Source organism: Rhyacophila brunnea, unplaced genomic scaffold (genome assembly GCF_057557595.1).
Source record: "Rhyacophila brunnea isolate RB1 unplaced genomic scaffold, BYU_Rbru_1.0 scaffold_23, whole genome shotgun sequence".
Lineage (NCBI taxonomy): Eukaryota > Metazoa > Arthropoda > Insecta > Trichoptera > Rhyacophilidae > Rhyacophila > Rhyacophila brunnea.
The window spans coordinates 19,018,629-19,162,807 of record NW_028232893.1 but is presented as its reverse complement, the minus strand read 5'-3'; the positions used below and the strand labels follow the sequence as shown (position 1 = coordinate 19,162,807).

Genomic DNA, 144,179 nt, shown 5'->3' with positions numbered 1-144,179 from the left:
GGCGAATACACAATTTTTTTTATCTTGGTTGAATACAGTTACATTAGCCGTGGTTTTCAAGGTTTATGTTGGAAATATCTACACCAGGGGTGGGCAAACTGCGGCCCGCCGGGTATTTTTTTGCGGCCCGCCATCATTTATTGTACTTCTGATTACAAATAACTTTTTTATATTTTTTTAAAAGATATTAAAAATAGATTACAATTTGAAGAATTTGTTGTTTCGTTAATGTATTATCTTAGTACGTCTTCCTTGCGTCTCGTCTCACACTATGTAACCACTAATTTCTACGTTGAACATCGCGACACATTTGAATACTTGTAACTCCGCGTTGCAAGGAAAATAAATATATGCCCATGATATGGTAAAAAGTTTGAATGGATTTCAATTAAAACTCAAGTTATTCCTTCAACAAATATCGAATAATAACGTGGACCACTTTCCAACTTTGAAGTTGCTGAATATACCAGAATATAAATTTGAAGAATATGGTAAAATTATTAAAGCTCTGAATGACGATTTTTCACAAAGATTTGGTGACTTCCGAAAAATTGAGACAAGTTTAGCAATAGTACGCGATCCATTTTCAATAGATATTGATAGTGTACCGACAGAGCTACAACTTGAGATTACTGATTTGCAGTGTGACACTGATTTAAGAGAATTGCATCATCGTGAAGAAATCTCCAAATTTTACATGCCCTTAATTCAGACAAATTCGACCAACTTAAAGATTATGCAAGAAAAATGTTCGTTATTTTTAGATCAGCCCATATATGCGAACAAACATTTTCGATCATGAACCTCAATAAAAATTCTTTACGATAAAATATCTCCGATGCCCATTTACAAGCAGTTTTGAGAATATCAACTACAAAATTAACACCTGAATTTAAAAAAATGTTAAGAAATGTACAACAGTTTCATTCTTCTCATTAATTTTTTTGTAATGTTTATTTTTTGTGATAATAGTGTATATCTAAAAATGGTATTTTACTTGCGGCCCGCCGCTCATTTAGAATTCTTGAATTTGGCCCTCCATTCAAAAAGTTTGCCCTCCCCTGATCTACACATTTAATAATCTATGGAACAGTCTGATTAGGTGAATCTAAAATTTTGTTAAAATGCTTGCAATTTTGACCATTTTTTTTTACACTACATGAGACCCAATGTAATAGTGTAATAATATTAGTGAAACAATCATAGAAACACTCAGACTACATGAATGTATTGTGAACTCACCGGGAAATGAACACATAGCCCTTAAATGGGGAGTCCGTGCCTTACTCATTGGACTACAATAATTGCTGGTGCGATACAAAATAACTTTGATGTTGGATGCAGACGACACGGCTGCCGTGTCCCCGTTAAATGGCCATTACATGCAATTAGCATGTTATTTAAACGTGGTAATTAAAAATTAATTAAAAGGTACGCAGTGATTGTATTAATCATTAATTATATTACGACGGTATAAAAACCCATTTTTGTGCACCACAATATGGTGGATGAGAGAAAAATAAGAAATAATATTTTCATTAACCTCTCCGGCATATCGACTCCTGACACTGAGAACGCTGACGAAACGCGAGCTGTCACTTTTAACACAGCGCGGCCTCTTCTCCAGCGCCGTGTTGGACAGGGGAGCGCTTATCTGGTTCAGCCCGTCTGCTTGCAGTAGGGAATCCGTGGCCAGGGCCAGGCCCGAGTGATGCCACAGCGTTGAGTTGGGGACCTACAATTGAATATTTGAAAACAAATTTCAACCAATCGTACGGCATACTGGGACCTTAGCATTTGAGCACAGCACATAAAAATGACAATCTAGTTACCGGTTGCGAAAGTCTATGGTCAGATTTATCAAAAGTAAAATCCACAGTGTTGAAAAGGGGTCTTAATTTGCTCCACAGCAGAGATCCAAAATTGTAAGCTACTAGACATTTCCAAGTTTTCTTAATTAATATTGTTAAAATCTCGACAAGACAATGCAATTTTGGAGAACCACAAAATACTAATCTTGTTAAATGTTATCCATTTCCAGAGAATATGCCAATTGAAAGCATTTAAGCAAGCAAGTCTAAATAGATGTCTTATTAGGTACATAATCAACAAATTGGTGAATTTGAAATTGTAGTGGAATGTCATAGTAGAAGTGTGAAGTAGTCTTTTCAAATCGCGAAGTCACTTGTAGCAAACTTAATTAGTAAACCAAAGGTTTTGATTCAATTTCATACATTTAGGCTGTTTATAAAAGGATTTTTTTCATCATCTTCATGCCAACCACTCGTGCCGCAATTCCAACATCCTACCGAAGACTAGATCTCATGTTGACATCAGACCTCTGAATGCAAAAGCAGGCCAGATTGGCGATTATTACCGATGTCTTCACATATAATTTTATATTATCATGACTGCAATGATCACTTTAAAAATTAAATTAATAATCTGGTCTGCTTCGTCTGCCACACTTTCAAGTATCATTAAATATTTTTGGTTGTTTTATTCAATGCCTTCGTAAATTGGGAAAATGTTGAACTAAAGGCACCACGAAACGAAAAAGTTTGACAATCACAAGTTTATGTACCTGATTTAAATATTCCTGAAGATGTGACCTGGTGGACTGCGGGGCCCACTTCATGGCCTCTTGCACGATTCCTTGGCAGCGGTCTGCAAAATCTTTCACGATGCTCTGAAACAATACAATAAAATTGCTTAAACAATTTTTTTCATACATAGAATAAATTACCGAGATCTCAAGATGACTTAGAAAACTTACCTCTCTGGCTTCCAATGTGTCCTGCAATTGCAGTGTGAGATCGGTGGATGGAACTCGAAGTACGGGAGTCTCCTGATTGGCATCCAGCTGCAGGCTGAATGACAGGACTTGTAAGATGTCCAGCATCGCCCACAGGACCTACAAGAGAATGTACATTATACATATGTAATTAGAATAAGTGGCTCAATTTACCGAGAGTACACCGCAGAGAAACGTCAGATTTTTTTAGTCAATACTTGAAAGCATCTAAGCGACACTTTTTGAGCATAGACAATCATGGAAAAATTGCTATTATATGGCTAAATCGCTATTATAAGCGTAGACAATAAGTACAAATATAAAAATCTTTTACAATGAATAAAATTCAAACATTTTCAATTACCTAATAAAATTCGCCGTTTTCAAAAATCAGTATAGCATATTAGAGTTCGCCAATGCATTTCATAAAATTTAAATAATTATAAAGTAACCTTTGACACAAAGACACCCGTGCTTAAACCTTCGTATAAAAACGCTCTAAATAGGTAGGTAGGTATGCGAAAATAAGGAACATGTTTCAAAATAACGTTATGGATAACAATATTTTTTATATAAAATTTAGCCGTGTTAACTAAACAATATTGTTATTATTTCAGATAATTCCGACTCAAATTTAATCAATAAAATAAGAAATACGAGTGAAAATGGCTTGAATGGCTTTTATTTACTCTTTGATTAGTGATTGTTTTTATAAGATAATAATATTGATCCATAGTCAGTATTCCGTATTTGTATTCATTTAATTAAATGTATAATAAATAAAACAGGCTCCAGTTGATGAGCCCCACCTGACTTTAGCTTTTGGGGATGCTTTTGATTATTTACTCAGTACCTACTTACTATTTACTTCTCGCAGGTGATGGATGAAAATAATATCGTGTGTGTGTGTGTTATTTTAAAAATATAGAATCTTTAAAAAAAGTACAGTTGTGTAAAATTTTCCATATAATTGCACACTACATACAAGGTAATTGATCGATTACATCTAGGAACGCTCAACATATACAGAATCTATGGACTAAGTGAACTGGAACAGAATGGAAGTGGAGAAGATCGGACAGGAGCCAAGCCAGTAGAGGAGGCCAAATCCCACCCGGGGTATAGGTACAATGCCAAAAATAAGATTATTGTTTTTAAATAAATTCTACTCACCCTACAGTTCCAGAGCAAATGCGGGAATCTGTCAACAAGTCCGGCAAGATATTTATCGGCCACCCTCCTGATCTGCTTGTGGATGTGATTGAAGTTGACCAGAAGCAACTGCGCGTGGCTCTCCAGTTCACGTTCCCTCGCCTCGTCACGCGCCTTGTTCGACATGCACTCCAAGAACATGTGGAACACGCGATCGCCTACCCTGGAAATTTTACCAACCAAGACTTCAAATTAAAAATATTATCACACAGCATCTCCAAGAATCTCTGTTCTTCACAGTATTCTTGCATCTTGTCAGGTCATGCCATCGTCTCATAGCTCTGCCATATACACCATGTGGATGATATTTAGCAGTCTACCAGGATGCTGGAATTTGGTAGGCTTGAAAAAAGACAAACTAGGTTGAGACTTTCTAGAGACATCTGTAGCACGTAGCTGAGCCATGTCCAATGTCAGAACTTCGCTTTGAAGTGACAAGATGCTACATAGTTCCTCACAGCTAAAAATTATACCAACGCACACTAACCTACTAACCAACACTATCTGCAATCTGTATTCTTAGTTCAATGAAAACAAATACGTATGACTGACAAATTAGTATACACCATTTATGTCGGATCTTAACCCTTTCGCTGCGAGCCATTTTCGCGGGAATTTATTTTCAGTCAACTGATCTGTTAAAACGGTCACTACAGCTAAAACAGATCGATTCCAAAATTAAAAAATAGATTACTAGATGAACTATATATCAGTTATTCCAAATGCACCAAGAAATAAACTATATTCGTTACATTCTCACTAAAATAAATCGAAGAAAGTGAAGACGCTAAAAATTATCCAAGCTTTGACCGCGCGTTCAAAATGGCGGCCGTCCAGTCTTCACATACATGGTTTCTACACATACTACCGAGCAATTCGACGCGTTTGTATTTGTTATACACAGGGCTGTGTTGAATACATGCTGCCGTGTAGTTGGTTACGGTCTATGACAGATATATTACTAAATCACAATCAGTGGGTTATCGCTTATCGCATTTAGTAAGTCGTAAACTCAAATTTTATTACCGTTTCAAATTCTGAACCTATATTTATTTTCGTCACCATAAAATAATGTTGTCATCCACTTATTCATTAGGATGTTTTGGAGAATAAAACACTAAAAATAATTACCGCACTGCTAAAATACTATTATAATATAATTTATGAGGCGCCATCGGCTTTTTAATTGTACAAAGGGCCTGTCGAATAATCGCCAGGCATTTGAACAGAGCTAACACAGTTTCGTGGCACATAAAAAATATAAATTATTACCCATTATAATAATGTAAATATCAAACATGGAACAATGAACAAAGCCAAACAACTGGAGAGCTGTGCATCGATAAAATATTTTCCAGCATTTTTTCTTTGATAATATTATGTGGTAGTGACATTTTGGCGGGTGAAATAATTATTTCACATATATTTATAATGACAAAAAATACTAAAAACAAATCTTCAATATGTTTCTTTCGAGATCACAAATCACTAAGAAAAAATACATAACACTAACGTAATCATAATAATTAATTAAAAGGTAAATAAAAATATTATCGATGCACACTTTTCGATGCATGACCAATGTTTTGTTTTGATAACCCTGGTGACGCATCTAGTACACCCGTCTTCGCAATGGCGCGCGATTCAAACAACTGAATAACGAGTGTTCTTTTCAAAAATATATTTCCTTGTGTTTTACTTGACATTTTTATGATATGTTGCCTGATATGTCTACCTAAAGGTTTGAACTAATTTTTAAAGCATATTATCCACAAGTGTCTCTTCTAGTTTGGTCAAAAATACGAGATAAAGTCCATGGCATGTTTACATGCCATACGCAGTCTAAGGGTTAACAGCCTACCACCTCCACTCTTCACCACTACAGTCAACACACATTTTCTAGTAAATAAAAATATAGTTATCATTCAATTCTTATAAAAATCATTCTCTTTATCGACCAAACGCTACAAACAGAAACGTTTATTTGTTTATAATATCTACATATGTTTGTCCAGACGAGGCTTTAGTTTGACATCTTTCTGACATATTGGTTCCTTTATAGGTTAGTGTTTTGAAAACTTATTTTGTTTAAATTTTTCTCAATTAAAAGTAAAGCAAAAAACAATTATTGTATCCAATTAAATAAAGCACCTACCTGGCAACACACTGCCACATTCCCAATTTATCCTTCTGCAGAGCGGAATCACTCAGGTATTCCAAGATCGGCTGAAGACTCGGCTCGGGGGAATTGGATACTCTGAAAAACCCAAAGATGTTAAAGATCACACTTAGAGTCAATTCATACCTCAATTTGTAGCGATTTTGCGTTACGTATGGTACTGGATATAAAATAACATATTATGTTAAGTGACAGAGAGATCAAAAAATTCATCACATAAAAGATAGTTCAATGCGTATCTTTTGAAAACACTTTCTTGTTTATGTCAGTGGAATGGAAATTTACTTATGTTTGGCATCTCCTGTAAAGTAGAGAAATATAAAATACATTTCTTTAATCCCACTTTTATGCTTTTATATATGGAAGATGCAGATTCGATGTAGCCTACTTCAAAAGTATGCTCTTTAATTGCCAGCAGGACTATTCTTAACGGTTATCACTTTAACACGTTTCTGTTATTTTTAATGGTCCAAATTAACACGGAAGGCATTCCATACACAAGGCGGTTATCGATGGATATCGGCGGATATCTACAATAATTGGTAAATTCATAATACGTCAAAAATTTAGGTAGGTAGACATGTCGGTAAAATTCGAGTACGTTCAAGAATTTTGTGTTGAAACGTCAAACATATCAACATAATCTATAATTTTATTAGTCATGTCATTGCGATTGCAGCACGAATATAAATTGCAAAAAAACAAATATTATGTTACTACTAGCTGCTACTAACCACTCGATATTTAACAGCTGGCGGGGAACTATAAATTAAGATGGCGGACGTGACATAATCATATTTGAAAACAGTCAGATCTTGCATCTCAATTCTCAATATGTAAAATTGACATACTCTGTCTCATTCTCAAAATTAACATGGCCAAGAGAGAGGCTGTTGAAAGATACCACTTTTTGACAGTTAACGGTTAACTCATTTACATAATTGACCGCCAGAATACGTAAAGTGATAAATGTGATATATTTATCCCAATTAGCTCTTTTTGGATGTTAAGTAATATGTTAGAATAAGCCTGCTGAGCCATAAGATAAATGAGACATAAACACATTCGCTCTCCAATGTGCAAATTAGTAAAATTCTATCAAGCTGGATCTAGTTATAGTCAAACTCTTTGGTTAGGATGCCAAAAAAAAAGACACCAAAGATGCCAGGAAGTTTGAAAGCTCACCTCAAAGTCTCCAGCCAATAAACGCTGAGCAGATAAGTACACTGTGCGAAGCTGAGTTTGTTAACGTAGGCGGTCACGTCAGGCGGGTGCTCCAGCAAGTTGAGAATCTGTGTTTTGAGTTCCTGGAGCTCATTCTGCGACACCGAGTCGTTTCGCACAGCTGATGTAAATTCCAAACCGCGCAGCTCCGAACGGGATTGCGTCTGCGACACCAGATTCGGAGATTTCACTGCTATCTCTTTGACGCCGGCGTACCATTCTGCAGGCCAGAGCCCTGTCGAATTTATTGATAATAATAAGCATAATTGAATGGGAAATCGTCAAGAAACATCAGATATATCATCAAAAATTCCATTTTGAATAGTATAGTGAAGTCCTAATAACCAATCCTGTATTATTAGGTGAACACTACGAACATAATATATCGTACAAGGGTGTTAATTGGTTAAGTTTTATATTCTAAAACCAAAATTAATTCAACGGTGACAACTCTATATTACTGTAGTTGATGCCAAACATTTCGGATTAATTAAAAATATATTTTATATGAGGAATTGACAGTGCCATTTACCGGGAAGCTAAAGAAGCAGTAACCATTTCCAAAGAAAAAAATCTTTTCGCCACTCGTCAAAGAAATTAAATAGTTAATATAGGTTGACCAAATATTTTCTGAAATACATGAAGACAGTGATATTTATAAAAAATAAGTCGGTGCTGTGATTGCAACTGCTGTTTACACACTTTTACAGAAGAGCAAAAACAAAGTTTTGAAATCAGTCTAGACAAGCATTAGTTTATAAGATATTTTGAATTAATTTATATCAAAATAAGGGGAATTAGCATCCCAACACAAACCTCAAATAAATTCTTTTAAGATCGAATTTTTATTTCTCTTGCATTTTAAGCAGAAATATCTACCTTTTTTTCACATTTGGTCAGATGCAAATATATTTTAACGTTACTTTGTGACCAATAAAGTTGCAGCTCTAATATTTTGCCACATCAAAGAATGCACAATATGGAACATATTATGGAAGAAAACTTAAAATGTGAAAAAAACAGCAGTTGTAACCGTCTGCCATCACAGTAGGTACCGAAGTGCACTATATCTAATAATAAAAAAAATGTGGGACAAAGTTTGACTGACGGGTCAAAGTTACCCAAAGTGATTAAAATAATATTCAAATTCATTAGTCTTGGCTAGAGATTGCAAAGGTTTTGTAACTCAATATCAAGATCGCCAAGACAAAAGGGCATAAGAGACATTTTGACAAAAATATATTTTGAAAACTAATGCTGGACTTCAGAATCAGTGTAGTTTAAGTTCAATTTTGCCATAAATGAGTCATTCAAGCAGATTTCATAATAAATTCAGATATTTTTCAGAGTCAATTGAATTTTAACAAATAAGTATGACTGACAAAGTTTAATGTGCACTATTTATGTTGGATCTCCGTAGCCTACTTCCACTCTTCACCACTGTCAAACATACATAAATGTAAATTGATATAAAAAAACAACACATGAATCCCCACCCGCATAAAAAAAGATGCATGGATTCAAGCCGATGTCATATTATTGGCTGACTTTTTTACCATTTTTTTGTTTATATTATGGTTGCTGTATTGTTCAGGAATGAATAAAAAAAATTCACATGTGGAACTCATTCAATTGGCAATAAACCCAAAATTCTAAAGGGGATACAATAATCCATGTTAGTAAAACGTTATTTGTGGTGAAACAGATTGGTCAAAAGCAATAAAATTGTTTGCAATGTCATAGTGATTATTAAGTTGTGATTATATTGAGATGCACGTCGCGTACTATTACGTGACGTCACAGTAAGCTGCCGCTACGGGGGAAAAATGCGTAATGTCGTTTTTCTTGATGTTAAAAATGTTATCAGACTGATGCTCCCATCCCGTAGCACATTTTGAACCTTTGAATGAATATTGTCAGTTGGCAAAATCTGCTGAAATCACCAGAAAAACAATGAGGTCACCTCTTGTTGTACTGCACTGCATTGCATTGACACCTGCATGACTCAATGAACGTTTTTTTATCATTTTCTACATGCCTACACATTTTCGACTCATGTCAAAATTGCGTATTTTTTGTTTTTAGTGGTTGGCACTATGTATTTTCTACAACAATGTTGTCTACTATCTATGGTCTGCAGGTTGGGTTCTGTTCAAAATATTATCTACGGATATAATATCGCAAGCAACTTTAATGTAGGCACACGTAGAAACTTAAAATTAATTGAAATTAGCATGAATAATGAATAATAATTCAAAATACTAATACATTAGAGTTGACGCTCTCTATCATTGAATATACAGAGATGGTGATCGTTCAAAATATTCTGCAAATGACGAAACCATAGACTAAAATTGTCGCCGTGATAGCGTGACAGTATGTGACGTGCATCTCAATATAATCACAACTTTAATTACTTCCTTCAATAATACAGTGCGTAAAATTGTCTGCACAGTCGATTAGTTACGCATTTCAAAGATTCAACTCCAACATTTTGTATAAAGGTTGTCTGAATAATATCATTGATTACCATTTAATTTTCTTTGAAACAGTATGTTATTATGTATATTACATAATTATTGTGATTCTAAGAAAGAGTATGATAAATTGGACCGCATCATGCATTCACAAACCAATGGACAAATAAAAAAATAACAATAATGGAGGCGCTAAGAATTGAACGAACATAAGTGCCAAACTGAGTAAACCGACTCAGTTATATATACGATTGTAAATGAGGTTTTTAATATTCTGTAAATGAAGTCATATTCACAAATGATTCCTTATTACTTACTACTCAGTATTTGGAAACAAACGCCTCGTATAGTTCTATCCCTTTGTAATTCATTTCATGATAATGTTACTTGTTCTATAAATGCATAAGACTGTCCAATAAATAAATGACTTATTTAACTATTTTTTTTTATTCAACGAATAATTCACAAGATTTAAGAATGTAACATTGTTTATTGAACATACACAATTTGAATACACCTCAGAGAAATAAATAACCACTAGAAAATATCCTTCTGCAAAAAATACGATGCCCAGTGGGAATAAAACCTATGTCCATAAATAGTATATTAAATTATTAACAAGTGCAAGTACGTTATAACTAAAATTTGGAGAGATCCTGACACCGGATAATAAAATACAAAGCAACATAATATATTTCTCTGAGGTGTTTCTCACATTATGTAAGTGATTATTCATGTGAAATCTAAGGGGAAAAATGTTTACTATTTTCAGACTATCGTGAAAAAAACATTAAAACCAAAAGGATAAAAAAAATCAGCACACGGGGTATTGAAAAACATGATAAGTTAGCGACAATATATTTTTTTATCAATATTTGAAAAACTTCTAAAAAAGAATAGTATTCTACAATGTGGCAACACTTCACAGAATAAAGACAAATACCAGAAAGTACGGGGCGACATTGACTATTAAATACGGGGTGAAAGACAAACAGTATTACGGTGGTTGTGACGCATGTTCGGGGCTACACAACATTGAACTCACGTTTGCGAACGCCTGTGGAAAGTTGTTGAAAACAATTTCAAGGGAGACCATATTCAACATAGAAGAAGAGAATAAGAAAAGGTGAGTGAACATTAAAATGAATGGAAAAAATATAAAATATGTAAAAAAAAGTCCTGTTTACTATTATCATAAGTAATGTATTAAATTATATTTTTATTTGTAAAAAGAATGGTTGAGTTTTGCAAAAAATCTACTTACAAAAGAATCATTAAATAATTACAAGATAAAAAGAACTTTTTATATACGTTTTTAAATTTTCAGTTGAATCATATAAACTTGACTTGACTAGCTTAAACGATCAAAAAAATTTGTACTTGATAGAAATAATACTGAAATGTCATTTTGACATGTCATATTGATTTCCATAGTAAAGCACGTATATATTAATAATTTACTTGCTAGAACCCCAGACCCCCTAGCAACCAATAATGTTGTCGAAATAACTTTTCATAAAAAACAGAATTAACTGAAAATGAATTCAATTCTACTTAAAGATGGCTAAAAGTATTAAAAAAAATGCATTGGCATCGTGTTCTGATAAGCTCTTAAAGTTTCAAATGTCTAGCTGGTCGGGAAGTTAGTTAAAAATCGATTGCAAGATTTGTACCAGACAAAGAACCACCGGACAAATAAGAATTCGAGCTAAGAAAAACGTTGCAAAATACTAACATTTGTAATGATTGACATGATGTGAACAGATTGGGCATTATAATGATATAAGTTCCTTACAAAGTCTACAGATTGTTAAGGGCTATTGTTGAACAAGAACTTTTTGTCCACGTGTTAAAAACTGTGAACTAACAATCCCCTCCAGTGCAGCTAATCGCACTTCCGTTTTCAAATGAGGAACACCCCCAAATTTGCCATTTTGCATAACTCCACTGCGTTGATTACTCAAAAAAATAAAATGATACACATATTATTATTACAAATTAACAATAAATAATTTGCTGTAAGATGGAACAAATAGACATCAAAAAAACTATGTCATCTTTAATACATGTTAATTAGTTTTGTCTCTACTCAATGCATAGCGGAGGGCCATAATATTACCTGCTTCTGGGGCTGTGAATCCCATGACCACGCAATACAGCCAGAAGTCTTTGAAGAGTTTGTGGAGACGGGCTTTCGGGTTTTTGATCGGTGGCAGTCTTCTCACCAGAACCTTCAAACAGAAAACATACGTCATCATCTTGCTCCAATGGCGCACCCAGGGGGGGGGGCAAGGGGCCCTGGCACCCCCCAAACATGAAAATTATCAGAATGATTTTAAACATTGGAATTGAAAGCCATTAAACTATACCTTTGGCCTTAGACAAATAAAAACATGGCAAAAAATTGTTTTGTAATTATTCTCCAGCACCCTTTTAGAAAAATTTCTTAGATTTTAATTTCCAACACAAAAATTTCGAAACACTAATGTCAGGTTTTTTTAGAAACCCAATCTCGAATGGAACTGTCAAAAAATTCTCGGTGTCCACCTGAATTCCGGAGTGGTGTAGGTCATGGCTAGGGAGGGCTGACAGAGCTCTAGCCTGGGGGCCCGGGGTGTGGGGGGCCCGGCGTGTCGGGTTGACCAGATAAGTGAAATAAACACATATCATAAATTAGCTTTAATAGTAAAAAAAAGTCGCCTGTTGCTAGTGCTATTATACTTCATGACCATGAACATTTTTAATTATATAAATGTGCAATATATTTTTTGATTATTATGTGTCGATACTCGACAGCTCCATTATTAAAGTAGATGTATTAAAAATCGCCAATAATTCACTGTATAAGTACCCTTAGTTTGAACTAAAACATAATTTGAAAAATGTTAATGTAGTGTTTCACACTGCCTTTAATATTAACGGTAGGTAGGGGGCCCGCCAAATATCCTAGCCTGAGGGCCCATTTTAGGATGGGATGTAGGCACACCGAGTGCAATAGACAAAAGGGCGATAAACGAGAAATTAGGCTGTGAAGAAAAAAAGAGCCTATGGGACTAATTTACATTCTCCTCCTTGGGCCCCCCCAATATTAAATCCTGGGTGCGCCACTATCTTGCTCAATGACAATAACTGAACAAGAGATTTTATAGGACTTTGCAAGGTGAATTATAGCATTGGATGAGCACGATGCCCAGTCGAAGTGACAAAGATAAAAAATGAAGAATCAGCACATCTATTCCAACATAATAGCGCCTGTACACGTGAATGGAGTTACTTGCACCAATAGTGTACCTATATTTTAAACTATCGCGATAATAACTGTTTACACGTGAAAGTGCTGACTGTCTGTCCAATCTCATTCTTCAAGCGTACGCGAGACGCGATGTGTCATTGTATGGTGCTTTGTGACAGGTTCGTAGATAATCGGTAAATGTCAAAATATTCTGTGCTGTGTAGTTCGCATTTCATCCGGCAGGTTCGCCTCTATCATTCTACTGCTCATGTAAGTACCAATTATTGCATGAAAATTCAGAAGCTTCTGAACTTTTGCGATCCATTCATGCAATATTGCAACTTGCACGTTAATATGTGTACATGTGCATTTTCTTGTTGTGGCCACAATAATACATACTGTCAGCAATAAATCCATGCACGTGTAAACAGGGTATATATAACACATAACTGGCTAGGCCACGAGTCACGCATGAAAAATAAACTGACATTCGGATAGAGGGAGAGTATTGAGTTGGATTTAAAGATCTTGGGCATCGTAAACTGGAGGGAAGCAGATTTAGACAAAACTGGATGGAGGCAGATGCTGGAGGAGGCCAAGACCCGTATACGCACCTAAATTTATCATTTTCAACCTTTATACGGCATTCTCATTGTACATTGAAAAACAACTGCTCTACAATTAATATTCAATGAATTGATGTATGAACTCACAGCAATGACAGGAATCAAGACACCGAGGTTTCCAGCACTACTGGAAGACTTGAGGGCGTTGGGGGCTCTCTCGGAGGCCCGTTTTCCCTCCAGGCCGAGCTGCACAAACAACTCCAGAAGTCGGCTGAGCAGGTCCATCATGCGAGACTCTCCCGATACGTTTGCGGCTATGTTGGCCAGTGCATTGATCACAGCGCCCGATACAAGTCTAGAAACAGAACGATGACAATTATGTGATGATATTATAATACAGGCATGTTAAACTTCAAGTAGGCAGTGATCTACTCACACTCTACCATTGTCTCTTCTTCTTTAACTTGAACAAACATATTATATTTGGTTAAGGGCACTGAGGCGATACAAATTAAACAACAACATTAATAACCTTTCACCATCGCAAAGAACAACTGAATTTCCCATTTGTCATGAAAATTACAATTTTTATTATTCTTTTGAGCACTCATTGTACTCATTGTTAATCTATCCTACTGTGCAAAGAGTGTACTTCACAACTGCAAGAGGAATATATATCTTAGTTCAAAGCACGGAGATTCACAGCTTCACTTTCTCTTACTCCTGCAGTAGACTGTAAGTTATTCAATACGAATAAGTAATATGACGAGGTGACAGGCTTCCTCATGGTTGGTTACTGAGTAATATTATTTTACCCTTTCAAAATCTCAATGAAATCATATTATATTACAACTGATACAACTAATAAACGCTTATAATATTTTCAATCCCTATCGGCCTATACAACCATGTGCATATTCCTGGGATCCTGACAGTAATCAAATCAACAACTTCAAAGTCAGTTCCCCTCATCCTCAATTCATACTAGCCCGCCCTTTCAAATCATTTTTATTTTTCATATTAATATTATTAACTCAGAAAGAAATGGGGTATGTCACCTGTACTGTTTTCTGTCATCAATACCTCCGCTGGTACCGTACGCTGCGCTTCCCGCTTCCACCGTGATGGAGTTGAACCTCTTGAGGATGACGTCACTCATAGGACTGTCGTACTGCGCAATTATTATACAACCGAGCTGATCCACCATCAGGGTGTCCAATGAAGGAAGACGGCTTAACCTGAAAGCATGATTAACAAAGATGTTGAAAAAAATATGTCTACTATGAAGACAGCGCTTTTACTTATATAAGTGAACCTGATAAAAACATTTCAGCGGCTAATGTTTAAAATTAGCTGCACAGCTTTTCACATTGCAGATTCTTTAGTAGTCAGTTCATACGTCTGGCATTGCCGGGTGAACCAAAAGTGTTTGAGAAGAAAATAAGAATCGGAAAATATGTGTATACAGAAGTGTCAATATAAAAACAATAAAAAAACACATGTGTATATAAATATATATTCACCTTTTCAAATATTATTTATCAAAGGGTACGATACTATTCAGCAAGTTGTCCCTGTCACATATAACAATCACTACAATGTAATGAATCTCCTATATATGACAGTGAGTGTTTCTCAATATTTTTACACCTGCGGACCATTCAAAATAGAAGAAACGTTTTGCGGACCGCTAATGCAGAAATAAAATATATTTTCAACTCAGCGGTATGACACGACTATATTGCAAAACAATAAGTGAGTTGCTTAAAAGCAAAAATGCCACTGTCCATAAAAATACGAAGATGACATACATGTACAATGTAATCGTATATTCATGTCTACATGTACAACCCAACAGATTAAATGCAAAATCCCCAGAAAACAGTCAAAAATGAATTTAAAAATTGGGTTTACAAGCAAAGTCACCACTGTCCATAATAATTACGTAATGTCATGCAAATTTGATTTTCCATTAAGGTGACGCATCAGTGAAACGCCAAATAATTTCCAACTGTAGGCGCGACGAAATTTTGGACTCGCTGCCATTCACTGAGACAATCTCGAGCCAGAAGCACGTCACTTTGCTGCGTGATGGCGACGGGTCAATTAATTCTAAAATCGTGTAAAGATGACTAAAAACGTTACCCATTTACTTTAAAAAGAAAACATGTCAATGAATATATTATTATTGTTACTAATAGAACAATAAACAGAACATAAAATGAACGTATGTTGGATTTATATGAAAAATAATATTTCGTTTGACAGGTGTCATTTGCACCCGCGACCCGCAGTCCGCGCATCGCCTAGCAACGATCTTTTTAGACCGTGCCTCAACTAATGCATGGCCTTAAATGACAAGGACAGTGGCATTTTTGCTTTTATACAACTCAAGTGCAAGTGAAATGTCTGATTGCGGTTGGTGTCGTCACGTAAAACCATTAATCTATTTTATGAACAAACACTTGCAGGTGCACGGGTTTTGAAGATTTTATTGGAATTTTTAGCTTAGGTATGTGGATGCCAAAAATTCGTGTGCCACCAGAAAAATTCTGTAGACCACCAGTTGAGAAACACTGGAGTGAATACATAACGCGTTATTCAAATTAATCATAAAATTCATCACCTCCTACAGATTGCCTATGACTTTCTCGGTGTCCAAATAATCATTTTCATACGTATTTGCATGACTACATACTTTTGACCACTCTTCAGCTGTAACCATTGCTGTCCTATGAATATTTTATAGTTTCCGTTACATTTCTTCATTAAATCAAATTATAATTCGGATTTCTGCATATCACTTGTAAATGGAATGTTTTGAGTTTGTAGACAATTGAGCATATCACTTTTACATGATAATGATATGGTAAAAGGATTCAATCCACATTGTGGTGAGAATAGTAAATTTAGAATACGTTTTTCTGTGAGCCACTTTTATAACAATAATTTACAAAGTTCATTGCATGGTGATGATCACTGGTTGTCTGGTTTGATTTTAACACAATAAAATAATCCACAAATCAATAACGTTTTACCAAAACTTTTTCAATAAGATATTTTACAGGCAGTGTGCGTGCACGGGCGGTCGAATTCGTCATTTCCCCGCTCTCCGAGTTAGCCCATATCCAACGTCATGCCCCGAAAGTTTACGAATTCAGCATATCAACGAACATATTATCCGAGTCTAATATAACTAAAAAGTAACTGGTCTATAAACAAATCAATTGATTAGACAACATACTTCTGTTGGAAAAACTGCAATAGAGAATCGGCAGCTGTAGGATTGTCTTTGAGAGCCACAGCCACGTGTCCCAACATTATCACAATGTTCGTGCTGATTATCGTGGATGCACTGAAAAAAAATCGACATAATAAATTTAATAAACCATAATATAGCTTCTTTTTTTTTACATTTATCATGAAATATAAATTGCATTTATGTCACATTGCGTGTTGACTTGTCATAGCAGATACTCTGTCTCAGGCACTGAATGGCGAAGGGTGGACGGTATGCTATATAGATCCAACATAAATAGCGCACACTAAACTTCGTTAGTCATACTAGAAAAGGTTAGAAAACCAATTGCAGATGTTTTTTTAAATCCAATTAAACACTGCCTAAATCAAATCATATTAGTTATTAGATAAAAAAATATTCTTCTATCTATAAAATAACTAAAATCATGCCATTAAATCATACATAACTTTAGATATATTATCGATAGAAGAATATTTCTGATCTAATAACTATTATGGTTTGCTTTAGGCAGGGTTTATTGAATTTTAAAAACAATCTGCAATTTGCATTCTTAGTTCAATGAAAACAAATAAGTGTGACTGACAAAGTGTGGATTATTTATGTTGAATCTGCACAGCCTACCACTACTACTATGGTTTGTTCTAGGCAGGGTTTTTAATTAAATTTTAGAAACTAACCAATTCCATCTGCAATTTGTATTCTTAGTTCAATAAAAACAAATAAATATTACTGACATTTTGTAGTGTGCTCTATTTATGTCGAATCTCCACAACCTACCTCCATCCTTCGCTGCTGCTGGTACTATTGAGTGGAATGAAAACCTTTCTTTTCTGTTTCTCCACCTCATAATACTTCATATTCAAAATAATCATCTGCTTCCACAAAGGTTTCATGTGATATCGAACACACACTGAATTATGGGTGCGAGGAAAGTAAATGCGGGGGGGTGGGTTTTAGTTCAAGAAACAACTATCGTGACGTAGAATACTTGATATAAAAGTCGCACTGTACTTTGCGATATGTTAATTAATTTACCTATCGCTAGTTTCTGCCGTGAACAATCGACTGCTGACAGATGACACTAATTCTTTCACGGACAACGGATCGGTGAATAATACGGCCTCTAGAGCGATGCATAAATTCTCTATGGCAGCGTCGCGGAGTTTTTCAAACGGCGAACAGCGGTTTGACGCGTCATCAAAGTTTAAATTGTCACTGTCTTGCACTGAAACAATCAAAAATAAGTTTATTTTTTCAAAAAGACCAGTCATCATTTTATTATAAACCAGCATTTGAATTAGATGCTTGTGTATAAACAAACATCGCATTTAATTGGGTTTTCATCAGTATGTATCTATCATTTAAGTGATTTCATATACGCTGTACTTATATAAAGAAAGAATTTAATTTTCAGGATCAATTTATCGGAAGGTTTAATTTAGCTAAAAAAGTATAAATTTCTATGAATTTATAATAATACTCGCTACCACGGTGGCCGCGCGGCATAAGCGTTGGACTATAAAGCCGTGGGTCCCAGGTTCGAATCCTGGGTCTGGCAAGTACACATATTGTTTTTCAATTTGTGTGTGTCAGGGTATGGACCTAATAGGTTGAGCAAGTGGCTGACATCCATTTCTCGTAAAAAATAAAATCTGTCAATACAAACCTCCACCCTGTGGAGGCCCATATGATCCTATCAGGATCGGACATGGTCGAAAAAAAAAAAACCGCTAGTCTAGTGGATGTCTTTGGATAAGCTATATATTTGAATTGTTTATTTCCCTTTTTTATTTTGTCGTTAATTGAGTTATTAAAATGGTGAACATGAGTCAAATGTTCCGTTTCACTTCAGATGTCAAAGTAACGTTGTGATCAGTATCCTCGAGACATTTAATAATACTTACACGTGACTTTGAACTTTTCCTTATTCCCTTTCTCCAACGCCTGCTTATGCAATTTCACCAAAATGGGTGACGGTTTCACCAGAAAGTCTCTCAAGCAGTTGATTGATGTGTTTGATATGTTTGGAAACTTTACTGTCAACTTGCCCAGACCCTGAAAACAGAATATACAAGTGAATCGCTTTAATAAGAGTAATAAACACATCACCAGTTCTTCTGTCACCCACTAAGTCGCCGATTCACGGCGGCGTAAGTTAGGCCTTATTTTTAATTTAATTACAAGTTGATTAAACTTACACGCCTATGTATGACTATGCATAACGCTCTAATAAATCAAGTAATAAGGACCATCTGCAACATTAAATTAGAATAATTCAAAAAAAGAATTATATTGATGTCACATATCTTAAAATGACCATGTCCGATCATAATAAGAACATATGGGCTTCCACGAAGTGGAGGTTTGTGTTAACAGATTTGTTTTTACGAGAAATGGATGTTAGCCACTTAGCCACAAAACAATGAGTATTTGCCAGAACCAGGCTTCGAACCTGGGACCCACGACGTTATAGGTCGACGCTTAAGCCGCTCGGCCATCGTGGGTGCCCTTTTTAAAACACCCTGCCAGAAAAATTGTTGTAAATTCGTCATGGAATAACACTGTTATATTCTAAAATCCAAACTCATAAATAGCTCATTTTCACCATAACATCACCCTCAATATGTACAATCCACTAATGTGTACGTACCTCTAAGCAAACCATCAATAATGGCATATGTGCCAAAAGTAATTTGTGATTTAGGGTAGTTGTAATTTTTTCGTTCAAACGTCCGCATAAGGAATCCGCTCCTGTGTGACAAATATAAAATATAAATTAGGTTCGATAACATATTTAAATTGACAATCGCTATTTATTAAAATAGTGCGTGAAAATGTTTGATATTAATTTCTGTCTCACCCACATGTCGAGGGTATACTGACAGAAAGCATTAAGTCATTAAAACAAGTTCTGAGGTAATCGCAAAAAGGACTTTAATTTTTTTTTCAAAGCGTTCTCCCACATAGATTTTTTTATGATTTAAAAACATTTTTTCTACATTATAAAGACTAACCTTTATGGCAAATACAATATACGACATGTTACAAGTCCTGTATTTTGTATACACAGAACGCATTAGGCCAATATCATGCTTTCTATCAGAATAAAAAAATAACAATATGATTTAATAATGTTTCTATTTTCTCACCATTATATCCTATGAGCTTGTGCGTTTTACCAGGACGTAGAACGTAAAATTGTACACATTTTGGCATTTAAAACAGAAAAACAGCAAAAACTGAGTTAATGCGTTCTGTCAGTATACCCTCGAGTGTTAATATTATAAAGAAAAAATAATTGTACCTACATATTATTTATTATAAGCCTGTATTTACAATGATAAATTTTATACTTCAAAACACACACTGAATAATGACAAAAATATTTTGTTTTGGTGTTTTAAAATGATTTTGATTCGGTTGACTTACGCAAAAGGGCCTATCTACAACTTATATTCTATGCATAGTGAAGAATTAAATCATGAGATAAAACACAACTGCATTTTCATTTGATAAGATAATCTGCCTGAATTTATGAAAAATTTAACTGCACTATGCATTTATAGACCTAGCCAATATATGAAACAATGCATTATGAATAATCTACGAGTAAAACGTTAAGCATTATTAATAGAAAGATCTATGTCCTTCCAAATGTTTTGAGCAAAATGCCATTGCACCAATTGCATGATTATTTGGAAAAAAATCAATAATCTTAGTTAAGCGAAATCCACATTTGATCTATAAATGAATAACACAGCCGATTTAAGAGTCGTTTTTAGTAACTATGGATACACTGGTCCAAAGCACACGGAAAAACAGGGTAGAAAAAATAAAATTGCTAGTTGGGTCCTATTTGCATTTGTCCATTAAAATATTAAAAGCCTATACTAAAAGCAGCATCTGTTCAAAAATCTCTCAAACAATTTATAAACCAATTTTGCAGAATACTTGTTCAAGATCCCAAAACAAGCATCAAGTATATTAAACACAGCAAGGCAATAGAAAAGGGGTAAAAATAAGCCAAATCTTCATTATGGTCGAATATTGTTATACAATTTTGTTATATGATAGGACCGAGGAGTGGAATTAGCTATTAGGAGACCTTCATCCAATAGTGGATTGCCCCAGCTGATGATAATAAAAATTCATTCACATGGGACATAAATCCTTTCAAGCACTAGCTTTTTGGTGCATTATAAAAAATGCCACATAGGTATTTTTATTCCGATATTAATTCATTCAACCGGCAAATAGGACCAATTTGCATAAAATTCTATTATCATTGACCAAGCATAGCACATAGGTCCACTACAAAGCAATGTCTTCGTTCAAGCGAATTTTGTATCAAATATTAAAGACGAGGAATTGCATAGCCGTGTTTATCGCATTTCATGATGGGTATAATGAGGGGCGGATGTGGCACACGAAATTTAACATGAAAAGATTTCACCTAAATGTGACATGAGCACTTGAACCAAATCCATGACATCATAATCAACGACCACTGCAAATAAAAAATTAGCCTAAAAATATATATAAATGGTATCCTACTAAAGCATGCATGATTCAACATTAACTGCGGAGGATATAGGACAATACAATATAAAACCATAAATAAACATAATATATATTATAATAATTCTGTGGTTTTCGGTGAAATTCTAAGATTATAATAAGTGCTATGTTGGTTATTTCGGGATAGGTATACAATTTATGTATTTAGGACCTAATGCATTGCAATACTTATAACAATAAAACGTGTGCTAACCGATTTTTGGATAAATAATAAATAATACATAATGACAAATGCTCTCCTGGCAGCAAAATTGAAACATGAGTGATAGCAGCCTAATTATGTATTTAAACATAAATCAATGAAATATAGCAGTTGCAAATTTTACGTATTTTTTAGTATCGATTATCTACCTTTAGCACATATAGCTAAAACCCCGATTTCACGTTTATGAAGTGACTGACGAAACACGTAAATAAAGGGATAACGTACATATATATAATTTATTAAAAAATCATTCAAATTGGTATAGATCGTACTGTGTCACGTGTTCTTTCACCTTTTCTTTTGAACTGATAATGTTTTATTTGCTGACACATTAAAAAAGACAATAAACAAAACAAAAAACAACAGAACCACAAAAAATTTATACAATCTCGTTATGACAAAACATTGTAAGTTCACTCTTGGCTATTGCAGACATGTCTTTAAGGGCGGACGTGCTCAGCGTGGGTCAAATGGAGCTTTTTTTCTGTTCTCAAAGCATGATCCTGGACATACCTTAAACGTTGTAGATAATCTATTTATATAATTTTGAAGCCTTATTATCCGTTATATTTATTTTAAACATTTGATGACTGCATAAAGTATTTTTATTACATAAAACAATAGTTTTTTAAACCTCTCGCTCTAATGTTTTGGAATATAGTCATATTTCAATACATAAATGTGCAGTGGTGTTAAGATTTTTTACATTTATTAATTTTTAAACGCATTCATAAAACCATCAGTACAATTTATATCGACATTATTATAGTGAAATATTTACGATAAAAAATTATATTGATAATCTCTGTGATCCCAAATTTGACAAGAATTGGGAATTTTATGATTCAAAAAATGTGGTAGATTAACACATTTGAAGATAATTCTAAAGATACTAATTATAAGCTATGTCTTTGACCATTCAAGCGTGATAAACATCCTACGAATAATGATAGCTTTATAATAATTATTGACCTAAGAATAAGGTAGTGTTTTTTTGAAATACGCCATTTCTTTTGGCATTCCCCAGTGGTTAAGCTACAACATACGGCCGTAGCCATAAATTGACAAACTATAATTGAAGTAGGGAGTAACTAATTTAACCGTTTAAAAAAAAAAAAAAATTCGGTTAGGTACATGTTCAAACACGCGCGTTAACATCATTTTACTCCCTACTTCAATTATAGTTTGTCAATTTATGGCTATGGCCGTATGTTGTAGCTTAACCACTGGGGAATGCCAAAAGAAATGGCGTATTTCAAAAAAACACTACCTTATTCTTAGGTCAATAATTATTATAAAGCAATTATTATTCGTAGGATGTTTATCACACTTGAATGGTCAAAGACATAGCTTATAATAAGAATCTTTAGAATTATCTTCAAATGTGTTAATCTTGCCCATTTTTTGAATAATAAAATGCCTAATTCTTGTCAAATTTGGGATCACAGAGATTATCAATATAATTTTTTATCATAAATATTTCACTATAATAATGTCGATTAAATTATGTAGACAAACTGCCATTACTGTACCATTGATGCATTAGACTAGTGGTGCACAACTTATTTGACAGATGGGCCAATTTATCCATTTTCTAATTGTTGGCCGCGGTGTGTAAAGGTGTTGAAACATAATGATATATCATATTAGACTAGACATACATCTTATTATTTCAATTTTAATAATTACCATCTGCATTACGTGTAAAAAATAATCTTATTAAATAAAAAAAAAATTCTGTCTGTGACGATTTATATTTCATTCCTTTGCTACTGCATAATTAGTTCACATATCAATCATAGATTTCATTTTATATTCAATGAAACACTTTTGATTAAGTACTTGACATTTAGGACTGCATGCAGCCCATGGGCCGTGGATTCTAAATCACTGTATTAGTCAATCTATACTCAAACAACATCTTCTTGGCTATGTGTTAAAACTGTGAACTAATACGCTCCTCCCATTTTTAACCGCAATTCCATTATAAACTAACAAGCTCCTCCCATTTAGTCGACAACAGCGCCTTCCGGCTTTTGCCTAAATCTTCTTGTTGGAGAGTAGCTGTCCACATATATACATATCGGCTGTAAAAAGGAAAAGGGCGTAACCCTTTTTTTCAAAATAGGTTTTATTGGATAATAACGTTGCACACGACTAAATACACATTGTGTCCAAAGGATGTAAGCTGCAAATGCCGATTTATTATCTAAATTTAGGCAGCAATTTAAAAAAAAAAAAAAAAGAAGGAGGTGACTTGGAAAAAATTACTTAACCATCACGTTTGTTCCAAATTAACTCAATAATTAATATCAGATTAGGTATATAAAAACCAATTATTAATTATCATACACTTCAAGGTTATGTCTATTTTGTATTTTAATTTTGACCGAAAACCATAAGAAAAATGTTTTTATGTCTCCTGTAAAATTTGATTTGTATGGATTACGGCTTAATTTACGGATTAATTTACTTTTCACAGTTGATATGTTTCATATCTATACCTACTTAAAAAGAATCATGTTTATAATTCAAATATATACTCAGGAAGTAACTAATACGATCTCGACATATCTACGACTTCGACAAGTCACCAACATAAAATACTGTTATTATGCTACGTAAAAAAGTATGCAATGCGTTAAACAAACCAGTCTCATCGCCGATGGCCCATACAAGCAGATCGACGCATGCCGCATTCGCCATAACATTAACTTTGAACTTGTTGACGGTGGCAAAGTTGTTCTCCTTGTCTTCCTTTTCCGATGCATCATGGTGGCGACTCTGAAGCTCCGTCTGCCCGCTCAGGAACAGGCATTTTATGAACTCCTAAAAATATAGGCAATGTTATGAAGTTACCGAAAACAATAACTGTGTTCCAAGTCCTGCAAACGCCCTTTCGACTGAGAAGAGTGGAGGGAGCTAGGGAAGACTGTCATCCAGCAGTGGATCGACCCCGGCTGATGATGAAGATGATGTCAATGAACGATATTTCCAGACTTCAAATATGCCAACAATTGTAATTCGTTACTCAGTAATAATATTCTCATGATATTTTAATTTGTTAATTTAGTACATAAACTGTAATTAACTGTTATTCTGTGTCAGATGTGCAGTTGGAAAATTACTGAAATAGAATTGTAGCAGAAAATTTAAATCGATTAGAATTAATTAAGACACCAAGGGGCTCAAGATGACTAAGTAATTCGTACCTGGACGTCTCTGGTGAAAGGAATGGGAAGATCTTTCTGGCTTTGTAGCAGTTCTCGCATCAGCGTCACCATCACCAAGTTTAAAGTCTCAGAGAATGACCTGTACGGGAATATCTGGAATGACAAAAAATTTATTGAAAATCAATCATCGATTTCGCATTTTTAGCTCACAAAAAGATTGTATGTTTTGGTTGATAATCATGACTGCTGCAAGACCGAGGGTTAAGGACCAGAATGATATTTGTGGAGTTGCTGCCAAAAGTTGGAAAGTCTCGAAATCTTGTCAATAATGCTAATTTCTTTATGCTTTATGTGCATGTTCTCAGTAGCACATTTCACAAATTATTACGCTATCAAAGCAGACATTTGAATATAAATTTAACTATAAATACTTGTGGAAAAACACTTCTTTGTCAATTTTATGTGGGCAGCCAAAAGCAATACAATGGCCATTGTTTTAAAATATGAATACTGACATAAAACACTGAGAAATATGTGAGTAGGATACGAAACAAAACAGACTTCAAACCAGAAAAATTTAAAAACAATAGATATGTGTACTTGCCAGACTCAGGATTCGAACCTGGGACCCACGACATTATAGAGGCCGATGCTTAATAAGCCTCACGGCCATCATGGGCGATTCTGTAGTAATTAATTAACAGGGTTAAACAGGGTTTATCTTGGCAATATCTGCAAATTTTAATAATTGATGGAATTAACTGGTTGAGTGAAACTAAAATTGTGTTGAATCGCTTGCCGTAGTTTGCTACAAATAAAATTTGGGGTACTGTTCGGTTATCAGGAATATAGCGGAAAACACATTTTGAAAATACCCGATATACTGGATTATTTGTTAAAGATCTACCATCGTAAGTTGGCAGCCGGTCGAATTTGAAACTAAAATTGTCTATCGAGGATAAATTTGTTACAAATGCCATTTAATTTTATAAACATGTTTCTTGAATTATGGATTGCATAATATTTGTACAGAAATCTACTACCAATAAAAAATTATAAATTACCATTTTTTTGTTAGTTATGGTAATATTCTCAATGTCATACTAGCGCCCTCGCTGAAATGCCAATTTATGATGGTAGATCTATAGTTTGGGTTTGTTTAGGTTAGGTTGGGTTAGGTTAGGTTTGGTTAGGTTAACCTAACAAACAATCCAGTTTATCGGCTATTTTCAAAATGTGTTTTCCGCTGTATTCCTGATAACCGAACAGTACCGATTTAATGTGAAATGTCTTGCAGCTAGTTTCATTACTAATCATATTAAATCTTATTTCAGCTTCACTGTCATATAATTATAATATAAGCTATCTTCTAGCAAACATTTTTTCTTCATTACATTTTGCTGTATAAATTAATCACTAAATTCCAACATTACCTGTATTTGCCCGGACGCGAATATATCCTCGGCTTCTTCATTTAAATAATTGAGCAAATCCTTGACGAGGAGTTTCTTCGCGATGGACAGCACTGTCTGCAGGTGGATGAGGGGAAACTGAAGAACGGCTCTCTTCTCAGGTGATTCCATAGCGAACCTCATATTTGGGAACTGATTAAAACTAGACCCGTACTTCGTAAAGAAATATACTGTCGGATCGTACGGGACAGAGTTATGACTTGGCGCCGCGCCTTTTTTCAAAGAATTAGTGCTGCTAAACCCATCAGTAGTATCACTTGTATTTAACCCGTCAATACCCGTGGGGGTTAGGTTACCTGATAGAGACCGTGGTATAATCGAACGGAAGTGATTAAAACTACGTTTTTTATTAGCGTTAAAGTGACTAGAATTGTTATGATTCCCATTTTCAGCCGATTTGTTTGCAATCAGGGGGTCGGGTTCGGGAAATATGCGAGATAACAATGCAGGACTGTTGGTGCAGAACCGTCCCATAGATCTAGCCAACCCGATAAGCACTGGTATTGTACATTTGCAGAGTTGTAGCTTTGATAGTGCGTTTTCTTTGCTCTCGTGGCATTCCGTAATGTGCGACGCGAGGTTGTTCATGAGGTCGACTTGCGCGGAGATTATTTCTTCGCGGAGGTCTGCATGGCGCGTCGCTATGTCCGACAGCAGCGTGTTGAGGCAGAAGCTGAATTTTTCTGATGCTGGAATGCCTGCGGGAAACAAAGAATTACAGTTTGAGTGAAACTACATAAATTATATAAAAAATACCACTATTTAAACAAAAACAGTTTTTTAATGTTCATGTTATGTCAGGGGTTCTTAAGTTATGGGTCGCGACCCAAAATTGAATAGGTTGCAAAACATTTTCAGCAATAATAATATTTTCACGCTATATTATAAATGTACGAAAAAACATTTTGAGCTAATGTACATCGAAAGTGACAGCTTGTCGGTATTTACAATTAAACGCCTACAATGACCAAGCAGTAACGTGATGGCTTATAATATCATCGGTTCTGGGATTGAATCCACATGCTGTTTTGCAATGTGTGTTTGGACCCAGAGTGGGATTGGATTGGGGATTGGGGATTGGGGATTGGGGATGGGATTCAATCCCATGATGATGTAATGTAATACTTGTTGTTTAATTTAATAAAACGCAATTTTTTTTGTAGTACTTATTCCACTTTTAATCAATAAATTAGGACCGGTTTCATCCGCCTCAGAGGGACATTTTCAATTTCAGTTCTTTTTTTTCAGTTGAAAATGTCCCCCTGAGGCGGACGAAACCGGTCCTAATTTATTAATTAAAAGTGGAATAAGTACTACAAAAAAAAATGCGTTTTATTAAATTAAACAACAATACAATGCAGTTCCACCATGAATTGACAGAATAAAAGAAATGTAATACTTATTATGGGGACTCCCCAAATACTGTATTTATGTATCACTATCTGGCAGCCTGTCGGATAGTGATTCTATCAGGATCTTTGAAATTTCTTTCTGTGAAATTGTCAGCACAACGCACACAGTGTGATTTTTGTTAGTTTCACCAAAGTATACGACTAAGAAGTTTGGAGATTCCTTACAAATTGGTTTCTTTTGTGGTCTTATCAACATGCACATTTACATGCCAGTTTCCAATCAAAATTCAGTGGCGGGTTTAGGGGCTTGGAGGCCCAATGAATGATTTTGGGGCCGTCCTCGATAAAAAAAAATTAAATAAAAAATATAAATTCCAACTATCAACGTAGGTACTTAGTAAAGATATAAATGCATCTCTTTCCTACAATCACATCCTGTAACTAAAAATAGTTATTATTGAAGATGACAATGATGACGCATAATCCTGTTGTGTTCAAGTCCGTATCTGTTTGGGAGGTTATGTTATGGGCCCTTTCGATGTCAGTTGCATGGATTTTATTGTTTTGGGTAATATTGTATGCCTAATTTGTGAGAAATACGTATGTTTTTTTTAAATTTTGGTATAATTTAATAACACTGTGACTGGTTTAAACTGTTTCAAGGCCCCCTTCCAAATCATCTGACGAATCGATTGAGTCATTCACTGTCAATGTGTATTTAGATTAGGTGCATGAGTGTGTATTGCCCCACTTTTCCGGCATCTTGAGCCCAGAGAAACACAAACACGCCCCCCAAACCAAACCCGCACCGTACCACACTCAGTCTTAATCGAGCGTATCACGAGGCACTACGTCTGATGTTAAGCATCTGTACAGTACGCCTGGTAATGGCTCAGAAGCAGATACCCAAGACTGAGGTCGCCATGCTCTCAAGTGAGCTTTGACTGAGACTGATTTTACTCTAATGCAAAGTGCCGGGGAGAGAAAAGGCACAGAGAATCAACAAAAAGAAAATGAATTAAAAATATATATAACAAAAAAACGAAGCTAATCATACGGGCAGCAAAAATTATGTGAAGGGACCTTCACTCCCGCAGTAAGACATCGCAAATTTTCTAAAAGCAAGATAATTGGCCTTTGTGGCGACCAGATCGGATGGCCCGATGGGCCCAACAGCTGGTTGGACCAACTTGAGCATCTCTTCCCTCTCGGGGCACATCCTGTTTTTCTCCGTCGCATGGACATGTCAGTCGGGTACCTTTAAGTCCAAGCTCAAAGAGCTTGGCAGTGAACCCACCATGGCCTGTCAAAAATTGACTGGTATAGTGGTCAGGAGTCAACATGGTTATCTCCAATCAGCATTTTATATCTCGCCCAGAGAAACAGATGACAATCACCTACACGATCATGACACCACATCATGAAGCGGCCCTCAGGCTAGGATCTTTAACGGGCCCCCTACCTATCTCTAAGGTTAAAAGCAGTGTGTGACGCACTACATTAACGTGTTTCAAATTGTGTTTCAGGTCAAATTAAGGGTACCTATTCAGTGTATTATTAGCGATTTTCTATATTTTTAATACATCTACCACTTTAATCATTATTTTGTCGAAGATCGACACAATAATCAAAAATTGCAACGCACAATCATATAATTTAAAATTTCAATGATCATGAAGTATAATAGCGCCTTTTTTGTACTATTAAAGCAAATTCGTGATTATCTCACTTATTTTGTCACTTCCCAAGCCACTCCAGAGTCCTATCAGGCCCTTTCTTCTTCGAATGATCTTTCAATTTCTATTATGAAGTGTTCTTCGATAATTATGTATGTGACCCACTGGCAATTTCAGCTGTTATATGAATACGTGTATTAATTAAGGCTCTAAGTACCAAAAAGTAGTATTGCCTGTAGTTGCAAAATACAGAGTCATTGCAGTAAAATTTCATGAATCAGACCTTTTGAAAAATGTGATTTTACAGTGTGAAGCAATTACGGCAGCTTCTACAATTTTAGGTATTAAGAACTCGCAAGTGTCAACACACCATCGTCAGCCATTTTATATTAAATGCTGTTGACCACTGCAGTGCTACTTACACCATTATAAATAAAACACGCCAACGGACTTACAACGTCGACAGGTTTAAATATTTTGCTGTATTTTTTTGACTTGCTTGAGGCACTCAGACCATAGTTGAAGTTATTGTCAGTTTTTATTTTTTTGGTACTTAGCGCCTTAATTAATACACGTATTCATATTAGTTTTTTGCACTTTTTACACTTAGCAATATCTTTACTTTTATACTGTAAGAGGTAAAACCAAACATAATGTTGCTCACTTTCTTGTTCAACCAAATTATATTTCTCCATTATTGTATATCCTACCACTTTTTAGAAGATAACCATAGAAAAATTAGGCACAGATATCACATGCCACTAAGGCTGAGCTTACTAATGATTATACAAACAAATAGAATTTTACTACGATTTCAGATACCAACGTCTCAAAATACACTTGTCAACTTCTAAAACCAGCGAGCGACTGGCGAAACATTATGATAAATTTAAAGTTAAGGAAGTAACTCACTGCTGTTCACTAAGAGCATCGACGGGAAACGGAAGTAAGCTAGACATCGCGTAAGCCGAAAAAAAATTACTGTCCTATTAATCCTATTATGTAAACAAATACATTTAGTTTCAACTTTCAATACCGAATATATCGGTATTGTCTGATTTTTAATAGCGGTACTTTGGTATTCAAAAACATGGGATACTGGTTTTGAAATCCTGGTATGCATTGCAATCCCTGGATAGTGGATCGTAGAAGCTAGAAGCTACAGATGCAGAGATGTGGAAGGAGTATGCAGACTCTTTCATCGAGCATTTTCTTAGAATGGTCCTATAGGTATATAGATTTATTTTACAAATTCTTAAAATAGGGTCTGCTTAACTCATCCGGTGTACTTCCTTGTACCTATATACTTCATATTTTTTGTATTTACACATTTATATTGTAGAATAACTTAATATTGCATAATTACAGTATTACATAATACTGTTTTAATAATATTTCTTTGTTTCTAAATGTCATGTTGTGAACGTCTTAAACTTATAATTTGTAATGTCCACAATATGTAAAATAAATTAAAATTAAATTGAAAATTAAATAGATATATGATGGGCCGTATAGGCCAAATAATATGCATTCCGCATTTCAAAAGCGAAATCTGATACAATATCGAAGTTCATTACATCCTCGAACCGTCGGTTATTTTCATTTTGATTAACTCCATTGAATCAATGGAAATTTATTGCAAAATAATAAATAGATTTACAACAATTTAAATAGAATTGCATGTGAATCTGTCAATCACAACACCACACCATAGAGATTTACCATTGACATAAATTGTCTATTGAATGCAACTTTAATAATTATAACACATTATTTAGTAATTCGTAATAATTGCTGTTGGATTATTGTCACGGCAAGGTTCCGCTTTGAACGACAATAATGACGTCGGGGGAATGATAAAATCTTAAACAGTCAAGCGGTCATAACAAACGCTTCATAATAATACATAATTATTATTTTCAATGACTATATTAGTTGCGTATATCAAATCCTTGTATGAAAAAAAATGGGAAGACATCAATACAGTTTTAAGGTCAACTATCTCAAAAAGTAGATCAACAACACCAATGTTTTTTTTTATAATAATATCTAAAAATTTTCCATGAGGAAACAATCTATAAGTGAAGATTTCAGATTGATGGAATAATTAACAAAAAAGTTAGTTTATTTTTTAATACCGTTGTATGGAGACCGTCCCAAAATTTTAATATAATGCATTGTCCAATGAACCAAATTTCAAGTCTCTGGTCATATGAAAAGTTGAGCGTAAAAACATGGTAAAAAAAATATTGCTGATATTAGGTATCTTTTTATATTATAGAGTAGATGCAAAACATTCAAATTATGTGTATTTCCGGCTGAGGATTAAACTAGTGTAAGTGATATATAATTATGAAATTAGTTAAAAACAGTTTTCCTAACACCACATGCCTATTTTTACAAGAAAAATGATTCACAAGATGTGAATGCTTTGTATGAAAAGTTATAGATACGCATTTTATCGGTAAAATTAGATTATATCCTATAAACATGATGTATGAAATGTTATTATTTCCATAGCAAGGTATATAATTTGAATATCTCTAGCCTGATACAATCATTAATAAGGACACATGAAAAAATATTAATATTATTTCTTGGAATAGTATAGTATGTTAATAGAGCATTTTGAGAACAATACCTAATTTATAAAATTTTGAAGCTCAAATTTAACTTTGATGTCATTGTGGCTACATACTAGTTTGGATTTCAATTTCAATTTCAATTTCAATTTATTTCAATTTATTTATTTTTACATATTGTGGACATTACAAATTATAAGTTTAAGACGTTCACAACATGACATAAATTTAACTTTGATGTCATTGTGGCTACATACTAGTTTGGATTTAGTAGATGCAACATCACGCTTTAACAACGGAGATTATGGATTATATTTCATGACAAATGGACAGTATTAAAGCCTGTTAATTTTTCATTAAGTTAATATTCATGCTCACAATGCCCGAGCGGGTAACGTATCTGGCAAAAAAATTCACATGTCGTTTTTCAATGTGACCCATACTGCCCTGCTAAGTAAAAGGACAGATATATTTCTATACATTTCTCAGAAAATGTAGTATAAAACTTCATTTTACTAAAACCGAAAACACTGTCTTTTAACTTTGCAGGGCAGCATAGTACAGACCTAATAGGTTGAGCAAGTGGCTAACATTCATAGCTAGTAACACCAAAAATCTATTAATACAACCTCCACCCGATGTAGGCCCATATTAAGATCGTAGGATCGGACATGCTAAAAAAAATATTGAGGTTTCTGAGGCACAGATGAACATGGGCATGAACAAAATCCAGAAATGTCCACAGAAAAACTAAGATCCAGCTCTATAAAACCGTCATACGCACAGTCGTTGCATACGAGTGCGAGTCATGGACGCTAAATATGAAAGCAGCTGAAATGGTGGACTGCTTTGAGAGAAAGATCCTGAGGCGGATATACGGACCCATGAATGATGGTGACGAGTGGAAAATTAGGTACAACACGGAACTACACCGCTTATCAGTGGTGCCATCTTTTTCTATGCTGATTATAGTACAAAAGCATAAAAATTATAGTACGAGGGTGGGTCAATAAGTCCTTAGAAAAGCCGACAGGTGGCGCGACTAGTACTGTAAGCGGTTTGTTTTCATGCAGCGGCACTACCGATTCAGTATGCTGCGAAGTTTCAATCAGATTGGTCGGGTTGTTGTGTGTTTCTCGTACATTTAAAAAAAAAATTTGCTTGTGAAAAATGGAAAAATGGAAAATGGAGAAAATTGAGTTTAGAGCTGTTATTAAACATTTTAATATAAAAGGGTTAACAGCAAAGGAAATAAAAAATTAGTTGGATTTAGTTCACGGCATATCTGCTCCTTCACTTGCAACTATTTATAACTGGTTAAATGAATTTAAACGTGGTCGTACATCAACAAAGGATGAACCACGCTCAGGACGTCCTGTAGAGGTGACTACACCAGAAATGATCAATAAAATCCACGATATGGTGTTAAGTGACCGAAGATTAAAGTTGAGTGAGATAATTGAGGTTACAGGGATCTCAAAAGGTAGCGTCATTTCTATTTTACATGACAAATTGGGCATGAAAAAAATTTCTGCAAGATGGGTGCCGCGTTTGCTCACAGTCGACAATAAACGCAATTGGGTGGTGGCCTCTAAAGCCCTGTTGTCGCTCATGCAACGCAATCTGGATGAATTTTTTCGTCGCTTTGTGATTGTAGATAAAACATGGATACACCACTATACTCCCGAGACGAAAGAACAGTCAAAGCAGTGGATTGCGAAAGGCGAACCATGTCCAAAGAAGGCGAAAACCGTAAAATCAGCTGGTAAGGTTATGGCTACTGTATTTTGGGATGCACGTGGAATTATTTTCGTTGACTATTTGGAAAAAGGAAAAACAATAACAGGGGATTATTATGCATCTTTATTGGACCAGCTAAAAAACAAAATTGAAGAAAAACGGCCTCATTTAAACAGGAAAAAAATCCTCTTTCATCAGGACAATGCCCGTGTTCACACATGTTTACGATCAATGGCTAAAATTGAAGAATTGAAGTTCGAATTGGTCGACCACCCACCGTATTCGCCAGATTTAGCCCCCAGTGACTTTTTCCTTTTCCCAAACTTAAAAAAATGGCTAAGTGGACAACGTTTTTTTTCAAATGAAGAAGTCATCGATCGGACAAATGCTTATTTTGAGGACCTTCCGAAAACTTATTTTTCTGACGGTTTAAAAAAAATTGAGAAACGTCTAACCAAGTGTATTGAGCTCCAAGGAGATTATGTTGAGAAATAAAAAAAAAATACAAAAATAAAAACTGTTTTAATGCTTTTTTCTAAGGAATTATTGACCCACCCTCGTATTTCTGAAAAATATATAGTACAGGAACATTTTTCGTCTTGAATCCTTTAAAATTATAGTATTTTGGTATATTTGGCGTAAAACTATAGTATTTTACATTTTTCGCGGAATTAAAATTATAGTATTGTACTATAATTATAGTACGGTTGGCATCACTGCCGCTTATACCAAGATTCAAAACTCTCCACCTTCATAAAGCTCCAGAGGCTAAACTGGGCAGGCCATGTCCAGCGCATGTCTGAGTCACGGATACCGAAGAAGATCCTCAAAGGAAACCCAGGGGGGAAAAGGCCAGTGGGAAAGCCACGCACACGATGGGATGATAACAATATAAAAGATGCCAACCAGCTGCTAAAAATCAGGAACTGGAAAAGACGTGCGGAGGACCGTTCCGGCTGGAGGACGGCGGTGGAGGAGGCCAGGCCTTGACTTGAGCTGTAGCGCCATCGAAGAAGATGAACATGGGCTTTACGAGGTTTTGCCCGCTACCAATCTTGCTATGGTCACACAAAGTGCAAACACAAAACTGTATAATTAACGTCAATTTGAAACATCAGTCAGCAGTGCTAATTTCTAACATTCCGTACATCCTCAAATCAGATCCTTATATTGTATTAATGTGAAAATAATTCTGTCGACATTTATCATTAATCACTGTAAAAAATTATTATTTACATTCATAAATAATGATTTCATAGTTATGTGATAATATCACATGTTTATGGGTGAGGATTCAAAATAAGTTTGCCCTATATCCATATTTAAAATAACAAAGGTATAGTCCAATGTGTAAAGAAACTGATTCTCGATTTGTAGATTCAATTCCCTAAAAGGTCATAATACTTATATGTGATTAAATAAAGGCTTGGGCGTTTCTGTGATTGTCTAACTATTACTACACTGTTGTCATTTGGTCTCATGGCCTGTTGCAGTAGAAAAAGAAGCAGAAATTAAAAAAAAATAATTAGGAGGATTCATCGGACCACAGCACGGAATTAACCAAAAAAAATATGTTTATTAAACTTGTTATTTTTGCAGCTTGATCTGAATACAATGATGGAATTACTCGATTATAGTGGATATTTCTGAAAATTGAGACAATAAGGTTGTGATTATATTATGCTTCACGTCGCATACTATCATGTGACATCACAGTAAGCTCCCGGTACGGGATAAAAGTGTGTAGTGTCGTTTGTCTTGGTGTTTAAAATGTTATCAGACTGATGCTCGCATCCCGTAGCATATTTTGAACCTTTAACATAGTCAGTTAGAAAAATCTGCCGAAATCACCAGGAAAACAATGAGATCACCTCACGCGTACCGCACTGTATCGACACCTGCATGACTTAATGAACGTTTGTTATCAGTTTCTAAATGCCTACTACTATGTATTTTCTATAAGAATGTTGTCTATTATCTATGGTCTGCAGGTTGGGTTCTGTTCAAAATATAATCTATGGATGTAATATCACAAGTAATTTTAACGTATGCACAGGTAGAAACTGTTAAAATTAATTGAAATTAGGATAAATAATGAATAATAATTCAAAATACTAATACATTAGAGTTGGCACTCTCCATCATAGAATTTACAGATACGGTGATCGTTCAAAATATTCTGCAAAATGACGAAACCATAGACTAAATTTGTCACCGTGACAGCGTGACAATACGCGTCGTGCATCTTAATAAAATCACAACTTAACACACCCATGCATAATATTATGATGAAATGAGATAAAAATCAAATTGATAATTCTTATGACGTCACAGTACAGTATAATAATATATGGACGCAGTTGAGCTAGTGAAGTAGGCTTGTCATGGTCATTATTTACATCAATTTTATTATATGAAGCATACGATATATCTCTTATTATACTATATTAACAATTTATTAAGCGTTCGCATTGGTCAAGCGGTAACATGTTGGTTCGTGGGTCTCAGGTTCAAAACCCGAGTCGTGGAAAATCACATGATGTTTTTAAATTTTATGTTAGACCTCTGATCATGAACCTAACAAGTTGAGCAAGTGGCCAACATCAATTTCTCATAAAAACACAAAAATCTGTTGGATGCCGATTGGTAGTCAATTAAAAAAAATCTTAAGGATAAGTGCAATCGAATACATTCCATTTTTTCTTAGTAAACTGTTTATTTTAATATATTATGTAATACACAAACATGTTAAGTAAAATTATTAATACATTATGTAGGTAGGTACTGTAAAAACAAGACTATCGACGATACAAAAAAATCTTCAGAGAAATATGCTGAGTCGCATGTCAAGTTTGGGAAACGCTTCATTAAATGACGAAATCAAAATAATGAGTTATAAATGCCTGCTAAAAACAGACAAAATTTGTGAGATAACAGACCACTGTGCAGATTGTTTACAATTCAGAGATGGTGGGCAGCCTATTAATTTCTCAACTTAGCCACTTGCGAATGGGAATAGAAATTCGGTACACTATGTATACATTTAAATCTGAACATTTCTATTAAACATGGAAAATTTGGAATACTCAGAGAAACATACCTATTAGAAAGAATATTATTGAAATAATTACAAGATAAAAAGAACTTTTTATATACAACGTTTTTAAATTTTCTGTTGAATCATATAAACTTGACTTGACTAGCTTAAACGATCAAAAAATTTTACACTTGATAGAAATAATACTGAAATGTCATTTTGACATGTCATATTGATTTCCATAGTAACGCACGTATATATTAATAATTTAGTTGCTAGGACCCCAGACCCCTAGCAACCAATAATGGTGTCGAAATAACTTTTCATACAAAACAGAATTAACTGAAAATGAATTCAATTCTACTTAAAGATGGCTAAAAGTATTAAAAAAATGCATTGGCATCGTGTTCTGATATATTCTAAAAGTTTCAAATGTCTAGCTAGTCGGAAAGTTAGTTAAAAATCGATTGCAAGATTTGTACCGGACAAATAAGAATACGAGCTAAGAAAAACGTTGTAAAATAAAAAATATGGGTTCTGGATCGGAACTCAAAACTGCATCCATCGGATTCTGGTCTATATACTTACCAATAATTAAACAATCTGTACCATGCTAATTTACTAACAAATATGCGTCTGAACTCTGAGGTATTACATCATTAGAAAAACGTCAAAAGAAACAATATTTTTTTTATTATTGAAAATGTAAATAGAACAATGTAATACTGTTTTGTAGATAGATCTGAAGCTATTGTTACGGTGATAAATTCACTTTATGTCACCTATATAAACGAAACTTTTACGCCATAAAAAATATTACTAACTAGTTGTTGGCAGCTTTGAATAACTTTATAAGTCCTCCAGCATTAACCGCAAATCATGAACAATACTGTTATTTTCACATTGGTGGTTGTGGCCCTACTTAACTTCGTAAGTAATACTTTATTTTAATTAAGTGCTAGTTATGAATTAAAGTATAATTCGAATTACGTCAAAAATTCTAGTTTGATTGCATACCAGTGACAAAGGGTGAAGGTAAGCTGTTAAGATCCGACATAAATAGTGCATACTAAACTTTGTTAGTCAAACGTATTTGTTTTCATTGAACTAAGACTACAATCTATAGATAGTGTTTGTTAGTTTATAAAATTCAATTAAATCCAGTCTAATCCAAGTCATAGTAGATAATTATTTTATAGGTAGAGAATATTTTTTATCGACTATGGTTTGGTTAGGCAGGATTTAATGAATTTTAAAAATCTAACCAACACCATCTATAGTATTATGTATTCTTAATTCAACGAATACAAAGAAGTATGAGTGAAAAAGTGTGCACTATTTTGTCGTATCGTCCACAGCATAACTAAACTATTATGGTTTGTTTTAGGCAGGGTCATCCATAAATTGTATGCTTAGTTCAATGAAAACAACCAAGTGTCACCGACAAAGTTTAGTGTGCACTATACACCCACGGTGACCGCGCGGCTTAAGCGTTGGACTATAACGCCGTGGGTCCCAGGTTCGAATCCTGGGTCTAGCTAGTACACGTATTGTTTTTCAATTTGTGTGTGAGTCAGGGTATGGACCTAATGGGTTGAACAAGTGGCTGACATCCATTTCTCGTAAAAAACAAAATCTGATAATACAAAACTCTACTCTGTGGAGTCCCATATGATCCTATTAAGATCAGACATGGTCGAAAGAAAAGAAAGAAGAATTCACATTGAATCTTAACAGCCTACCTCCACCCCTTGCCACTGTTACATACATGTTACATTGCATAATAAATTTATATTTTCCAAATTGTGAAGCCTTCAATGCATTCGGATCTGCTGTGCAGTTCCAATTTTAAAAACATTATTTCGAAGTCAATAAACAAAATAAATGAAAATGGCGTTACTGCTATTCGTATTATGCACTGTAATTATTAATAAAATTTCAAATTTAAATACAATACAACTTTAAATGTGAAAATGCTTTTTTAATAAACTGAACAAAATGAGCGTCATACAAAAAATAAATGTAATAAAATAACATTAATTTAGTTCCGCGCTGCACAAAAAATTTACATAGTTTACCCTGCTTACTGGTCGTACATGGGTCATCCCACTCATTATGACGATTCCTGGCACGTGACACATATCAAAGCAAGGGTGCAAAAACATATATATATGTATGGAATATGATGAATTCGCACTTGTCGGGGTTGCGATTAATGAGGGTTACCGTTGTGGTGGTTCCTAAAATAATATTTTGCAAAGCAGGAAAATGATTTATTGGAAGGTTTTAGAATGCATTCTGGCCATTTGAATGGCTATATTACTACCCCAATACTACAACGATCTAAGTTTTCATCCTTGAGAAAACAAACCCAACAATGAAGTAGTATTGTAAGCTGCCTCATTGTAGCTTTTGTTTCGCCAAGAAAAAACACTTAGCACCTTGTAGTTCTCCACTCGCGAAAAGTCTTTTCATTGCGATATCTTTCCAAATAAAAAAATATTATGTACCTATGTAAGATTTTGACTCAGCTGGGAGTAGAACGTAGGATCTTATGATTTAGTGAGTGTTTTTTTCCGAATGTCAATAATAATATTTTCCCAAATTTGTGTCGGCTTTAAACAAAAATAATATTCTGTCCTCATTGTAGCTTTTGTTTCGCCAAGAAAAAACACTTAGCACCTTGTAGTTCTCCACTCGCGAAAAGTCTTTTCATTGCGATATCTTTCCAAATAAAAAAATATTATGTACCTATGTAAGATTTTGACTCAGCTGGGAGTAGAACGCAGGATCTTATGATTTAGTGAGTGTTTTTTTCCGAATGTCAATAATAATATTTTCCCAAATTTGTGTCGGCTTTAAACAAAAATAATATTCTGTCCCCATACATTTAAGTCTCAAATTGTATGTGACTTCATACCTACTATGTTTTATAAATTGTTCTCAGGTATTTTAAACGAACAAATGCAATAAAAATCTTTAATCTATCTACATATTATATATCTGCTGACGTTTAGATTAGGGACAGTTTGTCAGCACTACTGACACCTACTCTTAAAAATTTGAATTACTTCCATTCCTTCCCGTATTTGCTGCCCCAAAGCAGTGTACGATCTATCTACCGCCACAGTATTGTGACTAATGATAATGGTAAATTTAATATGTCTCAAAAGTCGAAATGTAATCGTATCATTTTATTGTGAAAAGACATTGTGTTAATATTAATAGATATTTAACCTGTTCTTGGTAGTCTCGTACAAAAATGAATATTTTCTACGTTGGCATATTTGAATATGTTGGTTATTGTCTATTGCTGTCATCTTTGGCAGCTGTTTTGACGTTTCGATCCATGATAAATGCAATTTTAATGATGGTTCATCTAAATATCCTATATAACGATGATTAGGTATAAGTCGAAGGTCGTATAGAGAAGGAATTGATAGAAAATTCAATAATATTGATAAAGTAATAATTTCTGTCAACATCGCATGTTCATACTAATTAATGACAATCATCTCATGTGAGATTTAAAATAAATGTGTAATTAAAAATGACATGCAACAAGATGGCTCATTCCGATAATATTAAAATCCCATTATTAAAAAATTTAAACAACTTTATTTACAATTTATATAACCTTTGCAATTATTTAATTAAACAATAAATGACAATTTTATAAAAGGATAATTTCCTGATTATTACTACACAATTAAACGACAATGAATAAAAATGCTATTATTATGACTATGATTGAAGATCATTTTGAAAATAGAACATGCTGTCAAATCGTCATGAAAGAAACATAATAATATGTGTTTTTTTTAATATAATATTATGATTATGGTTGTTCCGCAAGTATTTCTATATCACATAAAATTATTTTTTTAACATGTACATGTTTTACCGCTCGCCGTGACATTAAAATAAAATTCTGTGCACCAAATTCAAGTGCAACGCAAAATATTACCGTGATACTCATTTTATTACAATTTTTCACAATATCGCGACGAGCACGCTGGCCGAGCGGTCTACAGTTGCAGTAATTGTATAAAAATTGAATTGAAGTTCTGTTGGCGTGGGTTCGAATCCAACTTCCGAAAAAACATTTTTATATTTGACTTTATTAGGTACCTACTACTTAATTATGTATTTTTTAAATTATTAATTTATATTTTTAACCTTAGTAAGACAAATATACGTTAATAAGTGGATACTAGACTAAAAAACAAATTGATGATAAAAAATATTTTTCTATTTATAAAATATCTAAAATTGTTTTAGATATTTAATAAATAAATGAATAGGTATTTTTTTGACTATTATCTAATATGACATGGATTTAGGGTTTAATCTAATTTTAAAAAGTAACAAACACTATCTACATCAGTGGTTGGTAACCTTTTGAGAGACTGGGTAAAAAAATCAATTTTGAAAAAAATATTTGGTTAGTGGGTAATAATGCTGAATACCTCCACTACATGGAAGTACATTGGAATGTGGATATGTGTCTTCAATCGCTCTCAGACATGTACATATTTTATTGTACTTCCGTGTAGCGGAGGTACTCATCATCAGGCTACTGATGTTTAGTTTAAATATTACTTTGTGTTAGTATTAACAGATGGCAATAAATTTTCAGCATACATGTAGGTACTGCAAACGTCATTTCTGCCTATAAGTATTATACTGTACTAATATAATTTACTAGTGGGGTTCTGCACCTCTTTGGTGGTCCAAACCCTTAAAGTATTTTGTTTCTTTTTTCAGTGTGATGCACAGGGACCGGGTGGCGATGCAGGAGGTCAAGCTGCAGGCCAAGCTGGAGGTAAAATCTCTTTAAATTTAACTATCTATTACTCTTTAAATTACTGTTATTCTTTGACAATACGCCATTATAATAAAATAACAAATGATTTTATGGCGATTCAAAGTTGACAATATGAAATTTTTACTTTTTAAGGATCATCCAGATATTGTACAGGTCTTATAAAATAACTGAAATAAGGTACTGAGGATTAAACAAGTATAAAAATAGATATTTATTTTTTTAAATGATTGAAAATGAATGACATTAAAATCCAATATTAAAGTTTCATTTTCTCGAAAAGTAGATGCACAGCATGAATGTTTTTTTACATTCAAATCTGCCATCTATGAGGAATCTATTAGTGAAGGTTTCAGAATGATAGGATTATTAACAAAAAGAGTTAGTTTTTTTTAAAACAATTGTGATTTAAAAGAATGGAGATTTTTGGAGTAACGGAACGCCCCAAAATTTTAACCCAATGCTTACGGGCCCTTTCAATTAATTTTTTAATTAATTTTTTAATTAACGTGTTAATTTGCATTTGAAAAGCAATTAGCAAAAACACAATTTTGTGCGGCCCGTAAGCATTGGGTTAATAGAATATATTGTCATTGCATTGGTATATGTGTACCAAATTTCATGTCCTGGGTATACGGTAGGTAGGCGAATATTGAGTGTATAAACATTGCAAATTTTAACTTATCTGTCCATATTATGTAAATGCACAATGTCCAAAACATATTGTGAATTAATGGCTTATATTAATTAAAGTATTAAACAAGTGACATATTGCACCGTGAGTGTAAAACCGAGGCATCTGCAAAAGACATATTTTGGATATATTAGGGTTTGAGTGAAAAAAAAAACCATAATATTTGGTTAATATCTACTTTATATTACATTTTCTTTCAGTTATTGCACTTTTACATTATCAATTACTTTTGCAGTTGTTTTGCATTTATTCTCGAAATTGAAAAATTTGCAGATGCCTTGGTTATACACTCACGGTGCGAATTATGATTTAAAAAAATAACTAGGAATAGTTTTCACATCATCAAATAGTACCTCATACCCATTTAAGCATGAAACAGGATTCAAACATTTAATTTCTTTAGATTATATCCCAAGGACAAAAATTTAATGTTGTTATTAATGTCATAGCGATGTATATAATTTGAACGTTTTGATCTGCCTTGTTCTGAACAAATCAAATGTCTTTTTCTCATGGTATATTGATAATAAATCACATTAGAATAAGACCTTATTTACAGAATGTTGAAAAGAATTATGTAGAATTTATAATCGCATATTTAACTTTGAAGTTGATTTATTCAACTCGATCTTTCGTCAGTGCACTTGTATTCATTCAATCCTCACCACGTCAATCACCAATAGTGTTATTCTGTTTCCAGCGGGTCTGAACATGGGAATGCAAGCAGGAGCGGGGGCAGGGGCAGGAGGAGATGCAGCTGGGGGTGGCCGTGGCGCAGCGGAGGGTAACAATCAATCCCCATACTTACCAGTTTCACCCACTTACAAGTAAAACTCACTAACTGCAGTTACATACCAATCAAGCACAATAAATTATACTATTTATACCATAAATAGCAATATTCTACTGACATGCGAAAGAATTACAATTGCGCTAGCGTAACTGTGATGAAAACTTGATCTATTGTCAGCACTTAGAATGTCTTCATACTGACTTCAATCAATGATTTGATGATATTCTTAAAATGGACATAACCAATTTGGTTTATACCAAAAACTTTGCACTATAAATAGAATGAACCTTATATGTTATTTCTGTTATGACGTTTCAAAATATTTAGCAAGCGCGTAAAGTATGGTTATGATGGTAAACACAAATATTAACATTGTTCGGTTGCCATTCCGATTTTCTTATTCATGCAATATATATGGTGGCCATTTTTTATGTTCATTGTGATTACTTACTCGAGTGCAGTTATAAACAGTTTTACGGAGATTGTCATCTAAATAATTGTGACATAGTGTAGTATTAACTGGCCGCTTATCTACTCATTGTGACAGATTGTCTTTCTATACGCCCTGCAAATTGGTAAGTAAATGTCACAGTAGTGGGAAGTTCTCTACAGATGAATCTACAACGCTATGTCACTTGTAGTTAACGTTATCAGTGGACTGGTGGTCTTTTATATATTATTATTAAAATATGTTTATCACTCAGTCGACAGTATTAAATTGTTTTATTTGTACGTTGCTTGAAAATTAGCAAGATTCACATTGTGGTAATTTATAGTGAATTATTATCTAATAATTTTGTTATTGTGAAGGTGCAGGAAATGCTGGCATCGGGTTCGGGATGGGAGTAGGAGGCGCTGCTGGTGGTGGAGCCGGTGGTCGAGGAGGTGCAGGTAAATAAGGTTTTTTTTTCATAATATCACCACTTAGGAAAACGTAAATTAACATTTCTAATGTAAGGCAGGTCGTAATAATTATTGAAGATGAACACGAAGAAAAAGAACCTTCAGATAACAGTTGCATTCATTACAATCAAATAACTATATCCCATTCTGTCGCTGCGTGTAACTATTTAAGAAATCGAGACCATCACTTATTTTTTTCCTCAAATGCGTAGAATTAACCATGTCATTGGTGATATCAATTGGCAGGATAATAACTATGCTTAACCGGATAAGTGCCACCAGCGTCCTAGCACGCTTTTCTATTCCGAGAATAGAGGGCCAGCCATGCAAAATGCGCGTGCAAAGACGCTTCACTTGAAACGCAATATATCGGCCGAGGCAATGTTTTGAATAATTCAATCGCATTGTCCATACAGCGACATCTCTTAGGATCATGGTGTAATACTTACATTTGTAATTTTCTATATTATCATCAACGAAACATCAATTTTAAACAAACGAAACGTTACCGAATTACGATTACCGAAACGCGTCGCTAGTAGGGTTGTGCCACGGATCCGATATTTATCAAATTACTCGCCGGGATTCCCGTTTACTTATAGTAGATGCAATCGAAATTATGGTTCGCTTATGCATACGAGAAACGGGGAATACTGTGATTCCTGAATATACACAACTACACAATAGCAGTGACACATCTTCGAAAATATGCCAGTTGAATATTCAAAGTCGTATTTGACGTACCTAATTCGGTTTCGCGGCTGAAATATTTTCACTTTATAATTCATTTCAGTAATTTACGGGTACGATTTTGTAATTTTTAAACCTTCGTAATCTGTGTTGTGTGTCGTAATTGTATATTTTATAAGATATTAGTGTCGGGACTTATTTTATTCGCATAGTGTTTAACTTATTTGACTTTTTGTGTTATATCTTTTTATAATAAGTCAAGTTTCTGGGATATTTGAACTTTTTTACATATAAACCTTTTGATCTTCTTTCTAATCAAAATGGAAGGAACACAAAGTTCATCAGAAAATGCCGAACAGGTCGAAGATTTGATGTACAGGGTTGGCATAACTGTTGAATCGGATGATAGTGATTTTGATGTCGATTTGGATGAAGAGGAACAAGATCCCAGTGCATATGAAGCTGCACAAATTGATGAATCTGTACCGGCTGACGAATCTGTTCCAGTTTTCGAATGGGAAACCGATGATTTTGTCCCCAAAATAAATTCATTTGATAGCTCGAGGTCAGGAGCGGACATAGAAAATGTTGATAGCAGAGAATCGGAGTTTTTCAAGCTGTTCATAACCAGCACGCTTATGAATTTCGTTGCCATGGAAACCAATAAACAATACCAATACGTCAAAAATCACTGCAATGAGTTGAGTTGGAGATTGAAACAATGGGTAGACGTAACAGTAGGAGAATTGTACCTCTTTTTGGCAATATGTCTTTTGATGGCCTGTAATTCGAGAAATAAAATACAAGATCACTGGTCTACAGATATTTTACTATTTTCGCCGATTTACTCAGATACGATGCCCCGCAATAGATTTCAAATCATTCTTCGCATGCTCCACTTTTGTGACAATACGCAACAAATAAGTGGGGACAAGATTTTCAAAATTAGATTCCTAGCGGACTATTTCAAAAAAAAGTTTGCGGAGTGCATGTATCCTTACATGAATGTGTGCATCGATGAAAGTTTGCTACTTTTCAAAGGCAATTTGTCATTTCGCCAGTATATCCCATCAAAAGCAAGCCGTTTTGGCATTAAATTTTTTGTGATATGTGACTGTGCCACCGGATATGTACTGAATTTTATTGTGTACACTGGAAAAACCACCGAATATGTAACACACATGCACATGGGTATTTCAGGAAGTGTAGTCTTGACTCTCATGGAACCATATTTGGACAGGGGACATACCCTGTACGTAGACAATTGGTATACTAGCCCAATTTTGTTCCAAAAACTACATGACCGGAAAACGAATGCTTGCGGCACTGTAAGGAGAAACCGAAAGGGATTGCCAAAGCATACGGAGAAATTGAAAAAAGGAGAAATGAAAGCTTACCACACAGACACTATTTCGGCACAAATCTGGAAAGATAAAAGGGAAGTGTCCATGCTGACGACTCTTCATCCTGCCCAGCTCACCGACACAGGCAAAAGAACGTATCGGAATGAACCGATAATAAAACCGGAATGTGTCCAAGATTACAATAAAAATATGGGTGCAGTTGACAAATCAGACATGGTTTTGTCAAGTGTACACTCGACGCGCAAAACAATGAGGTGGTACAAAAAAATGTTCTTCCATCTAATCGACCTCTCACTGTTGAACAGCCATATACTGTTTTGTCAAAAAACTGGAAAACGTGTACCGTTGGCACAATTTCAATTAGAGGTCATTCGACAATTAATTAACGAATACAAACGTGTTGTGCCTTCCAAATCTTCAGTTAGGAAAAGACATTCAGAATTGCCATCGCGTCTCACAGAGAGGCATTTTATGGCGAAATCACCTCCAAGTGCTAAAAAAGTCAAAACAATGGCAAGATGTGTGGTGTGTTTATCCAGGAAACTTCGAAGAGAATCAAGGTATAAGTGCAAACAGTGCAAAGTGGCTCTCTGCGTTGAACCTTGTTTTGAGACATACCACACGGTAGAAGACTATTAATTTTTTTTTGAATTCGTTATATTTTTATTTGGTTTTAAGACTAAAGTAGCACATTGTAGAATTACTTCTCATACATTATCACGTTCTCATCTTTACTGTGTAAGTGTTGTGACAACCCTGACGTTTTGTGAAACATTAATTGTGATTTATTTGGATAAATAACGGCGTAAATGGACACATCGTGTATTAATTTGGTAAGTCTATATGATATAGTATTAATATAAAGCCAAAAAAAGTATATTTACTAAGGTTTATTTTTTCAAAGAAAATCGCGGCCCTCCGTATATGGCCATACAAATACCTCTTGGCAGAGAACAGGTTAAACAACATATATTCAGAAATCGATTGTGTGGGTGCTGTTTAAGAAATTTTCTACTTACTCAGTAGACCGCAAACTACATCTTTATTCTTCTTCCCTTTTTTTTGATCATGTCTGATCCTAATAGGATCATATGGGCATCCATAGAGTGGAGATTTGTTTTAACGTTATTTAAATTATCCATTTTCCTGATATCAAATTGTGAATAAATAATTTGTAATATCGATATGTTAAAAGAATAATTGAATAAAGCACATAAATTGAGTCGTAACTTTGTAGATCAACCTTCGGTATTCAATCACCGTTTAAAAAAAAGGGAGGTTAAAAACATCACAATCTTGGTGGTTCTATGAGAATATTTGACTTTAATACCTTAACAAACTAATAAATATGTTTTATCATTACAGGTTTTCACTGAATGAAATTGCTAATATTGAAACCAACACCATAGAAGAAAATAGAAGAAAGTAATATTATTTTATAAAACATTTCTTGTATACAACAAAACTGTAAAAATATAGTAACAATTGCAATAAGCCTAAGCCAACTCTAATGTCTTATGTTTGTTAATTATTAATCTATTGAAAGTGTAAATAAATTTAAGTACCTACAGAGAAATAAAAATTGATTAACGTATACATCACTATTATAAAATAAACCCAATATAATATAAACCAGTAGATACATACGGCTTAGGCTCCTGAATTTTAGAAGGATAACAAAAAATGAAAGTCAAACAAAACGAAAAATTTTAATTCAAACTAATTGGTAGATGTTCATTAATGATGGATTTTCAGCAACCAAAAATTTTATTTGTTTAATTTTTGAATCATGAGTATGTATCGCTCACCCACGGTGGCCGCGCGGCTTAAGCGTTGGACTATCACGCCGTGGGTCCCAGGTTCGAATCCTGGGTCTGGCAAGTACACATATTGTTTTTCAATTTGTGTGTGAGTCAGGGTATGGACCTATTAAGTTGAGCAAATGGCTGACATCCATTTCTCGTAAAAAACAAAATCTGTTAATACAAACCTTTACTTTGTGGAGGCCCATATGATCCTATTAGGATCGGACATGGTCAAAAAAAAAAAAAAAAATGTATCGCCATGCCATTGTATGCCATTGACAGGCATCTATGGACATATAATAACAGTGACGTCCCTAGACAAAATGCCACCCCATTTTTTAAACAGTATTTTTTATCATCCTTTCATGACTCCAATATCTAAGAAATGTTCTGTATGGATACATTACTAACAAAATATATACCTACAACTAAATCTTATTTAAATGCCATCTCTACTTCAATAGGCAACATTGCGAGTACACGGTTTTCAGATACATTTAAATATACACTTGACAACTTTCAAAACTCATGAGTGACTGGCAAAAAAATTTGGATAAATTAATTAGGTAAGTATGTACCTACCTATAATTCCAATATAATTCTCAAATCTGCACGTGTCATTGCTGGTCATCTAGGATGTGACATCCAAGGACAGCGAAAGTCAATTAGACATCGCAAACCCAACAAAAAAATACCATCAGGAAATACTTCAGTTAGCTGATTTTTTTAATGGAGAGATATTTCCTTGATTACTAAGTTTAGGAAGGTACCTAATTCTATATATACCTAATGACTCTTCTCGATTTGCCGCCCTTTGAGTAACTGCCGCCCCCAAGTGACGCTCAATCTGCCTACCCCAACGGGACGTCACTGTATAATAAGTACTTATGTGGCTTTTCAATAAGAATTCCTACGTTTTATCTTGGACAAACTTTCAGATATTTCTGCATATAAATTGTCTGATCCTAATAAGATCATGTGAGTCTCCACAGAGTGGAGATTTTGTATGACAAATTACTGTTTTTACGAGAATTGGATGTTAGCCACTTGCTCAACCTACTAGGTCCATACTCCGACTCTAAACACAAATTGAAAAACAATATGTGTATTTGCCAGACCCACGATTCGAACCTGGGGCTCATGACATTATAAGCCGATGCGAAAGTCACTCGGCCTTCAAAATATATGGTATACCTAATACAGAGCTTGTATAGTCATAAACAATTCAATTACTTACGATCTGTGGAGATGAGGTTCCAACTGGGTTCCTCCCACTGAGCGGTCGGGAGGCATTTGAGAAGCCGCAGAAAGTACGGCAACAGCTTGTCCTTGTGTTGAAGGCCACTCTGCAGGAAGTAGACGCCCAAGGCGAAAGTCGCCTCTTGGGAGCGTGGCGTGACGATAACCACGGCCGTTGTCGGTTGGGGACATAACGAATATAGAGTGTTCACCTGGAAGAGTTGTATTACATAATGTAGTCACAATCCCGCTAAAGGTTTTTAATTTATTCTACACTTAAATATGAAAACCAAACCAAAACCTTACACAACCTACTGTAACCAAAAAATAAGTATAGGTTGTGTTGGGTTTTTCGTCTCAAAACATCGTAACCATAATGACGATATGGAGTACTATAAAATTACTAAACATTTAGAGAAAATATAAAACAAAATATTGATGTGATAGTACTAGTGCATAATATAAGAAATGCTGAATATGAAATAATCGATATATTTTACGGACATAACGAACTGTCAATATATACTCAGGGCAAAATAAATGACAGTTAGGTCATTTTTTTAACAGTCATGGCACTCCTTGTATATATTTATAAAAACAGTAATTGGAAAACGAATTGATTCAGCATACGCAAACATAGGAACCTTCTTTGTCCAATTATAATGGCATAATTACACAAACAAGGTGTCAAAGTTTACAATTTCATTCAAAACATTGGAGGTGGTCCTAGAAGAGAATCAATTATTTTGACAGCCGGTCGAAGAATATTGAGATCAAAATCGGGAGAAACTATAAATATAGATGTTTCTACCTTTTCCCATGGTGTCGGTTTAATATTTGACAGGGATCTGGCCAAATGGTGGACAGTTTTCTTAAAAAATGACGTTTGGTCTCCTGCCATGTTAGCCATTACTCCATTTTTTCGTACTTATGAGATCAGCTGTTGTATTATTGCCATGCTAAATAAACTCTCATTCAAAAAATATTCAGTAAAAATTCAAATCCAAACGATACTTATATTTTCCAATCGCGTAGGAATGCAAAAAACAATGACATTTGTTTCAAAACATTTTTAATGTTATTATAAAATTTACATAATTATTATAAAGTTTAAGGCACTAAATGTCTTGTCTAGATAGGTAGGTACAAAGTATATTAGTCTATGGTAGGTACCTACCTATGTGATTTTGACAATGCTGTGAGTTTTTGTGACTATTTCCTTGCTACTACTATACTACTTACTTTCTATTGTTGTTTTTATTTAATTCCACTTTAAAAAGTGGAATAAGTACTACAAAAAAAAACGTTTTATTAAATAAAAACTACATTACAGTGCAGTTCCACTATGAATTATTGACAGTTCAAAAACCAAAAACCGAAAAAGTTTGGTAATATCGTGACAAGCACAGTTAATACCGTGATAATGGTGAGGTAATATCGTGACAACTAGAATAAAAAGGAAATACCTAAGCTAAGCGAAAATATTTATTTATAGATGAAAGAGATGCTGACATTGGTATTTTTATCTACAGATTGATTAATTAATTGAATAGTTAAATCCCTGTTAATAAAGCCTCTGTTGAAGTAGATGCATGACCAATGATCGCTATATCATTCAAACATTTTGCTGACGAGTTGGACTTTCTTTTTGTTGTGGTTTTCGTTTTTTCAATAGGCTTCGGAATAGGCAATACATCTTCAATGTTTTGATCAGACATTACATTTTCATCGGCACTTGTAATTTTTTTTCCTGTTAAACGAGAAGGTGCCATAGCGTCTGGGTTTACAGCATCCTTACAAAAAGGGAAAATCCCACATTTTTTGAAAGCATTTTGTATATTACTGGATGTGAATGATTTGAAATGAGCCGGATTTAACATACAGTGAAAAATGGTTCTGTCTGGTTTCTTTCGCTGTCGCAGCCATGTCTGAATCAAAAAAATTATACCAATATACTTAGGCAATATCGTGATAAAAAAAAACAACGAAAACCGGATAAATGAGGCGTAGAGTTACAAATCCGCTCTAGAGACTTTTTTGAGTTTTGAGTAAATGACGAAAAACTGTTTTGGGCATATTATGATGATTTAAGTGTAATTTCAGATGTTATATTTCTTCCGTTACATACGGAAAAGTATAATAAATTGTCAAATCCAATGTATAAGCTGTATTTATTCAAATATATGCATTTTAATTATCCCAAGAGCGGTCTTTGTCAGTCTCTACCTGACAGAGCGGCGTTCGACGCGGATTTTTTTAAAAAGAGCGGTGTTTGTCGCACAGTGGTACATTGTCGACAGGAGATGATAGTTCAGTAGCGGTCCGTATTTATTTTAATTATGTACTATATTTTCGAATTTACTTTGTCTAGAAAATATTTTGTAGCCATTCTTACCTACTGGGAGCTGTATATTTTTCGCATTGCACCTACATATTTAGCTGTTATATTGGTATGTAATATTTTTTTAAAATAGTGGTAGGTATGTACTTGTCTTTAAAACTAAATTTTTAAAATTTAAAAAAATAGTTATTTAGTTGAATAGTACCTACCTTTTACTATGTCAAATTGCCTTTGTGAAACTTTTTAATTTTAATATGTTAATGTCATGTACTTATTTTTACTCTATAACAAACAAAAAAAAATCATTATCAAAAAATGTTACTTTTCCTGCAGACAATTAGTTATTACTTACATATCATGCAAATTATTTGTTTAATAGGTAACTAATCTTTTATAATTACATAAGTGCCCTAATAATTCTTAATAATTTTAATATTAATGACCATATTTTGATTCAGAAAGATAATATTAAACGCTTCAAAGGTAATTATAAGATAATTTGAAATAACAATAACATATTTTTTAATAATATCAATAGCATAAATAAAAAAACCCCCAGCGGAATTAAATACCGGCCTTTACCTAACTAATCCCTGCATTACCTGTGTCCCCACATTCCATGTCTGTGGGAAAACCCACCATTACCTACCAACCTATTTATTAAACGTAAAAATAAAATGATAATATTTTAAAGCAATATTATTCATAATCTACTTAGGTATATTAGATATTTTATTGCATTTAATTCAGAAAACCAAATCCGACAAACAAAAGTCGCGAAGTCTTAGCTTACTTATTTTCCCACATAAATATTTATTACCTATATTCTGTTGTGCTTGATACTTTTTGTATGCAAATAATAGTAAACGTGGAATTTTCTGAAATTTATTGCAAAAACGTATTATAAAAATAACGGTATTTCTACAAGATAGCACAGCATTGTTAACTATGTATCGTTATTACAACTAAGCTAATCTACAAATTAATAAACATATTTGAATTAAAATTCAGTATCATTCATTTTAACGAATGATACAATTTCATGACGAAAAAAACTTGTCCCGTGGAGATAATGATAAGGAATGTCATTTTTTATCAGGGGAGATGAAAAAACTTACCTAACGTAACAACCTACTAAATCTATCATTTGTATAGTACAAATTGTCAAACAAAAAGCATTTCCCCGACAGAAAATAGCTTTCCTTCAATTATATTTTTGACTCAAACCAAATAATGATGATGACAACAAAAAAATACACGTAAAACTAGAAAATAATATGAGCCACCACTGGGTTATTCGTAACAATACAGCAAAATATAGTCAATTTTTAAATACGTTTTTTGGCGTAACAGGCTACATTTCCACGCAACTGGATTTTTCAAACGCTTCCTTGATTGTTTTTGTTGAGATTCCGTCACAATAACTATTGAAACATTCATTATTAAAAGTAAAAAATAGTAAAATAATTGAAGCAAAATTATGACCCGCACGAGAAAACGGTTTGACGGTTTGTATGGAGATTAAAGGATTCGTGAAGAGTCATTATTTAAATCGCGGCGTCTGATTGGCCGGTTACGCAGAGAGGGTTTTACCAGAACAAATTTATTTTCAGAGCGGGTTTAGTCAGTCTTCTCGATATTTATTTTGATTTTTTGAAGAAACAGAGAGGGATTTAAAACTCTCACCTAGAACAGAAGATAGGTCTTACGAAAGAGCTCCTGCGTACATTCATAACTATTTTTTTTGAAAAATCGCCCAGAGCGGGTTTTGTAACTCTACGCCTCAAATAACTTTCAAGTAATACTGTCGACCGTATAAGCTGTACGTACATATATTAATATAGCAGTAAAAATGTGTTAAAACATTAAAACAGTTCATTCAAAAATAGGTCGTCAACATAACATGTGATTTTTTGGAAACAACCTAACAAATTCATCGACTAACTTAAGGAATTTTGTTCAATATATTATTAAATTTTGAACAAATACCAACAATTAATATACTAAGGTTGATTTATTAACTATGAATGTTATGCAGAAAAACAATAATTTGCCGGTTTCCAGTTAAATAATTTTACGAAAAACTGAGCGTATATGCTGCAAAAATCAGTTGAACACGTCCTAACAGGTTCGCAAATTAAAAGTTTTTGCACTCGCCTAACAGCGTCTTAAGCGATCAATGTGAAAATACAATTGAGTAGTTTAGTATCAAAAGTAGAACTGTCGCAAATATATCGAAATTTAACTAAGTATGCCAAATTATTCTTCTGCCCATAATGTACGGCTAGCAATATAATATTCGAATCAAAATCATATCTGTGTGGTATAAAATTGTGATGGAAAATAGGGCTTGGTATCAAAATTAGAACTGTTCAATACTTTGGAAACAAAATTAGAACTGTTGAATTTGAATTGAAACATATTTCATGCTATTATAACACCAAAAAACCCAACAAAACGTTTTTCGTCATTTTCTCGAAATGATGAATAATGCACAGATCTACTTTTGATATTATACGACTCAATTGTCCTTTTCACTCCTTTGACTCATTGTATGCGTTGTTTCACATTCGTCACCAGGCTAGGTAATATCGTAAAATCGAGTTGAAAATGTATCACGATATTACCTATATCACGATAATACATCCCCTTACCCTATGGTATGAATAGCTACTTATTGATTTTTTTCTTCTTTTGGTACCCACTACCAAAGGTCGGTGACCAAATTGTAGTAAGTACATCTCCCTATCTAGAGTCAAATCACATTATCTTAGATTATAGAAAAATAGACTAATTCACTATATTATAATACTGTCTAGTCAAATCCACCACTTACAACAGACCGAAACGCACCAGAGCATAGTTCCTACTCGTAAAATCCTCGTCATTATCTGTACGTCTCGTGGAAAAATCAAATATTGCATGCCAATTTGTGAATAATTAAGGTGATAAAATTAATTTACTTTGTAAATAGGTACATTTTTTTTAATTTTATACGAAATTTGTCGGAATCAAAGTAAAAAATATATGTTTTTCGGAGTGAGATGGAATAAGGAACCGGAGGGTAGGTTGGTTTGACTCCAATAATAAAAAGGTTGATGCGTGCATTAAACGAACCCTGGTTTTATTATCTCCTTCCAAATAAATATTAATTTAATTATTACAGATCTTCTTCTTATTGTGCCATCCCCTAGCAGAGGTCGGCCACCATCAAGGTGATCTTATCTTTGTCGTCTGCTACCCGGAACAGTTCAGTGGAGCTGCACTCGTACCAATCACGGAGGTTCTTAAGCCACGAAATGCGGCGCCGTCCTCTGCTACGCTTCCCATTGATCTTTCCTTGAATGACAAGTTGGGGAATGGTGTATTTATGTGGTCGAGGTACTGTAGTTTCCTGGTTTTGATACTACGTAGAACTTCTCGGTCCTTCCCCATTCGATTGAGAATTTCAACATTTGTCACCTGGTCAGTCCAAGGAATTCTGAGGATGTGTCTATACAGCTACATCTCGAAAGCTTCAAGTCTTCGTGACGTCTCTTGGTTTAGCGTCCATACTTCCATACCATAGAAAAGAATTGAGAGCACATAACAACGTACCATACGCAGTCTCAGACCTAGGTTAAGATCTCGATTGTTAAGGAGGCGTCTCATTTTGAGAAAGGCGCTCCTTGCGATCTCAATTCTAGTTTTTATATCCTGAGACTGGTCCCATTTTTCATTGACCCGTGTACCTAAATATTTATAATGGGTCACACGTTCGATTGGCTCGCAGCTAATGAAAAAAATTGTGTTGGTGTCTGGTGTCGCTATTTTTGATACTAGTAATAGTTTTGTTTTCTTGAGGTTCATTTTTAAACCATAAGAATTACTGACCTCATTAACCTTTTCTACCAGTTGATGTAAACTCTTTAAGGGCGAACGTGCTCAGCGTGGGTCAAAATGGAGCTTTTTTCTATTTTCTAAGCATGATCCTGGACATACCTTAAACGTTGTAGATAATCTATTTGTATAATTTTGAAGCCTTATTATCCTTTATATTTATTTTAAACATTTGATGACTGCATAAAGTATTTTTATTACATAAAATAGTATTCTTTTAAACCACTCGCTCTAATGTTTTAGAATATAGTCAGTTTTCTATTTTCTTTTTTCGTCCATTGAAGACAGAATCTCATCTGTCATCCATTTTTGCTTCTTAGCTGTTCTTTTGTATTCTAATTGATTATTAGATATGGAGGAGAACACATCTTTTATCCTGTCCCACTTGTCTGTTATGTCAGAGGATCAGTGGCGCACCCAGGGGGGGGCCAAGGAGCCTTGCCCCCCCCCCAATAATATTGAAATTGAAAGCCAATAGATTAAACAAATAAAAACACGGCAAAAAATGATTTGAAATTCTCCAGCACCCTCTAGAAAAATTTCTTAGATTTTAATTTCTAACACAAAAATTTCGAAACACTAATGTCGGGTTTTTATAGAAACTCAACCTCAAATGGAAATGTCAAAAAATTCTCGGTGTCCACCCGAATTCCGGAGTGGTGTACGCCGAGTGCAATAGACAAAAGTCCGATAAACGAGAAATTAATCTGTGTTCTGTTGGGTAGGTTTGTGTGCCTATAAGTTAAATGCAATAATACTTTATTTTCAATTAATATTTTGGAACTTCACTATTAAAAAACCCAAAATCGACGATAAAAATTCGGCGAAAAGTACGACTACACCCACCACCATGGGCTGACAGGGCTACAGCCTGGGGGTCCGGGCTTAAGAGGCCCGGCGTGGCGGCTCGTCTAATTGTGAGATAAACACACACCAGAAATTTGTTATATCATAAAAAAAATCGCATGCTATACTACATCATCAAAATTAACATAAAAAATATGAAGTATGATGAAAATATGATATACGTAACTACATGATATTAATTCACGTGTATCATTTTATATTACAATTATTTTTAGTGTTTATAGAAAAATAAAAAATGGTTATTTATCCAATATCGAAGGGTCGAATGCTACTTGGCTACCACAAGAGGGGGTCGCGACCAGTGGTTCATTGTATGATAACGATCTATAATATGATACGACAAATCAAGAATTCAAGGGAATTATTTAACAATATAGATAAATCCACGGAATACCATTTGGGAACACTACTGTAGAACATCGCATTCCCCTTAACCCTGGTGATAGGTAAGGGGGCCCGCCAAACATTCATGATGTGGGGGCCATGCCCACCACAGTTGGTGGTGGTGTAAATTTAAAAAAAACATTTTTTTCGGTGGAATTCAGCATAAATATTGTGGCTAAAACCGAAAAAGTCCTTTGTGAAATTATGAAAGCCGATGAAAGATCTAATGTGATTTCGATGTTGCCGAATCGATCCCACGCGTCTACCGTTGGCCTCACAGGTTTTCGTTTCATAAATAAACACAAAATAGTGGATCAATATCTATGCTGCAAAGAACTCACCCAGCGTACGACATGACAAGATGTTTATGATTCTATTTCTTCATATTTAGAACAATCTAAAATATCATGAAGGAATTTGTATGGATGATGCTCCGTCGATGTTAGGCTCATTTAAACGATTTGTTACCCTCGCAAAGACAAGAAACCCTAACATTTATTATATCTACGCACTGTTTTATTTACACAGGGAATCTATAGTTTCGAAAACATTACCGCAGTGCTAAAACCTGTACTAGACCAATATGGTAAATTTCATCAAATCCAGACCTTTAAAAACAGGCATTTTAAAAAAAACTTTGCATTTCTATGCAAGCTAAGTACGAATGTTTGCTTTTTCACACTGAAGTGAGGTGGTTACAGTGGCTCACCCAGGGGGGGGGGGGCAAGGGGCCCTGACACCCCCCAAACATGAAAATTATCAGAATGATTTTAACCATTGAAATTGAAAGCAAATAAACCTTTGGGCTTAGACAAATAAAAACACTGGCAAAAAAATGATTTGTAATTCTCCAGCACCCTTTATAGAACAATTTCTTAGATTTTAATTTCTAACACAAAAATTTCGAAACACTAATGTCAGGTTTTTTAAGCAACCCAATCCCTAATGGAACTGTCAAAAAAATCTCGGTGTCGCATTTCCCCGAATTCCGGAGTGGTATAGGTCATGGCTGGGGAGAGCTGACAGGGCTCTAGCCTGGGGGCCCGGGCTGTGGGGGGCCCGGCGTGTCAGGTTGACGAGATAAGTGAGATAAACACACATCATAAATTAGCTTTAATAGTAAAAAAAAGTCGCCTGCGGCGCTATTATACTTCATGGCCATGAACATTTTCAATTACTTATATAATTGTGCAATATATTTTTTGATTATTATGTGTCGATACTAGACAGCTCCATTATTAAAGTGGATGTATTGAATATCGCCAATAATTCACTGTATAAGTACCCTTAATTTGAACTAAAACACAATTTGAAAAATGTTAATGTAGTGTTTCACACTGCCTTTAATCTTAGCGGTAGGTAGGGGGCCCGCCAAATATCCTAGCCTGAGGGCCCGTTTCAGGATGTGGGGACCATGGTGTAGGTACCCTGAGTGCAATAGACAACGAGAAATTAGGCTGTGATGAAGAAAAAGAGCCTATGGGACTAATTTACATTCTCCTCCTTGGGCCCCCCCAATATTAAATCCTGGGTGCGCCACTGCAGAGGATGTAATGATTGAAGTTTTTATTTGTTCTATTTCTATGTTCAGTGCACTTTTTACTTGTTGTTTGACTTCAGGATCTTTCAGTTGATTAATGTCAACACGTTGAGTTGCGCGTGTTTCCCTCAGTAATCTTTTTAATCTAATTTTTACTGTAGCTACAACAGGATTGTGGTCAGATGAGATGTCAGTACCTGGATAAGTTTTAGTAGATGTTACGCTATTTCTGTAACGATTGCGAATTAATATACCTATAGTCTATTTGATTTCTTACAATGTTATTGCCATCATCTTGTGGGGATTTCCATGTATACAATCGCCTTGCTGGAAATTTGAATAATGTGTTACAAATAACCTTACTTTGTTCCTGGCAAAATTGTATCAATCTTTCTCCTCGATAATTTCTTTGTCCTAGACCAAATTCTCCTAGTAACTCTCCACTTTTACCTTTGCCAATCTTTGCGTTGAAATCTCCTATAATCAAGGTAACTTCATTATCTTTCGTCGATATATTACAGATAAGTTTACAGATTATAATTTAGATGGGTGAAATCACGAGTATTCATTCTGATGGATTACGAGTACGACCGGGCGAAGCAAACGATAACCTTACAGTTGTATCTTTGATAACTGAATGACGATATTGCTTTCTTTTTTTTCCTACCTACCTTTTCTTTTAACTGAGACCTTGTGAGGTCTGAGAGGCAGAACTCGGATTCCTGACTATTATTTCTAGGGTTGCGTCTTGTAAGTACTCGTACATTAATGCCCTTTCCCGCATGTAATCTGGCTAAGTATTGAGCTGTTGAATTTACATTTACCTTCGATTTTCAAACAAGTCTTTCGAGGGAAAACAGTTAAGAAAAACCCTCTTCCGAATATTGTCCTTACGGGTCCAACAAACAAAAATTTCAACATTTAGTGGGATGTTCGGCTTGAAATTATGATCTTGTGTGGATCATTTTATAACATCAAAGATGTTCGCCCAGTCCCTAGGGGGTATACCCCGTTTTCTGTTTTCTACAACTTTAGCTCTCATCTGGGCTTTGAGCCCGAGTCTCATTCTGATGTACATTCTAAAGCTACCTAGTTTAACTCTTAGGGCTTCCAAACATTCTTTTACCTCTACCGTTAAACCCTGGACGGAATCCGGCGGGGTCAGAGTACTGCCGGCCGCATCCGCTTTGGAAGAGGTACCTGTAATTGTAGATGTCAGTGGTCCAAATTGGGGATGCATACAGCATGGTTGGTTTAATAACCATGCTATATAGTGCCTTTTTGTTTTCTTCTGAGAGACAACTTCTACGGTTGAAGATGGGTCTAAGAACCCCCATCGCCATAAAGGCTTTTCGCCTGGCTTCTAATAGGTGAGGTGTCCAGTTCAATCTATGGTGAAGGTGTACTCCGAGGTATTTCACAGTGTTGCTGAATGAACAGGGGATGTCACAAATAGTAATTTTTCCTTTATAGGATTTTTGGCTCCGCGAGAAGACAATTGCCTCCGTCTTCTCCGCGTTAACTTTAAGTCTCCAGCGACTGAAATAATCAGTTAGCTGTCGAGTGCCCTTTTCTAAGTTCCTAATCGCCATGTCAGTCTGGTGGCTGGTGGAAAGGATGGCTGTGTCATCTGCGTATAGCGCCAGTGTGCAGTTGGCGGGGTTTGGCATATCACTTATGAAATGATTGAAGAGTATGGGTATCATCAAACTGCCCTGTGGTACCCCTGCATCGATAGTGCGGTGAGATGAATTCTCCCGTTTGACCACTGCAAAAAGCGCTCGACCGCTCAGGTAGTTCTGGATGATTTTTGTGATGTACACGGGCATGTTCGTGGTAAAAAGTTTATGGATTAGACCGTCATGCCAGACCGTATGAAATGCCTTTTCGTGGTCCAACAGAACCACACCAGTGGTCTTCCGCTGCCTCATATCGGCCATCACAATCCCAGTAATTCTGGAGAGTTGTAGGATCGTTGATAGACCCTTCCTGAAACCATATTGGGTGTCCGGGAGGACTTGATTATGGGATGGGAGAAAGCGTCGAAGGATCACTTTCTCGAAAAGTTTACTTATGCCATCTAGTAGACTTATAGGTCTGTAGTTTACAGCCAAAGAGTGGTCCTTCTTGGGTTTTTCTATAGCGACAACGTGAGCCGTTTTCCAGGTCTTTGGAAAGTATCCGCGCAGCAGACATGCATTGAAGATCTTAGCAATATGTATCCGCGCCTTCTCGGGAAGTCGTTTCAACATGTAATTTGTGATATTGTCTCGTCCGGGTGCCTTTCTGGCGATCAAGGTATTGATAGATCTAGAGATCTGGCGCGGTTCAACAATTTTAACATCATCGGGATCGATGTCTTCTTTCGCAAGTGCAAGAATTGAGTTGTTCACCGAGGCTTTAGTAGCTGAATCGGTGTCCGACTGGATTTTAGTATTATTGACGAACGCATCGGCAAGTGCGTCTGCTTTTTCGAGATCTGAGTATACGAAATTTCGACTAGTCGCATTCTGTCTGAGGGGCTTTATGACAGACGGGCCCGTTTTAATCGCCCTGGTTAGTGCCCAGAGCGAGTTCCGCAGGTTGTCTGTATAAATTCTGCAGTCCTTGAGTTTATTGTCCCAATGCTCGGCTTGTAGTTCTAATACTATCTTATTGATTTTACCTTGCAAAGTATTGATCTCACGTTTGATGAAGTGATTTGTACGTCTAGTTTTGTTCCAGTCCTTGCGTAGCTGGTTTCTAGTATTGATGAGCTCTCTGGCCTCATCATTAAGATCCACCCTGATGGGATTTTTCTTGATTTTCGGAATATAGCGACGTCTCGCTGTGAGAATAGTCTCAGTGAGTTCGACGGCCGCTGTATCTATCTCTACCTCCGTTTGAAAGGTTCTAGGCATAAGATCAATGCATCGATTAATAAGCGTCTTGAATAGGTGCCATTTGGCTTTAGAGTAGTCAAATTGGATTTTACTTTCTTTAACGTATTCGCCTCCAACTTCGAAATAAATTGGCAGGTAATCCGACTTCAGAGCATTAACAACTCTCGGGACACCGGTTTCTGGGGAGTTGTTTGCTATCACAAAATCTAAAACTGCTGGGTTGCAACGAGCTTGGACATGAGTCGGCTCGTCAGGATGTGAGATTGAGAAATCGTATTTCTCTGTAATCTTTAAGAGCGCATTGCCACAGGCGTTGTTGGAATGGCAGTTCCAAATCTTATTATGTGCATTAAAATCACCTGCTAGGATGACTGAGCCTCTGAGGTTGGCAAGGTGGACCACCTCTGCCTCGCTCACTTTTTCTTTAGCATGCCCATATACCGAAATTATGGCTTGTAGGCGTCCATTTAAGTTTACTTCAACTGCCATGGCTTCAAATCCAATGAGAGGCTTAATTGGGATGTGAGCATGTTTTAAGTCTTGATTGACTAGTATCATGATACCCCTTCGTTGGGAGAGGGCGGTCCTCACGATAGCAGTCAAAACCGGGAACGGAGAAACGGTCTTTTGGTTTAAGGAATGTCTCCTGAATTAAAGCAATGTCCACGTCTAGGTCCCGGAGTAGGTCAGTCAACTCCGGTCGCTTATCGCGCTGAGCAATGCTGCGGGCGTTCCAGGAGATTATTTTTAGTGGGCGTGTGTTAGCCATTTAGGGCAACATGCCGCATTTATTAAGCAGAGATTCGGCTCTGTCAAGCCTTTCCTCCATGGACAGGGTAGGCTCTGCTCGAATAGAGCGAGTCATTTTGATACATTCCAGTATGGCTGGAATGTCATCTATGGTGACATCATCCTCTCCATGAAGGAGTGAATTCAGTGCTTCCACCAGAGTTGAAGGAATGGTCCTACTGTGGGGATTGACTGATTGGCTGCTGCGAAAGCAGATGTTTGCGGTCCCGTGAGAGCTGCCGTGTATGATAGCGTTTGGGGGTCTGCAGCTCCTGAGACTGATTTGTGCGGCATGGCTTTGGTCTTAGGAGTCGCTGAGGCTGCTCTGCGAGCTGCTATTGCCTTAGCGTGGGCAATACGCTAAGGACATTGCCTGAAATTGGCTGGGTGGTCCCCGCCGCAGTTGCAGCACCTGACTCCTGGGGAACCTATGGCACTACCTTTAGGGCGGGGGCATTCCTTGGATGCATGTGTATCCATACATTTGACGCACCTTGTGTCTCTATTGCAGTTGTGAGCCGAATGACCGAACTGTTGGCATCTATAGCACTGAGTGCCTCCATTGTTTGACTTGCCCCTGAATTTCTCCAGGGACACATTAACATGACAAATTTCTCTAACCTTGTTTGACATATCGTCGCTATAGGATTAGTTTCCCGAATATCTGTTTTTGTCGAACCGGACCCGGAAATTTCCGGATTTTTTCCTGGCCGTAATTAATTTAATATTTTCAGCTATCTATAGAATTTTTCGAAAAATTTTGTTTTCTGAAAAATTCGGAGAATTCCGAATCGGAGATATTGGAGACAGTTGGCGAAAGTTGGAGCCAGTTGGCAAGAGTTGGAGACAGTTGACGTGAGTTGGAGACAGTTGAAGACAGTTTTAGACAATTGGAGACAGTTGACGACAGTTGGAAACATTTGGAGACAGTTGGCGAGAGTTGGAGACAGTTGACGAGAGTTGAAGACAGTTGGAGACAGTTGGCGAGAGTTGGGGACAGTCGGAGACAGTTGGAAAGAGGTGGAGACAGTTGACGAGAGCTGGAGACAGTTGGAGACAGTTTTAGACAATTGCAGACAGTTGAAGACAGTTGGAAACATTTGGATACAGTTGGCGAGAGTTGGGGACAGTTGAAGACAGTTGAAGACAGTTGGAGACAGTTGCAGACAGTTGGAGATAGTTGGAGACAGTTGGCGAGAGTTAAAGACAGTTGACGAGAGTTGGAGACAGTTTTAGACAATTGGAGACATTTGAAGACAGTTGAAAACATTTGGAGACAGTTGGCGAGAGTTGGGGACAGTTGGAGACAGTTGACGAGAGTTGGAGACAGTTGAAGATAGTTGGAAACAGTTTTAGACAGTTGGATACAGATGGCGAGAGTTGGAGACAGTTTTAGACAATTAGAGACAGTTAAAGACAGTTGGAAACATTTGGAGATAGTTGGCGAGAGTTGGGGACAGTTGGAGACAGTTGGCGAGAGTCGGGGACAGTCGGAGACAGTTGGAAAGAGGTGGAGACAGTTGACGAGAGCTGGAGACAGTTGGAGACAGTTTTAGACAATTGCAGACAGTTGAAGACAGTTGGAAACATTTGGATACAGTTGGCGAGAGTTGGGGACAGTTGAAGACAGTTGAAGACAGTTGGAGACAGTTGCAGACAGTTGGAGATAGTTGGAGACAGTTGGCGAGAGTTAAAGACAGTTGACGAGAGTTGGAGACAGTTTTAGACAATTGGAGACATTTGAAGACAGTTGAAAACATTTGGAGACAGTTGGCGAGAGTTGGGGACAGTTGGAGACAGTTGACGAGAGTTGGAGACAGTTGAAGATAGTTGGAAACAGTTTTAGACAGTTGGATACAGATGGCGAGAGTTGGAGACAGTTTTAGACAATTAGAGACAGTTAAAGACAGTTGGAAACATTTGGAGATAGTTGGCGAGAGTTGGGGACAGTTGGAGACAGTTGGCGAGAGTCGGGGACAGTCGGAGACAGTTGGAAAGAGGTGGAGACAGTTGACGAGAGCTGGAGACAGTTGGAGACAGTTTTAGACAATTGCAGACAGTTGAAGACAGTTAGAAACATTTGGATACAGTTGGCGAGAGTTGGGGACAGTTGAAGACAGTTGGAGACAGTTGCAGACAGTTGGAGATAGTTGGAGACAGTTGGCGAGAGTTAAAGACAGTTGACGACAGTTGGAGACAGTTTTAGACAATTGGAGACATTTGAAGACAGTTGAAAACATTTGGAGACAGTTGGCGAGAGTTGGGGACAGTTGGAGACAGTTGACGAGAGTTGGAGACAGTTGAAGATAGTTGGAAACAGTTTTAGACAGTTGGATACAGATGGCGAGAGTTGGAGACAGTTTTAGACAATTAGAGACAGTTAAAGACAGTTGGAAACATTTGGAGATAGTTGGCGAGAGTTGGGGACAGTTGGAGACAGTTGGCGAGAGTCGGGGACAGTCGGAGACAGTTGGAAAGAGGTGGAGACAGTTGACGAGGGCTGGAGACAGTTGGAGACAGTTTTAGACAATTGCAGACAGTTGAAGACAGTTAGAAACATTTGGATACAGTTGGCGAGAGTTGGGGACAGTTGAAGACAGTTGGAGACAGTTGCAGACAGTTGGAGATAGTTGGAGACAGTTGGCGAGAGTTAAAGACAGTTGACGACAGTTGGAGACAGTTTTAGACAATTGGAGACATTTGAAGACAGTTGAAAACATTTGGAGACAGTTGGCGAGAGTTGGGGACAGTTGGAGACAGTTGACGAGAGTTGGAGACAGTTTTAGACAGTTGGATACAGATGGCGAGAGTTGGAGACAGTTTTAGACAATTAGAGACAGTTAAAGACAGTTCGAAACATTTGAAGATAGTTGGCGAGAGTTGGGGACAGTTGGAGACAGTTGAAGACAGTTGGAGACAGTTGGCGAGAGTTGGGGACAGTCGGAGACAGTTGGAAAGAGGTGGAGACAGTTGACGAGAGCTGGAGAGAGTTGAAGACAGTTGGAAACAGTTGACGAGAGTTGGAGACAGTTGAAGACATTTTTACTCAGTTGGAGACATTTGGCGAGAGTTGGAGACAGTTGGCGAGAGTTGGAGATAGTTGCAGACAGTTGGAGACACTTAGAGACAGTTCGGATAATCCGAATCCCGAATTAAATGAATTCACCGGCAATAATAGATTGTCTGGAATAATGTCCAGACATATTCTGAAGGTGATTCCACAGATTGCAAAAAACAGTATTCATCGCGAGTCTGCCAAGTATGTGCTGCGCATAAGAGGCGAGGAGAGACCAGATACCTTTGTCAAGAGTGCAATGTGCCTCACCACAAAGGATCATGCTGGCAAAAATACCACACAATAAATAAATATTGATAGCATTGTCAAAAAATCTGAGTTTTATTCCAATGTCTCCATAAATATATCTTTTGTAAGCATTTTAGTACAACACTATGTAATGAAAGATTTTTCTGAAATCATGCCGGTGTGGGAGGGTTTTCTATTTATTTTTTGCCGGTATTGAAAAGGTTAATGCAGAATGTTTTTTTTTTATCTAATTGGACGAGAACCATCCCTTTCTTTAAATTACTTTGTAATGGTAATGAATACATCATTCATATGCTGTAAAAATAACAATTTTTAATATAGGAGTATGAAATTTGTTTTTCGTCTCCTGAACATTTGGTCTATTCGGGAAACCAATCTACAGCGACGATATACTGCATGTCGGAGCCAGGGGAAACTGCACCAGGAAGAGGGGATTTCTGGTGGAGGTCGGATTTCTGGATCTCATTAAAGAGACTGATATTACCTCAAAGCCTTTCGTTCTGAGATCCTCCGAGATTTCTCTCGGTTCTATGCTGGGAAGTCCCTTTATAACTACCTTGCAGGTTCTATCCTCTGCAAGGGTGAATGTATAAAAAACGGCTCCAGAATCTCGTAGACCGTTTACAAGCAGTTTGTGCGCAACTACTGATTCCGTTTGCACGGAGTAGTTTGGTCCTCTAATTTGAATGGAGCATTTATTTTCACCCAGGAATGTATTGAGACGATCTATTACCGTCTTATAGTTTTCTCCCATTACTGAGAGAATGACAGGAGGAACTCGGGTTTTGCGAACCTTGGGAGGATACGCAGAAGAGGGGGGGAGTTTTGGTGGGGCAGTTGGGAGTATTTCCTCTGGGTTTAATGCCATAAATTTGTTCGCTGTTGGCACAAATGTTGGGGAAATCGAGAGCGGCCGTTTTGGTGCCTTTGCAGTGACTCTCTGCCACTTAAAAGGAAATTTGGGAATCTGAAGTTACGGAAATTCCGTCTCCATATCCTGGGAGAGGCTATTGACGGTGACCTCAATAGCGGTGTCCTCAGTGGGGGCTAGAGACCTTGACGAAAAAGTAGGGGTTATGACTATATTATGGGGTTTTATAAGAGGGGGTTTTTAGAGGGGTTTCCGCACTGCAGATAGTAGTGCTTTTTTCATATTTTTCTCCATCGTAGTTTTTAGAGATTTATCTTATTTTAGATATTGCTTTCTTCTACTCAGTGTTTTATATTGATTCGATACAATAGAAAATGTTGCTATCAACTACTTGAATATTTTTGATAATCATGCTTATGAGGTTTATTGTGCAATGGATGATTCGTTTCGTAAATTACCTATAAACAATTGATTTTATTTTGAACAATTATGCAGTTTTAATAATTGAGCAAGATTGATTTTCATACAAACAACTTTTGTGCATATCATGGTAAACTTACATAACATTATTTCATAATTTGCGATTTTATTGATTAATTGAATTATTATATTATTCTATACTTTCTGTTGAAATTTGATTGACTCACATAAATCGCTTGTTTGGCATCTTTAACAATATTATGTTGCAAGATACATTGTAGTCATAAATTAATGGTTTCCTGCTAAGTCATGCTGGATGGTAGGGTATTCACCCTACATATTTAAACTTTGATTTTCATTTGCGGCGCGAACAACAATGCCCTAAACTTGTATGCCACACGTTTAAAGACAATGACTTCATTAATTGATCGTCTGAGCTTGGCAGATATATTTCCATACAATACATACATTCTAAAAAAAAATCGAGCGCTCTGGTTCGTAAAATCTTTCATCTCAAGTGCTGATCAGATCACCAGCACCTTGAACATTGAGCCACTTACGGAGGTTGTGTTGCAAGAGAATCTTCTTCTGCCCACAGCTCTACCTTTTCCTGTATCCTCATGATATAAATACCTTTTACTTTTTTAAACTATTAGATTTTTTCATTGTCATCCATACCATTATTAATTTATTATTTGTGTAGCCTATAAACCAGTTGTAAAGATTATGGTTAGTGGCCACCTTTTTTTGCATATACAGGGATGTATTAATTATTGTCTAATGACAAAAAGTAATATTAGTCCTCCAGACATTTTGATTTTATTGACTGCCGGCTTGCTTTATCAGGATGTCTGTGGGCATATCAGGTGACGTTAGATAGCCGAGACATCGGAAAAAATCAGGACATCTGTAATATTGGAAGGTTTTCAGTCATTCAGACTTATGTTTGTGCAAGAAGACACTTACTTGTCTTGATAATACACGTTTTTATTTATTAATACTGCTGCTAGTGTAATCTCATATCTTTACTTAATTAAATTAAATGTGAGGCATTCATTGTTGTGCATTTTGTTCAGAAAGTAGAATCGATTGACAAAATCAGAATGTATGAAGGCAACACCCGATTTGGTTGAGATGACCATAAACTAAAATTTAAAATATTTTGGCCAACCAAATCAAAATATTTGGGGGGTGTTTCTAGAAGACTTTTGAAGCTAATAATTATTACACTTTTTGTAGAGCGTACATTTTATTCGTCGCGGACCAAATAACCTGGACACTGGTGGTTTGGGTAGGCTCCAGGGAAGGCGAAACAGAGGGAGCTTACTGGGGGCAGCCTTCACTCTGCTCTGAGAGCAGCAGAGGACAGAGACGGGTGGACGGTCATGGTTGATCAAAGGATGACTGAATTTCAGGGTAGACAGAAAAGAGAGAGCGTTCAATGTGAATTTTGGTTGGGAGTTTTTTTTTCTCCAACCATGTCCGATCCTAATAAGATTATAATATAGGCCTCCACGGAGATTTACGAGAATATTATTTTACGAGAAATGGATCTCAGCCACTTGCTCAACCTATTAGGTCCATACTCTGACTCATATACAAACTGAAAAGCAATATGTGTACTTGCTTAAGCCATGCGGCCATCGTGGGCGATTGAGCGGGATAAAATAAAAAGGTCAAATGGTATAAAAAAAATATTTCATTTATTTACAGAAAACTAATAATCATTATATTTACAAATAAAATCACATATCAAGTAGCGCTTATATAAATAAATTAGAAAGTAAAATTCTAAAAATATCATTCTTATTGATTTTTATTGTGGATAAGAAATTTGTTGTCTATTGCGGAATTGGTTCTACGGATGGCTTGTCGTTGTCTTTATCTCCGTCGTAAAATTCACTCTTGCACTCCACCATTTTGTCTGACTCCTCTTGAGATATTCGTATGTCAGGATCGGATTCTTCTTTGATTTTGAGATCTTCGGGGAAGGCGTCATCTGGAATGAGAGAAATACACGCCATGAGAATTTAGTTCCATCACAGGACGTTAGATTCTGTTAGAACAGGCGTCTAATAACAAGAACCGATAAGTCACACGTTGTTACCGGCCTACTTCGCGCTTAGGCAGACCGTGATAATGTCATGACTAAGAAGCAGGTGTGGGGGACAGAAACGGACGGTGTAGGATTAACAAAATGTATTTAATTCCCATGTGTCACAACAATTTACAAGCAGTATGACCATGTTTTGAGCGTTTAAAATTTGGAATGGTCATATTTTCAATATAAAAAGACATGTAGATATAACTCCGGCATACTGCTAATTTCCATATTTGACAATAGATGACTCTGAAATGAACGTATATGATAGAATATGGCTAATGGAACCTTTTCACACCAAAAAGTCATTTTAGAACAGTTTTCAGAGTTTGAAGAGTTTTCAAAGTAAGACAACGAGTAGGTATTGCTGGCTTGCTGGAGCGCTAAATAATAAGAAAAACAATATGGCGGTATGGAGCTGTTGACCCAGACTTTTTTGAAGGCGAGGGAGATGTTTCCTGTTGGACGTCCGAGGCGAGAAGATTTTACAGACGGGCGCGGGTGCTTTTCGTCGTTGGCCTGCGGGTAGACGGACCTCTCTGTTTATCCGCCGAATCTCCCTGTCTAGTGGCGGCCATTTCCGGTAGCAACTGTTTTTCGGACTTGCACCCGCATAAATTTAGAGGTCGCGGCCTCATGCAGCAAATATCCGATGGTATGAAAACCGCGTGGCCAAGGAAGTTTTTTTTTTTAATAGTAATGCTGCTATGAATTTTATTATTAACAAGGGCTCTATTGTCAGAATTTTAAGGCTGAGTGACTTGAATGCTATGCTGTATTTGAGAATGCTGAAATTCGGGATGTTAACTTATTATTAATATGAATTTATTAAATACGAGGGTGGGTCAATAATTCCTTAGAAAAAAGCATTAAAACAGTTTTTATTTTTGTATTTTTTTTTTATTTCTCAACATAATCTCCTTGGAGCTCAATACACTTGGTTAGACGTTTCTCAATTTTTTTTAAACCGTCAGAAAAATAAGTTTTCGGAAGGTCCTCAAAATAAGCATTTGTCCGATCGATGACTTCTTCATTTGAAAAAAAACGTTGTCCACTTAGCCATTTTTTTAAGTTTGGGAAAAGGAAAAAGTCACTGGGGGCTAAATCTGGCGAATACGGTGGGTGGTCGACCAATTCGAACTTCAATTCTTCAATTTTAACCATTGATCGTAAACATGTGTGAACACGGGCATTGTCCTGATGAAAGAGAATTTTTTTCCTGTTTAAATGAGGCCGTTTTTCTTCAATTTTGTTTTTTAGCTGGTCCAATAAAGATGCATAATAATCCCCTGTTATTGTTTTTCCTTTTTCCAAATAGCCAACGAAAATAATTCCACGTGCATCCCAAAATACAGTAGCCATAACCTTACCAGCTGATTTTACGGTTTTCGCCTTCTTTGGACATGGTTCGCCTTTCGCAATCCACTGCTTTGACTGTTCTTTCGTCTCGGGAGTATAGTGGTGTATCCATGTTTCATCTACAGTCACAAAGCGACGAAAAAATTCATCCCGATTGCGTTGCATGAGCGACAACAGGGCTTTAGAGGCCACCACCCTATTGCGTTTATTGTCGACTATGAGCAAACGCGGCACCCATCTTGCAGAAATTTTTTTCATGCCCAATTTGTCATGTAAAATAGAAATGACGCTACCTTTTGAGATCCCTGTAACCTCAATTATCTCGCTCAACTTTAATCTTCGGTCACTTAACACCATATCGTGGATTTTATTGATCATTTCTGGTGTAGTCACCTCTACAGGACGTCCTGAGCGTGGTTCATCCTTTGTTGATGTACGACCACGTTTAAATTCATTTAACCAGTTATAAATAGTTGCAAGTGAAGGAGCAGATATGCCGTGAACTAAATCCAACTCATTTTTTATTTCCTTTGCTGTTAACCCTTTTATATAAAAATGTTTAATAACAGCTCTAAACTCAATTTTCTCCATTTTTTGTAAACAAGCAAATTTTTTTTTTAAATGTACGAGAAACACACAACAACCCGACCAATGTGATTGAAACTTCGCAGCATACTGAATCGGTAGTGCCGCTGCATGAAAACAAACCGCTTACAGTACTAGTCGCGCCACCTGTCGGCTTTTCTAAGGACTTATTGACCCACCCTCGTAATATTAAGTTAAATGAAGGCTGCTAAAGATTAAATTAGAAGTAGGCTGCGGTAGGCTGTGGGGTCAGCCCTTTGAGGTGGTCTCCTGTGGGAGACCTTCATCTGGTATCAAACGACCTCTCCGGGAAACGACAGAACTGTCGTCTTTTCCATCAGCCTGCAGTCACTTGTCCTTGAGGGCCGGTTCAGTTATGTGCGGCTTTATCGTGTCCGATGGTCTTGGCGTGCGTCAGGCTCTTTTGCGCCCTAAAGGCTGAAGTTTCCACTTCTGTCTGCTCATTCCCTCATTGCATCTTTGGGCCGTCGAAGAGTGAGGTGGGAACTGTTGCGCCTGCTAGTCGCCGCCGTTGTGCGACTAGAGACCAGGGCACCAATCTCAGCTTCCCCGTGAGGTTCAAATTATTTTACGAATTACGAATTTACGAAAAATTCGAATTATGAATTAGTGGTAAAAGTAGAATTATGAATTAGAAAGTTTGTTATCGGTTAAAAAATGAACTGTGGTGATTATCAAAATATCTTGCGTTTGATTTAAAGAAGTTTTATATGTGCAATAAAATTTGTAACTATCAAAACAGTCCACCACGGCTTCAAAATTTTACAATAGATGTGATTTTATATTCAAAATTTTCATTTACCTGGAGCATCATTCATTTGAACGCTAGGTGCATGCTGGCACATCTTCAAATTGTCGTAAACGTGCTTCGTTATCGTCTCCAGATATTGCTTACTATTGGCGTTGTCTTGTCTGCAAAAAATAATAAAATATTGCAATGTTAACTATCCGTTTCACTTATAGAATCTCCGCAATGCATGAAGTAGTCTCCCCAATTCAATCGTCTGAGAAAGGATAAGATGTACCTACAGTCGTTATAATAAATGGGTTCAAACATAAAGGTTGCTCTAACATACAATTTGGAATTGTGACTAACAGCTATTCATACGATTTCTTTGCCGCACTTTTCGCATTTCTAGCAATAAGCGTAATTTCGCGAATTTATTCCGAAATTACAAAAGTTAAGATTTTTCGTTGCGAAACTTCAAAATACAAATGATAATTTGTAATAAAACTGTTCCCTGTATTATCCTGTATTTCTAATATAGCTTCCAAAGTTTGAAAATATTTTGACAGATGTTCATTGTTACCAGCGATAAAAAAATGTCAATAAACTTGATGAGTGAAGTGACTGACTTAGTATTAATATAAGATAGTTTTCTATCACGGAAACATGAAAACATCATTTTATTCTGTGCATGGAACTATTTTACTAAATATTGGACTAAAGATTCAATCAACAGACATAAACAGAAAAAAATATTTAAAATGCTGCACTATTTTTTATTTTACAACGTTTTTATTAGCTCGTATTCTTGTTTGTCCGGTGGTTGTTTGTCCAGTACAAATCTTGCAATCGATTTTTAACTAACTTCCCGACCAGTTAGACATTTTAAACTTTTAGAATATATCAGAACACGATGCCAATGCATTCTTTTAATACTTTTAGCCATCTTTAAGGAGAATTGAATTCATTTTCAGTTAATTCTGTTTTGTATGGAAAGTTATTTCAGAAAAATAGCAACTAAATTATTAATATACGTGCGTTACTACGGAAATCAAATTGAAATGTCAAAATGACATTTCAGTATTCTATATTTGTTTGTTTTTTATTTACTTTATATCAAGTACAAGTTTGAGCATATTGAGCATAATAACTCAACAGAAAATTTAAAAACGTATATAAAAAGTTCTTTTTATCTTGTAATTATTTTGTATGTATAATATCGTCACTGTTCTGGCAGAAGACACTAATTCTAAAAAATGACATACTGAGTTAGTACCAAAATGTTCCTTATTTCAAACTTTACCGTCTGGAAACCTTCTTAATAAATAAACAGTCTTTATTTTAAAGTCATCCTTTTTACGATTACTTAATAAACTCACATGATAGACTATTATTTCAAACATTTTAACAACTTCAAAGTCAAATTACTCAAAACTAGTATTCTCCAGTTAGTGTGTTCTGCCAGAACAGAGACGATATTTTATACTGGTTGGTAATAATCCCTGTTATCCAACATATTCACCGTGTAGCGAACTTATTTCTAAACACATTTAATACCAGAAATTTTCAATAGATGTCCCAATATAGTGTAAATAAAAACATTACCAAGTACCTATTTTAACACGAGAATTTCTCGTGTTTTGGCACCAATGGGTGAACAGGGTTTTATTGTAATATTAAACATTTTTTGTGGTGAAACAAAGTAGTCATATTAAAAATCCTCTGGAGAGAAGATAAATCTCTAGTTACCTAGTTACGATGTCTGGGTGCAGTGTGAAGTCAGGCGCAAAATACTCCAAATACTCGGTGTAAGGAAGCTCATTGGAAATGTTGTCATCAACTAGAAGTGACGTTTCATATGTCCAACATCTGGCCACATTTCTCAGGGTGTATCTGAAAAAATAATTAAAAACAGACACTTAGCATTCTTCTTCTTACTCCACATTTACTCTTCGGGTGGAGCATATGGACTCCATGTGACACTGCGCCTTGCCAGGATCTCATAGTACTGTGGTATGCATTCTGTTAAAAATATTTAATAACTTGAATCTAAATGACTGGAGTAAAGACAGGCCAGGTTAAAGCATACGTAATATTTGTATGGAAGTATAGACGCATCCTCAAAATTCCTTGGACTGACCGGGTGATAAATGTTGACGTTCTTAATCGAATGGAAAAGGTCAGAGAAGTTCTGCATAGTATCAAAACCAGAAAACTACAGTACCTCGGCCATATTATGAAAGGACAAAAGTACAGTATTCCCCAACATGTCATCCAAGGAAAGATCAACATTATCATATAAACGTAACAAAGAATGACACCGCATTTCATGACTTAAAAAACTCCATGATTGGCACGACTATAAACCACTAAACTGTTCCGGGTATTAGATGATAAAGTAAAGATCGCTCTGATGGTAGCCGAACTCCATTAGGGTATGACACGAAAAGAAGAAGAAGAATTCAGGTCTAACGTCTAACATCGTTTCTTCACCTTAGATGTAAAACGAGAAGCTGCACAGTATCTTCTTTATCTCCTCGTTTCTTTAGTTACTGAACACACAGCATCTACCGAAAACAGCTACTCTGGAATAGATCAGAATACGATTACTCTGAGTCTTTGTAAGGTACCATGACTCAATAAAGTAGAGTATAAACTTTTATCTATCTTGCGCCAGTTTTGATTACTAATATAATCTTAATAAGAATTATATAATCGATGAATTAGTATTCCATACCCTCCTCCTCCAACGACTAAAGTAGGCACCCCGAGAGCTTTAACGAAGCGGACGCAGTCTCCATGGCCTCTAGTCGAGAGCGAAAAGCATCCCAGCCTATCTCCTGCCAAGGAATCCGCCCCACACTGAAGTACTATCGCTGTTGGCCGGTAGAACTCCATCACGTGAGATATTACCGGCTTGAACACCTGATAAAAGAAATAATGAATTACGAATTTTAGTAAAATTATAACTGTCAAAGCAAGAGTCACGAGATTTCCCGAAGTTAGCCGTGCGACTCAAAATCAAAACAATTCATTTTGTAAAGTAGTTGTGTGTACTTGGTGTTCTCAAAAATTTTCACACTTGCCGCGGTCTCAAAGGTGCATTAGGTGGCCATACACGTACAGTTTTGAGTAGCAAGTTGAATTTTGCATGGCACAGACAATAACTGTACGTTAAGGTTCAAATAGACTATATGACGATCGGGCACATATATGCTAAGAGCGTTTTAGTATCTATGATCAAATCTATGCCATTCCAACATTTATACATACATATTGTATGACAGCAATGACATCGTATTTACACTCTGTGACACCCTATGACACAGGACGCCAACATAAGAAACTGGTTTTTCGACATATATATGACCAATCGTCTTGAAGCATTAGTGGGCACACCATAGATCAGTTCAAACTACCCCATTTAAATCTGTCGAACTGTCAACAGATGTGCCCATATACTTACAGTTATTGTCTGTGGCAGAGCAAGTGTCAAAAACTATGGAGGTTAGGTTCGCGGAGATAATACACAGGGGTAGTGTTTAAATTTGTTTTAAGTAGGGTACATTTGAACGATATTGATACACGAATAATTTTACTTTGAATTTATTATGATTATAATTGTTTTTATTAGAAACAAATTGACATAAAATACACACCAATGATGTTGGTAAAATAAATCATGATTTCACTAGTGGATTGTGTATTTTATCGATTCACCGAAACAATATTATACACATTCGTGTAAATATAAAATATGATCTATAATCTTTTCTTTTGAATAATTTATTCCCTTTAATGGACATATGAGTCAGTATTTATCTATTTGGTCATATTTTTAGAATACGGTAATATTTATATATTGATTTTATATACAATAAATTTAAACATGCCACAAAATTATATTTAATCAATCATCAGTATAATAATTAATTGCTGGTATTATTAAAATATATATGTAAATTTTATTTAGATTTACCGACATTGTCATTCACAATTAGGTACATTAATTTATGCTGTGAACGTCTTAAATTATTAATTTGTAATATTCACTACATAGAATAAATAAAAATCTGAATACTGAGTTATTAGTCTATATTTTCACAATAACTAAATATTTATAATGCTCTCTAAAATTTTAACATTTATATTATATTGTATAAAATAATATGTTTACATAAATAATTATAACTTTGTTTTACCCTCGTAAAAATAAATAAATAATATTTGCGATCTCCGCGTACATATTATTACATTATTAATAATAAATGAATTTGTATTTTATAACAAGCAACACCAGCCGCAGCTGTATCGCGTGGTATATTCTACTTACCGTCATGAGCATCTAGTGTCACCCGAGAACTTTCGGCGAGTCGAAATTCCAACAGTATTACAAAAACATGGGAGTGGGGGGTCGCCGGCAGTTTGAACCTGACAGACATCTGGCAGGTAGAAAACTATCCGTCTATGGGCGCAGTAGATATATCTACCAAAGATAACTGTATGGCCGCCATTACGTATTAACTGGCATGTTCAACCTGTTACTCAAACTGTACGTCTTTGGCCACCTATTTGGTAGAGTGCCGGGCTGTCAACCGAAACGTTGGTGGTTTGAGGCAATAATCACAATCTATGACAGGTTTTCATTACATACCGGCGGGGTTCACTCACTGTCGAAATTGCTATAGGTACTGTACGTAAAAAAAATTCACTTGCTGCTTTCAGTTATGTAAGACGTTTTAGCTCAGTGGAAAATAAGTCTAAGAACACAAGTAGAAATCTTGACAAATGAATCTGCATAAGAAATAACTTGCGGTAAACTTATTCATTAGCCTTACTGAACCTTTTCAAATTCAATTGTGATATAAAAAATCCACAAATAAAGACAATTAGATTAATGCATCGACGAATGAAGCTTACCTGAACGTAGCTCTGATCGTCGATGCCTTCCTTGAGCGGCACATTGACGGAGTAATACCTCCCGCATTCGGCCCCGATCTCGTACATATCACCAGTCCCGGGGAAGAAGTAATTGCCGTACTTGTGGAAGCTGACAGTCATAACGCGGTCAGAGAGATAGAAGGCTTCCTGGACCCCGTCACCGTGGTGCACGTCTATATCGATGTACAGCACCCGAGGGTGGTATTTTAGTAGCTCGATTATGCTGATTACGATGTCGTTCACGTAGCAGAAACCTACAATTTTTTTTAGAGTTGATGTTAAATTATTACAACTAAAGTGTTTTGACTCTAACTACAGGGGAGGGGGTCTTATGAACTTTTTGTATTGTCACATCTGACATCCTCAACATTTTTAGAGTGGTTGAATTGATACCCATAGAAAAATTTGTATTTTTTATGTTAGCGCTTTGATAATGTTTCGACATCTTGTCATGTATGTATGACATAACAAATGATTTATTGTGATTGCAATCTATTAGCCAGTTTACAGGCGCATGGATTTACTGCTGAGAGTACATAATATTATTATCGCGACCATAACAAGAAAATGCATGTGTAAATACGTATTATCGTGCATGTTGCAAGACTGCAAGCATGGATCAATAAATCAACGGCTTCTGAATTTTCACGCGATAGTTGGAACTTGCATGACGTATGCGCACGCGGAGTAGAACGATAGTGGCGAACCTGCCGGCAGAGCATTTTTGAAGTTTACAAATTTTCGGAACCAGTCAAATAGCACCCTAAAATGACAACAACGCGTCATGCTTAGGAATGAGATTGGCGAGACAGTCAGCACTATTACGTGTAAACAGTTATTATTGCGATAGTTGAATTAACACACTATTGGTGCCAGTAAATACGTGCACATGTACCAACAGGCGTTATAAATATTTTATGGTTCAGTGTATTTGTCTGTCTATGGACAATTGCAAATACTTATATGTCTCAAACTATTTATGTCAATGGTCATTCCACAATCCGTTCTTATTACTTTTATGAAAATATTACTTTTCAAATTTTCAAAATCCAACCGCATATCGAGTGCTTAAAGTCAGACAACGTTATCTACAAAAAAGTTTTTTTTTGTTTTTTTTGAGATAACGTTATTTTACATTTACGGCTACATGATAGTCAAACAACGTTATGTCAATTTTTTCTAATTTCTTATTAAATCGTCAGTAAAGTTTAACGCTAATTACATAAGTTACCCTTGTTTTCATATTTTTTAAAAACTATCCCTATAAATTTTAACATCATCATAAGCAAGATAAATGTACAATACACAATAAATTATAAAATATTAACATTAAGTTTTAAATAAACATTTCCCTTGTAAAGTTACAAGAATCTAAAATAACGATTTTTGGCTCTCCTGTAAAGTTGCACTTTTGTAGATAGTGTTGTTTGACACTAAGCCCTCGATATTCTTTCAAATCTACCGCATACCACCTGGGGGAGTGGGAAACAATAACAGGTAATCCTTGTTCATCGTGATCCCGGCGAGTGCAAATTCGTAATATTGCAATCAATTTTTAATAATATATTTTACAAGCACTTATTGTATGTACATTACCAGGAATTGTCTTATTGAGTAGAATCACGTGTGTACAATAAGATTATTTAAGAAATTTTACATCATAAGTGTAGACAGGCAGAGCAGGATAAAATTGTGTAAATTTTTTCAGCTCATTAGGTTATTTTACATAGTTAATGAATAAAAATTCTAATGGATTCAAGCTCTGTACTATTCCATTTAAGTCATTTCTCGCTACCCGGGTTTCGCCTTTCGGCATGTTCAGGCGTCGTGTACACTCACCAAAGGCAAACACACACTGACAACGAACACTCTTAACTCTACCTTATATAGTAAATCAATACAATAAAGTAGGTAAAAACTCCATTACCTACCTATCTAGTCGAAGTGTCAGTACAAAGCCTAATTAGTAAAAACCCTATCTTATTAATAACAATACACTGGATAGCGTATTATTATAATAAATCGTCAAACCTAATAATAGGTCATTATTCTTTATAAACAATAAAAATACTACATTCAAGAGGTGTAAATCGTCAATTCTAAGAAAAATAGTTAATGGTGTTAACTAATGAGATATTAGTCTTAAATAATACTCTTACATGGTACCTACTTTTATAACATTTTTTTTTGGTCGAAAGTATTAATATTAATATTGTTAATGAATAAATTCATATTTTAAATTGTTTTGTTATTTAAATCTCCTTTTTATTGCGACTGTGTCCAAAACGTATCCCCTTGCGATATAGCAAACATACCATTGCTCAAAAACTGTAATGTCACAATACTGTATTGATTAAAATAATAAAGTATTTAAAACTATTGTCAAATTATATCAATATACCTGAAGCCTCAAACTTCTTGGCATGGTGGAGGCCGCCCGACCAGTTGATGGCGATATCACAGTGGTTATTGTTGAGTTTCATGGCCCCCTCAAGCGACGCCCCCGTGTACATGGAGCAGAAGTCAAATAGACCCTCAAACACGGGACAGTCATCGCCCACGTTGAAGTGAGTTAAGTACTTGGTGAAACCTGCAATAATGACAAAAATTAAACAATAAATACTTATTATAACTGTAATGGACGAAGTACTTGGGACAAATCTTCTTCCCGGGCCTACAACGTTATATGTGTCGTGGCTTCCTTTAGCATCTAACACCATCCAGGTCTGTGCAAAGCAGTGAACCCAGTTTTGAATAACCTTGGCGGTACCTAACGGGCCAAAAATTTGCGAAAAAAAAATTTTAAAACTATGACATCTCTAAAATCTCAGTTGTAACACTTGACAAAATTCAAGGTAAATCGATGATAAAATCGTTAACTAATATGGTAAAATGATTTAGGAACATTCCAATAGATGTCAGTATGTGTCCTATTTTGAAATTATTTGTTTTGACGGAATTCGTAGGAAGGCGTAGCGAACTTGGACCATTTGACGAGATATCTCGTATCTGGCAGTGATCGTAACCTAACCTAACCTAACTCAACAGTATCTCTCTATCTTGTGTATAAATCCTTTACAATGTGCTGGCTCCTGTTGAAGACGTACAGCTCGGTATTGTATCTTCATCGCCAACTTATCGTTGATAGGTTCGAAGGTAAAACCCATAATGCCCCGCTCAAATGACTTCACCACTTTTTACATGTATTTGGTCAAGCACCAGGTTTTCCGAGCTATAAGTGACAACTGGTCTTATTAGTGTATTGTGCAAGATGCATTTGAAGTGTTGGTTTAATGTCTTGGAACGCAGTATAGCACCATGGTTCGATCAAAGGGACATTAATTTGTTGTGTAGCACAATTTCTCTCTTCATTCGGTTGTCTAGGTTACTAGCACTGTTAATGGATGACCCCGGTGAAAGAAATTATTGACCTTGGAAGCACTGTTATTTGCTCGGAAAGGGTGACATGTTGGACAGATCCAACTCTCTGAAAACAACTGTTTATTTGATTTTCTCAATATCCACAAATACTTTGGATTGAAATATAATGTGATATTTCATTAATATATTTTACAGGTTAGTTTAGTTGTTAGTATGAGAATGGAGGTTGTTATGGAATAATATTAATTGTATTAATTAATCTTGTAATATATAAAATTATTAATAAAGGCTGCGCCAAACTATTTTTTAGCTAGTAAGGGTAGTAACATAAAGTATCTTAAATTATAAAACATGTTGTGAGCCCTTTGTTCGGGACTTGATATCCGGGAGGCAAAGGCTGGACCGTCTGTCCGCCGGAACTCCCGCGTAGATTGTTGATCTCTTTAAAATGCCGTATCGTTAATTAAACATTTAATTAATAAACGGTACTGTTCGGTTAAAGCGGATACAGCGGAAAACGCATTTTGAAAATAGCCGATAAACTAGATTATTTGTTAGGTTAACCTAACCAAACCTAACCTAACCCAAACTAACAAATAATCCAGTTTATCGGCTATTTTCAACATGCGTTTTCCGCTGTATCCGCTTTAACCGAACAGTACCTAATAAACTCCCGATGTCAATTGTGTTAAAATAACTCTAAATAAATTGAAACAGTTTAAAACGTTATTGTTTAGAGTTCATTAGTGACGCGGTAGTTGGCATGTGGCGCGCCCCCCACCTTTGCGTTGCTGTGTTGGGCTAAGGCTTCCCAATGAAGCCGTTCCCTAACATGATATTTGGTGTCAATGGCACACTGGTAAATCAGTGCTCTAACAAGGTATTGTCTGATATTATCTCCAGTTTGAAATGACACAGTATAAAAAGGTACTAAAGGAACTCAGCAAAGTTGAGATTAAGAATTAGAAAAATATCAACAGTATCTGTATTTTTTTTGGTGCTTTTTACTGGTTCTCCGTCATCGTAATCTGTCAGTCGCCATTTTGAATTTTAGCTATCTTTTTGTCATCGAATTATAGTACGCGGTCCAAGCCATTATAGTATTTCCGCAAAAATTATAGGACGTGTAGAAAGTGAAAGTTTTTTGTTTGTCACATAAACATAACGGAGAATTCGAGAAATTCCGATGCCCTGCTTAATTATAACACCTCTTACGACCGAAAAATGCTAACACCGGCCGCCGTCATTAACTATCACGTTAGCTGGTACTGTTCGGTTATACGGAATACAGCGGAAAACGTATTTTGAAAATAGCCGATAAACTGGATTATTTGTTAGGTTAACCTAACCAAACCTAAACTAACCCAAACTAACAAATAATCCAGTTTATCGGCTATTTTCAAAATGCGTTTTCCGCTGTATTCCGTATAACCGAACAGTACCCGTTAGTTTTTTTAGATAGGTTTAGACAGTTTAGTTAGAGTAGGTATACAACGCAAAACCACGTCCATAGACTAATATCGCACACTGAGATCTTATATTATACACCGTCCCTCGCTTCACACCCCTAACCAAACCGGCGAATTCAATTAATAAAAATTTTCAAAATTGTGGTATTTTTGACGTACTATACTTTTTTAATAGTACGCGGACGAAAATGTAACTTTTCGAATAGTACGCGAACCAAAATGTACTATAATTATAGTTCGGTTGGCAACACTGCGCTCACTGACAGATGACAGCGGCCGGTGGCAGAGAACCAGTAAAAAGACCCTTTTTTTTAACTTACTCTGAATATTTTGTGGAGTAACCCGTTGTAGAAATTCAATATATTCCTCGCTGTGAAATCTCCTCATATCGTGAGAACTGGCCTTATAAGGACGGTAAATTTGCATCTTCTTATGCAGCCCATAATTTAGGACTAGACTGTGTATTACGGCGAGCCTGTGAGGTTTCATCGGATGTCCGGGGCCATAGTGAAAATTGCCGACATCGGCGTTATAAAAATACGACACTCGCTTGTTACTCATTGTGGCTAGTTTTCAATAAACAATAACTGAAAATACTCCTTGAACAGCAGCAAGGCGAAAAGTATAAAAACAATAAACAAAAGGCGCTTTGTCAATTGAAAATCGTTGTGCATTACCGCCGATCAAAAGTCAAACCATCGTCAGGCCCTTGGAGGTTAGCGCTATTTTTGTTAAATTGTTAGCGACGCAAAACAACGCTGTCGTGATGTAGTCTGTTTCAATGCTTTTTACGATACTTGAACATTTTGTTTTAGATCGATTGGTGCTGGATTTATTGATTTATATATTAATTTGTGACGGCAAAACAAATAAAGACGCAAAAATGCCAAAGAAACGTCACAGTCATAGAAATATCAATGGTCTCTAAAGTTGCCATTGTACTATTAATATTAAACATAGACAATATTTACACACAATTGTGATACCATTGTGGATACAGTAAAACTGTCTTTTTCATTTTTCGTTATTTTACTAGGTAGTGAAGTTAGAAGTGAGCACAGAACTAGGTAGGTACCTAGGTAACTTTAATACCCTGGAGTACTCTGGACACAGCTCATGATATTTAATAATACCAAAATAGTTATAATCAATTAAAAAAATACTTTAAAAAATCTCTTTATTTTTTTTACTTATTATGTTACCTTACTGTCATCAAAGAGATTGGACTCAGAGATTGTCATCCAATTCTAAGTTTTCGAATTTAAAATTATTCAGCTTATTGTATTTTTTGTAGACAAGACAAGTTTTAGTCGATTGAAACAATAATTTTTCACAGAATAATTTAGGGAAATTAAATTGATTGTTTCCCCAAAGGGGCGTAAATCAATCGGGAAAAGACGAAGAAGATGAATTATTGTCGATTGTCGCAAATTCCTTCAAAAATAAACAATTCGTTTCTGTTGTCTTTCAATCAAATTTGACTTTGGTCATTCGATTAATAGCATGCAAACTTTTAATTACCGTTAAAATTAGCCCGACAGTACAATAATTAGGTGAACAATCACACCAAATTCAATAATAATAAGTCAAACGACATCAAGAGAAATGAGTGTTTTGAGCAAGAAATGTGGGCCACTGACCTCAAATCATTCAATAGATTCCAATGAGAGTCTACCGCCTTGTACCATCTCTCCTGACGATGTCCTGCGGCTGACAAATATAACTGATACATATCTGTGCAGCCCGGAAGCTAATGTATACGATATAGACTTCACTAGATTTAAAATAAGGGATTTAGAGAGTGGAACGGTGCTGTTTGAAATTGCGAAGCCCCCTTGCGAATCCAACCACGAAGGCACGGAAGGCGGAGATGTCGATACCCAAGAGGAACCCTTAGATCCCAATGCCGGCCGTTTTGTGAGATATCAGTTCACGCCACAATTCTTGAAACTGAAGACTGTAGGGGCGACGTAAGTTGATTTTGCTTAATTGTTTTTATCTTCACTTAGTGTTGGAATGATATTCGGTCACATAGCTATATTAGTTATGCTTGGTAATAACTAGTATGTCTGGATCTTCAGGTCCACTTATTAAAAGCGGAAGATTCACTTATCTGAAACAGGTATGACCGGAGATCTCGGAAATAATGGGAACCGAAATACCTAACGGGTAAGGAGAAGCAGGCAACCGATCTCGAGTAAGTAAGAATACGGGGTAAATTTAAATAAAAAGTCGAATACTGACAACTGTTTTCGGTTTATGCATTGACGCTCATTTAATATTGGTGTATTACACACACTATTGCATGTCTATAATGCGTGGTTCATTTTTGTAGGACACTCAAACACATTCAAAACCCTGCATCAAAATTTACTGTACTTATTGGTATAGCCCAGGGATCGGCAAACTCTTGGACCAAAACAGCCAAATATGAGTGGCACAACGGTTAAAAAAAAATTCGAGAGCCATACGTATATTTTTATAAATATGATTTATCTAAATGAATTAATTACATTTTATAATTGTTTATTTATAAAGTGTTAATTACATACAATTTTCACGAATTCCCGAAAACTAATGTGAACAATGACCTTCCTTGCATTTCTTTGGAGAGTTTTTGTATGTTAGGTATGTAACTTGTAGTTTTTAATTTCAGGCGCGACTCCAGATTCTCATTGGTTATTTGGCATCTCGAAATGCTGTTTATATTGTTCATGTTTGAAAATGATTGTTCACATACATATTATGTAGACTCGAATATTAGTTCGGAACGCTATTCCATGTATTAAAAATCGTAGTATCTACCATAATATGTAGATCTTTTAGAGCGCTCCACTTGTGTTGTGAAATTAATTGCATTTTTCTCTCCAAATCCTTAATTTTGGTGTAATTTAGTTTGTCGACTTTTGCAATGGGCGGATTTAAAACAACAACAATCATAAATTTTTGCATCAACCATCACAGAGGAAAAATTAGGCTCATTATATAATATAATAAGTGTACAAATCAATGACAAAAAATTAGAATTGTGAATTTTGCAAAAGACTTTGTAAAAATTAGGAATTGACAATTTGGCAAAGAGCCGCACACCAATATCCAAAGAGCCGCATACGGCTCGGTTTTCCGACCTCTGGTATAGCCAATATCACTATAGCAATTCACTCATCGTCGTATTATTATGTTATTTATAGTTGTACTAGCTAACCCGGCAAACTTCGTACCGCCTCAAAATCAATAATCTTGTGTTAACTTATTAGCTGAATTAAATTCAGTTTTTTATTAAGTTAAAATGAATACTCAAAATGTTCAATAAATGTGCAAAAATCAAATCAAAATGAAATTATTTAATTACATTAATTATTTCTATTACATATTATATTTATTTACATATATTTATGTATTTTAATTACATTGAACTGTACACACTGTACACCCACGATGACCGCGTAGATTAAGGGGCTGTCTATAGTGTCCAGGGTCCCATGCTCGAATCCTGGGTCTGGTAAGTTCACATATTGTAATTCAATTTCAATTCAATGATGACTACCGAGCCAACCTTCAGTCGTTAATTGTGCGGTGGCAAGCCAGGCAGATCCAATAAGTTTCAAAATTCAGTTGGATAGTTGGTTGCTTCGTCTTCGTTTGTTACACAGTCGATAGATTTGAAGGAATGTAGTGGACCAACGATTTGATTTTGAATTGTGAAGTTTAAGTGATCCACATCTTTGTTCTTTACCGCAAGAATGCTCGTTCACTCAACCAATTATCATGTTTGTGATTAGCAATGATGTTCGGTAACACTTTGTTGATGAGTTCGTCCTTAGTTGAGACGAAATTGGAAAAATTCAGCGGAAACTAAATCAATCCGCTCGATTCATCGACAGGAACACGGCCGTTACCGATAGTCAGCAATTGCTTGGAGAAATCTTCGGCAGATGGATCGTTTGGCAATGCAACTCGCATTTTTGTCGTCAGTTGAAGTATTTTCACATAGCACCACAGAGTCGATGATTTGAGGCAAGCATTTATTTCATCAGCAGCGGTCAATCTTGGAATGACTGGTAGTGTTTGGCGAAAATCGCCAGATAGTAGAATCATTGTGCCTCCAAAACTTCTTGAGTCATTGCGCAGATCTTTCATAGTTCGATTGAGTGCTTTCAATGCGCGTTTGTGCGCCATTGTGCATTCATCCCAGGTGATGATTTTACTTGCTAACAAAACTTTGGCCATTGCTGAGTATTTCGCAATGTTGCATGTCGGTTTTTCAGTCGGCAATTTCAACGTTGAATGAGGCGTTCGGCATCCTTCTAACAACGTGGCCGCTATCCCAGAAGAAGCAACTGCTACAGAATTTTCGGATCTCGTACGACCAGTAGCCAAAATCAATGACATGAGGAATGTCTTTCCAGTTCCATTGGGCGCATCGAGGAAAAATAAGCCACCATTTCCATCATCAATTGCCTTCATTAACGTATCGTACACTTCCTTCTGTTGGGGGTTCAACAGTGGTACATTCGTTCAAACTGATTGGTTCAATGCATCTCGATCATACTCACGATCACGTTCCAATTCTCGATTGAAAGCGTCATTCATTCCACGATGTGGCGTTGGCATTCCTAACTTGACTAAAAAACTGCCGCACATGAGGTAACACATGTATTTGATCAAAAGCAAAGCCTGGTTATGTATCTCCTCATTCACCTCGAGATCAGGATTCGCTGAACTGACACAAATTCGATGTAAAATGTCTTCTGACATGTCATGCTTTTACTTGTTCCACAGTTCAGGTGTATTCGATGGGAAGCATGTCGAAATAATGATATCATAAAATGTGCGTATCTGACTTGGAGATGCAGAAACAATTGCTTCAGCGATTGTCATATCCCAATGAGTATCTTTTTCAAGCAAATTGAGCTGTTGACATGAAGCACGAAATGTTGGGCACACTACACCATTGACAGTTAGACATTTCGACTATCATTCTTTCTTTTGTTTGTTTGTTTCTTCTTTATTGTTTCTGTCATGTATCAGAGATGGCGTTGTATACGGATTATTTTTTTTTGTGATTTTCTTTTATTTTCGAATGCGCGAGGTTTTCATCGTTCAAATTCATCGATGTCAGTCAAAAGCCTTTCCATACAAAATGTATGAGAAAATTAATTTTTTTTATAATTAATTTTTTCCGTGATTTATCCAATATTTTAATAATTATTTTGCTATTCGGGGCGGTGATAAATCCAACAAATCAAAGATCATAAAAATCGGTCCAGCCGTTCTTGAGTTATAAATGGTGTAACTAACCCGACTTTGTTTTATATATATAGATTTACATGAATTTGGTTACTTCAAGAATTATATGGATAATAATACCGTAAAATATTGATGTAACAGACTAATATGGGCTAGGTGGTGTCCCTTAAAGTAGGTTTCCGGCATGTGTGTGTTTACAACATGACAAATTAGGTAGTTCATCTGTTTTACTTCATACCTATGTATTTAACTATACAATGTTTCAATTTTATAAAAACACAAACAAATCCTATTTACATAATTTCAGAACATCGGATGGTACGCTTTAAAATTACTGCAGAAAGTGATGCATTGCGATAACCACACGCAATTCTGCGTAATCATGCCGCGAACGTTGTTTACGAGCAGTGGCTCAGAACATACGATTGGAATGTTTTTAGGTTAAATCCGAAATCTGTCCGTCCGACGAATAGAGGTTGACTGTTCCAGTAAATCTAAAATTGTTTTGGAAATATTGATTGGAATGCTCACAGTTATTAGAAAATACCTAAGTTTGCTACGAATACGTCCATAATGCATTACATACCGCTAATTTAAACAGTAGTACATCAGTCCTTTTTTCAGCTTTTCATATATTTAGGCTCCATCTAGTAGAAAGGGTTGTCTTCATTGTCTAGTTTATATATACAGATCCTTTTGAATTGCAAGTAGTCATCCAGAAAGCCTAATCCGTCTGTATTTTGTTCAGTGTGGAGTTCACAGTTGGATCCCGTCCCGTGAACCACTTCCGCATGATCGAGAGACACTTCTTCAAGGACACCCTCCTAAAGACCTTCGACTTTGAGTTTGGCTTCTGCATCCCCTTCTCTCGAAACACCTGCGAGCACATTTACGAATTTCCCACTCTTCCACCTGACTTGGGTAAGCGTTGCTATTCTTGTAAAATTATTTCAATTTAATAATCCCGGAAAGAATCTTCAATATTGGATTTACGGGATTAGTAATTTTTCAATTCCAGAATCCCGGGTTTCTGGTAGCGACATTGTATTACAAATTTATATTGATAAAAAAAACATTACAAATCCCATTTACACTCTTGATTTTGTAGATTTACAAAATTTTAATCATATCCTATTGTTTTCTTTGAATTTTAATTTTTTGTTGACAAAACATGTTATTTTCGTGTCTGAAAACTTGTACGTGTGCAGTTCGCCGTATCGCACTTCACCGTGAAATGTTATATCGGAAATATATGGCCGTATATTAAAGACCGTCCAACCTCTTTAGGTCGTATAGTACCTACATAAAATTCATATCTAAATAAAATACTGTTCTTGTCGGTTTACACTTCACAGGAAGCCAGCAGCGAAATTTTGAAAATAGCCAATATACTAGATTATTGGTTAGGTTAGGTTAGGTTTTCTTTATTGAATTCATGAATTTTGCCAAAATCAGCTATGAGAATTGAATAAATGTTTATATTGAATCTAATGCGGTCATCTCTTTCCAATACGAAAGCTCACGGCAAACTGTGCCACGGTGAAATGTTTTACGTACAATTTACATGTAACCGTTATTTTTTTGTTAAAAATCATTAAAAGTAAGTGTCCAACATTTTGAACCCGCCGGGCCATATTGAGTGAAGAAGAAATCTCTTTAGCCTTTTGGGAGTTATCTTTAGTTTTACTGCCTAAAATATGATCGGCCTTTTTCGTCCAGAATCTAGGTCGATAGTTTTCTGAACACAATAAATCTAAACCAAACCATGCCCAAATAAAGGATACAGTTTTTTTTTCACTGTTCACCTATTCGGGTGACATTACCAGCTGTTTGACACATCTAATCTAAAAAGTAATCACTGAATCGAGCGGGATCCTGGGATTTCAAACCCTAGATGACACGCTGCATTGGAAATTCAACGGAAGAGATGGTCGTCTTACTCCACCTGTGCAAATATCTGGGTACTCTGATGAAGTGTGTACACTTCTCTTTTACCGATCATTTACATCTCCCCAACTGGTAGTCAAGTTACTTTTGACTAATTTCATATTATTTGGACACCTTTTATAATAATGTCTTAACACGGCTTGCTTTTCAGTGGAAGAAATGATAGCCGCCCCGTTTGAGACGTGCTCGGATAGTTTTTACTTTGTGGAGAACCGACTTGTGATGCATAACAAGGCCGACTACGCGTACAATGGGGGCCTCGCTAATTAAAACTATCACGTCTAAATTATCCTAAATTATAATGTACGCAATGTCTTTTCTGAATCTTTGACAGTTTATTAAAAATATTGCATAATATTCAGTGAATCAATGACAGTATAAGGATCTAAAACATTTCATTTCCACCAATATATAATATTATGTAACTGACATTTTTAAATATTTTCAACATATTATATTGTAATAATTACATTACGGGCAGTCGATACGTATGGCCAGGGAAATATAAAATAAAGAAATCAAGGTTTTTATTAGTACAAAAACAAAATTAATGGTATTTCGTGTGTGCACAGTCCTTATAAGCGAAAACAAAATAAATCTGAATGTATGCATTCAATACAAACAATGTTTTGTGTGTTCATGAGTTGAATGCAATGACGAAATTAGGATATATTTTGATTAATACAAATTTAGAATTACGGGTCAAAATTCGAATTACCAAAATTGTACTATAAAATTCCATTTGTATCTGAAAGCATATTATTAAACATGGAAAATGTATCGATGTGGCTATATTATCTTGTAAAAGTTCAGGGATTAAGAAAAGACATGCTTATTGATAATATCACTTTGATTTTATATAACATTGATAAAATTATGTTACATTATCGTGATACAAATCAGCCAATGGTGTTTAAGTTTGGCCATCACTATTAAATTGTATCTACGATTCCGTCACGTTATTTAAGAGTTTTTTCACCTGTGAGGCATTTCACTGATTTCTAATGTTTAAGGTACACTGCGGGAGACGTTTCTAATGGATAAATTATTCTCTGTGGCATTTTTAATTTGCTTTAATCTTAGAGACGATGAAAGTATTTAACAGGGATGGCGAAACCGTCACTAAGTGACACGCGGGCAAAGTTTGAATTTTGTATCCAAAAGCTTAGTACATAGTGTTTTATACTTAATTTATCTATATTCTAATTACTTCATCCAGCAACACTGACTTGTTTTATCAAAGAAAGATATCAATAGAAAGTAAAACATCACATTAGTAATGATTCGATAACCGAATTCGATACACAAAAATATTGACTACATGTTTTTTATATACAATTCATAGCGATGTTTGCTGTTTAACTGATGTTAATTTACTTATCCAATGAGTTGCAACGACGCAAATTATCTTCTAAAAGTATTCAGTTACAACTCATTGGATAAGTAAATTAACATCAGTTAAACAGCAAACATCGCTATGAATTGTATATAAAAAACATGTAGTCAATATTTTTGTGTATTACTTATACCATATTTGATTCTAATAAGATGATATATGGGCCTTTACTGAGCAGAGGTGGCATTAAAAAAAATGTTTTTACGATAAATGGATGTTAGCGACTCAACTAATTAGATTCATTCTCTGGGTTCCTAACACACATTGAAAAAACAATACGTGTGATTTTTTTGCCATACCCTGTATTCCAACCCGGAACCCACAATATTACAATGTTACCGTTCGGACATCGTGGACGTTATTGCGTGAGGGAAAATAATATTTGGTAGGTACCGACTTAATCTTTTCTAGTAAATTTACAATTTATACCATTGTGTAAATTCATTGGTACCTATTTTTGTTTCTGTATTTGATTTCATCCAATATTAAAAGGTTCACCATCCCTAGTACCTAGTGTATTGATATCATGAAAAAGTTAATCCAATTTCACTATTTAAATATTTAGACAAACCTTATAATGCATTGAATATTACTTTTTCTATAGTTGAGAAATCATGCATACTAAAGTTGTTCCGATATATTATTATGTTGCCCTACAAACAGTTTGTATGAACCACAAACACAAATCGTGGTATCACATTTGTTTATCACAGCCAGTCATCGGAAGTTCTTTCTAGAAGGTTTTCTGAACGATTTTCAAGTGCACTTGTTCACCTTGGTTAAGTCATGCCGAATAATATAAATGTTACCGACCTGCCAAGTTCCGCTTTCCTTGAGAATTACTACCATTCACATATAATTCGCCATCGAATAGTTAATACATAAACTGCCATACGTTTGCCATAAATTATTTTAATTTCCATTATGATATTGATTTATGAAATTGATAGTTCGAAATGAAATGAAATTCTGACCATAAAGAATAAAATACCTTCCGAAACGTCTTCTCAACAATAATTCCATTTTTCTTTGTGATTTTTATTCCATTGTATTAAGCTTGGCTTACACCACGTGTTACCTACATTAATTAGAAGATATTTTGAAGCATCGACTTACTATTACTTTGGACTCTCGCATGCAAAATTTCAATATTCAAGTGAACACGTTTGCAGAGTTGGTCAAAGACAATATAAATTTTCAATGTGCAGAATATGATAATAATGTTGCGCCGTAAAGAAATGTACGCTGCAATATTAATTATTCCTGTATCAATGCATGCATCTGTTTACTTGAAATAATAACGAAATTTGTATTAGCAGACTCAGATGTCTATGGGCAGGGTCGCTATGCGGGCGATTTTATTTTTCTGAAGTGTCCGCTAGTAAGTCAGTGATTTGAAGAGTATAAAAAAAAAATTAAGATTAGCAATAATTTTGTACGTAAAATTTATTTAAAAATATTCTGCACTGAATTTTGCATTAACATTCCTAATAAGTATTTTATTTAATAAAATTTTTTAAATCTAGTCACAAAATAATTTGTCGTAAATTTTGTGGGGGCCTAAAAATTTCATACTTCTTGAATTATTAAATAATTTTATTTCTATAACAGACGGAAAAGAGAGTGTTGCTAGTAATTATTATATTATTTAACATATTTGTTTACCAATTTAATTTTAAATGTTAAAATTATGTGATTTTTCATTCCCAAAGTATTCTAGTTTTTTTAATGTACCTAATCAAAATAGTTCCATTCAAATATGTAATATTTTATATTTAAAATAAATATTTCTTTCAATTTATTTGTGTATAAGTTGTATATTTCAAAATTTATTTCAATAAAATTATTTATTTAAAATATTGTATTAGTATCAAGTCACGTTGACTGTGTGACGTCATTCATTTACCAATTAACAAATGCTCAAAATTAACATGAGACGCAATTCGAGTGCTTAAAGTCAGACAACGTTATCTACAAAAAGTGTTTTTTTTTTTTTTTGAGATAACGTTATTTTAAATTTACGGCTACATGATAGTCAAAAAACGTTATGTCAATCTTTTCTAATTTCTTATTAAATCGTCAGTAAAGTTTAACGCTAACTACATAAGTTACCCTTGTTTTCATATTTTTTTAAAACTATCCCTATAAATTTTAACATCATCATAAGCAAGATAAATGTACAATACACAATAAATTATAAAATATTAACATTAGGTTTTAAATAAACATTTCCCTTGTTGAGTTACAAGAATCGAAAATAACGATTTTTGGCTCTCCTGTAAAGTTGCACTTTTGTAGATAGTGTTGTTTGACACTAAGCCCTCGAATTATAGTATTGTCTATGTCAAAAATTTAAAAAAAATTCGAAAACAAAAACAGACATTTTTAGATTTTATGCTTTATTTTGAAATTTTATAAATTATTGTACTATATTAAAAAAAGTAAGATGTGCTATAAATGAGCTTATTATAAATATATGTCTGCAAAACTGTCTTGAAGAAAATTCAACATATTACAGTGTTTAAAAATTATTATTTTTGTCTTTTAAATTACTACCTATTCAAATTTTAAATTTTGAATTTAAATAAAATTGTCTATGCTTTGTATTTTTATTTATTTAACTGCAATTAGGTGTGTGTGTGTATTTGAAAAAAAATTATAGTGGTGTCATAGAGTAGTGTTCAAGCGATATAAAATTATTCCAATTTTACATTCCATTACCCAAATGTTTTTTTTTTAATTTAAAATCAATATTATAGGTAGTTAGGTAATAATTTTCTTAGAAAATAACAACTCAATATTAGGTACTTGTTAAATAGCCCGGCACATTGTCACTTTGAAATCTAAATATAAACCAAAACCTATCACAACTTTTTTTTCATTTATGGTGTTGTCATTGTCATTGAAATACATTGCATTAATTAAAATAAAACACGTTATGTAGTTTCAGTTTCCAGTTTCGTCTGTTTTTAGTTGATAATGTCCCTTTGAAGCAGATGAAACCAGTCCTGATTGTTATTAAACTAAGTGGAGTTAGTATTACATATTATGTCAAAAATGATTAAATGGCGCAAAAAAATTGCATCAAATTTAACAAGAGGCGTGAACTGCATACTGTAGTGCATGCGTCCAATGATGTATTGCGCTGGGCCATTTGATGAGTACCAAGTATTATTGCAGTTTCTAATTTTGAAATTATTAATAAATTAGTTCTTTTTACAACCATTGTAAGAAATAAAAAAATATCTTATCAATATAAACCCACACTGTGTTATGAAATATAAACATAATGTATAAAATGTAATTAACTAAATTGTCTATGATGAAAAATAAATATAATAATCATATATTATATTGTAAAGAAATATTATATTTATTTTCCAGAAACGAATAATATTATTAATATTCTGTGATATGTCATTTTTTTTTAAATTATGTATCGCCTAGTTCATTTTGTAAAGATTATTTTCGATCACATCAATAATATAATAAAATAAAACATTGCTTAATACATAATAATATGTTATTTGCGTTTATGCTATATATGTTTCGCCGAATGTGCGAAATTGACTATTACATGAAATGGGCAAAATTTTGCCTAAATCATGAAAAATGCAAGCCCGTTGCCTTATTCATGAATTAGACAACATATCTGGCGAGTGCGTGAATTCGGCAGTAATTTTTCTGCCTCCTAGTTCATGCATTGGACAAATTAGATAGTAGCTCTACGGTGGTGTTTTTTGCAACTAAACTAAATGTGTCAAATGCTCATGCATTGGTCAAAATTTACGTATATTATCTATGGTCAAAATAGATGGTCACGCTCCGTTGGTGTTTTTTGCAACTAATCAAACTAACCAAATGTGTCAAATGTCATTGATTATAATATAAAAATATACCAGTCAATAACTACAATGATTTTCATATCCATTTACTATGCGCAAAAAAAATCTAGAACTATAATATGATAACGGAAGAATTTTATTAAAAGGTATTTTCGCGATTTGATTCGTTCTTGGGTATCAATCGTGCAATAGTCGATTGTATGTTTGTGATAGTTTGTTGACACTTGTTAGCTAACCTCAAAATGGACATTCAGTTGAATTCAGAATTACAAAACCTAACCTAATAATAATAATATTATATTATGTCCAATTATAACTAATAAAACCATCCGTATTAAATTTACTTTTTCTACTGTCATGTTGACAGTTTAAGAATTCTATACCCTGGCGAATTCACGCACTCAGCAGATAATTTACCTAATTAATGAATAAGGCAACAGGCTTGACTATTACATGATTAGCCAAAAATTTTGCTCATTTCATGTAATAGTCAATTTCGCACATTCAGCGTAACATATACAACATTAAAAATAACTTGATTTGATAATAAATATGTGGCAGTGAGATCATAACAGTAATGCACAAACCGCAGTCAGCCATCATATTTACTCACTAACTAAATGACATTTTGTGAAACATGTTCGTAGTACAATAATAACTACCCAGAATAGATTTTCAATGACCCAAAGAAAAATGCTTTCATTAAAATGTCCATAATGACATTACACAATTTTCGGTAGGTAAGTATTTTTTGGGATATAACAATGAAAGTGTCAAGTAAAACAGAGAGTTTAATAAATAAGCAGTATTTTTCACTTCTACATTCTAAGCAGTGTTGCCATCTTTTTTAAAACTATTTATAGTACAGGAATTTGTTTTGTCTTGAATCCATCAAAATTATAGTATTTTTGCCATATGTGGCTAGTATTTAACCGGTTCTATGCCTTCAGCGAGTTCTCGCTCTATGAGGCTGTGATCGACAGGCCGCACATACAAATTTTGAGAGATATCTCGTCCAACTTTAAACTTAAATTACTAGCCACTGTCGATTGATTTGCATAATCTAAAAAATGAAACACTGTGACATATGTTTGAATAATTATGAAATACTAAGCCACAAATTATCAGTATTACAGCGATTTTAGTAAGAGCTTTACTCTACATTTAACGTGGGTCGTTAAAAATTTGTAGCCTGTCGGATACTGCCATAATAAAATCGTGAGGCATAGAAAAGGTTTAAATTTTTGTTGAAATTAAAATTATTGTATTGTACTAATTATAATACGGTTGGCAACACCGTTTCCATGACACCAGACATTTGACAAGTTGATGACTTTAGCTGGGAACAATTAGAAATTGAATAAATTGGCCTACTTATAAAAAGGTTGTGCATCACTGGTTTTATATGATAAATCAGCGTTTCCCAGTTGGTGGGTCGCAGAAATAATATTCTGTGCCGAAAATATAAATTAACAGAAAGGGATACATTTTTTTTATTCAAATGTATGCTAGACAAGTCAACGTTTAGGAATGTTGAATATAATACAAAATATTATTTTTTTGTAACATGAAAAAAATTTAGAAAAATCACAACCATTGTGATCTGGAGGCTGTGCTTTACTACCAAATTGGAATTAATACCTCAGTTATATATTGTTAGACATTTCGGCATGATTAGTGATTGCATCGATAGTTTAATTGGTAATGTACAGCGCCCGGATTGTAATGATTGTGGGTTCACCATATTCCTTTCTTTTCAATTTTTTCCTTATAGTTTCTTATTTCTTACAACAAATTTGTACATGAATACATTTTTTGTTAAGGATTCTTGAATATTTAAACTTTAAAATTGATAAATTTGAATAAATATTTTGTGTTTCTTTTTAATAAATTAAGTAAGTATTTTTGTTTTTTTCCATTTAAAACAATAAAAATTATTACTCTATTAACAGTGTATAAATGATACTAACGTAATCGAATGATAATAAAAAAAAAAATGGTGAATTTTTCAATCTCTACTTCTATATTAAGGCTGGGATGCATAGAATATCACCAATTAGATATTTTTCCTGTGATTAACAATTAGTGTGCGCGAATGATATCATATTTGAATGAGAAATTAAATAAATAGTTTTTTAATGTCGTTTACATGTCTGACAAAATATAATCATTTTGAGTATCGATTATATTCACAAACATTTAATAGCGCTTGTACACGTGCATGGATTTACTTGCACTAGTAGTGTGTATTTTAAACTATAATAACTTTACAAAAACGTTACGTAAAAGTGCTGACTGTCTCGTCATTCTTTAAGCGTAAGCGAGACGCGGTGTCATTGTATGGTACTATTTGACAGGTCATGAAAATTAGTTAACCTCAAACTTACAATCGAGATTTAAAAAATGGTAACAATTTTGATTAGGGAATGCAACGTTGTCCTACTTATTAAGATTTTCGCAGTTGTCTTTTTATTTTGATATATGTATAATTTGACATTACTTTGATTTAACGTATCTCAACACTATGCATCTCAGCGTAAGACTATTGTGTTTTTATCGGCTTTTTTCACCATACATGCCTTATTTTGACACGGTGTTTATTAATTATTAAAAGCAATCGAAGACTTCAATTTCCAAAACATGATAATACTAACAAAGGCTTTTTCACATTAACTTTAATAATACATTGTACTATTAAATTAAATTAATTAAATTACAATACTAACTGACAAATAATCGTTGTATCACTTATCACCTTAAAGCACTGTTAAACGTGTCTTAAGTCACAGTGACAATTTTTCAATCACTTATGAATAAATTGCAAAAACATTGTAAGTACACATCTTTATCTGATACGTTTCTATGCAACGTTTTAATAAGCAGATGTTGATAATTTTGTATCTTGTGTTATATATGTATTTAATTAACTCATATTTTATATTATAATGGCTGTACCAGTAGAAAATGCTGGATTTAATTTTGTAATAAAATGAATCATTTAGTTGTTTAAAAAAAAAACTGATTTGATGGAAATTGTCATGGTTGTTTGTTATCGTAGTAGATTTTTGAGTTGTCACTGCGTGTTCTTTCTCTATCTTTCCTTGATGTTTCGGTATGTATTTTTGGTTAGATTTTGAGGACATGTGACTTATTAATATTTTTGAAATTAGACTTCTCATAATATATGTGCTACGATTAATTATGTAACAGAATATCTGATAACTGTGTCTCGTGCCTGCTTGTATACTCTCCTGTTTTTGATGAAATTTTCAACGACACTCCATCATTTCTGAGGAAATCATTTTTAGCGCTAAAATTCAAACTGAATCGGTGCCGGTTTAAAAAAAATTTACAAATTTACGGCACAATCCTCAAGTGATTCATCACAAGCCACCGATTGATAAGCAGAGAAATTGGACGGTACTTTTTCGAAAATGAGGCTGGAAATAGCGTTTTGCCACCTTAATTGGAAGATATGGATCTGGAAGACATGCAGTTCCGGCGCGATAACGTAATCTCACACTGCACGCGAAATAACTGCAATAGTGACCAAAATTGGCCACTGAATTTGTGCGAGCAATGAGTTTTGCGAAATCTCATGTCTACACCAAAATACCACACAATTTTTCTGCTCAAGGTAGAAATTCAACGTGTTATTGACGAAATTGATCAGATATTATGCGGAAATGTCATCGAAATTTTCATCAAAAGACAGAGTGTGCCAACAAGTCGCGGGAGACATTTGTCAGATACTGTGTACCATAATATTAATCATAACGTATGTACTTTACACTAAAATAAAAATATCAGTTTTTTTTTAATCAATAATGATTGTTTTATTACAAAATTAAATCAGCCACTTTTATTGGGCCAACCTATAGATATCAAAATGTATACCTATTTTGCATATTATGTTTTGGTATGTGTAAAATCTATAAACAATACAAAATCGAGTTGTTCTGTAGAAAGATGTACAACTAAATAATATGTGTGTAAAGGTGTTTTATGTCTGCTCAATTATAGTTACGTCTGGAAACATAACATTAGCCCGACCCCACGTTTGCAATGTATTTGACGTAATATTGTTTAGTAACCGTGGCAACCAATCAAATGGACACCCATGATGAAAGGTGATTTATCAGACATTTTTTTTATAAAGATTAACTGTAAACCATCCGCCTTACCACTATTCACAGGTGGAAATAAGGAAAAATGCGCCAAGTAATCCTTCTTATTCTTGGTCATTCCCACATGGCTGATGATCATGACCACTTAGAAATTCAGTCATTTTCTGAGTGACCAAGACTCTTTTCTGTCCTCTGTTTCTCTTATGGTATAGTGAAGCCTGAACCCAGTAAACTGCTTCACGCCGATGCTCTTTCTCTGCTGCGCCTTCCCTTGAGGCTACACAAAACCACCTGTTTCTCCAAGTTATCCCATCCGCGCCGAATAATATGTCCAAAAGACTGCATAATGCGTCTTACGACATATTGTCGCGAGCCGTTCCTTTATCTGGAGTTTGGATGATTGACTGGTTTGTCCTGTGCTCTGTCCAAGATATACGAAGCATTCAATGCCAATCTCACACTTCAAAGGCACAAAATGTGTATTTTACTTAACCAACAATTGAGAAAAACCCTGTCTCACAAGTGTAGTGTGCTACATCTTTGTGGTATCTTAAAAAATAAAGGACTGAGGATTGAACAAGTACAATTGATATGTAAATTAAAAATCAGTAAAGATTGTTTTCACATCTTCACATAACTAATGCGTGAAAGAAAATAACTGCTCTATATGATTATTCCGTTCCATGCACTCTAGTGTGTAAAATTTATGATTTCAATGATAATATATCTAATTTTAATGTTTTGGTCTGACATTCCTTTCAAACACTAAATAAAAATGTTAATTTTTTTCTTGGCATAGTAAATATTTTGGAAAGCATACCCCATTTATAAAATATATTTACCTAACAATTGTGTATTAAGTCGATTTCATCAGTCTATCTTGTAAAACTTTCAATTCCATGTCCGGTACAACAAAATACATAATATAAATATTTCAAAAATCAATCCACAAATATGTTTTAAATATCAGGAATCGTCATCCATGATTTTTACTGCCCCTTGAAAAAAAGGTGTTTTAGATATACGACATTGACAAGATAGATTTTTTTAATTGGCTCTACAATCCAGTGTAAATCGTAGCCACTTGCTCAATCTATTAAATCCATGCTCTGACAAACAATATGTAAATTTTATCAAACCTATTTTAACCTGAGACCCTCGGACTTACCAAGCGGATACCTTACCAGTCAGCCATCGCGGATGAGATTTCCTCAATATCCCTTTAATCTACTGTTCTACAAATATCGATATATTGATTGGTTGCCATGGTTTCTACGTCAGAATACTGTCTCGTGGTATCAAATTACTCTAATATATCTTAGCCCATTAGAATATTCATTTCAAAGTATTTTTGATGATGAAATGATATGTTATAAACTTTATATTTTTTTTTGAATATGAATAAAATGCAAAGTAGATTACTTTACCCCTTTGTGTTTCTGATTAGAAAAAATAATGAAACTATATACATACATATATTAGAGTAGGAAAAATTATAGTGTTGTGTGATTTGAAATATACTATGCGAGATTTAATATGTAATATATTGTACGAAAAAAAACGGGATACTGTATTTTGTTTTGGTTGAAATTTCTTTTGAAGAGTATTTCGAGTAAGATGATAAAGATTATGTATACCTTTGAGTTCCTAATAAACGATTGAATAAAAATGTCCCGAACATTTTATAAAATCATTCGTTTTATTTATGACACCCTTTAATCCACCCGCTTAAATTAAGCAGCCTCATATATAGTCAGTGACGTCTCTAGGCAAAGTGTCACTCATATGCAGATTTTTAACGACACACATTGAATGTAGAGGCAAAGATCTTACTAGTATCGCTGTAATACCGATAATTTGTGGCTTAGTATTTCATAACTATTCAAACAAATGTTTAATTTTTTAGATTATGCAAATCAATCGACAGTGGCCAGTAATTTGAGTTTAAAGTCAGATGAGATAACTCGTGAAATTTTATGAGTCCTGTTTATCACAGCCTCATAGAGCGAGAAAACTCGCTGAAAGCATAGAACCAGTTAAACAGCCTCATACATAATCAGTAACGTCTCTTAAGTACATTTTAAATGCTGTCCCCTATCATTTTTAGCCTCAGATTGTATGCAAAAGTGTTTGGATATGAATATTATAATCCATTGAGGATTAGAGAATTTCTACGAAATCTCTCAAACAGCAGTGGTTTTAGGTACAAGAAACTAGGTCTAAAGTACTGACTAGTTTGGAGGCCCCTTTATGATTTTTAAAAACTAAGATGTCGGTACTTGACCGATGAGTGACCTCATCTGCGCTTCATGGAAAACAGTGATTGCTTTCAAGTCTCATATAATTGTATTCGTTTGCTGCCCCTAAGCAATGCATGACCTCCCTACCACTATTGTTACATAAATAAGTAAGTATATGTTATTACAAAATTTTTAACTCTAGAATATTGGCATTCTATCAGGGACAGTTCATCCTTTAAAATCCTAGAGAAAAGGTTAGGCCGAGTGGGAGTCGAACCTTACATTTTTTCTTGGCTTTGTAATTAAATCGAGATAGATACCTAATTAGTCAAAACGATTTATAGACAGTGCTTGGCGCTGAAGCCAAATTTATTTGTGAACAATTGTTTTTATTGTTCAATATTGAATATAGATAAGATTTAAGAATGTTAAATATTCATCGAAAACACATAATTTTCAAATACTCAAAAAACATACATATAGGTACGGGCCAGTAGCTCTGGGGATAGAGCATTTACCCGGACAGTAAAAAGATGTGACGTTCGACTCCCACTCGACTTAAATTATTTTCTAATAGAATAGGTATGTGTTTTCTGAATTAAATATTTTGTATTAAAAGAACTCTTGCGCATATTCAATACCTATATGTAATTTTTTATTGCCAGGGGTAAAAAGAAAACCAAAAATAAGTATTATAAGACATTATTTATTCAGAATTCAACGATATGATAAAAAATATTTGTAAAATTTAGTATTTCTAACAATCAATAAATAATACATAATATCAAGTAACTAAACAAACTAATATAAGTTTTCAATTAAAAGTATGTGAATGTCTTTTACAACCAAATGATTCCTTATAAATCACTACTTCTATTACAAGGTTATATGTCACATTTTTGTGTTTTGTTGGTTCACAATGTTATAATATATTATTATTTGGTCAAACAGGAAGCACAGCCGATTTTAACCAAGAAATCGTTTAGTTTGCCACTTTCCGCATTTCTGTAAGACTGGTTATCAGTTACATTCAGTCTGTCAGCTGGTAACGTGGCACTGAGCAAACTCTGATAAACTGTAAAATGACAGGATTAGTTAGTACGTGGAAGTACAACAAAAACAATGTTAAATAATAGGGAGGAGGGGGAGGGAAAAATTTACACGACAGCATGTTATTTTCTGTTTCAATTTATGACCATGTTATATCAGTTTATTTTACCTTATTATCTAATATTATTATATTGAATGATACCACTTATCTGACACTTATAACATTGCTAAAAATGTATCATCCATATAACCTTGTATTACTGAAGTAGTGAAATATGTCTGTATAATTCTAAGCAGTGTTTTTATTATTCATTAGGTATATTATATTATTATAATTCTATTTTTAATGCTATGCGGATCTTCTCTGTCCTTTCCCATTTGTTTTGAGTACCTCAAAATAATCACCCTGTCAGTCCAAGTAATTTTGAGGACATGTCCAAACAGCCACATCTCGAAGGCTTCAACTCTCCGTGATATATCCTTGTTTAGTGCCTACCCACGTGATTCCAATAATACCTATCCGGAAATACACATAGATATTGGAAAAACAACAATTTGTGCGTTCAGTTACCTAAATCAAAGTTTTAAAGTTAATACCATCATATAAATATTTAGATTCCAGTCTTAATATAACACTATTATTCAGACCTATTCCAACAATGTAACGCCATAATAACTATTCATCAATTAACTATTTCTTTTATTCAACGAATAATTCACAAGATTTAAGAATATACCATTCTAATTATTGGACATACATAATTCTGAAAACACTCATGAGAAAATATAGCCAATAGAAAAAATGAGTTAAGCATGGCAGTCGTAGCATAGTGGTAATGCACAGGGCGCGAAACCCAAGAGACGCTGGTTCGATTCCAGCCGTGTGTCTTACTTTCTTCGAAAAATGATTTTTTTCGATTGGCTATATTTTCTCATGCGTGTGTTCAGAATTATGTATGTTCATCATTTTTCTAGATCCCCAATTGTGTTAAGTATGAATTCAAATTGCACAACAGTTATCTAAATTCCAAAGTAATAACCGTCAAATAAAAACAGTATAATATGGCCAGAGCAGCGGTACCACGTATTGCCAATGAATTTTGACTATAACCGACTATAAAAGCAGCTTTTTTTTCATGTTCAATCCTAAAGAACTGAATTCACAGAGTGGAAGTAGTAATAAACAGATTTTTGCTTTTTACGAGAAATGGATGTTTGCCACTTGCTCAACCTATTAGGTTCATACTCTGGTTCCAAATACACATTGAAAAAAAACATTTGCCAGATCCGGCATTCAAAACCGGGACCCACAATATTACAATCCTGACAAGTAGCATCTCGGCCATTATGGTCGTTTTTGGCTACCTCTGGAATCACCTAAAAAATTATGATGGAGACATAACAATGCCGCCATTTTGTTTAAGTCATTGCAAAATTATTTGAATTTAAATAGACGTTTGGAAGTTGCATATTAAGGCTATACTTCAGCTGAGGCATGGTCTAAAAAGATTGTGACTAGGCGATGCGCGGATTGTGCAAATGACGCAAGCCGAACAAAATATAATTTGTCATAAAAATTCAACATACGTCCTTTTAATGTTATGTTTATTATTATATTCGTAATAATAATTGTATATTCATTGACATGTTTTCTTTTTCAAGTACATGCGGAATGTTTTTTCATCTTTACACGATTTAAGAATATATTCCTCCGACGCCATCACAAAACAAATTGACGTGCTCACACCTCGACTGTCAGTCTCTGATTGGCGACGACTGCGAAATTTCGTTCCACATACTATTGAATATTATTTGCCGTTTCACTTATGTACGCTCTTAATATAATTCCACATAATTACAACCATGGTAAGGTAAATTGCCATTTTATTATATTGAATATTTTTGCGTAATAATTACAGCCAAATATATTATGTAAAATGACAGCTCTTGGACTCATCAAGGTTGTCAGATGCTGTGTTAACAATTAATGCTATTTTTGACATTTAATATCCCGAGATATGTAACGTTTGGAATGCATCAAGCATTATGTAACAGAATTTATTTTTAAAGATTTCAGAGTTAATGGTTATGTTGGAATAGATCTGCTGTTTTTTTATGAATTTTATTCGAACACCAATTTAAAACATTTATATTGCACATTCATATAGTACATTCTATATTTTTATCAAAACAGTCACACAATATTTAACGTTAATTCCTTTAAAATTGAATATAGGGAATTTTGATGATTAATATATTGTACAGGCAACACTGAGAACATTATATTTCATAGACAACAATGGTTAAAGTATTACTGATCTAAACAACTGGTTATTGAGACACAAACAAATGAACAACGTTATGCATTATCAAGCGAGATATCCCAGGAAAAAATTTTAAGCATGACTGCAAGATAAGAAATATTCTGTGGTCTGTTCAGGGGTTTAAATATTAATTTCTTCCTGTAATCCGAGAAAATACGCAATGGCGTATGTTATAAAACTACCCATTACTATTGTATCAAATGATCTTTCTGTTTGTTTGCTTAAAGAAGGTAGATTTCTTGAGGGTCATTTTTTCTACGAAAGGGCTGTAGGCCAAATAAGTTTGGGAATCTCTAAACTTTAGATTGACCAAACAACAGAGCTCACAAAACTGCATGGTTACTAAGAAATTATCAATTTATTAATTAGCATAAATTGATTGCTCACTGTCAAAAGAGAATGATTGCCATGTAAAAACACCCACGATAGCTGAGTGTGTGTCGTGTCGGCATGTAATGTTGTGCGTCCTGGGTCTCAAATAATTCACATTTTCTTTTTCAATGTGTATTTGGACGTATTAACTATAATAGGTTGAGTCTAACATACATTTCCCATAATAACTAAAATCTTTCAATACAACCTCCAATCTGTAGAGGTCCATATAATCTTCTTAGAATCGGATATGGTATGAAGAAAGAAAAATGAAGTAAATAACAGGTTGTCAATCATGTGAAATTTCTTTTTTGTAAATGTAAATGTTAAATACGCCAAATGCTCAAATTAAAATTACGCTTGGTGGCTCTGTGCCCTGTGGAAGTTAATCAAGGAAAGTAGGTTACGGTGCGCAATCATTGTTTAAAGAGACAATGAGGTCACCAGAAGTTGTCATCTTCGAAATTTTGAAAAATAAAAAATTGTTAATGAAATGTGTTTAAAATTTAGCAGAGAACATTTCCTCATACTCATGTTAGAAATGAACCATTTTCGTAACATTTTCATTTTACTTATCAGGGCAGTGAAGTGAAGACCACAGATTGAAAAGGGTAAAAGTATTGACCTATATTCTTTTGAGCGAATTTATCCCAGTTTGGTGAAATATTTGCTTGTCCAATAAATGCATAACATTATCCAATACTAGACATTAATTTTTAATACTGTTCGTAAATACAATAAGTTTAATAAAAATGTATCAAGACATTAAGTTTGTACAAAAAATATCAAAATTCACTACTTGAATATATCCCCCGAAGAAGTGACAGGACCAGAAATACCTAAGAGAAGAAGTTAAGATTGGACTGTTTTAAAAGATGGAAGTCTAGTCTCTTTTGCATGTTAAATTATGAAGCGTTTATTTAAAAAGAACTCATAAATTCACATATTATAAAGCTGTTAGTTTCATTTATGTTTACTTCAAGACGGAGGGAGCATACAGACTTTAAGATAGGCATTTCAACATTGTGAGTCTTAATTAACTAGTGGGATTGAAACCTGTGACTCCACAATGTATGGATATGTAGATTTGATTTCAATTTAAAAACATTCATATGGGAATGAGAAATACTACACATATAATAGGATATTACACCGTCTAGAAGGTAAATGAAGACTTGGTCGACTTCGTACGAAATAGAGGGATAGGGTCAAGTTGAAGACCTTGGCTGTCCAACACTGGAAGAAAGTGGGTGAACAAACCTGGATGGATATCAAGACCCACATAGGATTGTAGTGCTAGAAAGACAAAGAAGATATATGTCAATCGTATGTGGGCCTACCATACGTTCGGGATTTACCCGAACTGTCCTGGATTTGAAATTTTCTTAACCAAACTGCCAATATTTTATATGTTAATGGCCGATCTATCTTTTCGAGTAGCAAGCAACACAATACTCACTCAGGGCCACGGCAAAAGTGTTGCAGTTACGCAATATGAGCGAACTGCCACTGCGAATGTGTCAATTGTCTTTAGTCTCATAAAACAAAAACAAACAGGAACAATATATTTCAAAATTAGGCCAACTAACTATAAAGAGACCAAAAGTTCTTTTTCTTTTCTAGCAAGTTTCTATTTATTCTTTATCTCTTCTTTAGGCACATTGAGTGCATCATGTTTCAACTCCCTTACATTATTAAATATACTATCATACACATGCCTAATAGATAATGTGTGAAAGTGACAGCATTACTTTTATCTCACTAATTGAAGGTAAATTATATGTTGAGTCTTTTTTAATTACTTATTAATACTAATAGGTATAGGTTATTGACTTTAAAATCACATTGTTTCAGTCCACATTTAATTTAAAAAATCTATCTAAGAATGTGAAGCTGTGGTACAGAATTATTGATTTATCTATAGCAGGAATGTCCAACTTCAAGTAGGCTGTGATCCATTATTCAGTATCAAAATATTGTAATTCGTCAGCTTGAACAAACGTATTATATTTGGCTGAGAAGAAGAACACTGAGAGTTATTTAACAACATCTATCCTTCACCATTACAAAAAATACTCAATTTTACATTCATCGTCAAAATGATAAGTTAGGTAAGGGACTACGCCTCAGTTTAAAGTGCGAGGATTCACATTTTCTATTTCTTTCACTCTTGTACCAAATCGTAAGTGATGCAATACGAATTAAGTGATATGATGAGGTCACAGGGGTTTCCACATCGTTGCTGGATAAGGAATGTTAAATGTTCAATGATATATTACAACTAATTGTACACAATTTTCACAGGTCAACAACTCATATTTGGTACAATCAATGCGTTGGACATGCCTAATCTATAGAGAACAAAATCAACAATCGATTTATATTTCATTACGAGAAGTTATATATCGTCATTGATACTGAAATAGATTGCATGTCGAGAAACATCGTAATTTTGTCATGGAAGGAAGATAAACATTGTAATAATGCTCTTTGAATTCATATATTATTTTAATTAAATATTTATAATATAATATCTTATATACAGTAAAACCCTGTTGAAATCAATGAACACAATTAATTCAAAATTCGCTGTAAATCGAAATATTCTCTAAAAATGAATGAACCATAATAGTGACCATTGTTATTAATCTGAAAGGAATTGTATTTGAAACGAAAGTACATACATTTTGTACTTTGTAATACAAATTTTCAGTCGCGTTGATTTCGAATCAACGGGGTTTTACTGTACTTTCTAATTATCAATATTCCTCGACATCCGTTTATTGAAATTTATGTCGACTATTAAAAACATACCATATTGTCATGAGGTTCGATAATTTTGGCACAGATCAAAAGATAGTCGGAAGGGCGTCAAACGACAGAAATCAATGCAATAGGCTTGATGTAAGTTCAGTCGATAACGACAACTGTAACAATGTCCACATTAAGCACTGCCTTATTCCTGCGTACAAGAAGAGATCACATCTGCATCTGAGAACCGTAGTATCAAAACTGCCCAACTCTCCACAAACCAAATCGTTGACAAATAGGGAAAAACTGCTGTGGGCATAATTAACATAAAAATATGACAGTTTAAAAGGAATAAACGAAAAAATAAATACTAGCATCCTCAAAAAGTTATTTGGTGAGTAAAAATGCACTTAGATAGGTTTGAAACTCAATATTTTGGATTTAAGTTGATTTGAAACAAATGTAGTATCATGCATACATTGATGTTTCCTTCTACAAAACAAAAGAAAACTGCTATTTTTGTTTCTGATGTCATTGGTCGTATGAATCGTATATGAGCCTTATGCAAAATTTAAGCCTTTTGGACTTGGGTCGGTTTTAAAACTAAATAAGATTTTTAACATATGTTATCTCTTTAGTTAGAGAGGTTACGAGAGGGAATAAATATCTGTCACGTAGATATTAAAATAGCAGTTTGCCATTGTAAAAATTGTCATTAGGTCAGTTTTGAAGTTATGGTGCTCATCTGCGCTTATTCATGATTAAGTTGTTCCACCATATCTTGTTAAATCAATTTGACAAATAATGGCGTATTTGATAATGTTTGGTTATGTTCATACCACTCGCTGACGTGACTCTTTGGTATATTTCAGCTACTTTTATGTTAGCATATATCCTGTGTATTTTAAGTGACATACAGCTTATTCCAGTATCAACACGATATGTAAAATTATGACTCAAAATAAGATTTAAAAATTATAATAAAATTGAAATAATAACTTGATATTACATTGTCTAGAAAAGATATTGTCTTTATTAGTACAGAATATTTAAAATATTGTCATTTCAAAGTCTTAGGACAGACAGGAAATTAAAAATTTGAAATGTATGTAAATTTAAAAACTATTATGTAAGATAATAATTTTGTGTTGTGAAAAATTCGAATTACGGCAAATTTAGAATTACGAATTATATCGACTGTAGTAGTCATATTTCCTCCTCTGTCCTATAATAATACATTTTCTGGATAAATATAATATCTACAGATTACAATGAGGGCATTTAATTGACAATGATATTTATTTATTGTGCTAACCCTTGAACTGTGTAGTTATTTGTTAATCACATAATGAATATCATAATAGCGCCTGTACACGTGCATGGATTTACCTGCACCAATAGTGTGTATTTTAAACTATCGCGATAATAATTGTTTACACGTAAAAGTGCTGACTGTCTTGCCTATCTCATTTTTCTAGAGTAAGCGAGACGCGATGTTGTCATTTTATGGTATTATTTGTCAGGTAACGGAAAATCGGTTAACCTCAAAATGAGTTTCTGTGCAGTAGTATGATTTTTTACTAGCAGGTTAGCCAGTATTATCTACTGTGCAGGCGCAGATATCGTACAGTCCCATTGTCGCATGAAAATTCAGAACTTTTTTAATCCATGCATGCAATCTTGCAAACGTGCATTTTTTATGGCTACGTTAATACATACTGTCGGCAGTAAATCCATGCATGGGTAAATGGGGTATAATGCCGCGTTCTTATGTGGGGATTTTAGTCGTATGACAGTTGATGTCTTATGTGGTATGACAGTTGAAAGTAAATTGATAAACGAGAATCATATTTCAAGTTAATTAACTTTAAATTAAGTACCTAACTTATTTAACTTTTATTAGGTTAAATCAAAGGAAGTTGGGGTCCTATCGACTCTTGTCGATTCAACAGTGAATTATCATTTGAGTTAACTTGTTGCCTAGCAGTGGCGAAGGGTGGAGGTAGGCTGTGGAGATCCGACATAAATAATGCACACTAAACTTTCAGTCATACTTATTGGTTTTCATTGAACTAAGAATACAAATTTTGGAAGGTATTGGTTAATTTTTAAGATTCAATTAAACCCTGCGTAAACCAAAGCAAAAAACTTATGCCTTGTTTTAAAATTGAATTAATTGCAAAATTCTAAATGGATAGTAGGTATATTTATATTTTTGCATGCCCACTAGCAAAAGTCACCACATGCCATTGTTATTTACAATTTTACATGAATTTTCATTTATGATAGGTTACTGTTTAGGCTTATATCACTAATGCAAGGTGTTTTTATCGCAGACAGAGTAAAAAAAATTGCCTAACTATCCAATTATCAATCAGGAGACCATCATCATATATCATCAACATTTCAAAAGTTACTTTTTTTATTATCTCCAAGAATAACCAGCTTATTTTAACGTTTTTGGTATTTTTTTAAATCCCCTCCCGTCATCGTCACAAAAACTTTAACACCCTCTGTAAATGACTTGACATTTTTGAACTCCCTCTACTCCACTGGCAGATGAAATAATTCATTATCCGAGTTATGTTTTGTTGGTTTTGTGACATTACTTTGTTTACACATTGTGGAAACATAAAATTTTAATTTTCGAGATTTCGGCCATCAAGATTTTGACATTCGGAATTTATCCTTTGGGATATCGCCCGCCACTAGACGTGTGACGTTCATGTATGACTGATTAGAATTATATGAGTCTGTCGTTCTTTATCTTCTACACACAAGTGTCATGACTGACTTACGAAGTCATTACTAAAAAGTTACGTTTCCATCCATTCGCATTTATAGCCCCATCATTCGTCGACACTTTTAAAATAACAATTTCACATTCATTTAAGTACAAATACTCCATCTTTGTAGATGAAGGTTTTTCTTCGACATCTCTGGGCAGGAGTAACAATTAACAACATGAAATTCAAGGTTAACACAAAAATACATAATTTATTGTACAGTAAAAATATATATATATATAAAAAAAACTGAGTACATAGACGACTAGTGTTGCATTATAAAAAAATATGCCTATTACTGTTTGGCGAGACTTTTGAGGCAATAGCCCGTCAAATAGGACAAGTAGAGAGTGGAGGCGATCATTCCGAGGGAGGCCATCATCTCCAGATAGAGCGGGATCTTGAATCACGTGGATTCGGTCATCTGCGGCGTGACATTGCGCCTCTCCGGCATCAGTTGCAGATCCGCCTGGAAGACTTCCACGCTCTCGAAGAACGCCTTTGACTTGCTCACGTCGTCGGGCGCATCGCCCTTTCGCGCCACAAACGTCAGGGTGTAGTCGGTGACTGGGGGTAGGACTTCCGCGGTCTGGTCCACTTTGATCTTTTTGTCGGTGTGTAAGTTAGCGATGGACTGAGCGTCTTTCTTCTTGCCCATGATCTGAGGAAAAAATATTTATAATTAATTACAATATATCAATTTCACAATTGAACAATTTTGTTTATTATTTTTAAATTCCAAAATTTTCAAAAAATTCTAAAATGTTTTTTATCGTCTCCTAAAAGATTGTTAATGTTACAGATTAAATAATAGAATAAAAAATAGAATGAAGATATTATTAAAATGTTATTTCTAGGATGATAAAATTACTCCAAATATGGGTAGAGATGCTAACAATGTCCTAATCGTCTAGCGGCAAATTGAGAACTGAGATAATTGTTCCATTGTACCAATTTTTATTTTATAATAGCCCAGTTTGGGCCACAACCACTTCCAGCTTTGCTCTCCACTGTCTCCTAGAATGCCAATTGACACAGAGTCTGAATACCCTTCTCTATTCTATCCAGCCACCGGTCATCGTCTTGTGGCACATCGTCATCCCTTTGGCTTTGTTGATATTAACCGGTTTGACATTGATCTGTTATTTATTCTTTCTATGTGTCCCACCCAGCGGAAACTTCAGATATTTATACATTTCACAATATCTAGCTCATCGCCATTGATTCACCATTTATAATCGTCTTTTAGCTAAATTCGCATCGACATTTTGGGATTAAACGATATGCAGTTAATGAGATATCAGCTGATTAGTATTAAGCGGTTTTCAGCCAATGAGATTTTTTACCGCAATGAAGCACATCAAAACAGAAAATGGATTGTTTTAAGGATTTCTACATGAGTGCAGTGAAAAATATTCAAACCTTATTGCTCTCGCTAACACTGTACATTTTGTGATTACATCGGTGCCGCCATTCTCCATTTTCACAGATTGGCCCAACCCAAGTGCCTTTCTGAATATCCATTTTTTGATAAGCTGTGGAGTAAAGGGTCCATGTCAGTCTCGTATATCAGCGTCGGTTATACGAGAGTAACAAGTAGTGCATTCGAAAAATATAAAGAATGAACTTACTTGGACTGACAATTTTCTGGCCTTATTACCGACAACCTGCGTGTGCTCATCAAGCCAGGTGTTAACATCTTCGAGGGTCAATTCCTCGATCATTTTAATCTGAAAAACAAAGTGCAATATCAATTATAAATGTAAAACCTAAATCTATGTAAAAGTCCATAACTGCATTTTCGGCTATTTTGACTTGATTGCCTTTTATAAAATAATTTTAAAGTAATACAACAATGATAATCGAAAAAAAAACAGAAATTCAATCAATATATCAATCCACTAAAAAATTACGATTTCAGTATTAAAAATTAATGTTATGGTGTGATTAAAATTTATTAAAAACGTACTACTGAAAAGTACCATTTTGCAGTTACGGCTTTGTACGTAAGTGTCAAAATGTCCTAAAATTTTTGGGATTCAGGTGTTAATGAAGAAACTCTAGTAGTTGTTGTTCAAATGGATTGTTAATATGAAGAAAATCAAATATACGATTGTATCCCGAGGGCCGGACAGATAGATCTTGTGATACTTTTAAGGCGTAACTTAGGTTGGGTCAATCATGTCATGTACCTGGGGTCCTCCACTAACTAGGGTAGCCAAGAAATCGAAATTAAAAGAAGAGTTGTGCTAGGTAACAAATGCTGCTTCGGTCTAATGAATGTGCTATGTTCCAAGACATTGAACCGACACTTGAAATGCATCTTGTACAAAACACTAATAAGACCAATTGCCATGTATATGACTCAGAAACCTGGTGCATGACCAAAAGCATGGAAAGAGTGTTGGGCTCATATGAGCAGAGTGTACTCCATGATATCTTTGTTGGGGTGGAGATGGAGATACAATTATGAGCTGTACACTTTGTATGGGAACCCACATATCATACAGTCCATAAAATGGAGCCATGTTAGATGACTGGGCCATGTACACAGGATGGATAAGTCAAGCATGAAAAAGAAACTGACATTCGGGAAACTAGAAGAGCAAATGAAGGCCTGGTCGACCTCGTATAAGATGAAGTGATAGTGTTGAGTTGGATTTAAAGACCTTAGACATCCTAAACTAGAGGGAAATAGCTTTGGACAGATCTCTGATAGAGGCAGATGCTGGAGGCCAAGACCATCATAGGATTGTAACGAAAGATAGAAGATGAAACCATACCTAAAATAAAATTGTCTCAAAAATTTCATCAGAGACCCTCTTCACGATAAGGATGTATTTCAATTGAACTGGGCCCAAACTATTCACCCAATATCAAGCCTACTTCTAACTATGGAATTATAACAAAATTTTAATACCGTAACATCCAAAAAGACCTGGAAATTACGGTAAGATAGAACCCAGCATTTGCGGCTTTATAGTAAAGCTTTTAAATAAATTCAACTTCAAGTTCACCTCTTGTGCGATCCTGTCAAAGGTATACTCGTGTTGTGAGATCTCGGTCCAGTTCCTTCCGACCATGTCGCCCAGGTCTGTGTCAACGGTCCGCTTGGACTTGATTACTGCATTCTTGGTCTGCACGAAAGCCTTTGGAGTCAATTCCCGAATCTCTTTGCGGAAACCGTTCAAAAATTTCTCTATTCTGCTATCCACGTGATCGGTACTGAAAAGACAGGTATTTTATTTTAATTGCGATATCGACCAGCATATTTGCCATAAAGCAAAAATTGCATGTCAAATTTATTTTGTTTGGCAAAGTTGCATGTGTCTAAATTCGCCAATGTGGTGTGTGTGGTTTGTATTGTTAGACTACCACAATACACCACATTGGCGGGAGCAGTAGATAACGGCTCCTGTTGGAGGGTGAACAATTTATAAACGGAAAGAAGTAGATTATGTTGTGGGCCCGGGTTTGAATCACGGGTCTGGCAAGTACACATGTTGTTTACATACAATGTGTGTTTGGACCCAAAGTATGGACCTAATAGGTTGAGCAAGTGGTTTATATCTATTTCTCACAAAAACTAAAATCTATGAAGTAATACAATCTTTACTCTTTGGAGGCTCATAATATAATCTTCTTAGGATAGGGTAAAAAGGCGTTAAATAAAAGAACGAACCTGTATTTGTCAGCTTGTGTATTGACTGAGATGAGAAAACCAGAAAGGCCGAATGTGGAAACTGCATTGCAGGTAACTGAATACCCCAGTTGTTCTTTGGTGCGGAGTTGATCAAACAGCGGTTCTTCCATAAGTAGCTGAAACAAGAAGCCGATAAAATATTCAATAATCTCCTATCTGAAAAGTTTGCAGACCCTCAGTAGGTCATTACTATGAATCTAACACATATTGAAAAACAACATGTGATACGGAATTTTAACCAGCTACCCTCACTCCAGAGGTGGACACTGCCATTATTCCACTGTGGGTGTAAATATTGCATTAACCACTTGACTGTTTATCCCGAGTGTGACTCGGGCGCGGATTTACTTTGCGCACTGACTAGCCCGAGTCTGACTCGGGGGTTTTTTTTCTTAACTTGACAGGAATGTTTATCACGAGCTACATTCGGGAAGATCGTATTTCAACTTGTCACACAGTTTATTATTTGTTTTGACTGGTATTTGAGTGATATATGAGCCATATGACATAATAAAAACTTTATTTACTGCCGGGCAGAGCAGGCCTGTGTATATTACGATTAGTCAATGACTTTATTGTTCATTCATAGTTATTTTTGTGTTAGGTATGTCGCATGTTATTGCAATTTGAATTTAGTTATTTTTGAGCACATTTTAGAAGTAAGTTCGTAAAAAATAAGTATATATTATTCATACTTATTAGCTTCATTTTAGTTACCAACCAATACCATCTATGGCGAATAAAGAAAGGCCTACTAGACGTGCAAAGTATGCTGCTCACATATGAATGAAAATGACAAACGAATACGGAAGGAGACGAGATTGTGATGTAGGGTTGTGTATTGAATTTTTCAAAATTTACCATACCAAAAAGACTTATTAAAATTATTTTCGTAAAATTTAAAACATAAACCTACATATCTGTTGTGATAAAATGTAAAAAAACATGTAAACAATTTATAATAAAACGTTAAAAGAAAATTTCACATTTTTCATAAAATTTTAAATATTGTAAAAAAGTGTTTATTTAATGTGAAAAAAAGTAAAACAAACGTAAAAATAAAATTTTTAATAAATTGTTTAAAAAAATATCTGACAATTTTTAGACACTCTTCAGACATCTAACTGGGAAGTGGTTAATACTTTATTACTTCACTATTAAATAGTCTAGTCAAAAAATACATAAGTATATTATTTAACCGTTACTTTAGTGAATATCCGTTTATATCACATGGGGTTAGATAATTTATGATGAATGGGATAAGGAAGGAGGGAGGACATTCAAACTGTGAACACTAGTGAAATTAATTACATTAACGAATTATTTTAAGTTTAACAATTTATTCTTATCATTTTTAAACATTTTTTTTTCATAATATGCTTTTAACCAGTATTGGAATTGTTTATTAATTGTTGCACATTATTGTATATTACATAAAATGATGTGTGTATTTTTTGTTAGAATTTGATCGTATGTGAACTTGTCGGTTTTCAGTAACCTGAATATTTTTTTTGACCATGTCCGATCCTAAAAAGATCATATTATTATGGGCCTCCACAGAGTGGAGGTTTGTATTAACAGGTTTTGTTATTACGAGAAATGGATATTAGCCACTTGCTCAACCCAGTAGGTCCATACTCTTGACTCAAAACACACATTGAAAAACAATATGTGTATTTGCCAGATCTAGGACCTGGGGCACATGGCATTATGAAGTCGAGGCGTTAGCCACTCGGCCATCGTAGATGTTCAGTCAATACGCCAAATGTGTTTGTGAATATTTCCAGTAGGTCTCTAATGGTATTTAGGATTGGACATAGACAATTATTGGAATAATTTACATTAGTCCATCCTCACACAGGGCCGGTTGTCAATAAAAATAAATTACCATTTTTACTTCCAGACGTAACATATGGATTTTAAGGTAGGTATGATATATTTTAGTATAATTTTTCACGTTTCAGAAGTCACAGGTCAATTAAAATGTACTGTGCGACATTGTACAATGAGTATGTACATGTTTATGTATTAGATTGCAGTGGCTAGGGGTGGAGGTAGGCTGTGGAGATCTGACATAAATAGAACACACGCAATTATTGCGTGATGAGATGCGTTTGTACAAGACTTACCATAACAATGCTAAGTATGCTGGACTCCTTAATCGTGAGCAAGCCGGATTGGTAATAATTTGTAACAATACTATTGGAATCATGAGTGTTGAACGAGTTCACACGGCAGTATTTCTCTCCGGGTGATAGCCGATATATCCTCATCTGAAAGCAGTCATATAATTGTAAGGAGCCAGTCACGACTTTCAAATGATTTGCACTTAATCGTCCAAAAATACGAGAAAAAAACTGTACACCCATTGCTGCAACTTCTTTGCAATTCATCAAGCGGAAAAAACTGACGGTACTTAACGTACGAACGTAGGACCTTGTTACACATTCGATTAAGACAGAGTGTGGCTTGGTTTGGAGAGGTCTATGTTTCTATGTTTGTGTTGTTTACCATCTTTCTTGGCAGATCTAGCATATTTGAATTGGTATCTAGCTTAGAAAATTTGCATTTGGCATATGGCGTTAAATCTAGCCTTTTACAATACCGTAAACAGCTTAAAACTTCTCATAATAAAGCTAAAATATTATACCAAATTTGGTTGATAATTAACATGTTGGTCTTTTTACCTTACAAAATGATGACTACATTTCTTAACTGTATTAACTTTTTATGACTTATCTGACTTATATGAAATTTATTTTCAATCTTTATCCATATAAAAACAATGTTGACAATTGTGGTGTATTGTTTTGTAATGCTAGTTTCTAGACAGTTTGAATTTTGAGGAAATCTAGAATTTCTTACTGCCGTCTAGCTTATTTTCTAACCCTCAGGAAACACAAAATTAATGGGAACTGGCATACCCTACTGAGTGTGAAAAAATTTGTAATAAACTTAAACACGTGCTAAAGAATATGTAATTTTCAATAGTTACGTCAGTGTCATAAAAATATGCATTAAAGTTCGTCACGTAAATGTAACACGTATTCAATATTTGAGGGAAATCAACGTGCTTTGTTACACTTGGTTTTTATGGCGTGATTGTCATAAAATACCCTGCTTCAAAATCTTTGTCCATAGCGATTGGTTTTACATGTCTATCTTATTAATCTGTAGGTACTGTGCTAACCATATTTTCATGAATGACAATTGGCAACACTGCCTTGACCTCCGGCATCGAAGAAAGGACATATTGCCACTATTAGATCGTAGACGATTAAAAAAGGAAAAATAGTAACATAGAAACCTTTGGCCGTTCCGCTTCAGTCATGGGCTTCCATTTGAGGTTGTTTACAACAGTGTTGGATATGGCAATAGCGTCGTCCTTAAGCAGATTTCCCTGGATGAGAATCTGAGCCCGTAATCTCTGCAGGAAGTTGTCGCCGAACGCCTCCAGGTCTTCGTATTTGATGTCTTTTAGTGCGTGCAATTTGTGGTGACCCATGTAATGGTTTTCCACTGTCAAAGCGTACCTCACGTCTCTGGAATAACACAATTGTGAATATTGAGTGAAAGAGCATGTCACTGGTGATGATTTGACAAAGATAATCAACATTGTAATGTATCAGTTAATGAGGGAAATGAATTGACTTATTTTTGTGACTATGGATAAACATGATTATTCAATTTAAAATAAAATCATATATCAGGCGATTTTGTAACTGAAAAAAGTCCGTGCGGATAGTCAAACAAGAAAAGTACTGGACCTTTGAAAATGGGAAATGACGAGGGAACTCAGAAATAATGGGAACTGAAATATCTAACGGGTAAGGCGATAGCAGGTAACTGACTCGAGTAAGGAAGAATCCGGGTTAAACTTACACATTTGTCAAGTTGTACGTTGAATACTGAAAACTAGGGATTCCAATCCCGGGCTATTTTCAATACCTATGAATCCCGGGATTTCGGGATCGATTTTTTTATCAATTTTTATGAAAATAGAATAAAAGCGAAAATATAACAGAAAAAATACTTTTAATAAAAAATAACTACATTAGAAATAAACTGAGTTTGAATGAAGTTTGATTTATACCCATGAGTAGGTTGCCGATTCATTTTATTTTTTCACATAAATTATTAAAAATGAGAAAGATTGGAAAAAAACAATGCTTCGCACTTTTAACAAAGTAATTCCACCATGATACGTTTTACGGCAGTTTCATATTTGGCTGACTAATTAGATTTATGAAGCGGAAAGGCCATAAGTACACCATGATTATTTGCTTTATTATTTTAAATCTCGCTAATCCATTCATTATGTCTTTACTATCAGAAACAGCAATCTCATATTAAATTCACATTATTATTTATATTACAATATTATTTACTCCATTAAACTTGTGTATTTACAAGATTGAACGTATACAATATTAACAATAAATGTCTTAAATAGTATAAATTATACCAGATTTATTTTTGACCGATTTTATCAATGTTATTTGTAAATATAAAAATTTTATATTAATAACAATGGAAAAAAATGCCAATCCCGGGACCAGTCCCGGGATCCCGGGATTGTCAAATTGTAATCCTGAAATCCCGGGATCAGAATTTTGGCTCGGGATTGGATTCCCTACTGAAAACTGCTCTCGGTTTATGGATTTAAACTCATTTAATGTTCGTGTATTACACACACTATTGCAAGTGCATAATGCGTGCTTTATTTTCGTAGGACACGCACACATTCAAAAACCCTGCATCAACATGCGGCGTATTGAATATAGCTTATCGGTATTCTATTTATTATCTGTTCTGTGTAAATGACCCCCATTGCTTTGTTACAGTTTAGTTAGTGTTCCCAGAGAGTTAACACCGGACCCTGAGAGTGACTTGCATTGAAAATGTAATTGAGGACATATGTAAATTCCTCCCGTCAATGTTTTTTGGCAAGGAGAAACAGTCATTCCTCCTTAATCCCCCTTTTGTATTATAAATTCATCTACAGCCCATAATGGCCGAGCGGTTACACATCACCCTCATAATGTCGTGGGTACCGGGTTTGAATCCCGAATCTGGCAAATCCACAAATTGTTTTTCAATGTATGTTTGGACCTAATAGGCTGAGCAAGTGACTAACATCCATTTCGCCTGGTGGCTCTGTGCCCTGTGGAAGATTACCAAGGAAAATAGGTTTTGGTGCGAATGTTGATTAATCATTATTTAAAGAGACAATGAGGTCACCAGAACTTTGTCATCTTCGACAACGCAATTGAGGATAGACTATATAACAATTTGTCTCAAAGAGAACCAACGTTTCGTGTCATGTTACCTTATGGAGGCTTCCTTCGAAGAAAGGATACTGAATGTGCATGTTGCCTCTCATTACTCTGAGAGTGAAGAGGCGACGTTGGATCTGGCTTGACTACGTAATATCAATTTCTTCAAGAGAATAATTTAAACCAGGCTTTCCTGTTCTTCATGGGAAGATGCAAGAAGACTGGCGAGTGACAGGGAAAGAATAAGAGAAGCGGTCACCAACCTGACGAGAGAGTTAATTTTGATGACACTGTTGTGATATTGCTTCATTTGGACATCCTTGATGGCTGAAAACATGACGGGCGAAATGAAACTTTTGTATTCCTTCATCGTCTTCGTGATAACATCAACCAAAATCTGTAAGATAAGAAATATACATGTTAATAGTATCGGCTGAGGGTACTTGGTGAAAATTGAATGAAATCACTTTCAATTTTGATTTCTGCACTTTAACGATAATATATTAATTGCGTCTGCCCATTACGACGGCCAGCCGCTGCAATACAATAATACAACAACTGATGGGTAAGCATAACTACACACAGACTGCGTAGATTGTGTACCGCTACCCTCATTGGACCATGTGAAGGATCGAACTCCACTATTGGTATTTCTGTTGCCGATCACATAACAGATTAATTGATAATGTCAATAATAGATAATCAAACAAATCCAGTTTGCAATAACAATATTAATTTTTATAGTTACAGGCAGTTTTTGATTGTAACCCATGATTTTGAGTTTGACCCCTTTATCCCCTCGGCTGATGTTATCTGAGAGTCCGGCCATCACCGCTGCATAGAGTTTTTCGTTCAAAACCAGCCGAAGCACAGCGATCCACATGTCTAGCAAACACACCCTGAAAAGTGCAACAAGAAAGCATTCCTTATATGTAATACATTTCTATACAGTAGACTACGATAATTCTATGATTCTGAGCCACTGATTAATTTAATAACTATTTTGAAGGCAGTTTGACTTTGTATTGGTAGATGTGGTTGGATTGGTTCATTATTTTCTTTTTCTATTGGCAACCCCGAAAACAAAATGGCATCTCAAAAATAATGGTCAATGTATTGCTTTTGGTTGCCTACATAAAATTGACGAGGGAGTAATCTTTCCAGGTAAATTATAGCTAAATTTTATATTCAAATGTCTGCTTTGATACGGCAATAAGTGAGATGCGTGAAATGTCAAATTTAAATCGAATTTAATTATATGAATAGAATAATGTATGTAATTATTAACTAATTAACCAAAGACGATGAAAAACCTTCTTCGATAAAAAAAATACATCGGATAGTTGAGAGAAAACGGCTAGATTTATTGCGGGTAAAGAATAAAGTCATTACATGTTGAATAAAAGTTTATATAAGTGGTTGCGGGGGCGACAGTGATACTACTTTACAGTTCCAAAGTGGTCTCTCCCAAAATTATTTCCGTCGCCGCTAGCCGATCTCCAGGGCCAGCCACACGCATCTTTTATGCATTCTCCTTCCCCGCTGCAGACGAGAAGCGTACCCCATCCCCTGCGTGTGAGAACACAGCTCTAACGGACGGGGGTGCAAAAGAAACAGGGACGCCTTTTATTTTGTCAAAGTCCAATGTATCAATTTTTTTATATTATTCTGGTCCGGTGTCATCCGCTTCGAGTAGTCTTCAATATTTTATTTTATTTTAATTACAAATACATATCGAATAATGCACATTTTATGTAGTTTTTTTTTTAATTATATATACATCAATGAAATGTATTAGATTGAAGTTTTCAAATTCATTCGCATAGCCATTACGATCACCCTTAAAGCTTGTGTGGAGGTGGAAACGCTATTCCCAAAGTGGGCCAATCGCTAGAGAAGGTTAACCCGGCCGCCGCGTCAGTTTCAATATGAAAGAAGCCCGCTCTGCGGTAAGGTTTTTTCTAAATGCTGTGCTTCGCTGTATTATATTATGTTATGATAAATACGGCAATTAAAAATAGCTGGTATAACTGTTATCATGCCTAGATACATAAGGTTCGAAGTGCCACACTAAAAAATAGAATTGATTGTTGAATTTAGCTGTGTATACTTCAATAAAATCATTGATAGTCCCTTGTATTGAAAAATCACGGAAACATGTTTGATGACGTAGACACGCTTGTGCGCCCATAAAAATTAATAAATCACTCACTATAATATTTTACTCATGTTAGAAACACTTAAAAATGCCATTAAAAATATTGAAAATAATAAATAGCTTTTATGTGTGTGTCGCATATTATTACATGTTTTATGGTTCGCGTAAAGTTGAGTCCACACTGGTTGAAATATTATAATAATTTCTTTTGTTATTTTTTGAGTGAAATTTGGATTTTTACTAGATTAAACTTTTCAGTTTTATTGAGCATTGTGTTATGTTAGTGATTGTCGTTTTATGTTTTATAAAAAAAACAATATTTATTTTGTAAAATCTGCGTAATTTTTTCTAAGTGCTATAAAAACATTTTTTGCGTGAGGTTTTAAAATTTTATAAACATTAAATTGCATGCAAAGATAATATGTAATATAGTTGAAAAGTCAATATTCCATGATTTATATTTTATATTATGTTGTATACCCGTGTGTTTTTTTTTATACTTACGTTTATTTATACGTTTTATACATTCCTTCATAGTGATTCGTAATTTATTGGTAAAACTCGCAATCGTCCTAACTAAAATATAATAATATATTATATTTTTTCATTCCGTGTGGACGCATCTTTACAAATATTTACGACTTTCAATAATGAGCTCGATTTATGACTTTCAAACAATTGGGGTGACACATGATGACATGACCATGAGTAATAAAAATAAATGACATAATCCAGAACACAAGTTCAAGTACATATTTAGAAATATTTCGACACACATTATTTATTGTTTTCGGTTCGGTTTTTTGGTTGTCTTTTATTCCCGCAAACATGGTGTTGTAAAGATCGCGGTGAATATTCAACTTGACACGATAAATCACTCGGCGCACACTCAACTCGAATGAAAATATTTTGTATGCCTAGTGCGCAGGCGCTGTAAAATACCGCGTAGATTTGAACTGATGCAATCGTACCGGCGAATCTCAATAGATCGAGAGGGTTCGAAAGATCGATGATTATGAAATTAAAACAACATATTTTTGACAAAGTTATATAGGTGGAAGTAGGCGGATGGATCGGGCTATTTTTTAATAAAATTCTCAATGCCGCATGAAAAATATTTCTTGCGTTATCCACAGGTCAAGGTTTGCGTATCTGACTGCTATACGGTCGCCCATGTGTTACGTACTAGCCGTATCCTACTGGAATACGGTCGCCGGGAAAGGGTTAAGAACAATATGTAGGGTGTTAAATGTAAAAATTTAAATAAACTTCTATATAAAACATACCATTGGACCGACTCTTTCACTAGTGGTGTTTCGAGGAGAATGAGAATAATGGTAGTCTGACGTCTGAATTTGTAGTCTGGCTTGAACCAAAGCTCCACCAACTCATCGTTTCTCAACAGCGTGGGGGCATCTTCGGGGGGCTGCACCTCAACAGCATTTTGATTTCCAGCTGACGCATCAGAAGTGGGTTTGGCAGTAATCTCTGATTTTTCAGGCATAGGGATCAGGTCAAAGTTGTCCGTGATGTAGATGTTGGGTTCCGGCAGATGGAATTCTGGCAATGATTGTATTTCTTTCCATCTGGTTATGGATTCCGTAGGTATTGCTATGGACATTAATTCAAAGACAAAGTTTAGACATTTCTATGTATCAGCAAAACGATAACTTAGTAACAGCGCCATGCATGGCCCCCACAAAGGGCGGGCTGACAGGGTTCTAGCCTGGGGGCATGGGCTCAGGAAGGGCCCGGCGTGGCGAATCGACCAGATAAGTGATTTAAACAAATTCTCTCGAATAGTAAAAAAAGTCGCCTGTTGCCCTATTTATCTTCAATAATATTATTATTTAAAATTATGTGGTTGTACGGTACAATTTTTAATTATGTATCGATACTCGACAACTCCATAATTCAAATAGATTAATAGAATAATTCAAATATTCAAAAAACACTAAATACATACATTAATTTTACCGCGTACACCATTTGGAAAACGCTACTGTAGAGCATCACACTGTCTTTATCTTTAGCGATAGGTAGGGGACCCGTCAAAGATCCTAAAATGGGGGCCCGCTTCACGATGTGGGGGCCATGGCGCCATGATACATAACGATAGAATTATGATACTAAAGAGACAGCTGTCAAAATAATACAGTAGAATCTTGATGGAACGAACTAATGTGGGTGAGGGGGTGTCCGTTAGAGGTGAAAATCCATTATATAACACAAACAAAATCCAATTTATTCATCTTCGGATGATATATATACAGACACACCCATTGTGGAGTGACGTTAATGGTCGATGTCGACGCGCTTGCTTTCGGTAATCCTGCATTGTTTATAATCAACTATAATTACAAAAATGCGTTTAATAATATAAAGTTGAATTCCGTTATCTGATAAATAGTCAATAAATGTTATTAGATCGTCGAGATGCGATCTTATCACTGATAACTTTGTTTTTGGGTGTGTTGATACTTCTTCTTCACTTCCTTCCTCATTTTCCAAGATCACAACTTCATCTGCTATTTCACTTTAAGTCATGATGTGATACCCAGGGTCACCTTCATCTACTTCATACTATCGTAAACTTAATGAATAGAGTAATAAATGTATCCATTCACTTCAAGTAATCAAATTAAACTGCCATGTGAATTAGCGGCCAGCGTTGCAAGTGTCAGTGCTACGTTCAGTCTAAGAGTCTTATGACTCGAATTCGAATGCGAGAGGTATGACGTGATTATGATGCGCAGAACATTGTTTACAAGCAGTGACATCTGGATTTATTCAAACAGTTTAAATCAATTATGTACAAAAGTCGAAGACTGCCTGTAAAGTGATTCCATAATATTATGTTAAATCATTTTGTTTTTCAAATCGCCCATTGATCGTAAAATTTCGCTTATCGCAACCGTGTCCGAAACGTCTACCCCGTGGTCAACGAGGGTCTACCAGAATAATATACATAAATTTTCATCAGCGTTTTTGCCAATATCGTCGGTAATTTTCTATAAACACGTATCTCAAAAAACACAACTTTTCAGAATTTAGAAATAAATTTTCTTCTATGAAATATCTATTTAGTATAGTTACACATATTTTCATGAAAGAACTCTTATGTTTCTTCAATTAATTGCACTATACTTTCGACTGATCAGTCATATTGTCGAAGATACGAGAATGCGCTGCAACTTTACTGTGAATATTACTGCAGTAAACACGTATCTTGACTTACGAGAAAAAGCTTCAGTATAATCATCTGTCGGAGTTCAGTATTCTGTATAATTACAAACACCTAACTCAAGATACGAGTTTATAATTTTTAGATAAGTCTTTTATTGTGATACGAGCTTTTGTAATTGCTAAAATCTATTATGTTATAAAGTATGTTTTGAAATACGTGTTAGTGGAATATGTGCGTATTCAAATTCTGAATTCATTACATTAAACAACTCAAAACTGACAGAAAATTGAGATACGTGTTTGTAAAAAATTACCGACGCTATGTAATCTAAGTCACACAACATTAATATGTACCTGTTTTCTTGTATTCCGTGCCGAACCACTCCTCGGTCTGATCATATTGGATGGGTACCTTGTGGCTCTGCGAAGAGATCATGATGTTCACCGTCTCCGGAGTCATCGCGTTCAAGACGTAATTGATCAGCTACACACGAAATAATGTATTTCATTGATCATGCATGATATTATGTGGAATGTTTAAATTACCTATGTGACAATGTTGTTAGCTGGCTCATACTAATGTAGTATATACTAATCATATGGATATCTCATATACTCTGTTATATGTACTCATATTAGAGCCATGAATAGCTTCACTGAAGAGGTACATTAAAGCGTATTATGGTTTCAAAAGATCTTAGCTCACAATTTCATAGTATGTATTGTGTGAAGTTCTCTTCAAATGATCGTGCAATGCAAAGTCACTTATAGCTAACTTAATCAGTACACCAGAGGTCTATTTTTTTGCTTCTATTTTATACATTAAGGCTCCATCGCATCTATTCTATACAGAAGATTATTGGCAGCTATCGAGGGTAGTTTTGCATTTTTTGTATCGAAGTATTAGCACTTATTGTAACAATTACAATAAGTTAGCCGTCTAAACAGTCAAAACTGTTTATCTCGCTCTAAAATTTATTACAGCCAAGTACAACATAGTACTTATTGTAACAATTACAGCTAACTTATTGTAATTGTTACAATAAGTGCTAATACTTCGATACAAAAAATGAAAAACTATCCTCGATAGCTGCCGATAGCAGTCTTGTGTAAAGAATAGATGCGCATATCTATATAAGGTATTTTTGAATATCTTTGACAGATACCTACGCATTTTTAACGGTATGTCTTTATGTGTGAGATGCATATTATATTCTTCAAAAGTACTTAACGTAATAACATGATAATTAGTGAGTAGGTACCTCTGGGTTGTAATTGTAGGAGAGTGAGAGTCCCGTGAGGTAGTGCTTGGGGGGATAGTAATGCATGGCCTCCGCGAGGGACTCCACATTGTCGCTGGGCTCACTCTCATCCTCAAACTTGAAGTTTATGTCTTCTATGGTCTGAAAACAATTAATGAAAATACCTCTAACAGTGATCCCAGTGTTAATCACTAAAAGTTTACAAAAATCGGCTGCAAATCGGATATAAAATATGGCATCACCATGTTTGTTAAAATTGTATAACACAAAAAGACCCTCAAAAAGCCAATATATCGGATCTGTCGTATTCTAAGGGTTTACCTGAATTTCCTTAAAGATTCTTTCTCCGTCGATGGGCAATTTTTCCTTTATCATTTTAATATATCCAAACACTGCATCGATCACCTGCAATAGAACATAAAATATTTTTTTAATTACAACACAGATGGCGTGACATTTTTAGTATTAAAAAATAGTTGTCATAGCTTGATAAATCGTGAGCAAAAGTCCTTTTGATATTTCTCTAATTTACGCGTCCATGTGACAGGGACTTACAGGATCTAAACTAGATCCTCTGGGAAGATACTGTTTGAGACGTACATGGTTGTTTGTTATCGTAAAAGATTTTTGTGTTGTCACAGCGTGTTCTTCCTCATTTTTTCTTCGATGTCAGCTATTACCGAACACTCGATGTACACAAGTGACAAATTTGACTTTGAGACCATGATATTGGTCCAGAATAAGGAATATTAGTAATGGGTTCCGGCACATTCAGTAATACGGAAAACAAAACTACGTGAACAGATCTTCACGTCCGCAATAAGACGTCACAAATTTTTTAAATGCAATATAATTGGCCTTTGTGGCCACCAGGTCGGACAGCCCGACAGGCCCAACGGTTGGTTGGACCGACTTAGGCATCTCTTCCTTCTCGGAGAACATTCTCAGACATTCCCAGAGGATGTGGTTTGCATCCTGTAGTTCTCCGCCACATGGACATGTTGGCCAGGTAATAAATAGCTATGGTCAACCAAACTGCTTTGGACATTGATATAGTCCACTTAAGTGAGGTGAGTATTGGCCTTGCGTACCTTGTCGATGTTTTCGAGGCCATCCTGTGTGAGTCGCATGTTGATGGAGAAATAGTACATTAGCGACGTGTGGTAAATATTTGATTCAGAATTGCCAGCCGTGACGTCCAGGGCCCATACACTGCGAAAACATAACAATGTCTTAACTGAGTTAGTTTTACTCACAAAAGTTTGTTCCAAATATAGATGAAATGAAAGCAAGAATTGTCGGTGATTTAATACCTATATTTATACCTATATAGTTTAATACCTATATAGTAATATTTATATAGTTCAAAAGAATACATAAATATTCTGGAGCTATTTATTTAGTCATGCAGAGTGAAAAATTCCCATTTGCAAGACTCCTCCAATTTTCATCACTGTTAGTAGCAAAAAGAATTGACAAACTTTCTCCTCAGGTACGATGAAAGACTTCCGGTTCCTTCATGTCCTATAATCCAAGAGACATACTGTTGTGGAGCATCCAAGTAATGCTTCTGGAATGACTTCATCCCCCAGTTTAACACCACCTGTGAATAAAAGCGAAATACGAGAGCCGTTGAAAAAATATTCTGATCTTTAATTTTTTCCTGCGGAAACAAAACAAACCGCAGGAGACAGAGGGTACCTTCATGAGCACGGGTGAATATTTTCCAGGTAAAATTAATAATAAGATTGGTAAATCAATTTTGAATTTTAAGACTCACCTCAGTAACCTGTCGAACCGGTTTAATGTAATAGATAGAGTGAAAATCTGGTGTGATGGTTTCCGGCTTGAAGGCGTACTGTGAGAAATCGTCGCCGTCCAGATTGTTGGAAGCTATCAGACCAAACGTGCTGACCACATACTTTTCCAGAGTTTCCAATGGTAATCTCGCCTAGATTTAAAAAAAATAGTTTTATCGGTGACAGTTTTAACTTTCACAGTGTTATCTGTCAATTTTATCTGTTAAGCAATGACATTTTTTCATGATCAAATCTCAACGTAACACATCACATCCTACGATTAAACTAGATACTTTTTTCCATCCACCCATTGCTGAATATTTAATTATATTATAGTAGTTATACGAAGGAAAACCTGTGAAAATAACACACTTTATCTTGATAATGTTTACTATGTGAACGAGATATGTATCGTAATATATTATTATTATTATTTATATAAATAATTTTGGATGTGGTTTACCAATTTAAAAAAAATCATTTACTCGGTAAAGTTTTACCTACAGTTCTATCTGAAACAAACACCCAGCCTTTGAGAAAATAACGAAAATATAATGTAACTTCATTTATGATGTGGGAATCAAACCTGGAGCCAATGGATGAAAGGCCATTGGACTACATCTTAAATAGATATATACATCACCACGTTCGATCCCAAGAAGATCATATGGACTTCTACAGAATTGAGGTTGTATTAGCAGACTTTTGTTCTTACGAGAAATGGATGTTATCCTATGGGTATAGGGTTTGCAATACCGGTATTTCAAAACCGGTATCCCAGTATTTTTCGATAAGACATACCGAAATACCGGTTTTAAAAATCAGACAATACCGATATATCGTCACTGTTCATGGCAGAAGACACTAATTCGAAAAAATGACATATTGAGTTAGTACCAAAATGTTCCTTATTTCAAACTTTACCGTCTGGAAACCTTCTTAATAAATAAACAGTCTTTATTTTAAAGTCAACCTTTTTACGATTACTTAATAAACTCACATGATAGACCATTATTTCAAACTTTTTAACAACTTCAAAGTCAAACTACTCAAAACTAGTATTCTCCAGTTAGTGTGTTCTGCCAGAACAGAGACGATATTCTGTATTGAAAATGGAAACAAAATGTAAACACAGTCGCTACGGGCACTTTTATTTGATTTTGTAATTAACGTGTTATTTGCATTTGAAAAGCGGTTAGCAAAAACATAAATTTGTGCGTCCTGTAAGCATTGAGAACATAGAATGTTTAATAGGACTGTACATTTTTTTGTCGGATTAAGCAATGTCTGGATTAATTCCATTGCCCCTCGACGTCCTTGGTGACCAGCAATGACACGTCTAGATTTGCGAAATGCATTATTGTAGGTACTTCCCTAGATTTAAATTTATCCAAATATTTTCGCCAGTCACTTGCGGATTTTAGAAGTTGTCAGGTGTGTTTTTAGATGTATCAAAAATTTATATATATATATATATATTTATTTATTGGTACTTAGATACTTCTGTTTTTTTCTATATATTTCACGAATACCGGTATTCAATAGGAAATACCGGTATTGGTATTTCCATTTGGTATCGCAATCCCTATGCGGATCCAAACACACATTGAAACAATTAAAAGTTTAAAAACAATAGGTGAATTTACCAAACCCCGGTTTCGAACCTGTGACCCACAATATTATAAGCCGACACGTTACCGCTCGGCCATTGTGGGTGTTAGGTTAAATGTTTCCCTACGAAAATAGCACCATATTTATACAATGCATACCTGGACAGCAACAGTCATCCTGTGAGCACTGTAATGCCTGTCTTTGAAGTCATGAGCGGCCTGGTACAGATCGGGGTCTGAGGGTCCCTTGGGGGCGGACAGACTCCTGGAGTCGCCCCACATGAAGGAGCGGCCCGGGTGACCCTCAGGCAGTAACATGCATAACAGTTGGTCTTTACGGTTGTCGTCCACCGGAAGGGCCATGTTGAATTCTGAAATGTGTATGCAAGATAAACATTCTAACCTTTTTACCAGACGTGATACTTAATCCGATAGAAGAAAATGAAAAGTATACGATGAATAGGCAGATAATTTACCTGACTCAATGGATTCTCTTTCCCTTTGCATGGCCTCCTGTTTCATCAACGGTGACACGAAGAACTGGGCGAACTTATCCATAGCCTCGTCCAGGACAGTCTCCTCGATGTCAAAGTAGAATGTGGTCACCTCACAGTCGGTTGACGCATTGTCAGAGCCACCTTTTTTCTGTGAATTTAAACATTATCATGGCTTGAGAGTCTATCAAAAAAATGAAAACGTAATTGTTTTTACTGATATACAAACATGTTCCAAATTATGTAATATGTTCAATGAAGAATGCTACGTTCTTAAACCTTGGTATTATTCATTGAATAATTATCACAGAACAGATCAATATGATAGAAACACAAGAGACAGTCGCCATATACCAAGAATTTGACGGCAGTTTTGATTTATGATTTAATGAGGGGCAAGCTATTAACATAAGAAATACTGAGTCAAATATTACGAATACATTACATTAACCTGACAAACTTAAATTAACTATTTTTTTATTCAACAAATAATTCACAAGATTTAAGAATGTAACATTCTTAAATCTTGTGAATTATGTGTGCGCAAAACCCGAGAGACGCAGGTTCGATTCCTGCTGGGTGTCATATTCTTTTAAACATTGAAAATAAATTCTTCAACACGTGTTGATGTTTATCCCATATTTCTCCACACTCGAGAATCATACCTTCTTACAACCACATCCAAAAGGTAATGGAATTTCCATTATTTGTGTGATAATTGTAATTTAATTTAAAATTATTAGCAAGACGTACCTATATAAAAATTAAATTTGGAGAAATATTGGTGTCATCTAAGAAGGTAAGTTAACAAAATTTGATAACACCTCGGACACATAGTTATTGGTTATTTTTCATGATTGGGTGTGGTGCAGGTGATTGAATTGGTAAATCACATTAGCTGAAATCCAATGGGTGCAGGTTCGAATCCCATCAGTTACCAATATTTCTTCTAATGGGCATGTTGCTGAAGTATTCCGAATTATGTTTATTCAATATACAAACCTTAATAAAGGAATCAAAGTCATTCTCTTTGGGGTACTTCTTGCTTCCCATGAAGAGCATGTGTTCGACAAAGTGCGCCATCCCTTGGATGTGCAGGGGGTCACTTAAGCTTCCAACGTTCACACACAGGGCGCAGGCAGCCTGAAATATCGACAATATTAGTAAGTAATTCTAAGTAAACTGCTGATGAATCAAAATTTAACTTTAACTCCCTTACGTATGACAGTCGTTACCCATAGTCTATCTCCCTCCAGCAGGGAATCTACGGTCACTGCCATGAGAAATCGACACTGTTGGAGGCGCAAGGAGGAAAGCGAACATCAAAAAGAAATGTACATAGATTGATAAATTGACGACGCCCGATGTAATCCCTACCCCTGAATTACTATGGCTTTAAAAATAAGGTCATTTTGTAAATATTTGTGATTTGAATTGACATATTTGAACGAATCAACCACTTATTTTTCATAATGTAAACGCAGCGCAAATAAACAAGATTGTTTTGATTTCCTGTGTGACTTGTGGTTTCGATCGACAATTTTTATAATCATGATTTAAATCACCGTCACTGTAGATAAAAGATTTTTTCTGATAATAACCAAAACAAATAATAAAATCGCACAATCAATAATATGTGGTTTGCTGTGTCAAATGCTGGCGTGACGAAATGTAGGTGTTTCATGATTATTTCCTTTTAATGAAGACCGTTTCAATTAATTTCATCACGGGTTACCACACCAATGTTCCAGGCAAAGCATTAATAAATAAACAAATACGTCAAGAGAGACAAAAAAACGAATTTGACTTATAGAATTATCACAGAGATAAAAAATACCAGTGGATCTATTCAACCGTAACCTTTAACTTTGAAATCATTAAAAATCTAAATAAAATGAGGCTACGGGTTTCAAATATGGTGTTAACCAAAAATGTTGATAGAAACCTTCTTCTATAAAGATGGAACCTCAATGTATAAAATTTAAGCCAAAAAAGGAACTTCTGTTTCACTGATTATTCGCATTGCAGATCCATATACAGAGAATTTCACACTAGTGTGTTCTCGAATTACGACGATGTTCTGTTCCGCCACCTAGGTTGTAAGTCGAATTTCTTTATAACAGGCAAGTGCTTGCTGAATGAAGCGGCGTGATGTACCTTCGAAGATCTAGCGGTGTCCGAGTCCATATTATTAAATTTTAGAATAATTGCATCATTGATTTGGCTAAAAGCTGCAGACATGTCTTATACCACAAACTTTTTGGGTGGTTCTTCAAGTTAATCTAGTTCTTTTAGTGCTACGACATCTTAAAAGCTGTCACAATATTTCTTTACTCCTGGAATAAAACAGTTGTCAAACCAGTCTTGTAACAGGCATTGTGTCATTCATGCCTTTTTATTTCAACGATAATGTAGCGGTAAAGTAGACTTTCCCTTGAAGGCTCTTGGATTTTTAGAATGATAAATCAAAAATGACTTCAGTTTATAACCAGTGACATTTCCACCTAACAAAAGGGTTAAACAATCTTTACATGCCTTAAATCCGGGCATCATGCGTTTAGCGTCTATTTGAATGTATCTTCACATCAATGGCGAAATGTGGAGGTAGGCTGTTAAGATCCGCCATAAATAGTGAACACTAACCATTGTCAGTCGTACATGTTTGTTTTTATTGAAATAAGACTAGAATCCACAGATGGTGTTGGTTAGATTTTAAAATACAATAAAACCATGCGAAAACCAAGCCGTAATAAATAATAGTCAAAAAATACTCATCTATCTATAAAATATCTAAAACTATGCAATTAAATCATACATAGCTTTGGATATTTTACAGATAGAATAATATTTTTTATCTATTATAGTTTGGTTTAGGCACGGCCTAATGAATTAAAAAAAAAATGAGCAATATGTGTAATATGTATTCTAAAAGTGTGCACCATTTTGTGGTATCGTTCAAAATATACCAAAACTATTATGGTTTGGTTTAGGCAGGGTTTGAATGATTTTTAAAAACTAACCAATACCATCTATAAATTGTGATCTAAGTTCAATAAAAAAAAATACGTATGACTAACAAAGTTTAATGTAAACTATTCATAGTGGATCTTAACAGCCTACCTCCACCCTTCACTACTGCTTCACATTATGTTTATTTTTGTGTTATACTTTCATGTTTTTTTAAATCTTCCAAACCAGACGGAGCTGTTGATTGTTATTTTTATCTCTAAGTCTATTGTCTTATTCTTGTTTTTATCACTCTTACTAGCCATTCTGGGAGTAAAAAAATCACAAATAAATAATGTAAAAACGAAGTAGAACTCCAAATTTAAACCGTGAGTAAACCACCGTTCACGAGCGCACACAAAGTGTGGCTAACTGCACATTGTTTAAAAAATTATAGATGATGTAATATCTTATTTACACCAGCAGCGCACGCGGGGTGAAAAATACTTGAAAAACAGGTTTTTTTATGAATTCTTGTTCGTCATAAATGTGAATGGTTGTTGGTTGACTGTTGGTCATAAGTCGAGAACTCACTGTACTGCTATAACATTTATTCGCAAATTTACATGGCGTATGAAAAGATAATTCGTAACCATGAGTAGATAAGCAATCAATAATCTACAATTCACCATTTATATTTCCATTCTCCTATTTTCCAAAGAGTCTACTACGTAACTGTGAGGGAAAAGTAGGCCTTAGTTTAAAGAACAGGGTTTCAAATCTTCTCTTTCTCTCACTCCTGCGGCAGGCCGTGAGTGGTATAATACTAATCAAGCGATACATCGAAATCACGCAGGCTTTCTCGAGGTTAATTTGACTTTCACTTAAACTGGTTAAGGAAATAAAAATAGGAAAAGTTAATGCGTCCCTTTTAAAATTCCATTGAAAACATATTAAATTACAAATGAATGCATATACTTTTTATATTTTCACGATTTTGGATTTATGGTACGATCACCAAAAATCCATCCCGTGATCGACATGTTGGACATACCTGCTCTATATTACTGCAAACTCTTTTCGAATGGAATCACCTCCAGTTTTCATTATAGTCGGTGTGTTACTGTATTCATAAATGTGTAAAAATTAACCTTTTGTGATTCACCGGTGTCTACAGCTTTCCGCGGCGACCCCATCTCTTCACTGGTGTCTCCGTCATGAGTGTCTTCTTCCTCGGTGCTGCTGTCCTCTCCATCGTCGCTAGTGCACGACTCCAGAGAATCGTCATCCTCCGAAGACGTGATCGCCTCCTCTACACCACTCGCCGGTTTCTCCGGAGACACGTCTGATATTAACAATGCTCGCAGTCCATTCTCCAGCTGGATTACCCTTTGAGGAAAAATACAATAGGTGAGAAGTTTAAAAGAGTGCACCTCGACTCTGGGATACTGCAATCAGATACTAATTCCAAATTATATCAATTAAATGCACTGATGTATGGAGTCGACGACAATTTGGCCGCACCATATAAATTATGCTGATTGGACGATGCCATCTGAGCGCTATAACAACTGGATGATTGTCATCTCAACATCAATACTAATTAAGGAATAATGTTGTAATGCGTCACACAAATCACAGCAATGCAATTTAATATTTTGAGCAACTTAAATGAACTAATTAAAGTTACTATTTCATTAGTCAGAGATATAGTCAAATAAACAGATAGATTATGTATTTAAACATAACTGCCACTGTGATTACCCCGCTACTAGCGTTATGCGACAATGCATATGCCCAGTTAAAAATATTTACCAATCACTCCTTAGCTTATAAGCCGACTATATCACACGAGAAATGTCTCAACCGTCACAACAACATTCAAATATGATTTAATATTGTTTATGTTGTTCTTCCAAGTAGTGACTAATCCCATCCGCTTGTTTTATCTTCGAAAATTTGTTTTTGCATATTTGCACAACCACTATTCCACTGAGGGTTCGTCCATATAACACACTTCACATGATTTTCGGTAATATTTAACCCCCGTCCTCCTATTGTCACATTTCATCACAAAATCTTTTACCACCCAATCTAAATTACATCACATATCTGAAATCCATCCTACCTCCTTTAACAAAATATTTTCAGTCAGTTTAAAATCAATTTCAGTAAGTAGTTATAATGTTACCACGGATTAAATTATTCTCAGAAAAAAATGAGTTTATATTTTGTAACCTAATATTTTTTACAACATTCCCCCCAACCCACTCTTTCGAGAGTGATATCATATATGGACAACCCCTGATTGGTAGTTTTAGAGTGCTGTGAAAATATTTTTACAAATTTTTTTACCAGGAGCGTAGCAAAATATTTTAGCGCCTGGAGCAGTATCGTAAAATGTCCCCCTTATGTAATACAAAACTTGTAGGTAATAAACTATGCACACTTACAACCAACCTATAAATAGGTAAGTTCGACTGTCTGGTTACTAATAACATAATTAAGTAATACGGGTTTAATACTTTGGACGCGGAAGACGCACACGGCGCGTAATGACCAGGCGGCCGATCGATGTAATTAACGTGCATTTTAAAGGGGGCAATTAAAATCTCATTATCTCTTCAGCAGCGAAAGCGTTAATAACAAAGTAATATAAGTATTTTCAAAAATGATTTCTTAATTTTTTTCATTAGTTTATATAAAAATTATAGAATTCTTCATACTTAATTATGAAGGAAAGACTGAATTTTCAATATTCTATATAATTAATCAGACAAAAAACTAAACAATTGATAAACAATAATTGACAATGTATTAAGTACATTGTCAATTACACATTTTTTTAAAGATAACAAACACTAAAAAGATTTGCACCGATTTACGATAAAACTTAATAAAACGCAATTTTTTTATAGTACTTATTTCACTTTAATTAATATGTTAGGACCGGTTTCGTCCGCCTCAGTGGGACATTTTCAACTGAGGCGGACGAAACCGGTCCTAATATATTAATTAAAGTGGAATAAGTACTATAAAAAAATTGCGTTTTATTAAATAAAAACAACAATACAATGCAGTTCCACCATGAATTGACAGTTAACAAAATAAAAGAAATTACGATAAAACATTAGTTTTTATCATAATCATACGGTACGTTTCCCCGTAATTTGGTCATATTAGGATGAAATTTTCCATTCACTTTTTATTCTTGCACGTTTAACGAAACTTCATTGCTGTGCCCTTACCAGAGCTACGCCCGAGGCGGTTGCTCCTCTCACACACTTCTCGGCACGCCACTGCTTACAAGCACACTGAACTTAATAATTTGAAGACAACTCCAATACATTCAAAGTGACATTCCTTGACGGTATTATGAGACAAAGAATTAAATAAAAATGACGGAAAAATTATTCTCGATAAAGATAGGTCAGGGTTTGGAATATATTTTTTGTTTTTTAATAATGGTAGGTACTACTTAATAACTTGTGCAAAACACCAAACATAATACACTTGTCATAATTTCATTTGAGCAACAGATGCCATAATAATATGAATACGTGTATTAAATAAGGCTCTAAGTACCAAAAAGTAGTATTGCCTGTAGTTACAAAATACCAAGTCATTGCAGTAAAATTTCATGAAGAAGACCTTTTGAAAAATGTAGTTTTACAGTGTGAAGCAATCACGGCAGCTTCTATAATTTTAGGTATTAAGAACTCGCAAGTGTCAACACACCATCGTCAGCTATTTTATATTGAATGCCGTTGACCACTGCAGTGCTACTTACACCATTATAAATAAAACACGCCAACGGACTTACAACGTCGACAGGTTTAATTATTTTGCTGTATTTTTTTGACTTGCTTGAGGCACTTAGACTATAGTTGAAGTTATTGGCGTTGGTATGTAGAACATTTTTCTATAAAAATGTCAGTTTTTATGTTTTTGGTACTTAGCGCCTTAATTAATACACATATTCATATGTACTCAACAAAAACTTTTGGTAACAGTTTATTGCGTGTAGACAATTATAATAAATACCCTTTTCTGTAGGCGCATAAGCTTTTCGGTCCAATAATTGTTGATTGAAAATTTGAAATTTTCATGCATCATTATCACAAACTAAGCTTATATTGGGTTAGGTTAGGTTAGGTTATGTTAGGTAAGTTTTGGTTTGGTCTAAAAAGAAAGTTATAAAATCTCATGACATCATATGCGGCACATGTATCAAACTTTTAAGAAACAATAACAAAGGGAGAAAGAAATCGATTTAAAGGGTCTTGTAAGGAACATGCAATAGATCGGGCTTTGTACCCAAAATTCTTAAAATATTATCCTAAAGTCGTGATTTTTGGGGGATAAATAGGTAAATGATTAAGTGAATGTTGTTTCCATGGTTGTAAATGGAGAGCTGACTTACTTGTACTTCTTTTTGTCAGACTCCGACTGTATAGGGTTTTCCAATACTTCTATCTTCGGATTTTCTACGACCGTAAGACTAAATCGCTGCGGCTTTGTTTTGGGCTTACACCGAATAGGTTTTTTCAATTTGCGACCACCGGTTTTGAAAGTGGCACCTGATTTTAGCATTTTAATTGATGTTAACGAAACTAAGCACCGGTTAAAAAATGACACTCGACTTGACAATCTTGACATATATTTCACGTGTTTATATAGTAAAAAATAACGTGCGCACGTAAAAATTTATTGCCAGTAAAAAAAAAACTTTTAAAAATGTTTTGTAGGTGTAGACCTAGGTTTCGTAAATCCAGTCGATTCGTAATGTGGGTAACTACCTAGGTATGTATTAGGTACCTAGTTATATTTTATTTCATCTGATTATAAAAAATACCTTTCAGAGCAACATTTTTTTATTCCACTTCGAGAAATGAACAGGATATTTCATATAAATATTTAATTGGGTACGTTGTAAATTGTTACTGATGTTTTTTTCATTTTTAAAAAGCATTATTTTTATATTGGGATTTTAAATAGTAAATAGGTATATTATAATGTACATACAAAATGGTACTGAGAAGACATTTCAGGAATAATCAACTTTCCTTACATATTCAAAGAGCAGTTTTGTCTTGGGCTAGTGACTACATTAAATTTATATTATCTATGATTAAATTCAAATTGTCTCTTATCATACACAAACAAAACTTATTTTTTCCTTGTCGAAATAACATTTTGACGAACGTTGGAATCGATTTATAACTCAAAATTTACAAAGCATTCCCGTAACGACGTTTCACAATTCACATTGTGAAAAAAAGTTAAATTTCGACAGAAACCTGTGAAAGGCCAACAGACCTTTGTGAGCTGTTGGTTCCGTTTTGATTTTTTTACCGTTCTGTAATAAATCAAAATAAACAATGGAATTTTAGACAATGTCTCTCTTCAGCAACAATCAGTGGGAATTATTCGATCGCACAGATAAGATGCTGCCGGAAAATCGAGGCGGCTTTCTAGGCTATGATCCGAACGACAGCATCTTTTATCTGAGTATATTCATTATTACTAGCTGAGCCAGCTGGCTCTCGCCAGTCTGTCTCGCTAAGTCTTGCAGACGGTTTGGCGTCTTAATGACATGGTGTTGGATTTCAATATAACTGTAAAGTATGTAAGACGGCGCCATAGTTTTCCTTTCGTGATGGATTTCCATTCCCGTCAGACAGTTTGACATTTCGCTGATTTGTCAGTTTTTCGAATTGCATGTCGTCACTGCCAATACAAATTTGGAGTCATATGCGTAATCTATTCTAGGTCTGGCCTTCACAATATCGTCTGACACAATTTCAGGCTGCTAGGCCTAGCAGAACAGCTGGCAATCACCGATTGCTACCACTGACATTTAAATTTTAATACAATATATGTGTAGGTATGTGCATTTAAATATGATAAATAATTATACATCTTAATCGTGATTATCATAAATAGCGATCCAATATAACGCGAATATTAATCTCTTTCGGGTCCCTTTTACATAATAAAGGTTAGCAGCATAAACAAATTAATTAAAACATTATTTTGTTTCAATGTCTACAAAAAATAAATGCTTGCAGCCATAGAATAATATTTTAAAAATCATTTTTTGATTTAAAAATTAACCTTAAACAATATAGTTTTCCGGTGCGGGACATTCATATCGAGACAAATGTTGATAAATAATAAAGCAATACATATTATCGAGTGCTTAAAGTCAGACAACGTTATCTACAAAAAAAGGGGTGTTGTTTTTTTTTTTTTTTTGAGATAACGTTATTTTACATTTACGGCTACATGATAGTCAAACAACGTTATGTCAATCTTTTCTAATTTCTTATTAAATCGTCAGTAAAGTTTAATGCCGGCGCTCCATTGGCACGCAAGTCAGACGATTTACAGTCTTCGGACTTTTTTTTCGCGTGGAGCACCCCAGGTCTGCGGACTTTTTAATCCGCAGACCAGGCTCGTTGGATTTCAAACATGTTTGATATTTTACTCGCCGAGCCGCTGAAATTCGTACGTTCACCACGCTTTACCGTCACATTATTTATATCTATGCCGACGGACGACAGCGCCATCATTATTTTACTGTCATTCAAAGTGTTCGGACATCTCACATCGATAACAACAATGGTAGATCTACGAGTGCATTCGAAAAGTTTCTTGGAAGATTTTATTAGTTGTTTTAAAGACAACCCATCGTTGTGGAAGACGACCAGCCCACTATACAAGAATCGTGATGCCAAGTCCTTGGCGTATGCGGAACTTTTGGAGATTTTAATCAAGGTGGAGCCGCAGGCAAGGGTCGACGATGTTAAAAAGAAAATACAGACATTGAGGTCGGGTTACAGAAAGGAGAGAAATAAAGTAAGGACATCATATCGAAGCGGAGCCGGCACAGACGCAGTTTATCTACCCAAACTGTGGTACTATAAAAATTTGGAGTTCTTGAACGACCAAATGGAAGGTACGTAGGAATGCTTTAAAGCTATTTATTATACACGTGCAGATTATGAAATTGTCGTACCTAGCTCTGAAAGTGACATCGCATTAGATTAGCTACTATTAAGCAATTAAAACATACAGCTATGAATCATTTCTAGTCACAATAAAATTTCTTATTCTTTGCTGAGGTAGGTAAGAAATAATAATATATAGGTACGATCATGGCGGTGGAAGCGCGGCTTATTGAGTCGTGGTCGGGTCCCAGGTTCAAATCCTGGGTCTGACAAGTACACATTGAATTTCAATTTGTGTATGAGTCAGAGTATGGACCTAATATGTTGAGCAAGTGGCTGACATCCATTTCTCGTAAAAACAAAATCTGTCAATACAAACCTCCACTCCGTGGAGGTCCATATTATGATCGGACATGGTCGAAAGAAGAAGAAAAGAAATGATCATAAAATCAAAAATCGCTCGAGTTAGGTTCCTTCAGAGACAATCAATAAATCGTCAATCATCAATCAAAATTAATGGTACAGTTTGGTTATGAGGAATACAGCGGAAAACACATTTTGAAAATACCCGATATACTGGATTACACCAATTATACCAATATCAATATTAACCGTATGAAGGAATGGGTACTTAGGGGAGAGATAATAAAAAACAAGTTTGAGTATTATGTTGTATTTTAACAATTTACATTTTGTTTTACAGAATCGAGCTCAATATCCAGCATGGTGGACGATTTGGAAAACATGTCTCCTGATGAGAGTTACTCCAACTCGTTAAACAACGAAGATTGTATTGAGGTAAAACATTTTAACTAAATTGTTACATTGGTTTAATTTATCTATTGCTTATCATACTTTCTTGCCATGTGACAGCCCCGGTAGTATTAAAATATTTTTCGAAATCTCCTCGCGCTTTCTTAGCATTGGCAGTGGCATTGGCAAATGCCAAAAACATTTTCTATAATTCGCCTGGCTCTGCATGTCCGATAATTATAATATTCTTTTACTGTGATTTAATTGCCTTTGTGAATACGGCTTTATGAAATCGTTACGTAATGCAAAGGCTTCATCGCCAATATAAACAAATGGCAGTGCATCAGAATTAGCAGTAGGTTTTTTTGATGCAGGTATTTTTAATCTGCCTTCGTCTAAACGTTTGAAAAAATCAGATTTTCTCAGTACGCCTCCATCAGAAATACGTCCATTTGTTCCAACATCAACATAAATAAATTCATAATTAGCATTTGCAATCGCCATCAAAACAATGCTGTGGAAATGTTTGTAATTATAAAAGTGGGAGCCGGCGCCTGCAGGTGGCACGATTGCAATGTGTTTCCCATCAACTGCGCCCAGGCAATTTGGAAATTGCCATTTACTATTAAATTCTTCTGCAATCGTCTCCATTTCTTCGTGCGTATCAGGGAACTGCAACAAAAAATAATCAACATTTTATTTACAGATAGAATATTCGCCTTTAACATCCACGTTGTCGACTACTCCAAGGTCGAATCTCAATAGAGCACCAGAACCCCCATCGTTCAAACGAAAAAAATCGAATGATAGCGCCAACAAAGTGTTAGAATTAATCACCGACAAACTAAGCAAGACTGAAGATGAATTTGATGTTTTTGGCAAAATGATGGCCATGAAACTACGATCGATGTCACAGGGACAAAGATTGCTGGCCGAGAAGCTGATGCATGAAGTTGCCTTTATGGGACAAAGTGACAAAATAACGCCAGCAACTACTGTTCATACTCAACCAGTTTATCGTATATTAAGCAAAAATGTACAAAAGCCGGTATAATAAATTAATGTTTTTTGTATGAATAAATATCTTGTAAAAATATTTGTTTTTTTGTTTGTTTTTATGCCTATAAACCTTAGCTTAAGCGATACAACAAATGGTAAGTATTTGAGCTATGTTAGCAAACCTATATTATTATGTGGCCTCATTTAGAAATCAAATTCCATGCTTGCTTTTCGAAGAATATGACTAGTATTACAATACATTCAACAGGAATAATTAAGCAGCTTGCTTACAGCCTATATGGAGAGTCCTGGCTAGGTACAGCATTCTAATGGTCTGTTGAATATTTAGCATGTCAACGATGGCCTTATTTGTGACTATATATATACCTATCTCAAATGCATCTTGTCTGCCATTCTTATGATGTTGCCGTCTATGATTTATATAGGTAAAACAATCCACTAAACGTTCACTTTATAAGACCAACCAATGTCTACTTGTTAATGATATATTTGTAAATTTGCCCAACTTTATTAGATGACGTATAATATAATACACACCTTGAAATATTCTCCTTTCAAAACGTCAATGATGACTTGGCAAGTTTCGGGAATTATCTTGCCCAGAGTTTGTCTTCCAATCGCAGTTCTATAATGCAAGTCAGTGAATGTTCCGCCGGCAGCCAAAAATCGCAGGGTTGCACATAATCTATCATGAGGAGAAATAGCTTCCCTCATCATAGTATTTTTTTTTTAATAAATGGGGAGACCAAATTATACAGTTCTGTGTATACATCCTCCGACATTCGCAAATAATTGCGGAAATCGCTCGGTTGCAAACGCAATTCTCGTATTAAATTTGTGTGGGATAATGTCGTTCGTTTCCTTATCCAATGTTTCACCCAGTATTTGTGTACCCTTTGCTTCGTTATTACATTATCTGCCACCCAATAACCCAAAAAACATAAAACGTCGGTATCATTTAACGCCATCACGATTTAACTGTCAGATATACGTATATTATCTATGCTGTCAAAGTCGACTGTTTTACTCGTCAAATTAATTATATACTCGTTTCGTTGAACGTCTGTTGGTCAGTAGCAGAACGTAGAAAAATCTGAAGACTTATTGTCGTCGGACTTTTGGCTCGCCAATGGAGCGCTGGCATAACGCTAATTACATAAGTTACCCTTGTTTTCGTATTTTTTTTAAACTATCCCTATAAATTTTAACATCATCATAAGCAAGATAAATGTACAATACACAATAAATTATAAAATATTAACATAAGGTTTTAAATAAACATTTCCCTTGTTAAGTTACAAGACTCTAAAATAACGATTTTTGGCTCTCCTGTAAAGTTGCACTTTTGTAGATAGTGTTGTTTGACACTAATAGGGTTTCCATGAAAATAAGCCGAACCGAATGGTTTATGACGGTCTCACCTTACGCCGAAACCGTTTATTGCCGTAATAAAACTTGTCGAGTGTTCACCCACTTAGCTTCGGAGTTGTATATACGGGCGCCGCCGTGTTCCATTATGCTCTATTCAAATAACGGTGTTTGTACATGCGCGCCTATTTGAAACAAGTATTCCTTATATTAAAACAGAAAAATATTTTTTCTCTATGGTCAGTTTTTGATGTCTATGGGCACTTAACTGTCAAATAAATGACAATTTCTCACATTTTGCCGCTAGATATCCCTAGTGGTCCATATATTTTGAACTCGCTATTACATTTACTTTCATATTATTTCTTTTATTTTTCGATTAATACTACATTATGGCCGGATAATCCGAATGCCGAATAAACGTTATTGAATAAATAATCATTACAATATAAACAAATGAAAGTAAATGGTTATCGTGATAGTATACCTACCTACCATATAATTATTAGGCATAAATCGATTCCAGCATAATCATGTGAATTGAGTTCAAAATATTATATTACTTGTATTTATTTGATTTCATGAATCTGCGTCTGATGTGTATTTACTAACGAGACTCTTAAATTTGAAAGCGTCGCCTCTTTTACGAAATTTGCGGCATTGTAGATTAGCTTTATCTACGAAAGCAAAGTTTACTACCTATAAATAAAGCATTCATGATTGAATAAAATGAAGCACCAATTATAGAATCAATTGTAAAATAGATAGTACCATTAGACAATAATCAAAATAATACACTGCATCATAATGAAATACGGAAGAAAACAAGTACCTATGACAATTATTATCAACAAACGCGGGCTGTCAGTTGCGATCTGTCAAAAATGGACTCTGCCGAATTTAGCAATCGGTTCGCTAAACTTATGGTAGAGGGGCATTAGGTGTTCGGGTTCGGCGAGATGCTTATGTACTAAATTTTGATGAACGCAATTATACGGGCGTATTATATATCTGGCGTAAAATCGCATTCGAAAATTTTGGATGAACACCCTATAAACTGCGTTATCGGCGCGAGACATCAGTGCGCATGCTCACATACTCAACTCGTTTGGGGGACTATGGTCACGAGTGCCCTTTGGTATGGGCAATAATGTCGACACGGATTATGACTAATAGGGTGTTCATCCAAAATTTTCGAATGCGATTTTACACCAGATATATAGGGTATCCATGGAATTAGCAAAACCGAATGGTTTATGACGGTCTCACCTTACGCCGGAACCGTTTATTGCCGCAATAAAACTTGTCGAGTGTTCACTGACTTGTCTTCGGCTTTGTATACTCGGTTGCCGCGGTGTTCTATTATGCTGCATTCAAATAACAGTGTTTATATATGCACGCCTATGTAAAACAAGTATTCCTTATATTAAAACAGAAACATATTTTTTCTCTATGGTCAGTTTTTGATGTCTATGTGCACTTAACTGTCAAACAAACGATATTTTTTCACATTTTGCCGCTAGGTAGCCCTAGTAGTCCACATATTTTGAACTCGCTATTCAGTGACATTAATGTCATTGTCGCTATTACATAATTTTATATTATTTCTTTTATTTTTCGATTAATACTATGTACATTATGGCCGGATAATCCGAATGCCGAATAAACGTTATTAAATATAAATATAATCATTACAATATAAACAAATGAAAGGAAATGGTTACCTATCGTGATAGTATGCCTACCTACCCTATAATTATTATGCATAAATCGATTCCAGCATGATGTGAATTGTGTTGTTAAAAATATTGTATTATATTTATTTGATTTTCATGAATCTGCGCTAGATTAGCTTCATCTACGAAAGCAAAGTTTAGTACCTATAAATAAAGCATTCATGATTGAATAAAATGAAGCACCAATTATAGGATCAATTGTAAAATAGATAATACCATTAGACAATAATCAAAATAATTCACTGAATCATAATGAAATACGGAAGAAAACAAGTACCTAGGTATGACAATTATTATCAACAAACGCGGGCTGTCAGTTGATCTGTCAAACATCGACTCTGACAAATTTAGCAATCGGTTCGCTCAACTTATGGTAGAGGGGCATTCGGTGTACGGATTCGGCGAGATGCTTATATACAAAATTTGGATGCACGCAATTATACGGGCGTATTATATACCTGGCGTAAAATCGCATTCGAAAATTTTGGATGAACACCCTAATATAATACGCCCGTATAATTGCGTTCATCCAAATTTAGTACATAAGCATCTCGCCGAACCCGAACACCTAATGCCCCTCTACCATAAGTTTAGCGAAACCGATTGCTAAATTCGGCACAGTCCATTTTTGACAGATCGCAACTGACAGCCCGCGTTTGTTGATAATTGTCATAGGTTCTTGTTTTCTTCCGTATTTCATTATGATTCAGTGTATTATTTTGATTATTGTCTAATGGTACTATCTATTTTACAATTGATTCTATAATTGGTGCTTATTTTATTCAATCATGAATGCTTTATTTATAGGTAGTAAACTTTGCTTTCGTAGATAAAGCTAATCTACAATGCCGCAAATTTCGTAAGAGGCGAC

The 144,179-nt window shown here is 34.9% G+C and overlaps 4 protein-coding genes across 4 annotated transcripts in view; 1 reads left to right on the top strand and 3 right to left on the bottom strand.

The window, feature by feature from the left end:
• Positions 1-49,999, bottom strand: part of Pi4KIIIalpha (phosphatidylinositol 4-kinase III alpha) — a 70,943-nt gene extending 20,944 nt beyond the window's left edge. The window contains exons 1-19 of the mRNA XM_085950379.1: positions 49,886-49,999; positions 49,073-49,286; positions 26,336-27,072; positions 24,942-25,055; positions 24,381-24,558; positions 21,400-21,453; positions 19,597-19,697; positions 18,851-19,001; positions 17,982-18,171; positions 16,929-17,039; positions 14,743-14,922; positions 13,832-14,039; positions 12,006-12,117; positions 7,371-7,644; positions 6,162-6,263; positions 3,968-4,169; positions 2,777-2,914; positions 2,585-2,689; positions 1,544-1,735 (exon numbers count right to left, since the gene is read on the bottom strand). Of these exons, the coding sequence (XP_085806505.1) occupies positions 1,544-1,735; positions 2,585-2,689; positions 2,777-2,914; positions 3,968-4,169; positions 6,162-6,263; positions 7,371-7,644; positions 12,006-12,117; positions 13,832-14,039; positions 14,743-14,922; positions 16,929-17,039; positions 17,982-18,171; positions 18,851-19,001; positions 19,597-19,697; positions 21,400-21,453; positions 24,381-24,558; positions 24,942-25,055; positions 26,336-27,072; positions 49,073-49,286; positions 49,886-49,984 (3,462 nt within the window). The 5' untranslated portion in view covers positions 49,985-49,999. The remainder of the gene's footprint in view (positions 1-1,543; positions 1,736-2,584; positions 2,690-2,776; positions 2,915-3,967; positions 4,170-6,161; positions 6,264-7,370; positions 7,645-12,005; positions 12,118-13,831; positions 14,040-14,742; positions 14,923-16,928; positions 17,040-17,981; positions 18,172-18,850; positions 19,002-19,596; positions 19,698-21,399; positions 21,454-24,380; positions 24,559-24,941; positions 25,056-26,335; positions 27,073-49,072; positions 49,287-49,885) is intronic.
• Positions 50,000-68,053: 18,054 nt separating this feature from the next.
• HDAC3 (histone deacetylase 3) lies at positions 68,054-81,882 on the bottom strand. Its single transcript, XM_085950390.1, has 7 exons — positions 81,277-81,882; positions 78,508-78,696; positions 76,086-76,360; positions 73,903-74,090; positions 72,915-73,058; positions 71,241-71,350; positions 68,054-68,371 (listed from the first exon to the last, which is right to left on the bottom strand). The coding sequence occupies exons 1-7, from the start codon at positions 81,515-81,517 to the stop codon at positions 68,214-68,216; spliced, it is 1,305 nt and encodes a 434-aa protein (XP_085806516.1). The 5' UTR covers positions 81,518-81,882; the 3' UTR covers positions 68,054-68,213.
• Positions 81,883-82,351: 469 nt separating this feature from the next.
• Positions 82,352-90,954, top strand: unc-119 (unc-119 lipid binding chaperone). The gene is made up of 3 exons (XM_085950197.1): positions 82,352-82,926; positions 86,955-87,127; positions 88,305-90,954. The coding sequence occupies exons 1-3, from the start codon at positions 82,562-82,564 to the stop codon at positions 88,421-88,423; spliced, it is 657 nt and encodes a 218-aa protein (XP_085806323.1). The 5' UTR covers positions 82,352-82,561; the 3' UTR covers positions 88,424-90,954.
• Positions 90,955-109,228: 18,274 nt separating this feature from the next.
• LOC147069642 (nardilysin-like) lies at positions 109,229-136,153 on the bottom strand. The gene is made up of 20 exons (XM_085950380.1): positions 135,902-136,153; positions 132,630-132,867; positions 129,535-129,675; positions 128,515-128,683; positions 128,198-128,409; positions 126,410-126,580; positions 126,111-126,232; positions 125,721-125,841; positions 124,951-125,034; positions 124,630-124,770; positions 123,722-123,851; positions 121,468-121,792; positions 118,772-118,922; positions 118,287-118,420; positions 116,055-116,289; positions 114,877-115,020; positions 112,727-112,863; positions 112,062-112,269; positions 110,676-110,774; positions 109,229-109,705 (listed from the first exon to the last, which is right to left on the bottom strand). Exons 1-20 carry the CDS (start codon positions 136,135-136,137, stop codon positions 109,451-109,453), a joined length of 3,453 nt encoding a protein of 1,150 aa, XP_085806506.1. The 5' UTR covers positions 136,138-136,153; the 3' UTR covers positions 109,229-109,450.
• Between the last annotated feature and the right edge of the window lie 8,026 nt (positions 136,154-144,179).

Coding starts and splice junctions, on each gene's coding strand:
- unc-119 (XM_085950197.1), top strand. CDS start 82,562: ATGAGTGTTTTGAGCAAGAAATGTGGGCCACTGACCTCAAATCATTCA. Junction 82,927..86,954: donor CTGAAGACTGTAGGGGCGAC/GTAAGTTGATTT, acceptor TATTTTGTTCAG/TGTGGAGTTCACAGTTGGAT. Junction 87,128..88,304: donor CACTCTTCCACCTGACTTGG/GTAAGCGTTGCT, acceptor CTTGCTTTTCAG/TGGAAGAAATGATAGCCGCC.
- HDAC3 (XM_085950390.1), bottom strand. CDS start 81,517: ATGAGTAACAAGCGAGTGTCGTATTTTTATAACGCCGATGTCGGCAAT. Junction 74,091..76,085: donor ACGATCAGAGCTACGTTCAG/GTAAGCTTCATT, acceptor TTCTTTTATCAG/GTGTTCAAGCCGGTAATATC. Junction 71,351..72,914: donor CACCCAGACATCGTAACTAG/GTAACTAGAGAT, acceptor TATTTTTTGCAG/ACAAGACAACGCCAATAGTA.
- LOC147069642 (XM_085950380.1), bottom strand. CDS start 136,137: ATGTCAAGATTGTCAAGTCGAGTGTCATTTTTTAACCGGTGCTTAGTT. Junction 118,421..118,771: donor GTTACAATCAAAAACTGCCT/GTAACTATAAAA, acceptor CTTATCTTACAG/ATTTTGGTTGATGTTATCAC. Junction 112,864..114,876: donor GCATACTTAGCATTGTTATG/GTAAGTCTTGTA, acceptor TTCTTGTTTCAG/CTACTTATGGAAGAACCGCT.